General features: G+C 31.6%; 2 protein-coding genes and 3 long non-coding RNA genes across 6 annotated transcripts; all 5 read right to left on the bottom strand.

Moving 5' to 3' along the window:
- Nucleotides 1-1907: 1907 nt before the first annotated feature.
- Nucleotides 1908-3817, bottom strand: LOC143046665 (uncharacterized). Its single transcript, XR_012969215.1, has 4 exons — nt 3684-3817; nt 3380-3489; nt 2877-2997; nt 1908-2014 (listed from the first exon to the last, which is right to left on the bottom strand). It is a non-coding gene; the product is annotated as an uncharacterized LOC143046665 (long non-coding RNA).
- A 6732-nt stretch (nt 3818-10549) lies between these two features.
- LOC143044545 (uncharacterized) lies at nt 10550-57645 on the bottom strand. 2 transcript variants are annotated; one of them, XM_076216605.1, is made up of 12 exons: nt 57452-57645; nt 56364-56489; nt 50053-50121; nt 49259-49474; nt 47856-47998; nt 46120-46297; nt 41044-41154; nt 21079-21267; nt 19713-19847; nt 15524-15577; nt 14538-14616; nt 10550-11200 (listed from the first exon to the last, which is right to left on the bottom strand). In XM_076216605.1, the coding sequence occupies exons 2-12, from the start codon at nt 56374-56376 to the stop codon at nt 10711-10713; spliced, it is 1677 nt and encodes a 558-aa protein (XP_076072720.1). In that variant the 5' UTR covers nt 56377-56489; nt 57452-57645; the 3' UTR covers nt 10550-10710. The 2 variants fall into 2 exon arrangements, with proteins under 2 accessions (XP_076072720.1, XP_076072719.1); XM_076216604.1 differs by lacking the exons at nt 56364-56489; nt 57452-57645 and adding an exon at nt 54825-54962.
- Nucleotides 57646-59932: 2287 nt separating this feature from the next.
- Nucleotides 59933-63051, bottom strand: LOC143046664 (uncharacterized). Its single transcript, XR_012969214.1, has 4 exons — nt 62963-63051; nt 61833-62048; nt 60803-60930; nt 59933-60109 (listed from the first exon to the last, which is right to left on the bottom strand). It is a non-coding gene; the product is annotated as an uncharacterized LOC143046664 (long non-coding RNA).
- An 11553-nt stretch (nt 63052-74604) lies between these two features.
- On the bottom strand, nt 74605-78330 carry LOC143046663 (uncharacterized). Its single transcript, XR_012969213.1, has 3 exons — nt 78234-78330; nt 77279-77357; nt 74605-75068 (listed from the first exon to the last, which is right to left on the bottom strand). It is a non-coding gene; the product is annotated as an uncharacterized LOC143046663 (long non-coding RNA).
- Nucleotides 78331-103346: 25016 nt separating this feature from the next.
- On the bottom strand, nt 103347-120896 carry LOC143044544 (uncharacterized). The gene is made up of 7 exons (XM_076216603.1): nt 120789-120896; nt 113793-113981; nt 110425-110559; nt 107703-107747; nt 105489-105539; nt 104942-105020; nt 103347-103677 (listed from the first exon to the last, which is right to left on the bottom strand). The coding sequence occupies exons 2-7, from the start codon at nt 113941-113943 to the stop codon at nt 103497-103499; spliced, it is 642 nt and encodes a 213-aa protein (XP_076072718.1). The 5' UTR covers nt 113944-113981; nt 120789-120896; the 3' UTR covers nt 103347-103496.
- Between the last annotated feature and the right edge of the window lie 7750 nt (nt 120897-128646).

Genomic DNA, 128646 nt, shown 5'->3' with positions numbered 1-128646 from the left:
ACGACATTGAAAAATTCTCTTTATAAATTTCAAACAGCGGTATACTACTGTTGCCTTTCTTTATTCATACATTGTATTTAATTGCACATGTTGATCTTATATACCATACTTAAACTGTGTACGCTAGACTTGCGTTTTGTCTTCAATAGACTCATCAGTGACGCTCGAATCATAATGAATCATTATCATATTACTTTAAAATCCACGATACAAATACTATAACCATTTTGACAGAAACGCATGCAAATATGTTCTTACTAGTGTTCAATGTATCAACTGTTATTATAGGTGTGTATGCAGGAGAACACCTAAATGGTAGAACATTGTTACATGGTGATTTTCTAACAGCAGGTGGATATCCAGCCTCATTCACTGATGCTGATAAACATCTCTGGTTTCTCATAGTTCTTGTCCTATCTAAAAGAGAGCAAAATGTTTCCAAATAATTACAAGGCATTCATCATGGATTTATCAAGACAAAAAGTCACAATATAAGAAGAAAATTGATGTGATCGATTGAATATTATATTGTTAATAATAATTAAAATAGTTACCTCTCAAGACATCGATATCAGTGGTATTATCTACCCATAGTTCCATCGAAAATCTTAAAACGTTTGTCCAATATGATTTTTCTTCAAAGGTGATATTGTGAAGACTAGGACTATTTTTGACGAGATAGTAATCCAAAATAGTACACTTCGTTTTTGCCGCAGCAAACGTATAATTATTGTTGTCGATTACACTTAACTCTGAAAAATATATCAATGCTGGCTTTTTTAACAGTAGAATCATGTATTAATTTTTAAAACCTTAACAACAAATCAATCCCGAATAAAAAAAGTTTATGGTTCAATCTGGATGAAATACAATATGACAACTGATTGCAAATATAAATATTTAGTAAAATATACTAAATGTAGCCCAAAATTAGCTAAACATTAAAGTCTTATATCTCGCAAATGTTATAGAATTCAACAACAATGATGTGAACGTCTTATTTATCATTACCGAACTTAACAAAGAAATAACACGACGGGTGCCGTATACGGTGCAGAAAAGCTTACAATTCCAGAGCACCTGATTTCACTGCCGGTTTTTAGTGGAGTTCGTGTTGTTTCTTATTTATTGTTTATAACTGTTTATATAAATGCCTTTTTGTTTATTCCTTGGTTTTGATTGTTATTGGCTCATAAGAATTGTACGTTTATTATCAAAGCACAAGTATTTGTTTAATAAATTTCATAAAGTCACTGACGTTTACAACACGTTGAGTTTTTATGTCTGGTTTGTTCACGCATCGGTGTCAATATAAGGGAATTTAATACGACTGTCATACAAGTTAGAAGTTTAGCTAGTTATAACACCATTTCCAATCAACTATTTTTTACATTAAAAATGACTATACGAAGTCAGGAATATGACAGTTGTTATCCATTCGTTTGATGTATTCGCTTTTAATTTTTCATTTTGATAAGGGATTTTCCGTTTTGAATTTCCCCCGCAGTTCAGTATTTGTGTTATTTTACTTTTCAAATAAAGCTCAAAACTCAAACATATTTATCAATGGATGTATAAATACCGTAAAAATGCTAGGAGCTTTACGAAAATTAAAAATTCTTTTGTGAATACATCAAATGAATATATTAATGATCTGTCATCTAATCAAAAGATAAAAAGTTGTTAATTTGAGACATACATTGAGTGTACGCATATTCATTCCATCTGTGAATTATTATAATACCATTAATGATATGTGAATCTTCCTTATAAATTTTGTGGGAAAGGTTGATGTTTACAGTAAGAGAAAGTCCTTTTTGTCTCAAAAACGTCAATACATGCAAGTCTCATTAAAGTGTAGCAATGTTATTTTACGTACCTTTTTCTGATGTTTCACATAAGATCGAGTGATTTGTATTACATTTTGTAGCCTTTAGATATATATTTTTCGTCTTTTTGTCGCGTTGTATAATTGTACATTGCAGTTCCTGGTTTTTAAAACCTCTTGGACTATCTACAAGAACAAACATGATACTGTCATAGTACTCCCTTACATGTCTCACAGTGAATGCTCTGCACGGCATAACCAAGCATGCAATAGTGGTATTTAATACCACCAATCATCAACCAAGATAATTATGCGCTTTGCATACAAAACGTATTTTTAAAAACTAAAACACTAAGAAGTACGTTTGGTTTGTGACTGTATGTTATTCCATACCTTGAGCATTGTTTATAGTTATTTTTAGTAATAGTAGAAATTTAAGCCTAAATGGAAATTTTACTATAAAAAGACAAGTTCGGTTGTGCTTTCTTTTAAATGTCACATGTATATGACTATTAATCAATGTCGTTAGTTCCATGTTTATTTTTCAATCAATGATCTGGATTTTTTTTAGATGAGCACTTCTTTTCTCCCATGTGTTCATATTAATGGAAATAAGTAAGACTAAAATACTACTGTTAATTTGTGGTTTGCGAATCAGTAAAAAAAAGTTTAAGACACTACCAAACTGCATGTTATCTTATACTTGTTCGCCGTAATAAGCTAACATACGATTGACAGAGATAATATCAACACTATGAGTTTAAGTTTAGTAATTGCATGGATTTTTTTACTGAATAATTTCGATTGTAATTGTGACAATACATTATAATAACATGAATAAAGTTAAGTTCAATTTTTTGGCTTATTCTATTTTATTTTAACTTTGGGTTTATCATATTTATACTATTTCAAAATCTAGGATCTTATCTTTATGTTCAAGTCTAATGTTCGATATCACACTCTCATAGATGGGTTTACTAAACATCTCTTCATGGCCATTGGATAACCTAACTTTAGATTTTCACAATCAAGCGCTGATAATCATTACCTTTCGTTAAATTAATAGTTTTGTATACATCGAAATATTTATGTCCTTTTCTAGATTTGCAATCTTCTGGATCAGTTGTGTGTAGATTCTTCTTTGAGTTCAAGCATCTGCAATGTTGAAACTGCAAAAAAACGTACAATGCGCATTATTTTGTGTCAGTTTAAAAAAAAAGCATTTGATATCAATGACATATCACTTGACATGATCATCTGCTTTGATTTGCAATTATTTACATCTTGTTTAAAACTTCACTGTAACTTTGTAATAAAAAAACCCAAATAAAAGCGCATAACCGTTCATTATTATTTGTCCAGTGATTGAACTTGAACTGCCAATCATATTACTTCATGTTCACTTTGAACCATACAAAACCATATCATATAGTGCGAAAATGCATATGCTTTGGAAGAGTGTGTGTGTTTCAGGGGTCTGCTTTAGGAATAGGTCAGAGTGAAACATCACGGACTAAATGTATTCTAATTATATCAAACTGTAAATATTACCTCTAGAGTAAAATATGCAAATTCATCACACTTTAAGAGACAGGCTGCTGAAGAGATATTTGGATATCGAAAAGAGTCGTCATTGAAGCTGGTGACATTGTAGAAACAACCTAAAATCACGATAAATATTATTCTAATGAATTTCAGAATACATACACAATAATATATATGAGAAAAAAGACACAAAATTATCAATCAAAAATCAAATATAAATAATTCAACAAGTTTACAGCATCATCGCTCATTTCATTGAAGATAAATGCATATATATGAAGATACTATGGTAGAAGATAATCCTACATACCTAGGTATGCCACCCATGGAGTTGTTAGGTAATAGCCTCCTATCCATGATGCCGGGTATAGAACATCCATTGTTTGGATTTCTTGTTGATTCGCAAGAGTACATCTTGATGCGCTGTTAATCCATGTAAATTTATCTACAATACATATGTTTTGTTTACTGATATTAAATGGATAACAGTAATGTTCATTTATGGAGGGATTATTAATTATCTGAACTACTACTATTACTTATTTGAATGTACTGTACATGATACAAAAAAACTACAAACCTACCTCCAGAAATCAAAGCCGCTAAAAACGAATAATTAATTAAGACTAACAATATATTTCCAACCATTTTGATATCTGTATTTGTGAATTATCAATTTAAATGCGGAAACAATAATTTGAATTGTATACGTTTTAAATGATTTGAAACTATACAATAGATATATTATTCTAAAAGAAACATAAACACTCTACAGATAAAACATTGTAAACATGTGAAAGTTCTGGCTATATGGAGCATTCTTGTTCAATGTTGTGTCTTTTTGTTTGCCTTCTATTTTTATTGGAGAGGGGAATTATTTTTTTGGTTTAATTCATTATACTATTTTTGTTCCACTTTGTGGATAATTGCTGAAATGCAGACTTTGTTTTATAAGAAGCAACCCCAATTATGTAGAGAATTAAAAATGACTTTTCTCCTGAAATAAGTGTATATTTGTTTTGCAGTTATGCTTGGACCAACACTTTGCAAATTGTTCCCACCCCTTTTACCCAAACGTTGACATGAAATTGAGTTCGAAGGACAATGTACCAAAATATGTACAAGTTACGTGATGGTTCCCGAATTGCACAATTTTCCAAGACAAAAGTTTGCATTTTGTGTTTATTTTGTAAATGTATCCTTATTTACTACATAGCCCCACTACTTTAATTCCAATTCAAATTGAATCACAAAAAAATAAGTGCAGGCTAGCTATTCATTTTTTAGTAATGGATTGCTGTAGCATATTCTTATTGCGAAATTATAAAAGATGACACTTTTTTCGGACGTTTCCGTAGATTTTAATGTTCCCGATGATAGTCTCATCTATCAATTTATATTAATTATTTGTGTATATTAGAGTATTAAATGATAAAAGTCGTGCATAATGTCAAACAAATGAAAATTTAGTCTCATAGGAAACTTTTAAGTTTTACGCAACATATTAATTACTTTTATAAGAACTGTTATTGATATGTTAAATGAAATACAAAAACCGTTAGGTATATGAAAACTTTACAGCAGGAACATCAAAACACCAAACTTGTGGTCAGCAGAAAGTCTTAAAAACATCGAAGTTTCAACTATTTCGAAATGTTAGACGATTGTTACAGTCGATTTCTTTTCGGGTGTAGGTAAAAGCAATATCTTTGTATAGCTTGCTTGCTTGCTTAACCGTGAAGTAATTATCAGGTTATGTTAACAACCCTCTTTTTAGAGTAGACAGGCCGACAGATAAACAATATATCTGTCTGTAGGACTAGGCTACTTCGTTATAAATGTTTTTTCTCCCCGAAATATTTCTAGCTTAGTCTTCATCAGGAACGCCTACACCCAACTATTTTGAAGCCAAAGGTTATGAGAAAACTTGAAGGCATAGCTTATGTTTCTTCTACATGACATTAAAATAATCACAAATAAAAATTCACTATGAGTAACATAATTGGCTTCCTAAATTATGCATGTACATATAACATTTCCGTAGACCCCTACCTCACCCCCTTTCCAAGATGTATGTTTCTCATAATGCCCTGTGACTATTATTTAGCTTGGTGTATTTATTATACATGAAGTTATGGTGATGTTTTTGTTTTGTTCATTTTGCCTATGCAACATTCTGGAATATAATTTAGTGTAGTACTTTAAAAACCGTTCACTAATCGGTTGACAAGTTTATCCCGTTCATATAGATACTAGTCCAATGATGAGAAGTTATTTCATTTTAGAACAAACAATGGAAAATCTATACGAAAATATAAACGCATTGGTATATTGAATATTGTTTTGATCGTCCAACAAATAATGAATTGAAGTTTATTCTATGGCATTGACATCAGGACGAATTCATGTTTAAAATATACAACATATTGCAGGGATTTTTTTTTTAATTAGGGAAACTAACAATTAAGGATGTGCATTGCTAAACACTCTAGAAATATATTATGGTGTTCTTCGGTAGACTTTTGTTAGCAAATTATTAATGGTTATCGTCATAAAAAACAAAATTGCGATATCTCTCAAATCACGACACCATATATTTTATTTCGTTCAAATTGGATGTTATTATGAACATCCTACGTTAAAATGATTCTATTACGATTATACGTACTTATATGAAAGACGGAAATAATTCAACTTGAAATACATTGACCTTTGTCAAGTACTTATTTCCACCTTATTTTACAATAATGTTTCAAACCAATCCACAATTTTAGAAAATTCAAAATCATCTGTAAAAAGGAAGGATGTCGAAGTTTAGTTATTTATTGTATGTTTAGTGTGAAATTAATTACAATCAACAAATGAGGTTAAGTATTTCCTCATTTTCAAATGATATTTTTAAAGTGTTTCCCTTATCTGTCTATTATCTGTCTATACTACAGATGTTTTTCTCAGAGGGCATTACAAGCGCGAATATCAACACTTTTGATGAACCTTAAATATCGATTTCAACAAAAAATACAAAATGTACCATTGTTGTTCCTTCAATAAGTGTATAAAGATATGCATATTTAATTAATTATGTATGTCATTTAAATTTGTTAATTAAACCGGCCTTTTTTTTTATAAAAAAAACCTCCAGTTGACCTTCACATTGCCTCCGTTTGGCCACAATATCAGTGATGCTTTCTGTAAAAGTTTTAGATTATGCATGCCAAAGAATTTTGACGCCACTTTTAAAATACTCAAATGAATTTAGTTCTCCCTTTCTTCTTTTTGATGTAACTACATGAACTATTGCTGTTTTATGATATACAGAACTATTCTCGGTTATTTTTTTTCTATTTCCGCACTATTTTCTATTCTATTTCATTGAATTCTATATGAGAAAATCATTTACAAAAAAATATAGCCATATTAAGAATCCACCTTCCACTAGTCCTCGACCAATCAGATAGCTGGAATGATTCTAGATGAAAAAATAAACAATCCGATTGAAGGTTTCATTTATATCCATTGGGAAATAGTTACTCAAATGATTTCCTGGTTTTCAATTCAATTGTTTACAATTTTAATGGCCGTTGAGGAACAACGTTGTTATTGGCATATAATAAATTGAAATCAACAGTATGTTTCATCCGTCTCTTAAATTTGTTTAAACATAATTATGGGGATTCGTTGTAAATATGAAATTCTATAACATGACTGCAATACTATTTAACACATTTCTAAATACCTTAAATCATTCTAAACTACAAAATTGTCTGACTAGTCATCAATTTGTCAGAAAAAAGTCCGGTTAGGTTTTTATTGATGTGTTCTCATGTGTTCATGCTGGTTGTTAATATTGGTTAGTTACACTCTTAATCTCCTTTCGTAAGAGCTAACTTCTAAACGTTTTAAATAATGCCGTTTCATTTCAAAACTTATATATGTATTGTGAAAGCTTATTTCATCAATATTCAAATAAGATTTATTTCAACCTCTTTCTAATTGCTCATATAGTATTAAAAAATAAGATGTGGTATGATTGCCAATGAGACAACTATCCATAAGAGACAAAAGACATACCGAAATTAACAACTATAGGGGCACCGTATAGTCAGCTATTAAAGGCCCTTAAATGGCAATGTAAACCAATGCAAGTAAGACAACTAACGGCCTAATTTATGTACAAACAAATGAACGAAAAACAAACATGTAACACTAAAAAACAAACAAGTCACTGAATTACAGGCTCCTAACTTTGGACCGGGGTTAACCATGTAAGCGGGATTTTCCCCTTACACTAGGACAGTGGTATAACAGTGTAACATAAGAACAAACTGTAAAAATCAGATGACAAAAGCTTAACTCATCACATGGTTAGAGATGAAAGTGGACGTGGTCGGATGCTTGTACATCCCAACAACATAACGGCACTATGTACATAACATACTAGTAATATTTGGTTGATCGTTAAGGACTTATCGTTTCACAGATGAAATCGGATATGTTCTTTACGTCTTAAATACAATCCCTTTCCCATTTCACGAATGTGACCTTCCGAATTAAACTTGTTATCAGATTTGTAATAACCATGATGACATGAGCAACACAACGGGTGCCACATGTGGAGCAGGATCTGCTTACCCTTCCAGAACACCTGCGATCACCCCCAATTTTTGTTGGGGTTCGTGTTGCTAAGTCTTTAGTTTTCTATGTTTAGTCTTGTTTACTATTGTCCTTTTCATGTTTAGCCATGGCGTTCTCAGTTTAATATCGATCTATAAGTTTGACTGTCCCTCGTTATCATTCGCGCCTCTTTTAGTAAAAGATCATTCATAATGTTATGACCATGTCGACCAGTGTGTGATATCTGCTTCTAAATGACCATGGATATGTTTGAATTGTCCTGACCTGTTTCCCGCTATCATGTTAGCGATTGTGACATCCTAAAATAAACTAGTAACATTATTTATTCTTAAGGTGATAAACTTTTAAAGGAGCGCCAAGTTTAAATTTCGAAAAGTAGACAAATATAATTTAATTCTAATTTTATTGTAAACACGAAAATTTCAAAAGCGCGTCGATTCGTTATCTTAAATTTCCGACACGTTAAGTCGTAATTTGTTTAACCTTTCTCATAAGGATTATGCTTGCATTGTAGTAAATATCACGATACTGCAATGGTTCATATTTCTTTCCCACAATTTTCTGTTTATAGATTTTAAAATCATTTAGTTTGCATCTTCTTCAGGCAAAGTTGATCTCAGTTGAATCTAAATATAACTAGTTTAAGGGCCCGTTTAATAATATGTCTCCTCAGTGTTTAATGTATGTATTCACCATAGTCTTTCAAATATGCCGGTTTTATGATATTTTTTTCTAATTCAAATTCAATTATAAGTCCAGCAACGTTATATTTTTTGTTACTTGATTAAATTGTTTTGTGTTGGTTCATCATCTGAACGACAGTCCTTGCTCCTTTCAATTGGTAATACGTGCATTTTTACTTAAGAATTGTGTGTGACATATTTTTTCTAAAACTAATACACATTTGTTTAAGGGTCAGCTAAACATTGCCTCCGGTTGGGAGATTTTCTTGCTATGTTCAAGACCCATTGATGGCCATGGGTTGTTTTCTGCTCTTTTGTCGGGTTGTTTTCTCGATAAAACATTCCCCGCTTCCATTCTCAATTTTATATCCAGTATACCAGATTTTTTTTATCTATACTGTGACTCGGGTAAACCAATATTCCAATTCATAACTACAAATATTTTATACACATGACTTATTATGTGTTTATCTCCTTTTGTCTCATTATACCAACAAAGTATTCTATCTATGCTAACATACCCGATGGTTGAAATAGTAAATGTTTGACCTCTTTTCATATCTATTTTGATTTGACATTGAATGATGTAGACTGTAAATAATAACCCATGCCAATTGTTCTTTTCCAATTGAATATCAAATGATATACATGTATTATGCTTTATACTAATTTAATTTTAAAACAATATCTAATGAAATTTCTGCTTTGAAAATGTAAAGTGTGAATTTATTTTCAATACCTGAACCAACGATAAAATAATGCTGTCAAAACTGTGTTATTGTTTTTAATTGTTATTTGCATAACAAAATGACAGAGGAAAACAACCAATACGATGATGGTTTTTAAAAGTTGAAAATTGATAGATTATAATAACTGGATTCTAATTCTTTGTATGCAGTTTTGTTTACGCGTGTTTTGCAATTGATGTCAAATGCAACGATACACATTTCTCATGACTGTTACGTGGTTAATTTTTATAATTTTGGGCTAATGTTTTCATGCGAAAAGAACGATAACCCACGTTCGCCCGATTATTTTGATACTTGTACGAAATTGCATAATATTTTTTGGCAACACGTTTGTTTAAGATAACAAAGACAGTTTTTGAAATAAATATGTATAGCATAGACGTTGTGTCAGTTATACGTGAATGTACATGTATATAGCCAACATACAACGGATATTTTTTCTAAAATGTTGAAGCATATATTTTATAGTCTTAAATCATTAACTCAATTAGCCACAATTTAAATCATTGTCGGATAAAATAAAATGATTTAAAACTTTAAGATAGAGTCAAAGATATTTCAATTATCTTTAATGCTATTGTGAATCCTCAGAAACTTTTGTACACTTTGTTACGTCATCACATTTATTTTCAATTATATTTTAATTTTCAGGAATTATCCTGAACTGATACTGAGGTTGATACATGCGTTACAGGTGATGTCTCGCGTTCAATCTTTATTTCGGATATTTCTTATTAGATTTATAAGATTGTGACTAGGATACAATAGTGTTGCTCTAAGTTGAGTGTACATACATGAAGTCAAAGTCATAGAATTAATAACAGAGAAGAATGGAACTGCATTCAACATGTTCAATACACGATCGCTTTTTGCTGCACTTTATCTTTTTGAACAGATATTTGCTTTTATAATGCTAAGATTATACCCAAACATTGATTGCTGTACCCTAATTTTTGACGTTTATATATGTTATGCACTAACATTGTTATTAATATAATGCAATTAAATGCGACTGTCTTACAAGTGAGAGGACTAACAAGCTATAAAAGCAGTTTTTTTTTCAATTATCTTGTGATCATAGTATATATTATTTATAAATAACACTGAAATGTTACTTAAAATTTTAATGGCAAAAAAAAATAAACGATGAAACACAACTTTCTTAAAAGCTAAGAATAAACAAAAAAATATTTATATCATGCACGTCATAAACCTGTTATAGTTTGATTCTGTGAATGTCACTTTCAGGTTCAAAAATGATGTCACGCAATCAGAAATCTGATTGGGAATACACCGATTCATTAATAGTCTTGTCTTGCTGTCGATAGGCGTGGGACACATCATAATCATCATTAATTTTTCTGGTATGGTCATATATTTGACTCATCTCATTTCTCTGAATCAATCCTTTTGTATCTGTCGCATCATACATCGTATCAGCATCTCGATTGTGATCATAATACCCGACATCCTCCTCGGCCTTCGGACTGTATTTCCGGCTTGTACTTGACACATCATACTCATTGCTATCTGTCACCACTGCTTGTTCATACATTGCTCCCTGTTGGTTGATTTCCTGCTGATCATTACCAGTGTATCTGTTGATTTTATTTTCCGAAAGCATAATATTTGCATCACTTGTATCCGCGTTCGCCCCATCCAGTGTATGAGATTGGTTTTCATGTATCTGGTCGCCTGTCACTGTTGAATAATACACATCAGGTGCAGCAGATAGATCTTTGTGTTTATACCGTTTTCGTCTACAAAATAAAGACAGGAGTAAATAATCAACAATGTCCGTTTCGTTACAGAAATAGTAATGACTTTTGTATTGTAATTTGCCGTTTTTTTGGCTTATTTTGTTTTTATTTGATTCCTGTTTATTTTTATCATTGAAAACATGTTATTTGGTTTGCTGATCATCAACTCTTGAAAACTTCATGTTTATACAATATAAACGATGGTGTCTAACGTTAAATGGGGGTCTAACAACACGGCCGACACTCGGCTAACCGAGAGATTGGTCGGTTAATCTATATTGAGTATGCGGCTATATGGGCGATTGGTCTGTTAATCGGGTTGGTTATACGTCTGTTAAGAGTAAAACGCTTTATTTAATGTTAAACTCTATTAAATATACAGATTTTTGGCATGTTATCAGAACCAAATCAAAAAAAGAAAAGTGTCTGACAAAATGATATCTATCATAGAACATTTTGCACTTGTAAAAACATTTCTTAGTCTGCGCAGTTTTCAGTGAAACTAAAAGGCGTCACGCAAGTATGTAGTAGTTATGCTTATACACATAGCAATTTTTTTAATAAAAGGCGAAACAAACAAATTTAAATATCATTTAAAGGATAAAAAATAGTACTGTGGTTCTAAAAAATAAATTGACATTAGTAAATATTTCATAATTGTAAAATAACGTGAATAATATCACGTCTTAGTGAAAATTATGGGAATAAAGTCTGTTAATGGGTTGGACAATTGAAATTATGTCAGTTAAGAGTTATTTAGCTACGACAATAATTTTGCTATCTTTATATTTTCTCCTTGAAAAATTTAAGAATGAGATGTTCCTGAGTAAACAAAAATGACAATATGGTGCCACAGTATCCTAGAAAGAGCATTTTTATTTTGACTTTCTTTACATTTTATTGAAGGGTGTGTCACTTTAATATAGCGTGATATTGATTGGCCTCTGGAATATGTATGAATTTTTTATTGACGTTTTCAATCAGCATTAATTTTTGTGTCTGTTCGAAGTAGCACGTTCTCATTTCCGAATGAAAGTGAAAATGAACATGATATTTGTCACTGGAGGTTAAATCCTAATTCGTCAGCATCATCCAATTGGTTCTTTTCTTCTATTACTTAATCATATGTTGTTTACAAATCACTCTAAAGAAGTAAACGGAAAGGAGCTAATGCAGCTACATTTGGTTATTTTAAGTTTCAATTTATTTTATTCCGTTTAGTTCCTTTCTACAGAAGTGCAGAGGAGAACTACAGTTGTCTATGGTGGCCGGTGAAGTCCATTTCGCGTTTTCACCTTTCATATTCTATAGGACGAAATCTCGAAGTCGAAAACGCGAAAAAGCGAAGTCGAAAACGAGAAATCGGTTTCGCGTTTTCGCGTTTTTGATTTCGCAATTTCGCGTTTTCGCCATATAGAATATATAAGGCGAAAACGCTAAAGCGCTAAAACACAAAATGGCATTAACCTGCCACCATAGTTGTCCGCATGTAAACGTCTAGAATTTGTCACCAATATAAGTACATCGCAATCCGTTACTGTTTCAACAGCCATCGGTGTTTCATGTGTGTATTCTTAAACAAGTATTATTTTTCTCTCGTTTTTAGCAATGTATCACTCTCTTCTGTTCTTATATATTTTTCTATATTCTGTGTTTCCATCCAGATTCTCGTTTATACCATGAGGGTCCGGATTGGGGGTATTGTTTATTTCTGCATTTTGGCCTTTTAAACTGTTTTGAATTCGAGCGTCACTGATGAGTCTTTTGTAGACGAAACGCGCGTCTGGCGTATATATTAAATTTAGTCCTGGTATCTATGATGAGTTTATTTACTTACTGGTGTTTAGTTACATTATGATGTTTATCTCTGATTTATATACTGGTTACCAATGTAGATGACACATTTGTGTCATTCATGACAATTAAACAGAATCAACATGATATATGCGATCATTCTTGGATGAAATTAATATTACTTTAATATTACACTTTTTGAAACCATTTTTATCAATTTTCAATTTCATGTGTTGTTTCCGTATATGTTATGTTTCATTGCTCATGTGTTGTTTTCGTATATTTTAGCCGCTCGTCTTGAGCCTACTCATTTGATCCGATAACACCCAAAATAGCAATAAAATTATACTTTAATTGCCATTCATAAATCTTAACAGACCAATTAACAGACCGGGTTTTATACATCCGACCCATTAACAGACCAGGTTTTAAATAAAGATTGACTTATGTCACCAAAATACAGATTTTCGTGTAGATTTTTCACACAATGATATCAATATGGTTAATAAGCATAATGCCTTTCTTTTTTCGATGTTCAAAATATTGAATGCAAGTAAATTTAACCAATGTGTCATTTTGTGTACATTTTATGTGTGTAAAATGTGTATATATTTATTGATGAGTAACCCGCCTTTTCATTTTATAGATCGTACATCGAAGCTAGAAAAGTAATAATTACACCACTGAATTCAGTACATTGAATTGTTTTGTTAGACATGAATACTTTTTATGATGAAAATATATTTAGAAAGTTATACAATGAAACATGCTGAACTTTCAATGATTTTATCGATAACACCTGATTAACAGACTTTAGCCAACCCGATTAACAGACCAACCGCCGATATAGCCGCATACTCAATATAGATTAACCGACCAATCTCCCGGTTAGCCGAGTGTCGACCGTGAACAAGCATCAGTTGAATTATAGCAGCATTCGGATAAAAAGGTACCTGTACCTGTTCTAGAAAATTCAATCTACTCAATCAAGTGCCCTTATATGGTGACATGTTTTAGACTTTTACTTCGTGTAGTAACACTTTGGAATTCCTACTAAGCATGATGACTAATATAAAAATTGAATTATATTTCTATCGCATTAACATTTTGCTGAATCATTCTCATATCTTAATGGAAGACAGTCGATTTATTTATAGATACTAGAAAGTGAAGCATGTGTCTCGAAGATCTTAATTGATAATTTTATTTACCATCGCTGCTTTCTGATGTGTTTTCAATAGCATTCGCTTATAGATAATGAGAAACCCAAGAAACAAAATATTTGAGATATCATGTTACCTTAACGATTTCGGATAGTTTTTTTTCTATTTGGTGTAAAATTAAAGTTTACACTTAATCATTATGCAATGCAGGTTTGGCAAGTTCATATTTGGACAAATACCTGACTTTGATAAAAAAAAAAAAAAAGCATGGATGATTTTTATTGAATGTTTTAAACATGAATAACCATATATTGAATTATCAAAAAAACTAATTTGTTTGATTATGTTCATGAATATTGAAGCGACAACAACGAACATACCTTCTAATATAGACAGCTAGAACTATCGCCAATATTAGCAATATGGTGAGTGTCACTGCTATTCCAACATACATACTAACTAAATATGAAATAATATAATTTCTAGTGTATGTGTTAAAAATTAAAGGGAATACCCGTGTGCGTGTTTTTTTTTTTTTTAATTGTTGTTACTTTTATTGGATCTGTAGGAAGGAATCATATGGTCTAAGATGAATAAATATATTGTCTTTAAACTAGTGTTAATATCCTCAAGTACTTTGGAGCTCAGATCAGTAAATTGTGTCTATTTTGTTTTATAGGGATAATGGATGGATAAATATCTTGCCAAGTCCGTTCCTCGTTTTATTCTGATATTTTCTGCTATGTATGGATCTGATGACTTACGCCATTTTCAAATGATTAGTGTAGTTTGTTCTTATCTTTTGTTGTTATACTACTGTCTATGGTCATAGAGGATTGAGCGCTTACACACATTTAAAAACCTGCACCACTCTTTATCATGTTTATGTTTCTTTCATTTCTCAGTTTGGAGACTCTAGGTCATTTTTTGTTTTTTTGTCTGTCATATTTTTGTTATAAATTATCCTGTTTTATTTTTCTTAATTAATTTTTTTCATGTTTTTCATGTCGGAGCCTTTTATAGCTGGCTTTACTGTGAAAGCTGTTCAATTGCCTGTGGTTGTCTATAACTACTTCGAGACACATGCTTAAACTTCAGTTGAACATGGATAGATAGTTGTCTCATTCGCAATCATTTCACATCTCCTTATTTCTATATGATGCCAATGTAATTAAACATTACACAACTATCAGAATTCAATTCAAATTAGAACCTGTCATCTAAGAAGCTTTGTAAGCCATATATATACAGTTCCAAGCTACGAAGAAGAATCATGTTAAAATAATAGTTACACAAAGAAAATTTCGCCGATATTAAACTGCACTTTTTATCAGAACATTTATACAGTAATCAATATCAAGTTTACCTTCTGCAGTTTGTGTATCTTCTGTTTCCGGTTCCTTGTTCTGCTGGATACTATCTATGTTTACAAAATAAAAAACGTTTTCTCAGATTCATTTTATCATTTTATCATCTGGAAGTTATTTTACAAAAAAAATTAGAAAACATAATGCAATAAATCAGTGAATAGAGAGTGTTGCAAATAGGAGCTTATCTAGCTCTGTAATTCCCCCAAAACTAAGTATTGGCTACTGTCAGTTCCTATCCTTTTACAAAATCATAAAAATTAGAGCCTTTATGAAATAATTAAATGTTACGTCATTAGAGTAACTCAATAATCAAGAGTTTGATACACTTTAACATCAAAAGAATACATTTTTACTAACTTAACTATAACCTCAAAGCAACGTCACCTTCACAAGTGGTACACTTGAACCCAAACTGCTTAGTTCTGTTGCAGTACACAGTTTGAACATCTGATTCGAAAATTCGAGACATTTAGATTCATTTCTTTTAAACAAATTTAAAACCCATTCATCCAATCTTCACACGAACAGAGTTGGATCATAACCTGCAAATTCCTCTTGAGCGCATATAGAAGCAGCTTTGTTTTGTTTGGTTCGTCTTGTGCAGTCTTTGGTTTTGCAGACTGGTTTTTGCCTTTCGGTCATTTTTCGTTTTTTCATTTTTGCCAGGTGGATATAATCAGTATGTCATCGACTTATGAATTGTAATATGTTTTACATATATAGCTGAGATATATATATAAAACTAGGTTTAATCCACCATCCTTAACATGAGGAAATGGTGTACCAAGTCAGGAATAGGACAGTTGTTTTTTATGAACTTTTCTTTAATCTCGTAATTTGTTTGTTTACGTTTGAGTATCTTATCGTTTGACAAGTCCCAGAACTTGAAACTAACTTAAAGTTGATTAGTCTATGCGGGATACAGATGTGAATGTTTGTGTACCGTCTATATTCTGACCTTATTACAAAAAGAAAAATGCAATATCAATAATAAAACCGTTTACACTAAAAAAAATATCATTAATAATCTTATTGCAAACAAAATAACAGATATTAGTTTTATTGATATATTTTTTATAGCTCGTACATTTAGATATGACCTATGTGTACTTATACATGTATATCGTTTGCAAAGTAAAAATGTTTGTAAAATGATAATTTGTACTTTTTATGGGTCAATTTCTTCCAAAGTAACTTTATATCTTTCCTAATGAGCCAAATTTTACTACACTGATTTTCCATTTTGTTTCGAAATATAACTGCTTAATACATAGCTGCATTGCATATCTGACAGTAGGATCTGATATGATTTTGTTTTACAAAGATGATTTATAAAATTATTTGAATATACTTTTTTCATGGTTGACATACAGCGTTTCGGTGTTTTGTAGTTATAGCTAGAATTTTCGAATTCAACAAGGTCTATGTAGAGAAAAATAATACGTCAACATGTATGATTTAGCGTTATATTTTAGACCTTCAGTATGACACCAATCGAGTAACTTGTTTTACCCCTACAAAACTTGTCATCAATACTGACAATTATTTTCATATGTTGTAGCATATTAATCTATTGTTATAAAAATTCATTATATCTAATAAAATTTGTAGATTTAGCTAACAAGGTCCTTATATTTGTATAAAGTAACATTTGTTTATAGTGGAAAGTAGTTTTAACGTTAAATAAGCTACATTTAAAAATTGTTTACTAGTCCCTCTCTGTGATTACCTTTAGATAACTCTGGTTCATTTCCCAATTGATATATCATGAAGGGAAGATAAATAATATGAATTTCAATCATAGTCTTTTTCAAAAATGATGAACGGTTCTTTATATTTGTATGTAATCATTTTAAACATTTCAAATTTATGAAATTATATTCGTACATCAATATTTTTGATACACCAATAACAAAAACTGAATTATATTGAATTGATACATTTTGTAACTATTCAAATTTATATCAGAAACCTAAACTTAATTATAAAATAATGAACCTGTTAAAGGGAGACAATACTCGTATAACTTTTTCGAATTGGCACATAATACAACAGAATGTCACTCTTGCATACAAATGACACATCAATATAATTAATTAACTGTGCAACCGCGCTCCACCTTCAATGATGATTCTAAATTATAAATATAACCAAAAGTTTTTAATCTATAAATAGTGAAGACTAATGAAATCTAACCCACTGGTAAAATATTTCTTTGCATTTTTTAAAAACTTCCTCAGTAAAATGCTTTATTCACTTGACTTTCATAGCTCATAATTAACGTTTTTACACAATATTTATATAAAGTAGCTATAGATTATTCGCTTCTCAAAGTGTAAGACGCAATAAAAATCGTATGCTTGCACCATCTTACCCAAAAACAGATTTAATTAAGTTCTGAACATTTCAACATTTCTTCGTTAAAACCGGTTTTAAACAAATCACAAGTACGTGTTAAGATCCGACTAAATACCCATATCCAGATATCGTCAGGTAAATTTGCTATATGTTGTGTATTTCTTTTTTAATTTAAGAGAACCCAACTCGTAAAAATAAATATACTTAATACAAACACAGATTAGGACATCAGATTCTATAGTTCGATCTTTGTTTAACTTTTTCACAGTGAAATCAGTTTTTTCCCGATTTATTAGATTGAATGTACCTGATTTATCTTCTGCTTCTCCTTTACAATTGTATTAATTTTATTTTCATCTAAATCATTAGAAGTACCCGGCATTAATTTAAACTAGAGGCTCTTAAGAGCCTGTGTCGCTCACCTTGGTCTATGTGCATATTAAACAAAGGAAACAGATGGATTCATGAAAAAATTGTGTTTTGGTGATGGTGATGTGTTTGTAGATCATACTTTACTAATCAGTCTTGCTACTTACAATTTTCTCTATCTGTAATGAACTTGGCCCTTTAGTTACAGAGGAAAATATTTTGTAAAAACTTACCAAAATTTACCAAATTAACAAATTAATGAAAAGTGTTAAAAATTGACAATAAAAGGAAATAACGCCTTTAGGGGTCAACTGACCATTTTGGTCATGTTGACTTCATTGTAGATCTTACTGTGCTGAACATTATTGCTGTTTACAGTTTATCTCTATCTATAATTATAGTATTCAAGATAATAACCAAAAACGGCAAAATTTCCCTACAAATTACCAATTGGGTCAGCAACCCAACAACCAGTTGTCCAATTCATCTGAAAATTTCAAGGCAGATAGATATTTACTTGATAAACAATTTAATTCCTGGAAAGATTTGCTTTAAATGCTTTGGTTTCAGAGTTAGAAGCCAAAATCTAGATTTTACCCCTATGTTCTACTTAAAGCTATGGCGCCCATCTTGGTTGGTTGGCTGGGCTACTGCACACATTTTTAAAACTAAATACCCTAATAATGGTTGTGGATAAGTTTGGTTAAATTTGGTCAAGTTAGTTTCAGAGGGGAGGATTAAAAAAATTTACGAAAATTTGTAAAAAATTACTATAAAGAGCAAATACTCCTTAAGGGGTTACATGTAGCTGACTATTTTAATCACTTGACTTATTTGTAGATCTTACTTTGCTGAACATTATTGCTGTTTACAGTTTATCTCTATCTATTATTATATTCAAGATAATAACTGAAAACGGAAAAATTTCCTTAAAATTACCAATTCAGGGGCAGCAACCCAACAACCGATTATCCGATTCATCTGAAAATTTCAGGGCCGATAGATGTTGACTTGATTAACAATTTAACTCATGTCAGATTACCTCTAAATACTTTGGTTTTAGAGTTATAAGCCAAAATATACAGTTTGCCCCTATGTTCTATTTTAAGCCAGGGCGGCCATCTTGGTTGTTTTAGCGGGTCAACGGACATAATTTTGAAACTAGATACCCCAATGATGATTTTAGCCAAGTTGGTTAAATTTGGCTCAGTAGTTTCAGAGGAAAAATATTTTTGTAAAAGTTAACGACGACGGACGACAACGGACGACGGACTACGACGGACTACGACGGACGACGGACTACGACGGACGACGGACTACGACGGACGACGGACTACGACGGACGCCAAGTGATTAGAAAAGCTCACTTTCCCCTTTCGGCCAGGTGAGCTAAAAAAAAAACATATAGTATAATACGATGATATAGTATATATATATACTGATATATGAGTAACATACCTGAAACATCTTTTTGACAAAGAGAATAGTATTTATTGTTACAACTTTGAGCTGTTAGAATGTACTCGGAATTTTTAGCTAGCTTCATTGCTAAACAACTGAATCCCTGGTTCCTTTCCATTTCATTTACAAAACCTAAATGCAAACACAATATGTTTGAAAACACATACATGTAAGCACTAAACATTGGTTAAGGAAGGAAAACAATCCGGTAGCAGGATTCATATTGAATTCATGCAGTTTAAAATCATGATAAAAACCATGTAAACAATATGCTTTAATTTAGAAAAAAGAAGATAAAAATGTATGTCTATACTCATGATACTGTTGTCATATGCAAGTAACCTTATTTTTTTACTTCCAAATTTGATACACTATCCCTACTAAAATTATTATGCACAATCACGAAACTACTATCTGTCTGTCATATTTGTTTGTTCGCAAAATATTTTTGTTACACGTAAGCCCGTTATTTTTTTTCAATTTAATTATTCATACTGTTCCTGTCGAGGCTTTTCTAGACGACTATATGGTATGTTTTTCTCCTCAATGTTGAAGTTTCATGTGGTGGCTTTTAATCAAATCCAATGAATACGATATTAAATGGACAATTGTCTCATTTGCAATCGTACCATATTTCCTTTTTCTAATGTAAATAAAGTGAAGTTAGTGATAAGAGGCGATTTTTAAGATATAATAGTAAGACATGTTACGTCTTCCAGTCCGATATGAGATAAATTTGTTATAACATAGTTCTGCTTTGACACTTCGCTTGATGTCTTTGAGTCTATTTTTAGAACATCAACTACTGTTAAATACATTTTAGGTACATGGCAGGTACTTTTATAAAGAATAATTTAATGCATTTTAGATAAGGTTACAGGATGGACTTTCAGAAAACTATCAGCATAGCTGCCAAGTAGAATTATAGCAAAATAATCAAAATAACTCAAACTATTTAAAAGACTTTGTATAATCTTAATTGAAAAATATAATAATTGTAACTTTTTTGAATGCTCACAAGAATGCAAGCATTTTTATTGTTGATAACGAGTTAAAACATGTTTAATCTTTTAAAAAGAAAAACATCAAAGATAATAGTATTCAAATGAAGCTTGGGCATTTACAAATAATAATGGGAATCTGCCAACTATAGTTTATGGCTGCTTAAACATGTTAAAATCGAGCTATTATTTACAACAAGTGTAAATAAGTACGCACTGCAGCTTGTTATTTATATTAAAGCATATTTAATTTCTTTCAAATTTTGTATGGAATGCATGTTTGGTTAATCATTTTAATTTGACAATTCAATAGGCGCATATACTTTTCGTCGTCAAAATATTAATATGAAAATATATCATACTTGTATTCCAAATAATTCTCTCTTTAATAAACGTATTGTGCCACAGTTTATCAGCCTTAAAATCGTTGTTAGTATCACAATTGTTGTTCAAAAGTTTAATATATCTTCCAGATTGATTGCACGTTCGTCTTGCATCATACCAATTCAACATATTTTCGTAACATTTGACCTTAATATTCCTGTTTCCATCTGTAAGTTAAACAAATAAAAAATAGTTATTATAATGAAAATATATGATCATCAATGAGCGACTATCAATGGAAACTATTTCGTTTTAAACTACCGTATATTCAAAGTTGCAGGTTTTAAATTACTTTAAGTCTTTTGGTTTTATGACCTTTAAAAAATCTTGTATAAGGTTTTTGATTTAAAAGAATATTGTCCAGAAATAACAATTGTCGAAATGCCAATCGAGTGCAGTCAACTTATGACATTTAACGTGTTTGCTACCAGACAGTCGCTACTACTGATTCAGACTGTTTGTCCCCGAGAGTACCACACGCTTAGTCGCCAGACCTTTGGTACTGGCATAAAAATACGGATATTATTATATTGATATTTGGTTCAAGGTAGAGGCATTCTATCGTAAAGTGGTTTTACTAAAACTGCATATGTAATAAGAAAGACGTCTAAACTGTATGAATTTGTATTGATGACTGAAGTACAAGATAATGCATAAGTACACGACGTTGGATATACAATAAAGCCGCGTTACGTTAACGTTCTCTTCTGTGCGTGATTTCCAACACATTCTAAATTAAAGAAAATACCTTATGCAGTACTCTTTTTTGGCCATCACATAGGTTTTTTTTTACAGTTGTGGAAAACTGTTTCACTTCATTTTTTATTGTTTTGTTTTATCTGAACTCCATCGAAATAAGTCAGATGTCTCTTGTAACGTACATTAATTTATTTTCTATTTCATCATATACTAGTATACAAAATAATCTTACCGTAGATCACAGGATTGAAATTCGCATTTCGTAGACTTATCATTGACGATCAAATTGATAGATACACAAAGAGTATTCAGAACCCAAAACTTTAATTTGATATGATAAAATATTGCGCAACGTATAACAAGTCACAACACAAAATTATGGAACGCCGGAACTGTCTTATAGTGTAAATATTTAATGTGTTTTGTCGCTTTGCCTTTACGTCCTGTCATGTCTTCTTTATGTTATGTGCAGATGCCTTTATTTCCTGACACGTCATCTCTGTGTTATGTCAAATTAGTAATTTGTTTGGTCAAACAATTGTATGATATGTCATTGCTAAACTTTGTTGTGTAAAATATGCATTACAGTATGCTGTAACTACTATATATTCTGTGAATACTTCGAAACTTTATCATCAACCACCTTTACATTCTCTCATATTTTATCTATATTGTGTCTATTCTTCTTTTACGTAAGTCAGTTAATAATTGCGTCCTGTCTCAAGTGTTATTGTTATGTCAAATGTTCCAAGCGTTTTGTTTTGATACACCTTTGTTCTATGTAAATGACATGATGTTATAGCCTTTTGGTGTTATGTTGTGTTTATACATATGTATCTCCAGTGAAAAACATAATACATCATGGTATAATTCATATGCGTTTTGCCTTACAGTTGATACTCTCTGTGAGCATTCATTACGTCATGTGCAAATGCCTTTTACATTATTGCAAACAACTTATACGTTTTGTGCAGACCTCGTTTACCTTATGTGCAAAAATCCTTTACCCTATGTGCAAACATCGTTAACCTTATGTGCAAACGCCTATTGCGTTATGTGCAAATACCTATTAAGCTATGTATAAAAACTACATCATTATGTGCAAACACTATTACGTTATGTGTAAATACCGCTTACATTATGTGCAAACACCATGTAAGTTATTTGCAAATGCCTATTACATTATGTCCAAACATCTATTACGTTATGTGCAAACACCTATTACGTTATGTGCAAACACCTATTACGTTATGTGAAAACACCTATTACGTTCTGGTAAACGCTTTTTTGACACAGATTAAAACAAAACGCATCAATGATATGCATTTGGAAAATAAGGAAAATTAAGTTTGACCTTTCTAACAAACTGTGGATTTTTATATATAGATTGGTGTAAAAATGCTATATACATACAATGTATCTAGTTTTATGGGAAATTATTTTGCTCTATTTTAAGAGTGTAAATCTACCAACTCCTCTTTTATTCTTATTTGCATGATGTGTTTTCCCTAATCTAATTCTAGCAACATCTCCACATTCTGTACATTGTACATACAAAATACCAGCAACACCATAAGGTTTAACTCTAAATGAATTTTGTAAGTGTAAGGGCTCGTCACATTTGGAACATTGTTTCAACTGCTGAACAATATAATCAAGTTCAACAACATATCTACAGTGGTTTAATGGTAGTAAATCAGTGGGTAACGGTAAGAAGTCAAAGTCAACATTTATATCATAATCATCATCAATCACTACTTTATGAATATGATCTTGTAAATCAGGTTCAGACTCAAAAGCATCATTTATACATAAATCAGATGTTTCAATTGTTTTCAATTTGGCATATGAGTGGTCAGGTTCTAACTCTAAGTATTGATAATGGACCGGGTCAAATGAAGGTATATTGTGGTGGTCAGGTTCTAATATGTTTTGAGAATTATCTGAATCAAGTGGTGGTATATTGTGGTGGTCTGATAGCAATCCACTCCTATGAAAAACTAGACCACTGATCCTTTGGTCTTTCACGAAATTCTTCTTTTTTGAAAATTTTCCTTGTTTGTTTCTTTTAGACATTGTTTAGCAGACGATACAATAATTTTACGATTGTCGTGATTTTATAACAAAGAATCATCATTCAAGGATTTTCAAAATTTCATTGACTAATTCTGAACGTACCTTTTACATACTCACCACATTATCTCTTTCTTTGGGTGGATCTACGTGTTGAAAATTAGTAATACAGCTTAAAAATATATATACAAATTATAACAAACATTGATAGTCATTCTAGTATAGATATAAAAGCTGGTTACTTGTCAAAATATTGAAAGCAAGTTTCTTTCCGAGATTCCAAAATGGCCTATCTCGATGTCAACAAACCGTAAAAAGGTCGACTTTGAAGTTTTAAATACCGTCCTCAATTTAATTTCTGTGAATTATGAATCGAAAAAACACTAATCTAGAACAGAAATAGCTAGTGTTGTTCAATTGTTTATAATCAAGAAGAAAGTAAATATTTTGCGACGTTCGAACCGATTACCGTAATGGCTGCGCACCAATCGACTCAACGGGCGCGAAAATTTAAACCCGCGAGCCCCCTTAAGAAAGGAAATGGGGAATGTGTCAAAGCGACAACAACCTGACCATAGAGCAGATAACAGCCGAAGGCCACCAATGGGTCTCTAATGTAGCGAAAAACTCCCGCACCCGTAGGTGTCCTTCAGCTGGCCCCTTAAAAAATGTGTATAATAGTACAGTGGTAATGGACGTCATACTAAACTCCGAATTATACACCAGAAACTAAAATTAAAAATCATACAAGACTAACAAAGGCCAGAGGCTCCTGACTTGGGACAGGCGCAAAATTATGGCGGGGTTAAACATGTTTATGAGATCTCAACCCTCCCCCTATACCTCTAGTCAATGTAGAAAAGTAAACGCATAACAATACGCACATTAAAATTCAGTTCAAGAGAAGTCCGAGTGCGATGTCAAAGAAAATAAATAAATGACAATAATTCATAAACAACAACAGACTATACTAGTAGTTAACTGACATGCCAGCTTCAGACCTCAATTAAACTGATAGAAAGATTATGTTTTCATCATATGAATATCAAGCACAATCCCTCCCGTCAGGGTTTAGTATAATACTATCATAAAATATATGAGAAGAACATAACCCGTGTCATACCAACAACTGTTTTTTAAATAAATGTGTTTATTTCCGATGCAAAGACCCTATAAGTGAATCCATGCTTTGCAAATTTGTTCACTTTACTTGTTGAAAATTTTAACAAATATACAGACACGACTCTAGTTTCCAAGAGTTGCAACCGAAAGGAACAATACGATATAAAAAGGAAGATGTGGTACGAATGCCAATGTGACAAATCTTCACACGAGACCAGGATGATTTGTTTTAGGGTTTTCATGTAGCGAGAAACGTGTACTAGATTAATGCTACAAATGTAATGACGTCTCCCACGATTCATGTAGCAGCTAAGGAATCCTACAAAAAGTTTAAGATTTTATTTTCATTCATTTCCCTTAACAGTTGTGAATATTATTCTGAATAACTTTCCTAAGACTTACTACTCCCTCGGTCCCTGACAAGGCGTGTTGAGACGGGTGGGTGTCCTGAAAAGGGGTAGTTAGGTGACCCGTCCCTCTTATCTGTCAATTCTTTTTAAAACTAACAGGGATTTTGGAAAAATTTGATCCGATTTTGGATCAGACAGGTAGAAGGGTGTAACAAAAAGCTGCATTTTTCTCAAAAAAAACCTTTTTTTTTTCATATTAAAAACTGCCTTATCCTGTAATCCATGCACAAAAATGACGCATACACATATTTCTTCTGAATGAAAGTGTTATCAACCTTGTTTCACCTTCACTGGCCATACTCGAAATTAAATCCCGCAATTTGAAACTCCAGATAATGACTTTCATTTATCCGTATTTGGTCCGGTAACTTTTCGAACCGTGTTATCAAGAACGATACAAAAAAATACATATTCTAGTAAATTGTTATTGTTTTCTTCTATTATTTTTTTTTATAAGTGATGTGCATATCGTTTCTTTTGTTGTTTATAAGAATAAATAAATAATGTCGTTGCTAAAATGGTCATCATAACATAATTTTCCCTTTGAATTTCAGAAAAAAACTGACTATCTATAAAAAAAGATTTGGTATGAATGCCAATGAGACAATTCTCCACGAGAGACCACATGACAAAGAAATAAATAACAATAGATTCCCTTATGGCAGCTAATCTATTTATTTTTTTACCCCATTTAATTTTTCCACCAGTTTTTAAAAAAAAAGGTTACAGTTAAGTGATTCGCTTTTATCCTGCAATTAGCTAGTTATTATATACAAATAACAGGTAAACAACATTTTTTTGCTTTTTTTGTATATGTACAAATAAATTTTCCTGTTACCCGCTTTCATAGTCACGGTGGGTATGGTTGTCCTGCGAGAGAACGTACTGTGCTGGTGATTTGTTCCTGTCAGGTGCTGGTGGGTCCTGATTCTGTGCTGGTGGGTTTGTTTACATTGTATCAGAACGGCAATAAAACGACAGTTTTGTTGCTTAATTTTTCTCTGATGCGTCATAAGTACCATGCAAAGTACATTACAACAAAATTATATTGCAAAAGTCGTGCAAGTTCGTTAAACGGAATTGTCCTGACGCTGTGCTGGTGATAAGAAAAACGGTTCTGGTTCTGTGCTCCTATGTCCTGGTTCTTTGCCTTTATATTTTACTTAAAAGTGGCATATTTTCAAGATCATTGATGCTGTACCGTTATTGACTAATTAACTGTTGTCTGCTTTCTTGAAATTGACATTGTTGTGAATCTGTTTACTGTTATTATGAGAGAAAAAATACCCCTATTTTTTTATTTATTTTTTTTAAATTAACTGTAATCTTATTTATTGGCCTGTTAATGGAACCCTTCTTGCCCCCTTTTAAGATAAGAAAATATGTTTACGATTTTCGTGATTACGATCATTTTGCAAGATCACCAAAATACGTTGTAATTTATACAATACTTATATAAAGTAGATGATGTGGTATGTTTGTTGTCAATGGACTTTCCATAAGAAACCAAAGGAAGTATGTGTTAACAACCATACGTCATCATACGACCTTCAACAATAACCCATAAAATAAAAATGTAAAAGGTTTTGCATAAAAATGGAGAGCAAAAATATAGAACAAAAGACTTTCTGAGCGTTTGAATCATATGTCTTTAGCAGCTTAAAACACATTTGTTTGTGAACAATTTAGTGCTGACTATAAGAATGACAATAGTATTGCGGGTTTGTTTGTTTGTTTTTTTTTGGGGGGGGATGGGGGATAAGTTAGAGCGAGGTTACAGTGAAAGTTTTAAGCTTGGAATAGTTTCCCGTAAGATTTAAAAGTTGTATTTTAAAAGAAAAATGTATCTTATAGCTATTAAGAACCACTTGCTGTATCTGTAAGATTTTTTAATCATAATTTTTTTTTGTCTGAACGGTTATCAGGTATTTTTTTTCGAAAGTTCGATAGAACACTAAAAAATATCACTATTCAATGAAAGGGCAGACTAGAATATGTCAATTTCAAAAATTAAAATACCTCGTAGCTTCATACTACCAATTGAGTATAAAACAAGTATATAAGTTTAAAAAAGAAATTCTTAGATTAAACACCTACATTTAACTTTAAAAGGTCATAACAGTTTAAAACAATACAAATCTACACACACACAAAACTGGCTTAATTTCAACTGGTTATCAACCCGAATCGCTATAAGATCATATATAAGCTCACCTGTGTCGAGGGGTCGTGTGAGATTCATGTATTGTCTTGGCGTCCGCAATTACAAAAAGATATAATCTGAAATTACTTGACCAAATGTTACCAAATGATTTTTCAAGAGTGAATCTAGGAAAAACAATATTCATTAACAAACATGACCACTGTCTGTTAAAATGTATTCGAGTTTTTAGTTACAGCCGATTCCATTGAGTATGTAGGCAGGGGTTATATCTTTGGTTAGCTTACTTGTTAGCTAAACCATGAAGTCATTGTTAGGTAAGGTATACTACCCTCCTTTCGAAGTAGCCTGGTCCTACAGACAGAAAGATGTGTCATTTGTCGGACTAGTCTACTCTTAAAGTAGGGTAGTTTACATAACCTAACAATGTCTTTTCTGTTCTGCAAGCAAGACAACCAAGGATATTCCCTTTGTCTACACACTCATTGAAATCGGCTTTAATATTGAAAAAGTTCAACCAATTAGGCCAAAACTTACCGAGTAAAAAAAATCAAAAGGCCAATGTCTATCTACCTTGCACATTTCAGAAAATTCAGATCAGATAACGAAACTGGGTCCAGCAACATTTATAAGCAATTTAAGATTTTGACCCTCACAGTTTCCATTCACCACAAATATTCTCGTTACAACGAATCATTTTAAATACAAAAATACCAGTTGCAGCCTTTTGTTTATCTATTAATATATGTACACGGATAAAGCTATGAAAGGCAGCAGGGTCACCAGAGTGAGGAGTCCATGTCATCTGAAATAAATGCTAGTAAGCATAGATCTAGAAAGCGACAGATAATCATGACATTAAAAAAACTCTCTTCTTTTCGACTTTTTTCAAACAAATTGACACATAAAATGAATTATATAGTATTGTTGAATTTTTAACTTCTGTTAAATTCATTGGTTACACATTTTACTAGGGTAACAATCCTGTCAAGTATGAGCTGGGTAAAATATTTCAGAAAAGAAGATGGAAATGTGAAAGTTTCCGTGCGTCAAGTGCAAGAGCATACGAACAGCTAACATGCCTCGTCAGGGTGGAAGCTAAAAAGTCCACGAAAATTTGATTTAAAAACTTTATTCGTTCTAACAAAGGTATTGAGATTTTGTTGAGGATTTAACCATCTACGACAACAAGAATTTTTTTTTTAGAATTTACAGCTCTTCTATAAATATATGCAAAGCAAACCATTGATCAAATTGCTTGCTATGATTGGTTGGATGTTTGTAAACGACAGGTAAGTAGTCTGTTTAGTATATACTACAATTTGTTTGGACAATAAACATTAACTTCAATTCCTGTCAGTTTGTGTTTGTCCAATCAAATCCCAGTATGTATTGAAACTCCGCCTACCTATTGTTTGAAAACATCCAAGCAAACATAGCAAGCAAGTCACTCAATCAAAGTTTTTTTTTTTGCATGCTTTTATAGAAGAGCTGTACTATATAATACAAAGAAGCGTTTAAGTCTTTCGCCAAAAAATACTATCAATTTCTTTTTGTCATATGTAAACTTCCGTACCATTTCCTTCCATTCATGATCATTGAATTGAACTGTAAAATATTTCTTGGTACCTTCTTAATTCCTTTATAAGTCTTATGTAAACATAATAATGACAATAACTACTGTGAGCACAAGATTCTCTGCACACTTTTAAAGTTCTGCTTCATCAAACATTAAAATTTGAACTTAAGTTTTGAGACTTTTTTAATCGACACGATTGGGATTTTTGTATATGAGAACACGGTTTATCTATTAGTTGAAAATGCGGCTTTGAACTAGCTTTCAGTACCTGCGAGCATTCGTTGTTCAATAATGTGTGTCTTTGTGTTATTATTTTATGTGATAAATTGTTGTGTTGGTACACCACTGTAACAATGAAGTAGGAAATGAGGAGGGTTGATTGGGTGGAAGTGGGGAGGGTTATGCGGAGCGCTAACAAACATGTTTATGCGGCATGGGCTTTGATCATTGTTGAAGCATCAATGTAAGGGGCATTTAATATCTTAATAAAACTATTCTTATTTTAGATACTATATCTTGTTATCTGATATTGGACGAAAGATGTTGCCCTTTTATGTAATTATGTAATACAAGTTACGATCATTTGAAAACACATATTAAACAGCCAAATGGATGCACAAGAACTAAAATAGGAGTCATAGATCCTATTGACAACAATTATCTGCTCAATTTTATTGATTTTTTAACATTTGTTTCAAATATGACCAACTTCTTATCCAAAATCACCAGCACCGTATCAGGACCCACCAGCACAATGACAGGACCCACCAGCACAGTATCAGGACATGAGTAAATTGAGAAAATGCTAAATTTTAATAAATTGCAATGTTTTTTCACAAAATAGTTTTGTCGTGTGGATTGCGGTATAGAAAGCGGACTCTATGAGCATTTTTGTTTTATTTTTTCAGTTCTTGATTTTCTAAAAATGAGCATTTTTGTGTTACACTTACTGAAACAGTTTAGAGGGTCAACTTTTTAATGGTTTACATATGAACCCATAAGAAACTAAATTGAAAAATCTCAACTGTTTTCTTCAATTTTTTATGAGTGAAAACGTCAAAAATCATCATTTTCGTCTTTGTTTACATTTTTTCATTGATCACCAGCACCCGTCAGGACCGAATCACCAGCACAGAACGTTCTCTCGCAGGACAACCATACCCACCGTGATAGTGATCAATCGGTAATATGGATATTTCTTTCTGGGTAATAGTTCATTTTGGGTTTTTTGTCCGCGTTTCAATAGTTGTAAAAATCAGAGACAATGGTTAAGATTTAAACAACTTATGCTCAAATACCAGGTGTAAATTGTAAACAATATATGTACATTGTCAGAAATATAAAATGTATTAGTTCTCGCTGCGAAACAGGAGAAAATTCGGCAAGCCTCGCTTTTCGTCCTGTTTCTAAAGCTCGTACAAATAAATTTCACGTTTACCGACAAAGTACATTTATAATCAATACATTATTCCACAGTTGTTGATATGAATTTATCTTTTTGTTCAATATTTCAACGATATTCGTATAAATTAGAAACATCATATTATTTTCCGAACGGATAGTCATAAATTCAATGAATACTAGAACACACCCGCGAAATCGCGGACATAAATATATATATACAGCTTGTAAACTGTTGTAGGATGAATTTTTGTTAAAGATATTATGACTGAATAATTTCATATAAGGTATCAAAAGCCCTCTTCCTTTTCCTAAGTGCATTATGTGTTTCCTTTCTGTTAAATTCAATTATTTTTCGTGTTTCTGGCCTTATACCACAATTATTCTTCCCCTTTGCTACAATGCATTTTTTGGTAAAAGTTCAAATTAAATTAAAAATTTGCACCGCTATAAACATGAAATAAATGAAACTGCTTATATATAGAACATTATTATTCTAATAAAATGTGCTTTTAGGACAATCCATCAGTGTTTTTTCTTTCGAGAGCCCTTTTAACATGCCAATGGTAGGATCTGAATCTCGTATAAATGACTAAGGCATATTTGAGGGGTGATCTGAGGGGCCCTGATCCCGAAATTCCGAGCTTAAACACATGAAATCCCGAGGTGCGTATTTTAACGAAATTTATTTCCCGACATCCCGAAATTAAAAAAAAAAAATATTCCTGCATCCCGTAAAGATCAATCCTGTATTTCCCGACATCCCAAAAAATAAAAGAAAAAAATATTCCCGCATCCCGTAAAGATCAATCCCGTGATCCCGAGGTAAAAAACAACCGATCCCGACGTCCCGAATAAGTCCTGCCTCTCTCTAATCTCTACCCTACTTTCATTTTGGCCAAATCAATACTTTCACTTTCAACAATAAATGTTTATGTCCCATTTATGGGACTTATATTTTCTAGTCTGTTCGTCTGTCCGTTCGTTCGTTCGTTCGTCCGTCTGTCCCGCTTCAGGTAAATGTTTTTGTCGAGGTAGTTTTTGATGAAGTTGAAGTCCAACCAACTCGAAACTTAGTAAATATGTTCCCTATGATATGATCTTTATAATTTTATTGCCAAATGAGATATTTTACCCCATTTTACGGTCCACTACACATAATAAATGATAGTGCCGATGTGGCATCCGTATACTATGGACACATTCTTGTTTCCCGTCCATGTTTTACGTATTTCAATGCCCTTCAATATATGTGCAACTGGTATGACCCCTTAGATAGTAAATATTTCAGAAAAAAGTAGACAGAATACAGAGAGTCTATGTATATTATAATAGTATAATCGTAGTTTACAGGTGGATAAACGCGAAAACATAATTGTCTCTAAGGAGGTATACAATGTAATAGTTGTGGTTCTTGCGATCTAAAAACCATGATATGGAGAACGCTCTGATTGGCTTATTTATTTTTCATTTTTATTATCTATCATACGATTGGTTGTTCTTGTGCACGTTTAAAACCAGAAGTCTTATCTATGACTAAAAGTCAGTCTGATAACGGAAACAATATCCGGACACCTACATGTATTTTGTCGTTTTTCTCCCAAAATAACTCAATCTGAATAATCATAAGAATGGATGACAAATGCGACTATGCATGTTACCTAAAGAACACAGAGGCATAATGATTAATTTAGTGTGGAAGGAAGATTGATTGTTGGTTGCTTAACGTCCGTGACAAATATTTCATGCATATTCAGGAAGATGTGGAAGGAAGAGAAGCGACACACAAAATGAGGTCTTCTCGTTTAATAGTATAGATTATTGCGGGATATATGAACGCGAATGGTTCGATAAATATAGCTAAATACACAATTAAATGTTCATAAAAGGAAGTTGCTGCACATCATTATTCTAAAAAATATAAAATTTCATACAGATATATTCTATCTAAATGTTATCATTCTAAAATTTATGTTTTGGCAGTTTTTTTAAATATTGCCATTTTTAGATATATCGGTCCCCCTTTTCTAGGCTACTGTTAAAGCGAGACGTGTTTTTTTTTATTAATAGCTAGCGAGGCATGAAGTTCATATGATTCAATCCAAAGTATCCTCAAACTGCGGAAACAATCTTAAATTGATGCAATCTTTTACGCCTTAAAATCGACGTAACATATTTAGTCAAAATTCCTTAAAAAAATCACCTATATAACGAAAAGAAAACTGTGACAGACTTTAACACGAAAGGGAAGGCTTAAATTCTTCTGTAATTTACCTGCTACTGATTATAAATTAAGAAAGTTCATTTGTCATGTTTTGTATTGTTGGAATTTCGGAACCCTCTTGTTCATCCGTTTAAAGCACTATGAAACAACTGCCAGCTAACTCCCAGTTTTCAAAAATCTTTAAATGTGCAGCATGTCATTGATACGATATGAGTTCTCAAATGAATCAAGATAAAATAAGGATAATAAGACATTTGTAAAAAATATAAAACCCGTGTTATGTTTTATTACTTTTTGAGAACATCTTTATGTGAAAGATATGAATCAAAGTACTGAAGTACTGAACATCGGATGACCGCAAGTTCTTGTGGACGGTCACAAGCACTTGTCTCAGAAAACCAAATCTCATCTCTTTACCTGAAAGTGATGTTAAAGTACAGATATATATTTTTTCTGAGACATGTCCGTGCGTGGATGATAAATTCAACCTCATCGTTGTAGTGATACAAATCAGTAAATTCTGTTTTTTTGTTATACATTATTTCAATATTTGTAAATTACAGTTACATGTATATATAATTTTCATCCATTTGTATCATTCTATTGCACTATATTAATTATAGTGCTGTGCAAGTGCATGGTGGACACTCTTCTGTAATAATTCGATTTTTCTAATAGATTGAATTTGAGTGGGCATTCATATTTTCCAGCAAAATATTCAATGTCCCACGTAGAGAGAGGGAGCAAAGACAGATAACTCTGTATGGGAGATTGCAAACGTTCTTGCGATATTCTTCTGCATGCGGTAACACACTTTTTCTGTACGTGTGTATAAATATTAAAGATTTTTTACTTTATTTATGTTTCTAACGAGTATAACGACATTTTCATATTATTAATTTATGTTAAAAAAAATATTTTTAGGAGTATCCATTTAAAATGAATTAAGAACAAGTGATAGAATGTAATTTTGCACTCGATAACGTCCGTGTATTTATTATTATCATGTTTATAGATCGGTTACAATCTCAAAACGAAGGTTACGTAATGGAAATTTAGGCGACACACATGAATACCCTCACGGTCATCCGATGTAAAATTAATAGAGAAGCTGTTCATTTAGATATCATTAGATAAACAAACACACGGACCTAATTTTTTTTCTCTTTTTGATTTCTCATTCAATGACCAGTGGCGGAACCAATATTTTTGAAAATGATGGAGCTGCATTTGTTGGATCTATAAGCAGTTTGATTAAGAGGGGGCTCGGGACTCAGTTTTACCAAAACTCCCTGCCAATTCAAAAAAAAAAAAAAAATACAAGATGAGAGGTGGCGAGAAAATATCTTCGTCCTCGGTCAATATAATCTGAATAGACGCATATATAATGTGTTGACCTTGTCAAAAGTCTATAATTCATAAATGTAATTCGGCGCCTTCCAAAACCATGTTATGATTATGTATGCAAGACATGGCGACCTATGAAATGACCCGTTTGGTGCTGATGAAAGAGAACATTACATAAATAAGGCCGTTAGTGCTCTCGTTTGAATTGTTTTACATAATCTTTTCAGGGCCTTTTATTGTTGACTATGCGGTATGGGCTTTGCTCATTGTTGAAGGCCGTACGGTGACCTAAAGTTGTTAATTTATGTGTCATTTTGGTCTCTTGTGGAGAGTTGTCTCATTGGCAATCATACCACGTCTTCTTTTTTTTTTTATATCAACTTATTTTCCGTAAAGAAATGAGGTTGCATTTTTTTTTACATGTAGCTTTTTTTTTGCTTCGAATAACAGGGCAGAGCTTTTAGTTTCAGTCGATGTATACGCCATCTTTAAATAACTACTTGCCACATATAAATTCTGTCTGGTTGCTTCATGATGTGGCTGATATTCAGCAACAACTATTGGCTTAAATGAGATAAAAAATTACAGACTGTTCTCTTCTGAGGATATTAAGCCATCAAATGCCAGAAAATTAACTATGTGAATTACATTTCAGATCAGATGTTATTAATTCATGGTTGTTTTATTATGCATATATTACACACTGAAATTGAAAATTAAATATCATTATTACGTCTTTATTTGCATTGCTAATCTGCAATATGCACGATTTGTTTGCTAAAAAATGTTCCTATACAATGTTTTCAAAAATGCATTAAATGTATTTTATGACTTTTGTCAATCTAGGCACACCTCCAGAGAGACACACCTCGAGAATCGTGTCTATATATTTGTAAATATTTTATTTTTCAACAAGTAAAGTGAACAAAATATAAAAAGAATGGATGTATAACACACACTTTTAAAGTAGAACAACATGATTTCCCCTCAAAACTAATTTTTATATCAATCAATATATAGAAATACCACATTTCCAATACTAAATCAACAACTCGATGCTCACATATTACCTTCAGTTCACATTCAGCATTTAATGGATATTACCTTGAAAAAGAATACAGCGAAGTAGTTCAGAGCTTTTTAGAAAGCTAAAACTTATAATTTTCTTAATTTTCAAAGTGTATATCACTGATGCGTTTTGTTTTAATCTGTGTCAAAAAAGCGTCTACCAGAACGTAATAGGTGTTTGCACATAACGTAATTGGTGTTTGGACATAACGTAATAGGTGTTTGCACATAACGTAATAGATGTTTGGACATAATGTAATAGGCATTTGCACATAGCGTAATCGGTGTTTGCACATAATGTAAGCGGTATTTGAACATAACGTAATAGTGTTTGCACATAATGATGTAGTTTTATTCATAACTTAATAGGTATTTGCACATAACGCAATAGGTGTTTACAGATAAGGTAAACTATGTTTGCACATAGGGTAAACGATGTTTGCACATAGGGGGAACGAGGTTTGCACAAAACGTATAAGTCGTTTGCACATAATGTAAAAGGCATTTGCACATGACGTAATGAATGCTCACAGAGAGTATCAATTGTTCGGCAAAACGCATATGAATTATACCATGATGTGTTTTGTTTTTCACTAGAGATACATATGTATAAACACAACATAACGCCAAAAGACTATAATATCATGTACTGTTTGACCATACAAATAACTAATTTGACATAACACAGAGATGCCGTGTCATGAAATACAGACATTTGCACATAACATAAAGAAGAAACGACAGGACGTAAAGACAAAGCGACAGAACACATTAAATATTTACACTATAAGACAGTTCCGGCGTTCCATACAAAATTACTGATAACTAAAATATATCACCAAACTGAAACAATTTATAAATATAACTGCTCTTCAACTTCAACTGTATTTTGACTGTAAAACTTGTGTGCATTATAAATGGCTGGCGTGATATATATATGGGCGTTTTTCAATAAAAACGTACTTTCTTGTCCTAGCCACTTTAAAAAAAAATGTGTTTGATCTTTGCAAGTAATTTTTTGTGCAGTCAGTACATTGAATTAGATATAACATTTTTAAGCAAAGAAACAGTTTATTTTTTAGAGGGATTGATCAGATATTGATTCCTGAATGGTCCAAAACAACCAAAATGGCATGTCCCTAGACCGCCTGTTCAACATTCATACTCTAAAATATCATAAAAAAATGTAGAAATAAACATAAATTTTACTTAATATAAGTTCTTTAATAATTCAAAAGTATGTTTAGAGCCAACATATTTTAATAAAACAGCTTTTAACATAGGATTTTTAATTTTAGAAGGTGTGTCCCTAACACAATGTCCACTACGAAACGAAGTCATTAAAACTTGCTTATAAACAGTTTTATAAAATCAATGTAATTTTTTGTTTGCAAGAGATATAAACATTAGGGTCTTACAAAAGAAGTGATGCTTTTATAACGGCAATTAGAGGTTTCCCGATTTGCTACCGTACCAACCGTAGTACGAACTGGGAGCCGTCATTGATCTTTTGAAATTAATTCATATATGTCCTTAATGTCAATGTATTTTTTTATGAATCATTATAAAAAGGATTTGGATGATTTTTAGTTACAACTTGAAATAATTTTTATGTAGACATGTTACCTATTCATAACAAACGATATTATGTGTACTCGATTATGCTTTCAACAAACCGTTGCTAGTAACAGTTGCAACGAACGGTTTGTAATTAAGATTTATTTCCCCTGAAATTCCACAGGCAAAAACAAGCTATATATATATAAAATATGCATAGTTTATCTTATGTTTGACTGTTATATTAATGTAACAGTATAAAATGGAAAAGTTGGCATATTTTAGGGGTAGGTTTTAAGAAAATATAATAGAATAAGAGCTATTTTAACATTCATAATTGACCCCATTCAAAATGTAAAATTTTAAAGGTAAATACAAAACCTGTTTCGATATTGAAATCACTAAAAAAATATTAGAAAGTGTATGCAACATGTGCAAGGTACTGTATAGTGACTAAATATAAACACGACGGAACAACTTTGATGAAGTAACTTGTTTTTTCCCTTTGGACATATTTCAAATTGTAGGTTATTTTAGTTGTTCAAATTCATTATCTTTAATACAATTCTTATATTTTTCTGCAAGTTGCAAAAATCATCATTCAGACGTATGAGAAATTTTACTAAAAGTTAAAAGTACGAATAAAGTATCAAATGAAAGATACACACATAAAATATTCAAAGAACACACGTGTCAGTACAATTGTAATTTAGTCATGATAACAGTGGCGGATCTAGAATTTTTCATAAGTTTGGAACCACTGACTGCCTAAAAGGGGGCCCGCTCCAGTCACGCTTCCCTATATTATTAATCATTTCTTTTTTAGAAAAGGGGGAGAACCCCCTTCCCCCTGCCCCATGTCCCCCTAAATCCGACTAATTTCAAAATCATGTAACAACTAATTACGATACGAAAACTACGCAATTTTGACACGTTAACAAATATAACCAACACCAGTATCATGTGTTTTAACAAGTAGTTTATAGTTATTATTTTAATTATAATTCATTTGTCTGTATGGAAACAATCTTTTTTCTATAAAAAAAAAAGAACCAAAACAAAATACCTATAACAAACAGAAACACAAATCTATATTTAGAATCTAAAGGTCGTGTCAATTTCAACTCAGTTGGTTTAAGGTCTGTTTGATTCATCCACTTGTGCATAACAAAGGTATTCCATAAAGAATCATAAACAAAGTGTTCTAGAAACGTTAAAATCACTATCAAATAAATCGTTAAGCTAGTTTTTTGGTGATACGCAAATCAATTCTTTAAATTTCATCGTGATTAATAAGATAATTTCATGCGTTAAATGATACCTTCAAAACAGCACCAACGGTTGTGTTACGTACCAACCGTACCTGATACGTAGCAAATCGGGAAACCTCTATTAAACTGTTGGTAAGAAAAATTGAGCACATCAAATGGACCAGAGTGATACCGTATTTTTGTAAATGTCCACTACGAAACGGGTCAAATCTCCTTCAGTAACTGGTTTTAAAATTATGAAAAAAATATCAGTGTACAGCTTGATAACGCTTTGATGAATACAGTCAGTCTTGTTACTATTGCAATATAGGGGTTGTGAGAAAAAAATAAAACATGTGAATACGTCCCCTACGAAACGGTCCCCTACGAAACAAGTTTGGGAGAAAAACGTTTCGTAGTGGACACTACCACTACCATGCAGTCTTTTTTTACTCTTTTTTCAATTATATTCATGCAAAGCAAATAACAAAGGTTAGTTTCATGTAATTTTTATTATGTTTTTATTAACATAGAATAGGGTTGATGTCAACTACGAAACTTTTTGTCCACTACGAAACGGTTTTGTCAACTACGAAACGCATCAAAATGTCCACTACGTAACATGAGTTGTACCTTCATATGTGAAGTACTGTCTAATCTTTATCGATAAAAATTGGTTCTCCAATTGAGAAAAAAATGAGATTTATCTAGTATATAAAGTAAACAAACTGGAATGTCTATAGGAAACATTTAAAATTGCAAAAATATGTGTTTTTAGAAGCAGTTTCGTAGGGGACAAAAGTCCCCTACGAAACAGTACACAAATTATGAAAATAATATCATTTTAAAGATGTTTAAGATTGCACTTTTTGTTTACAAACAGGTCTATAATAGAGGTCTTCAAAATAACTCTTGAAAATAAACTTTAGACTAGTTGATTTTCCATTTTGTTTAGGTCTGAAAGGAACGCTTTTATTGAAAAACGCCCATATATCAATGTTTATTCAACTAAGTTTAAAACGATTGTGTTATAGCCGTCACCGTAACAAGTTATTGTTAAACAAATGTTGAAAGTCGAAAGTTGGTACAACCCAGACTCCGAACGAATGCTTTTAAATAATTTTAGGTAAGGTTTAATATTCATTTTCTTTTAATTCTTTGTTTTAATGTTGCCAATTTATAATACTACAGTTCTCTGTTTTCTATTAAATCGAATGCCGATTCAATTTACAGCAGTGATATGTCAACAGTAATATAATAAAGTCCACACTTAAGGTGGCTCGGACCTATTCGAAGTTTTGTCAGAACTGCCATATTGTTTGTCATTTTAATCCTAAAAGAGAGTGAACCAAATTGGTAAAAAATAGATAGGGGTCCCGGACCATTCAAGCTCAAAACATTACTTTTAAACAGATACGTAAAAGGGGCCATTTTTCAGTGAAATGATAGGGGAAAGAGAGGTGTTGGCATATTTTTATCGGAATGTATAAAAAAAAAGTGACACTTCGTCCAAAACTGTAATATAAAAAGTTGAAATATAGCCTAAAAAAAATAGCTAATAAAAAATATAGGTCACCGAAAAGGAAAACAGATAGTTTGAAATTAAAACCGAAAATGTCGGCGGGAAAATGGTTTAAATTGGATGGAATGTCATTTCTAGTTTTTCACAGATACACATAATAACGATAACGCTTAGTGACAAAAATACAAAAAAATAACATTTTTAATCAATCAATATATTAAAAAAAATAATAGTGAATTTACGACACAAACTTGTCGTGTGCATGGTAATTGATGCGTGAAGTTATGCGCAGTAGAATAGTTCCGAACCCCCATTTTGACAATTTAAACACACAACTAAAAACACAAGCAATAAATACTATAATATATATTTCAAAATCCCGATAATAGCAATACAGTTAGTTACAATTGTGTTTGGACAAAAAGTATAAAATCGTCTTGGTGTTATAGGCACATTACGAATATTTGTTGCATGCCAATACAGTCTTTACATACACATTGTGAATATATCTATATATTTCGCATTTCTTTGATGATATCAAATTATAAAACAGTACCAACTCCTACATGTGAACAGTACGAAATTAAAAAAGATTTGGATGAATTAATATTCGATTCTTATTCTAAATTTGTAATATAATTTAAGTTAAATACTGTATTACTTGACAAAAGAGAGGAATCATTTATTATGGATAATTATTTAAAACTGTAACATCGGCGTAGTTATAACATATATAGCCAAAACAAAAAGGATTATCCCATAAATAAAATATGGCATACAATTTTAAATTATAAATAATCAAATATATATATATATCCGTATTTTAATGTTTTCAAGTTTCATTTTGCATTTTTTTTGTGTATGAATTGTCAAGTAAAGAATTTTGAAACTGCCTGATGTGATGCATATAAGTCGACAAAAAAGTCATTAAAATATGCAAATCGAATACGGATAGAACAAAACAATAAGTCAAATAAATCGATTAAATGTATAAATGTACAAAAAGTAAAATAACACAAAAACCAAACTCCTTGGATACAAATCTTAAGCTCAAAGACATTTAAACGAATATTCCTGACTTAGTACAGGATTTTATTATGTATATCAGAGCATTTGCATAATGTTGTCATTATCTTAAATGTTCCCTTCAACGAGTAGGGCAAAATATTGTAATGAAATACTAACCGTTTTGAAAGATGTTCAAATATCACATTCTTCGAATTAACACGAAAACTAACTTAAATGTCGTTTGTATATTGTGTTTCATGTCTCTACAATCTGAAGTCTATAACATTATTCCAGTTTATTGTTGAATCGAAATAATATAACCAATTTCTTTGTCAAGCCAGACTATCACGAATATGTCAATAGTACAGATGGTTTGCATGCTCCTGGTGTTTTTTTCTGTTAAAGATAGAGACAAAGAGAGGCATAGAATCTGCATTTTTTAATCTATTTTGTTTTAATAAGATCATAATTCGACTTTCAAGATTTCAATTAAGAAAAAAAGCAATATGGTCATAAACATACCTGTTTTTTTCACTTCTTCACACTTAAACTTTAATGCTTCTTTACAATTAGTGGGTTTAACTTGTGTATTTCTGCCAGACGTAGAGAAACAATTTCTTCCGATTTCTGTACCTGTAATTTGTAGTTTGTCACATTTAGTTTTATATTTATATTTTTGTTCAAACGATTTTCCTTCTTTTGGAAACACATTTTAGAATGAAATAACTTGATAATGCAATTGTTACATTTTTATTGTATTTTAGATTGCTTTTTTTGTGATCATTTTCTAACAAACATTTGGGAAACGGGCCCAACATTACCAGTCACCTTTTGTATAACAAAAAATGTGTGTGAACCTTCTGGATAAATCATTAAAAGTGCTATCATTGACATTCAATGAACACATTTACAACTTGAATTCATTTTATTAAGTAGCAATGTCTGTGGAAAACACATGAGGGAAGGTATTTAATTATTTCATCTTTTTATTAGTAATGAATGCTTGACAAATACTATTGGAACAAATCGCTACAAAAAAAGACGATTTATAACCACCTAGTTTAAAATTTTGAAATTTGGTAATCATAGGATTTATAAAGGCAGGATTGTATTTTTGTTATCAATTTTAACTCAAACATTTCCAGTAAATGGTGCAGATTTACAGTTCACTCTTACATCGGTATACTAAGCATGATGAAATATAATTTACGATAAACACAAAACAATTACAAAAAATGAGAGGTGTAACCCTCAATCGTAAAATAAAGAAAACTCAATTGCCAAGTGACGATCAATATGCAAAGAACACGCACGATTTGGACAAGACGGTCCTCACTGAGATACTTTCATGTTTATCTATGATACATTAAGATGCAGTCGATTAGATTACAATGCTCACATTTAAACTTTGAAGACACGGCAACAACTTCATTGTTCTAACCCTTGATTTTTTTACTACCATCTTTAAAGAAAATCATGACATGGAACGGTATATATTGAGTACTATTTGAATGAACCATTTAATATATATCATTTACGGCACAGCAGGAAAGTCTAATGTGTAATGAAGTTTAGTTCTAACACGACTCCTATTAACCATACCTTTAAAACGTAAGAATTCACCCCCTAGAAAATACAAAATCAAAAACAAATAAACAAATAAACAAACAAAAGAATAGAATGCTAGATAAATGCGAGCTGTCGGTTTTAGGAACCTTGTTGTTGAACACAAAATTTATAAAGAGGTATTCAAATGTTCATCCCCAAATCAAAATATATATATATATATATGTATAACCACTATCCTTTGTTTAAGACAAATAAACGGGCATTAGCTATGATCTAGAAAAAAAATTGTGTTGTTATATTTACTGTTGAATCAATTGTTTTGTGGGTATCAAATTTCGTGGATGGAGAACAGGTTCATTTTCGTGGATATTTGATTTCGTGGTATTGACGTTTTTTGTGTACAATGCACATAGAAAAATTGTATTCCGTTAATTATTTGAATGAATCCAAAGTAAATAAAAAGAAATAAAAAATAATGATTCGGTAATTTTGGTTCAATTTAGTCAAAAATAAGTTTAAAAAACATGAACAAAATCTGAAAATGATTGAATTATTTACTGGTCAACAATTCTACTCATTTATATATCTATGCATCATCAAATCCGTATTCATGCAACCTTTGCTATGACCTTTTTGCGAATTAATTCTGCGTCGTATTGTCAGCTTGTTCATACATGTATAGGAAAAGACTTTCCACATTTAAAAGAAAAAGAAAGAATACACTTAGACTATACCATTTCGTTGACTTATCTCGCCTATATTAGAACTCTACAAATCGATTGAATGTTTCATTTTTTACAACTCATGTTGCCTACTATAAATGTCTTTGATTACTTCGGTTTTAAAATAAGCATAATTTTACTTTCTAAGCGAGACATCTTCGTTGGTATTGGTAATGACATGGAATTACGGGAAAAGATGAATCTTTTCATTTTTTAAAAGAAACAGGATGTTTGCCAAAATTACTATTATAAAAAACAATACAATACCCCATCGAGTGTATCTTAACGTTTTTTACAATATATCTCTGGTTTCTACAAACTCACACTGAACTATAAACATTATGAATCCAAAAAACATGTACTTAACAAAAATCGAAGAGCGTGTTAATATGAAGATGAAAAATATATTACAAAATTAATTTGATTGAGTTGGCCTGTCAAATTGTAACATGCGAAGTTCATTTATTCTGATAGTGTGGTATGATTGTCAATGAGACAACTTTTCACAAGAGACCAAATGACTCAAACAGTTACAACTACAACTCACCGAACTGCATTCAACAATTAGTAAAACCAATACCACAAAGTCAGCTATAAAGGCCCAACATGACAAATGTAAAACAATCATACGAGAAACCAACGGCCTACTTTAAGTACACAAAACTAGAGGCTCTCAAGAGCCTGTATCGCTCAACTGATTCTACTTCGGTTTTTGAAATCATATAAAAAATATAAAATTTTGCTAAAAGTAACAACATTTGGCCAGCACCTCATAAGGAAAGGCACATTCATGCTATGTTTGGTTTCATTCCATTCAGTGGTTCACTAAAAGAAGACATGTGTATGCATTTCCCATATGGTCCTAGTTTAAACTAAGTCCCCCTGATGGCGGCCATCTTGGATGTTAATAGGCTACAAAGTAACAACATTAGGTCAGCACCTCATAAGGAACATTCATGTCATGTTTGGTTTCATTCCATTCAGTGGTTCTCTAAAAGAAGACATATGTATATATTTCCCATAAGGCCCTATGTTAAACAAAGTCCCCAGATGGCGGCCATCTTGGATGATGGATCGGCTACAAAGTAACAACACTTGGTCAGCACCTCATAAGGAACATTCATAAAATTGAGAAAGGAAATGGTGAATATGTCAAAGCGACAACCACCCGACCATAGAGCAAACAACAGCCGAAGGCAACCAATGGGTCTTCAATGTAGCGAGGATTCCCGCACCCGTAGGTGTCCTTCAGCTGGTCCCTAAAATATGCATAATAGTACAGTGATAATGGACGTCATACTAAACTCCGAATTATACACAAGAAACTAAAATTTAAAATCATACAAGACTAACAAAGGCCAGAGGCTCCTGACTTGGGACAGGCGCAAAATTGCGGCGGGGTTAAACATGTTTATGAGATCTCAACCCTCCCCCTATACCTCTAGCCAATGTAGAAAAGTAAAAGAATAACAATACGCACATTAAAATTCAGTTCAAGAGAAGTCCGAGTCTGATGTCAAAAGATGTAACAAAAGAAAATAAATAAAATGACAATAATACATAAATAACAACAGACTACTAGCAGTTAACTGACAAGCCAGCTCCAGACCTCAATTAAACTGATTGAAAGATTATGTCTTCATCATATGAATATCAGGTACAATCCCTCCCGTTAGGGGTTTAGTATCATACTTTCATAAAATATATGAGAAGAACATAACCTGTGTCATGCCAACAACTGTTTTTTTTAGAAATAAATGTGTTTAGTTCCGATGCAAAGACCCTATCAGTGAATCAATGTTAAAGCCAAAATATGCAATCTTTAATGACCTGACAACAGTATCGTAACTATATCCCCTTTTAATAAGTCTATTTAAAGGTTTTGTTAGTTTCTGAGGAGAATACTGACATTTTTGTGCTTTATAAAGAATATTTCCATAAAATTTTGGATGTGAAATACCTGAACGTATAAGATGTCTGCATGTTGAGTTATATTTACGATTTATTTCCTTATACCGGTGATAAAATTTAGTAAATGTTTTGACCAGTTTGTGATATCGAAAACCCTGGTGTAATAATTTTTCAGTAATACATAAATTTCTCTCGCTAAAATCTAATACATTGTTACATACACGAGCGAATCGTACAAGTTGAGATATATAAACACCATAAGATGGTGACAAGGGAACGTCACCATCTAAAAATGGATAATTAACAATAGGAAATGAAAAATCATCTCTTTTATCATAAATTTTTGTATTAAGCTTCCCGTTTATGATATAGATATCAAGATCGAGGAAAGGGCAGTGGTCATTGTTATCATTAGCTTTATTTAAAGTAAGTTCTTTTTTGGTTTCATTCCATTCAGTGGTTCTCTAAAAGAAGACATTTGTATATTTCCCTTAGGGTCCTAGGGTAAACTAAGTTCCCCGCTGGCGGCCATCTTGGAAGATGGATCGGCTACAAAGTAACAACACTTTGTCAGCACCTCATAAGGAACATTCATGATATGTTTGGTTTATTTCCTTTCAGTGACTCTCTAAAAGAAGTCATTTGTATGCATTTCCCATAGGGTCCTATGTTAAACTAAGTCCCCCGCTGGCGGCCATCTTGAATGATAGATCGGCTACAAAGTAACAACACTTGGTCAGCACCTTATAAGAAACATTCATGCCATTTTTGGTTTCATTCAATTCAGTGGTTCTCTAAAAAAAAGTCATTTGTATGCATTTCTCATAGGGTCCTATGTTAAACTAAGTCCCCCGCTGGCGGCCATCTTGGATGATCGATCGGCTACAAAGTAACAACACTTGGTCAGCACCTCATGAGGAACATTAATGTCATGTTTGGTTTCATTCCATTCAGTGGTTCTCTAGAAGAAGTTCAAAATGTAAAAAGTTAACGACGACGACGACGGACGACGACGGACGACGGACGCAAAGTGATGAGAAAAGCTCACTTGGCCCTTCGGGCCAGGTTAGCTAAAAAACAACCAAAAAGCATATACGAAAAACATCAACAAACGACAACCACTGAATTGCAGGTTCCTGCATTTGACTAGGCACATACATACAGAATGCGTTGGGATTCAACATGTCATCGGGATCCCAACACTTCCCCTAACCTAGAACAGTGGTGCGACAGTTTAACATAAGAACGAACTATCAAATTCAGTTGCAAAAGGCTTAACTTATCATGAGAGAGAAATACATCTAACGAAACCCGTTTAAAGACAATCAATGAATTTAAGATTTGCAATTGATATGTTTTTGTTTACATATTTTTCCTTAAAATGATTCAAACTTACTCATCTGCATTCCTATCAGTTTATAAGCCGAAAACAAATATGTTTTGCCACCACATCTGTCAAATTTGTCATCATCACATCGTATATCGCAGTCTTTGGTAGATATTTTTTGTAAAACGTCTAATTTGCTGCTCCAAGATTTTTCCGTTTCCTTTGGTAAGCAATAGCAGGTTTCATTCTATTTCATATCAAATATAACTATAGTTAAGAAAACAAGAGAAGAGATACTTTACTCACTTTTAAGTCGATTTAAGCCATTAAAATTTTGATTGGTATCCGGTTGCAATTTTAGTTCATCATAAATTTGATTAGCGATATAAATTATCTTTGTCACAGATGGCTTCTGCTCCCATATTATCGAATACATATATAAGCATGACACCAGCTACACTAAGTGTATCAAAATGTTAACTTTATATAGTTTTGAATGTTGTTTTCGATCTATGGGTTTGACTGTCTATCTGGTATCTTTTGCCCCCTTTGGTTTTTAAAATCCTCGTTTGAAAGAAGCTTTTGTGCTTAGCAAAAATTAAGACGCGAAAGAAGTCTACTCCTAGTTTACCTTTGTTCAAAATATTATATGTGAACTTAACAACGTACTTGTTCGAACCTAAAAAAATAAATAATTCATTTACAGGTTATATACAAGCTACTTAAAGTTTGTAATTTTGATTCATAAGAAGACCTCAGATGTTAAATGTCTTTTTGCTTTGTATCGATCTGATGATTCTAGCCCTTTCAACTGATTTTTATAGTTTGTTCCATTTATGTTTTGTTACACCACTGTCCCATGTTAGGATAGGGTTTATAAAATAAAAGAAGATGTGGTATGAATATCTAATGAGACAACTGTCAACAAGACACCAAAATGACACAAAAATTAACAATTATAGGTCACCGTACGGCCTTTAACAATGAGAAAAGCCTATACTGCATAGTCAGCTATAAACGGCCTCGAAATCACAATGTAAATCAATTCAAAAGAAAAAAACTAACGGCCTTATTTATGTACAAAGAATGAACGAAAAACAAAAATGTAACACATAAACATACGATAACCACTGAAGTACAGGCTCCTGACTTGGGACAGGCACATAAATACATAATGGGGCGGGGTTAAACATGTAAGCGGGAACCCAATCCTCCCCAAACATTGGACTTTAGCATAACAGTACCACATAAGAACGAAACATAAAAATCAGATGAAAAAGGCTTAACTCTTCAGATGGACAAAAATACATTGCATGCCTTACACATGTTAATCACCATAATATTCAGTGATGTGGATATATATAAAAAGAAGGTGTGGTATGATTGTCAATGACACAGCTTTCCAAATCAGACTAAATGACACAGATATTAAAAAAACTATAAATGCATGTCCGAAGGATCTTGAAATTCAGTAATTGTTGTTTGTTGCTCGATATCATATTTGTTTTTTAGTTATTGTTTTGCTCATAAGTCATGCTCTTATCTTTCTCGTTTGAATTGTTTTACATTTTTCGTTTCGGTTAATTTTATAGCTGAATATGTGCTATGGGTGTATTCATTATTCATTATTAATGACAGTTAGATAGCCTATAGTTTTAAATGTTTGTGTCATTTGGATCTAAAGGAGTGTTATCATAGTTGCAATCATACCACATCTTCTTTTTTATATGTGTTTAAGATACATGAGTATATGCATCATTTCATTTCACCAAATATATTTATACAAGTTAAAGTGTTCTTTATACCTGTAGTAAAATAAAGTCTTTGTTTTCTAAATTTCCATCTTGTTGACAAAAGAGAGAACACTTTTCGACTCCATTATGCATCATCTTTTTTCTATGTGTTAATACATTTGCTGTACTGTTGACGTTCATAAAATTCAAACACTCTAGAAGAAGAAAAATATAACATAATTAAAAAGACAATAAAAAATAAACTACTAACAGATTAACCGTTAAATGAATGACTGATTGCAAAATGAATGTTTGTAAAAATTCTGGATAAAAATGTATTTGATAAACGAGGGGCGAAAGATACCAGAAGGGAAGAGAGGAAAAAAATTGACAACGACATTGCTAAAAAAGAAAAAGTTAAGCAGAAAAATAATAGTACACAAGACACAACATAGAAAACTAAAGACTCCAAAAACGGAGGTCTCAGGTGCAACGGAATCTGAGCAGATCCTGCTCCACATGCTCCTGTTGTGTTGGTCATATTTTTACAAACCCGGTAAATAATCTAATTCAGTAGGTTACATTCAGGAAAAGGGAAGGAAATGAATTTACGACATAATGAACATAGTTGATATCATTTGTTTAACGGTTATTCAATAATAGTTTCCTGACAATTGTAATTGACCTAACAGTTTCGTACCCTGACTTTGTCCAACGAATAATATTGTTTCATCGTAGCTTTATTTAATTGCATTGCAAAAGAATAATTATTTGATCATATATATCTATTTTTAGATAAAACGCAAGAACATACGACTGAGCTAATAGTGAGGTATTGTATTACAATTGATCTGCGCAACGCAAAGCAATATATATTCATTTTACATTTTATAAGGTAAAAATAAACGAAAACTTATCGACTCACACTCGTGCATTAACCATATAGGTTAACATATATATCTATGTGTAAACATGTCTGTAGGAATAGATGCCTAATTAAACTTACGAGCTAAAATAAATTCAAGTCAACCAATCATGTCAATACAGTCATGATCAGCATAGGTATCTCTTATTATAACACATTTAGATTATATACTTTAATCGCAAACAGTGTAAACCAAAACACAGACGCAAAATTCGTAATTGACAAGAAAAATATTGCTGTTACTAGCATACAATTTTGAAATCATGCTGAATAACATATTGTATTTCATCATAAAGATCAGTTCTTCATCCGGGTTTTGCTTCACTTTTGGTGGATTTTTTTAATTAGCCTTTTACGTTTGTTTCAGTTTTAGGACATTAAAATACTTTATCCCTGCGCATTGCGTAAGAAATATTAAGGTGAAAATGCGTATCTGGTGCAGTACAATTTGTATTGTACTAACTCTACATATGTTCTTTTTAATAATTATAATTTCGAAAAAAAAACAATGAGTGTTAATAGTCAAACTATTAAAAATCAATTATTTTACCGTAGTATTCCATGACAGGGGACCGTACTGCATAACCATCAACCCAAAGAAAAGGAGGTTTCTCTTTTACATTAGGCAGCATTGTATTTGCATTGATAGTCTGACATGTCTCTGAACGACACGAATTGAAGATGTCCTTTCCAGACAATGTCCAGCCATCTACACAGTTATCCGAAGCTCTATCCCATGTATGATTGACTTCACTCACATTAAAAACTGAAAGACAAGTACATGTAACAAATAAAAAAAAACATATGGAAATTTCATCATATATTTTCATCTCCTGTATAATCTTCATCACAAACTAACACGAAAGCAATCGTCCAGCAGCAATTTTGCACATTCAAATTCAACTTTTTTTGCCATACAGGAAGTACTTGTTTTGCTATGAGTAGTGTGCTTGTTATAATTTTTTATATGACCAATGTTGACTGTTGTGTATCAAAATAGTAGCCACAATTCCGTAAATTTATCCAGGTTCATGATTACGCGAAGTGTGACTTATGTATCAAGTGAATTGTTGCGTTCCCTATGGCTGTTACTATTTCATCAAGATTACTGATATCTACATGTATTAGCCAAAGATGACGAGAGTTAACAATTTAAGGATTATTAATTGCATTTTTTAGTTGCATGATATAAACTAATTTCATATAGTTTAATGTATAAAATACATTATGAATCGCATACTGATTAAAATAACAATAAAAAGATACAATTCGGTTACAGCAGCAGTTACACAAAATAAAGACCTATATTATAATTAAATAAAATGCATAAGTAGGTAGGAATACCTGTTATATAAGGAGTTGATTGTAATGTAGTATGTTCAGTCCAAATACCGTTTAGATCTTCTGTTGAATCTAGATAAACAAAACAATCGTGTTGTTATGTATGGTGGGATAAAATTTTAACAAATATAACTTGCAAAAAACAAATAGTCAAGACTATTAAACTAATGTTACTGTTATTGATAAAGCTAACAGGTTAATATAATTTGGATACCAGTGCGCTAACGCTCACATATAATGTAACTATGATTTTATAAACATGTATTGGCAGCTATATCCCATGTATATGTGGCTTCACTAGCATCATCAACCGGAAGATTAGAAAAAAAATACATGAAATATTCAGCATATATTTCCATTTTCAGTATAACATAATGTCCATCTCAAATTCACACGTAAGAAATCGTCCAGCAATTTTGCACATGCAACTTCAAATTCAAGGTTTGTTTTCCTAACTATTTTTTGTAAGTGCTAGGAATAGTATGGAAATATATAGTTAAAGATGATGAAAGTCGCGTAAGGCACCATGCAGTAAACAAACAAACTAAAAAGCATGGCCTTATCATACTTTCTCATTATATGTTTATACTTTCATTTAGTTAAGAGTTATTTAGTTCACACATTGTTGTCAATAGAATGCAATTTCATTTGACAGTCATACAAGTGATAATTTTAGCTAGCTATAAATAAAGGCAACAGTAGTATACCGCTGTTCAAACTCATAAATCCATGGACAAAAAACAAAATCGGGGTAACAAACTAAAACTGACGGAAACGCATAAATATAAGAGGAGAACAACGACACAACACTACAATGTAACTAACACACACAGAAACGGACCAAGCATCAGACAAAATCCCACGAGAATAACAAATATAACATCAAAACCAAATACATGAATTTGGGATAGACAAGTACTGTAACACGTCTTATCGCAATGTCAATTTACACTCAAAAATAAGAGAAAACAAACGACGCAACGTTAAATTGTAACACACACAGAAACGAACTATAATATAACAATGGCCATATTCCTGACTTGGAACAGGACATTTTTAAGGAAAAAATGGTGGGTTGAACCTGGTTTTGTGGCATGCCAAACCTCGCACTTTAATGGCAATGTTAAATATAACATAGAAATGACAACATAATATTACAGGACTACAATACAAATAAATAGGAAAACGTATTAGACAAAGAAACACATGATTAATGAATAACAAAAAGCATCAGGTCTCGTCCACACAAGACTCACCAGTGACGCCCAGATATAAAAGATCGAAAGCGAAAAAAAGTACAACGTTGTACAGCACTGAAGATCAAAAGTTGAAAAAGGTTGTGTCAAATACGGCTAAGTTTGTATGCTTGGGATAAGAACATCCTAATTATTTAGAACAATTAATGCTATTGCAAACAGTAAATTTTATCAAATGAATATAACAGATATACATAATGAAACTGAAGTATTAACTCATTACATAAAACAAACACGAATACATAATGAATGACCAACACAGAATAGACACACCCGACTCAGTCCAGGCCTCAACGCAGTAAATTATGAAAATGACGTCACATACGACGACGAAAAGGCATTAAAAATTACGTCACATACGATGGTGAAAAGGCATTAAAAATTTGAACATATGAAATGTCCGAAACAGCAGAAAAATTACGTCACATATGAAAAACTATATCTCAAAAGTTAGATAGAATTAGGATTGATTAAAGATTAAAATAGAACTAAATACTGATATTGCATTTAAACACAATGCATATTGCAATACTTATTAATAGCAATTAACTATAATATGTATATGTGCAGTTTGTTATGAATCCAACTTCAAACTTAAATTATCGTACAGATTATGTTGACCAAATTAAATCTAATAAATGACGGCGGTGATTAATTTTTGTTTCCATAACATATAAATATAATAGAAAAGACGTCAACACATTTGACAAAATCCGATGAGAATTACAAATATGACATTAAACATTTAAACTAAATACATGAGTTTGGGATAGACAAGTACCGTAACACGTCTTATAGTAATGCGAATTCACACTCAGCAAAACAGTCACAATCGGGAATAAGTCACGTTTGGTAATTAAAAGATTAGACGACATTATGACAAACCACAATCTACCATGTGGTAAAAATGTCCTTAGCTAGTTTGGTTAAACACACATCGTATGGATCCACCAATTCGTGATGGTGTCCATAAAACTTGCGGAGTGTCAATTTTAATCTGTCCTCCTCATAACTTTGTTGGAGAAGTTTCTGCGTAAGTAGCACACTCCTGTATATGAAGTCCATATAGTGTGAACAAGCACGTGAATAACGTATCAATTGTGGTATGTAAACACCATACGAAGGGGCAGATGGTATGTTATTGCTGAGAAATGGGAAATTGATAATTGGGAAGTTGAAATCGTCCCGTTTGTCATAGATTTTCGTGTGAAGTCGTCCATCTACGTCAATATTGAGGAAAAGATCAAGGTATGAAGCAGTCCTTCTAGTATCAGTAGTATCCTTAATTTCAAGTTCACTGGGATATATGAGATGTAAGTATTGGCTGAAGTATGGGTTATTCAATGATAGAACATCATCAATATATCGGAAAGTAAAATTAAAGAATTTCGGAAGATGCTTTTTCTTTTTGTCTTTAAGAAGGTTTTGAATGAACTCTGCTTCATACGAGTACAAAAACAAATCAGCCAGCAGGGGTGCACAATTAGTACCCATTGGAATACCGATTGTCTGTTGAAATATTAATCCTCCAAACTCAACAAATATATTGTCGATCAAAAAGTCCAGCATTTTGATATCATCTTCAGTATATTTTCTGGAAGATTCAGTGTGATTCTTCACAAAATATGAATTATTGTAACCCAAAAAGAAGAAATTTGTATCTACGATTCCCATTTTTATAGAAAAAGCTCTGTTTTATGAGATGATGAAGTCGATCTTTCAACTGAGCATGGGGAATAGTAGTATATAGCGTAGAAAAATCAAAAGTTTTTATGTTGCTGCAAAATTGCAAAGATTGTGATCGAAGGTTAAGCAGTAGATCTTTGGAATTTTTGAGAATCCACATCTGGTTAACAACACTGGTAAAATATATCTCCTCACAATATTTTTGAAGCCCATATTTAACTGTAGAAAGAATAGTAGTCAGTACTTTAGAAAGATGTTTAGTCATTTTGAAGATCCAGCTATGTATCGTTCTTTATATGGAGTTTTGTGTAATTTAGGTATCCAGTATAATGAGGGCAAGTTTTCTTCGTTTTCTTTGATGTTGATACCAAAAGAAAGAAGGACAGATTTATGATTTTGTAAAATTTCGTCCTTGGTAAATGATGTTAAAGAATATGTAGGATTACCAGTAGTTTTATCAATTCCAAGCTCTGTAGTGAGACATTGCAAATAATGTTTTTTACATATGAAGACAATATTATTGGAGGCTTTATCTGCTGGAACAACGACATATTTGTCATGCGAAGAGGATAAAGCATCCACAACCTCCGGATTCTTGAAAGGGTTAAAAACTCTAGTACTCATATTACATCGTAGTTTATGTATGCGCCTCTGAATGCATGATCGAATAGCTTTGATCCATTCAGACAAAGTGTCCAGTTCTGGTTCGTCTGGTTCGCGCTTTACCCATTTTCTTGCATAGTCCGCAACTGCATCCATCAGTAACTTGAAATTCTTTTTCCAGTTGATGGGCTGGGGAATTCTATATTTTGGTCCCTTGGCTAACAACTCTCTTAGTTTTTCATTGGTAACGATGCCAAGGTCACCAGTAATGATATGACCAGCTGGACTGTAATTGTATTGTGACGATGTACATGAGCAATCCGTATGAAACCAGGTTAAATCCACAATTTTCGACAGAAGGACATGTATGTACCAAATCAGGAAAATGACAGTTCTATTTTATTCGTTGGTTTTGTTTGCTTTGTTTGAGCTTTTGATTTTAGTATTCGGTATTTTGTTTTATTTATTTTAAAGTCATTTGAAACGATTGGCTGGTGGAAATAATATTAATCCAATTCTTGAACCTATGCATACATATATCATAAACTTAGTCGCGATTTGAACATTTTTTTTTTGCATAAATTTCGTATAATCGTCAACAAATAATTCAATTGGTCAGTGTTGTTGTGAAAATATGGTAGCTAATTAAGGGTCGTGTTTTGAAGCAGAAGTTTAACGATTGTCACCCGTTCGTAAACAATCAACAAATAATCATGAATATTCAGGTAAGTACGTGTATAACAGGTACAATAAGATATAGTTTATCTTCATGTTGGAGTGATGTTTACGTTTGGTTTTCAATTCGCACTTGCGTATCGCGGACACAGGATTTTTATGAGAAAGGTCACGCTGCATACGGAAATCATGTCGGCGAATTGTTTGCTGGAAGCTAACAATTTGAAAAAGTAAACATCTCCTTAATTTGGACAAATTGTTGAATTTTCATATATACATAAGTTTCATGATAAAAACTAGCCCTTTAGTTATAAAAAAAATATGCATAATGTTTTGAAGTTTCACATGTTTTTAAGCTATAAGACAATGCAGTAGCATTATGTATGAAAAAAATAGTTATACACATGTTGTGAATGCATTATCTGAAATAACAGTTGTTTTACCACAATGCATCAGTTAACATGCTAACATGTTGTCATGTTTATTTTGTTTTCTTTTACAGTGAAACTGACACCACACATTTAAGAAATACACATTAAAACTTTAAAAACTTACATGCAGACGGATATGTTTGAGAACACAAATTTCCTAATACATATATGTGTATGACACAATTCATCAATCTAATTTCATTTAGACTTATACACATGTTTGAGTAGTGATTAAATGAAAGATTTATAAACATGTACTTTTACGACATCTGATCAGGAAGGAAATAACTATATATGTATATGAACCAGACTTGGTTTTCTCTTAATTGTAAAATTAAAGTGCATCATGTCGTTTCTTGTAAAAGCCCTACATGATATCCGGATTGAACTGTCCCCGCCCTATTATTGTTTTACATTTATTCTTTCATAGTCCAAAATTCATTGATAAATTATGGATTTCTCTTTTGAGATCACCTGGCACACAGGGTTAGATCAGCTATTAATTGGCGCCCGTGTTCGACGTAAATGTGTTCAAAACAGGAGCCTCTGGCCTTTTTTAGTCTTGTATTATTTTAAATTTCAGTCTCTTGTGTAAAATATGGAGTTTAGTATGGAGTTCATTATCACTGAACTAATATATATATTTGTTAAGGGCCCAGCTGAAGGACGCCTCCGGGTGCGGAATTTTCTCGCTGCATTGAAGACCTGTTGGTGACCTTCTGCTGTTAGTCTGTTCTATGGTCGGGTTGTTGTCTCTTTGACACATTCCCCATTTCCATTCTCAATTTTTATTAAATATGAAACTACTGAACTAGACTCAAATTTAGATGAATGATCCTTTTTGCATCTAGTATGCAATTTGTGTTTTTATTTTTATTTTGGAAAGTGAATTTACATGGGCGCCATGGCTAAAAATGAAACATACTAGTTAAATACCATTTCTAGCTAATATTTCCAATTAAAAATAGTAAAAGTTAAAAATTAGTAAGCAGGTCAAAATCTTTAAGACAAATCCGACCATAAGCTTTAAAGTTACTACCACCATAATAACATGTATGGAACTCCATAGTATCTGGTTATTAATTTATTAATTTCAAAATAAAAGCAATTTTAAACAATAAAACTGTTAAAAAAAGTAAGATCTACTAATACTGAAATCCAACTTTTTTCCTGTAGTGACAATGCGCATATGACGTATTTGTTAATAAGCCTAGTATGATTGACAATTATAGTTAAACGATTATGAAAGAAAAAACTGTCGAATTTCTTCCTTCTTGTTTGCCTACGCAAAAAGTAAAATTACAAATTCAAAAGAAAATTCCAAAACGGAAGGTCCCATAAAGGGTCACTAGCTTAGAGATACAGACACAAATTAAATAATGATTTTTTTATGTTCAATCATTCATGTAAGAGAGATAGTAAAATAATAATTCGCTATAAGCAACCAGTATGGATCAATTTTGTCAAAATAAACTAAGAAATATCGATGATATGAGCCCATGGTCAAGATTATCCCTCGAGCATGTCAGCTCTCGAGCCTAGGCCTGATAAGGAGTCTGATATGAAAAATGCCATGTTATAATCTATATGTATTAATTCCCTTTTGACAGAGGGTCGTATGCTTCAGTTTTCTCAATATAGATACTACATATGTGATACTAACCTTCCCCAGACATCTTTTGACATAAGGCCTTTCGCTTTTCGGTACAGTTAATAGGAAGAAGCTTAGAATTCTTCTTCTCTTCTAAACGAAGTCCCAGGCATTTGTAGTCATATTTTGATGAACGTCCTTAATAAAGCGATAAAGACGACAATACTTATATTGATGTTAATGATAAGTGAAAGTTATTATTCAATGCATATTAGTATTCTTTACATCGCTGATGAAATTTCAAACACAAATTTATAAAACAATATGTATAAAAATCACCATGCAGTGAGCCGCATAAGCAAAATTATTAACTGCTCAGGCGAAAATGATAACCTATACAAAATTAGTCGTAATGAAATAACAAAAAAAAAAAACAAACTAACCTACCTATTGTGTCTATTGTTAATTTGTTCTTTTCTGAAAATTCATAAAATATTTGCCACCAGACGTTAAGTAATTATCAATCTCATTACAAATAAGAAACGATAACTACATCTGACCAACGTTAAACTACTGAGACTATTGCGACAGGGTTATAATATTAGCATGATTGACATAATTATATTTTATTTGAATTAAAAAAATGAACGGGAACAACATCATTTTTAAATTAAAGAGTAAGATATAACATGTGTAACGAACATGTCAATTATTCAATATCATAATTATATTTAAGCACAAAATTTAAAGCTCCACCTAAAAACGACTGAATAGTTTTTGGATTATTAAAGATTCGTTGTAATATATGTTCACATCTGATATAAAATGTACGCTCAGTAAGATATTTATATTTATGAAATGCAGTATTGTATAATAACTTGTTGGCTTTGATTGAATTTCATAATGAATTTTGGGATCAATGGCAAAATAGAGATGATCATTTGATGTTATAGTATGAATGCGTTTACGCACTTGTATGATACAAGAATATTCAATTAGTTTTCCAATACAATTTATTTATTTGTGTGGTTATCATAACTTAATTGAAGATTTGATGAGACCCGTGATATCAATAATATTAATTACGTAATAAGAATAAACGATGATTCAAAGAGTTTTTTAACTTGCATTATTAACAGTTACTTTTCAATACTACTTACTTGTGTGCCACACAAACAATAACTTAACAAAGCTGTATTGAAAATCATGATGGTTGACTGCTAACGTGTCTATATCACAACTACTACCAGACCGTGCTGATATTTTAAAGGAGGCACCTGATTTTAAGCAGGTCGTTAGTTCCTGACGCAATGTTAAAGGGATCTGAGAACAATTGATTTCTATTCGTTTGTCTTTCTCTATAAAATATAACATTCAACAGTAGGATGTGCATGCTTATTTTCTAAAGTATAGTAAAAAGAAAATCAAACAACAAGTACCGTTTAAACTTAGAATTCAAGTATTGGGCTCAGTGTCAAAATGTCTTTTTAAACACCTCCCTTTTTCTGAACTTTGAAAAAAGAATGGGGAGAATATAAACCAATAATGGTAATTTAAAACATCACTCCCGGTGTCAAAAAGTAGCTAAATCAAGAAAGTGATCCATAAATTACCTAGTTTGAATGTATTTTTTATGTGTAAATACAAAAGATAATGTTACTTTCGGTTTCATAGTTCGATAATAAGTGCAACAGTATTATCAAACTCCGTACAGGGATCGTTTCCGTTCCGGAACTATTTTCTTTTACTCCATCGATTGTGTAGAGTAGTATGCAGATCGGAGGTTGAACTGTCGGGGTGTTTGCAGTATTATACCGCTGTTCAAAAGTCATAAATTGATTGAGAGAAACCAAATCTGGGCTAAAATCTAAAATCGAGGGAAACACATCAATTATAGGAGGCAAACAATTTAATATTGAAGTGCAACAAAAAACAAAAGACAATGCATCATACAGAGAGACGAACTATCAGATACATGTAACAACTGCCATATTCCTTATTTGGTACAGAACATTTTAAGAACTATGCAGATAGTTTGATATGATAGATAAAATATATTACTTCTCAGTGACTTAAATAATATATGGTTCTATACACTTTAAAATTTAATAAGTTCAAACATGGCTCCTTTAAGTATTGCATGCTCACTTTTCATATGTCTCCTTACCTTCAGACCCCTATGTTCAAAAATAAAGTACAGACAAAGATTAAAAATGTAAAACGGGGACTTTTGATTATGATATCAATGTTGAGGTCATAAAAAACTTGAAGTCATAAGCCCCTGGGCGAGTTATATGATTGTAATTACCTTATATTATCATGTAGATATTGTTAGACATTATGCATATTGTAAGGGACAACATTGTTTTAATATCACCTTCGATTGACATTTTATCGACATATCGCAAGTAATTAGAACACTTAGTACTTTTTTTATTTGATACCTTAAGCTGTTTCTTAACGGATTTGGTGATGGGCAGAAGTCCAAGATCATAAAATTGATTGTGTCCTTGAACTCATTTTCATTTTTGAATTCAATGAACTCACATAAGAAAAGCCAATGTCTCTGTCACAAAGTTTTTCCAGTAGCAAGAATATCACGATTAAGATAGTTCATCGGTATGTATTTCCTCAGATATAATTTTCTTATACTTTGTCAAAATAAAGATTTTACTACGCTTTTTTTTAAATATAATTAAAAGTATGGATCACCTTGCTATTTTCAAGCTACGAGGCGTTAAAAAATGCCAAAATTGCTTAGATTGTCCATGATGAAACACATTTTTTGATAAACATAAATCTATGAGATAGAATTTTGAAATAATATGTTTAAGTAAAATGAAAATAAAAATGGTTTTACCAAACTTGTTTTCTTGCTACATGTAAAAAAAAAATGAATCCGGTATAAATTTGTACTAAAGAATTATATTACCTTGAAGGGTAAGTTGAAAAGAAAATTCTGACAAACACTAATATTTGGTATCTTTTTAAACCTTTTGGTAATGCGATAAATCACTAGGTTTTCTTTATATAAATGAGCAGTATCACCAATAAATACAAATATGTCTCCATATTTGCCGATTTGGACAAATAAATTGACCGATTTTGTACTGGAATCCTGCAATTAAAGATGGAGGTATACCATGACTCTACCTTCATAGCCATGAGAATAATTACAATAGCAAACTTTCAAACATAAGTAGAGTGCGCGCGCGGTCTAATCAGGCCCAGTCATCGCTGGCGGATTCTAATCTTTAAAGCACAATTACACATCTGTTACAAATGGATGTCGGTGGCCGAGTGGTCTATTTAGTTACTACTGTATTCATTTGCCTGTCAACACTGAGTGTGTGAGTTCCAACGCCGCTCATGCGGGTGCACTCGACTCCAATCTTAATTGACTAGTTGTCAGTTTTCCTATCCAAGGTCGGTGATTTTCTATGTGTACTCCAGCTTCCTCCACCAATAAAAACTGGCCCCACGAAATAGCCCAAAAGCGGTGGTTAAAAGAGGCGTTAAAACATAAAAACTCTAAATCAAATCACATCTGTGAAAATACAATTACTAATAGAAATATATTCCCTAGATCATGTCAAGACCAAACTAATGTTGCTTTTATGTGAAATGCACGTTTTACCTCTAGTTTCGTTCTCTGTTATGTTATACACAGAAAAGTAATCGTTGCCACCACATTGATCTGTATTGTTTCCGGGACATTGTACTGAACATCCGACATTGTGATTTTGATTCATGCTGCTGTCAATCCGTTTTGTCATTTCAATCAAGTTACTACTTGGCAAGCAAGAGCATGCGTCTTCCTTAATAAACATTGACATTTGATATAGTTTTATTACGTATAACGCAGAACATATGTATCAAAGGATCAAGTGTGGTCGGCATTAACAAAGGATTTCTAGTCAAACGTGTGCTACGGCTTTCATGAACTTACAATATTGTATATTTCTAGATTCGTTATATGCCTGTATGGACTTTGTATAACAATTTCTACTTATTAGTTACATTAAGTGTATCGTACCCTATGAAGCTTGCTACTAAATTGGACGTCGGAATTATTAAGGGAACTAACATTTGATTTTATGGCCTTGCTTCGTTGCATAATGTTAATGTCAACTGAAAAAGGACTTGTGTTGGCGTATATTGTCATGCATGATGATATATAGGTGTCAGTCTCTTTACAAAAACTTTGAAAACATACTAAAACCTTCTATCTCGGAGTAATTTTGTTATATCAAACAAATATTAACTCTTTTTTTTCGTGGAAGAATTTTTATGAATTTCTATGATTTAGGCCTGTGGGTTGAGGGTTCATCTATTGCTATTCATGATTACCAAATTATTACTGTTTGTTATTCTCAGCAAAATTATCATGTTCAATGCATGACGATATACTAACTTATATTCACTTGGTTACTGGTATAATATAAATAGTAACCATGTTTTATAAACAAAAATTATAGTACTACACAATAATGGATAAAAACTATGCACACCTTTAATATAATAACAGAGTCCGTGTTGAATCCACGTCCTTTACAGAAGAGAGAACACATAAGAACGTCATTATTAGGAATAGTAGTCCTGTATGCTCCAATATCAGTTGACCTCATTTCGAAACAACCTGTAAAAATAGTTTGTATGTAAAGTTAAAATTATTTAATTTCCCCCATATTCTACTTTAGAAAAACCCTGTTCAAAGTCGGGAATATGACAGTTGTTACCCTTTCGTTTGATGTGTTTTAGCTTTTGATTTTGCCATTTGATTAGGGACTTTCAGTTTTGAATTTTCCTCAGAGATCAGTATTTTTGTGATATGTTTTTTTAGCAAAATAGATAATTACACGAAATAGACGAAAAGAATTTAAGATAATGTGGATTTAAGTTTAAATAAGAGGAAAGTTGAATATTATATTGAAATGATCATTATTAAATCACAGAACATAATACAAACTGGAAGATGAAAAAACTGCCAATTACATACACAATGTTATGTAATATTATAACTATAAATGATACAATGTACTGGTTAACATTTGTATACAACTTAATAAATGAAAATTGTATGATAAGACTCTGCAGCACAACAGCACAGCAGCATATAAAAAACATAAGTCTAAAGGTCGTCACACGATCTTAATTCTCTTCAGAATAACCAAGTCCAAATCACTCGGAACTTTTCAAATTCTATATCTAATATTGTAATTTTTAAAATGATTGCATTTTCCATGCAACAATCTACATGCACTGTCAAATCAACACCATTATAATTATATTATATATATGTTTCTCTAATTTTTCGTCAGTTTGTCCCTTTCTTCACCCATTGTATAAAAAAATTAATCAATGTGTGGTCATGGTTCGTTTGATCTCAGTTATTCATTGGTTACAATTTCCTATAGTGAGGGCATTAAAAAAGTAACGTCCATGGAAAATGATTTTAAGTTAAAAACATGTTTAACATCTAGGTCATATACGTTTTGAAATATTACGTATGCTAATCATAACGAATGTATCGAACATTACCAAGATATTCCATGATTGGTGACGTCAACATATATCCATTTAACCAATATGTGTCGTTGATCTTAATTCTTTTATCATCTATATCTAGATTTATCTTCTTGCACGTTTCCGGTTGACAGTTGCTAAAGGCATTTTTACCGGCCATTTCGTAACCTGTTCCACAACCAAACTGCGGATTCCAAACGTTCTGCTCATTTGTGACCTTGAATGTAGTCCCTGTTTGAAAAAGAATGTATTGTGACAATATCAGCTACTTCTGTAGGATCCAAAATTATGTAATTTATTCATTTTCGCAATAACAACGACTGTTGATAAGTAATTACATGAATTATACTACAATCTTTATACATTTTTTTTTCATTTCAAATCTACAATTCACTTCTCTACAGCTGCCATATTGAAATACAGGTAGCGGAATATCCTCCTGTTGGAAGGTTTCATATGTTTGATATTGGGACAAAATGTTATCAGACAAAATTGTATACATGTAATTTTTATCTATTTTAGTTTTCTATATACCCTCTTCTACGCTAAAATTTATTTGTTTCTTTTTTGCAACAAAATATGTAGACCAGAACTCTCCTTGTAAAGTGACCGCCGTTAATTTAGAATTTGAATGTCTAAAATATGAGATTAACATCATTGTTGGGTGATAACACTTGGACTATAAAATTACTATTCATTCACTACTGAAAGTTTAAATACGATTGTAAAATGAATATCCGAACATACATCAGAAGCGTTAGTACCTAATAAACAGCTGGGACCTAATGATAAACAAATCGATAGGTGACATATCTATCAAATGAAATAAGATTGTTTGTTTCAAATCATGTAAGATCAAATATACAAGACTAGGGTATAACAAATTAAGATCAACAGGTTGCACTTTCCATGAAAAACTTTAATAAAAAACATCCATAAAGATAAATGTATGATTATTCATAGCAATACAATATCAAATTCTATTTGTTTGTGACTGTACATGTTTGCACACATACTTTCCGGCATCTTATTGTCACTTAAAGTTTTATGGTATTGATATATATAGAAATATTTGTTTTATGCCAGAAATCTATCAGATTAAGCTATTATGTTTACTAGCATAGTATATTATGATCCTACCATACCTGTTATCGAATATATCAATCCAAACAGAACATATACATCAAGATACATCTTTGTATAATATCATGAATGCAATATGGATGCTAGAATGAAAAAACAATTACACGGAAATATATAAATAAAATGAGTAATTTTCAATGTAACATCCTCTGTGAAAGAGATAGGGAAGGGTGTTCAACAAGATGTGAGATAAAGAACAAAACAACAATTATTCAAGCACTTCAATAGAAATACTTTTCATTTCAGAGAATAGTAAGATTTTGTAATATTTTTGTGCTCCTATCGTTTTACGACTATCTTTAGTTTTTTTAACCCTGTATGCTAACATTGCCTAGGTAAATTTTAAAATTGTTTGTATGCACATTGAACGACAAATCTTTGTGACGTATAAAATTTTCTGACGTCAGACACACAAATCAATACATGTGTTTGTAGATAGATGTTTTTGTGTTCTGTTAAATTGTTCCTTTTAAAATTGTTATACGATGATGACTGATGTACCCATATTTTGACTATTTTATTTATTGTGTCTGTTTAGTTAACGCATCATTGTAAATATAACGGAATTTGATGAGACTGTCGTCAAAGTGAGAGGGTTAGCGCTATAAAACCAGGTTTAATCCATCATTTTCTACATTTGAAAATGCCTGTACCAAGTCAGGAATATGACAGTTCTTGTCCGTTTTTGATGCGTTTTGTTATTTGATTTTGCCATGTGATTATGGACTTTCCGAATTGATTTTCCTCTAAGTTCAGTATTTTTGTGATTTTACTTTTTGAAGGCACTTAATTAAAAACAATTGATAGAAATTATCTCCTGAAAAAACCTTAACGTTTTTTTTTAATTATTTTTTTTTATTTAATCACTCAATTAATCAATTAAACAAAAACAGAACAGAAATGGTTGAAACATGTGCATTGTGCATCCAGTCATAATGTACCTATAAATTTTTATAGGGATTTTCCTCAAAGCTTTTATAGGACCCAAAGATACACTTATTGAGATAGTAGACATCTGAGTACATGATATCTTTCGTATTGTCCGAATTGTATTTACACCTTGTATGAGATAAGTAAACACTACAGAAAAAAAATCTATAAAGTATTCCTGTCTTACCTTTATCATTGCTTTCTTTTAACATATATTAATGCTCCATGTGTATGTGACACTTGCATGTTTTTAATCATAAAAAGTTGAAAAAAAACAGCAAAATGTTTAAAATATTCCTTGTGGATTTAGGAGCATTTTCAACTGCCAATTATTTTGGAAGGAAATACGTAATGGTACTATTAAATAAACGTCTGAAGTATATAAGTCTGGAAGCTAATTGTTCTATTGTTCCAGTAGTACTGTATCATTATATGCACTTTTTTTATTCATAAATGTACTCGTTTTTTGTGATATAGAAATACACGAAGATATGGTCCTGTAAGACAAACAGTGTACTGTCTGTTAACTCAAATCTAATTTAAATAATAAGTTCACCCTTGCCCTTGAAGCCAACAGAGCAACTCTTATTAATTACCGATTTGTTCTTTATTGTTATTCTTTTGAATACAATGCAAATGCTACAAAATGCTAGTTTGGCATATGTTTCTGAAACACTCAAAGACTCGCACGACGATAGGTGTACGACATCTTGCAACCACGAAATCAAAATGATATTCATCGCGTTTGTCTTCTTTTTGCTACATGAAAGGATATGACTTCGTTAGCATCTATTCCTCTTTCGAGGGACTTCAACTGTTTCTATAGGGCAAATACGCGAAAAGCAAAACCGAAACGCGAAATCGGAAAGAAAAAAAATTTAGGACGGAAACGCAGGTTTGGTTTACAGGACTTTTGGATCCTGAATGCTCTTCAACTTTGTACTTGTTTGGCTTTATAAATATTTTGATACAAGCGTCACTGATTAGTTTTATGTATGCGAAACGCGCGTCTGGCGTACTAAACTATAATCCTGGTACCTTTGATAACTAATTACAACCTTACTTTATTCAAAAGGCAGTATAACTGTTCCAGACCATATGAGTATTTGGACCGTACGCGAACGGTCCCGACCGTATACGTATACTCGTACGGTCGGACCGTATGAGTATACGCGTACGGTCCAGCTGATGTTTTGGGATCATATTGGTTAAATTTAAACAAATATTTATCAAAATCATTATTTTTAGTTATACAAATTGATTTTATTACATGTATATGGATGAAATGATTAAGCGAACAATTGAAATTAAATATGTGTTTATTTTTATATCCGTGATTCCTATTTTGGTACTCAAGGTGACACTGACTTCCACAAAGAACGTCATATTTTTTTTTACAGTAACATAATTTGTACATGCACGTTGCTTTGCATTTTTTTGTAAAGTTCCTTAATATTCTAAAACGATTGTCCTCCCACTCTAAGTTTACTTCCGATAACTTCAATTTTAATTAGCATACTTGGCTTCAATATATGAATTACTGACATGCTAAATACAGGAGATTAACAGATTAAATAAACGTGATTTTTTAAAGTAGTTATAACATTATTTTGTTTTATTTCAATTACTATTGAACTTTTTACATTAATTTGAGATGTAAGCTATGTTGATCTGTTATATACATTTGTATCTGATAAACGTGACCAACTTCTTAATATAAGTCAGACCGTACGCGTACGGTCCGACCGTATGCGTATTTTGAAAATATACGCATACGGTCCAGACCGTACGCGTACGGTCCAAATACTCATACGGTCTGGAACATAACTATAATATGTATTTTTATCATAGGAATTGGAGTGAAAAGTAAACAATAGCAAATAAAGGAAAACAATTGTCATCAATAAAACAAACACACTTATTTTGTCTGTTCCTTTTTGTAAACACATTCATGTATTAAGTTTCAATAACTCAATCACGACATTAACATAGTAATACTGCTGATTATTATTATTATTATGTTTTATTAACCAACTAAGTACATTATTGCCAAAAATGACTGTTTATTAAAAATTACATATTTTCTGTAATGACCCTGTTTTTTTCTGTAATGGCCCTGTTTTTCTGTAATGGCCCTGTTTTTTCTGTAATGGCCCTGTTTTTCTGTAATGGCCCTGTTTTTTCTGTAATGGCCCTGTTTTTCTGTAATGGCCCTGTATTAATGCCCAGTTTGTCTGTATTAAGCCCTGTTTGGGTTTTTGATAAAGTTAATAAAACTAAGTTGTAAAGAGTATAATAACTTTTTGTATTTTATTTAATTTAGTAACCAGCAACCAACATTAAAGAACCATATAAAGGGATCACTGTTCATCCTTTTTTAACACATATCTCTTTCAACTTAATATCTTGGATATTTGGTATATTTAAAGCTTTATAATGGTGAAGTACAAATTATTTTGTTCAAACTAAACTGTCATTAAAAGAGTAAGACAGTACATCAAGTTAGCAGCAACACATACACTTTTGTTCAGTTGGTTAATAAATGTATTAAGAAATGGGTGTTTTTATAATGGCCCTGTTATATGTCCTCGGTCAGTAATAATGGCCTCCGATGTCTGTAATAGCCCTCGGCGTTGCCTCGGGCCATTACAGATTTCCTCGACCATTATTACAGACCCATTCATTAATACCATAGTATTGTCCTATTACCCATGATTCGTTTTCGTGTTTGATATGTCGCCAGCAGCTACAACATACCGAGTAATTGGTTGTTAGTTATATCTGACAGATTATATTAGTATTCTAAGAAGTGGCGTAAATCTTTATAACGAAATCATTTTTACTTAAAACTGGTACCAAAACTTTTATTATCATATTATTCATGTTGTCAGAACGTTTCATGTATGCTACACTTACACAGATGAGACAGCGTTCCATATTACATCTTTAACACATTGTATCGAGTAAATTATAATATGGACACCATAAATTGAGAGTCATTTGAAAGTAAAACTTTCCGTCAAAAGAGATACAATATGAGATTCTCATTGGGAGATTTCCATCTTTACAGTTTTATGTAGCAACACTCTTGCAGCGTCTGCATCATGTGAACATGATGAATATACATTTGTATCTGCCAGTTGGTGCAAAATTCAAAGGCTTGCGATTCCTACCGCGATTTCTTTGAAGAAATGTTGTTGTTCACAAGGAAACTATATAGTGAACCCAGAATTCCAAGTGCTGAAGATGAAATCATCCATATTAAAATTTCACGGATTACGTTACGACTTTGGTTGATCATTATCTCATAGCTCTACAGTTTTCACAACTTTATAGTTTATGGTTCCTTTCTCTTTAAATCAGAACACGGTTCATCTCAGCCACTTGCTTGAAATTGTCCGATATCAGTAAACATATATCAATATCTCTATGTTTTGGCGCATTAATTGGTGTGCGGTAATGGATGATATTCAGGAGTTTGTAGGAGAGTAAGAGTGTACATGTTGACGGTTAATGAGACAGTTACCGATATATGCATAACAGTCTTAAAGGCAGTTATGGGTAACTGCATGACAAAATGGTGTACCAATTATTAATGCATGCATAACACGTGAGGAGGTTGTGCATACATGCAACAGTTGATACGACAGTATTGATATGTGCAAAGAAACTGATGTTACGTTCATGGGAACATACATTGATATAACCGACGTTTGATAGAAAAAGTTACGGCTTATTACTGTGGGGAACCAATTTTCGTGGTTTTCGTGGATGACTTTATCCACGAATTTAAGTGTCCAACGAAATAAAACAGTCATTGTTCAAATCAAGACATGGGAAGATCCTAATATTAAGGTTTGACTACCTGGCGATTTGATCCAGAGAATATATAGAATATTAAAAATCTGAGACAACTGTAAGAGTAGTCACAGGGCAAACGCACTATAAACTTCAACTGCAGGCAAGATTATACCTAATTTTTAAATCTTTAAAAACCTAAACTGTGCAACTTTTGATCTTTTAATTTTCATAATAAAATAATTTTGATCCATGACAGTTTGATTTCCGGTAATGATACATTATGGTAAAGTGTTCATTTATATCCTAATAATTCTCGTACGTATGGGAAATAATAATTTCATGCTGGGCTTGCTTTTTATAAGAATTAATTTTACAATTCAAAGTAAGTTTATAGCATTTGTTTAAGTAACTGTTGTCTTTAGGTGACATGTGTATGACCTTATAAACACTTTTGATGGTCTTTAATCTGTTGATTACTCTATCTCAGATTAATTATTGTAATCACTACGATTTACAGTGGTCAACAATATAAAGGTTTATTTTGCAGTTTCCGTCAATCCAGACAATTAATATCTTCATTTCTAATGACTTCAATTTTTCAATATATTTATTTTAGAAAACAAAAATCCACGAATTTAAAAACCCACGAACATTTAAATTTTGCTTAAACCACGAAAATTGATAACCACGAATTAAAGTACTTTCACAGTATTTGACTCTTACCATGCTTAATACAGCGGTCATGAGTATATCTGTGACAGTTATTACAACCGCTGTAGTTCTGTACATGCCAGTTGATATGGTGTCATGGATAAAAGGATGACAGTTGTAACCCCAATGATTGATTCAATCGCGACAGATGATAGACACCCATACTAGTTGATACGAATGTAACTATGTATTATTGTATACATATGAAATATCACACGGTGTCCATACGTATTCGCATGGTTCTTGATATGATAGTTACACTGTATGCATGTGGAGTTTTTATTCCGCGGTGTTGACAAGAAATATCATTGATATGTTCCGAATAATGATTTGACTCCGAATATTTTGAATACTAAGGTTTGTCTACCTCAGGAATAGATTACCCTAGCTGTACGTATTAGGAATTTTGGGCATCAATTGTGTACTTTATTTGACCTTTTTAACCTTTTGATTATTACACTAGTCCTTTTTGGGTCATTTATAGCTTGCTGTTCGGTGTGAGCGAAGACTCCGTGTTGAAGACCGAACCTTGAGCTATAATGGTTTACTTTTATAAATTATGAATTGGATGGTGATTTTTTCGTTGGCACTCATACCACATCTTTCTATATCTATATACATTTTGTATGATATAACATCAATAATATTTATGTATGACACTCTGATTACGATTTTAAGTCTCTCAAGGTAATGATATGTCTAAGAGGACATTATCCTTAATCCTATGATTAATATTCACTTACATACTGAGTGATAGTGATAAGTAGGGTATCTTTGACTCCATTCATCTCTTAAAACGATAACAATCATGTCTATGGGAATTCGATTGTATTTTGTCATGGAAATGTAGTTACTTACATCAGACCAAAATAGACGTCATGATATCGCAAAGGGTGATGTGCATTGATTACGTTTAACGAGTTTAACGCCAACAAACAAACAATTCCAATGTTTGATTATGCCAATGTGCCTGCATGCACATATACTTTTTGGCCACCAATTTCTACTTCATTTGTTATTGCGTTGAGACATATTTATGTCATTTTCGTATCTAGCTGATGACAATATATGTGAGGGTTTTAGTAATCTTCTAAACCTGTTACTGAATACATATTTAAAACAGAAAAAATACGTGAAAAAACATAGTTTCAAAATATTTTGCATTCGATATGGATTTAAAAATTGAAAAAAAATACACGGAAATATATACACAATGTGATTTTTTTTTAATTTAACATCCGCTCTTAAAGTTCGTGAAGACTTGAGGCTACCGAGCAAAACAACAATTATTCAAGTACTTAAAGATAACTATTTGTAGAAAAACTTTAAATTTACAATTTAACAATCAGCACACTAAACGCACTAATTTGTATAGACTAACATTTGTACATATTTTTACTCACAAAGAATAGTAAGATTTTATAATGCTTTTATATGTCAAACATTTCTTTTTAAGTTTCCAATTTATAAAAATGGATGGCGTTTGTGTGGCTTTACGGAAGTTTATAACATAAATTTCGCAGCTACGTTTGGTCTGAATGGAAACATTTAATTCGATGCCTCGAGTAGAGATAGCTCCATGCTCTTTTCAATTCTAAGACAAAGCATTTGTGACTATACGTGACCTATTCTTTTTTTAATATCTTAAGGTACTTAATTAAAAAGAAAATTGATAGGGAATTATCCACTTAGAAAACAATAATATTCAGATTAAACCTTATAAAAAACGTCTTAAGTTTGTCTTTTCTGTTTTAAATTATAGTGTATTTTTTCTATAGGAATTTTCCTCTAAATAGTTCATAAGATATGTACTAATGAATGTAGTGGTCATCTGAATACTTTTTTTGTACTTCACATGTTAATTGTGTTTACCTCTTGCATGATCCTTCAATTGCATTGTTTTCGTTTAAACTGCATGTATACTTTAATTGTATGTGGTATTTACAAGTATTAAATCACCAAAAAGTGTGTGTTTGTTCTAAACAACAGTTTAAAATCTTCCTTGTGAATTCAGGAGCATGTGTTATTCATAATGCTTTTGTAAAAAAACACGCTATGGTTCTGTCAAAGAAACGTTTAAGGTAATAGAAGTATGGAGGAGAATTGTTCTATTTTCCCCTGTCGGTTGCATCATAATGCAATAACTTTTTTTATTCATAAATGTATTCAAGTTTTTTTTTTAATATAGAAATAAAACTGACAATGGAAATGGGGAATATGTCAAAGAGACATGTACAACAACAGCCAAAGGCCACCAATGGGTCTTCAATACAGAGAGAAAATCCCACACCTGGAGGCGTACTTCAGATGTATAGATTCCTACACTGCAACAAATGTGTTACGATATTTCTCCACTCGAGACAGTTAAATCTTATTATTTCAAGCGCAAAACTTGCCGAGCGTTTTGAATCTTTTAAATTTAACTATTGAGAGTAGAGTATTAGCGTTATAAACGAGTTATAGTATAAGAATCTGTTTCTGTAATGATTTTTGTCCTTCTTTTTAAAGTTTTTCAGAAAGTTGTGTTCTTTATATGCGACGTCATGATCGCTTTTTTCATGCAGTCAAAATATGAAATTTGAGAAGAAATCAAGAAACTTAGACGTCATAATAAAATTTCAACTAATCATTTGCCGAGAACAAATATTTCATTAGTGAGGAGAAATATTTTTCTCACACCGCTCAAGAAACGTAAAAAAGCACAAAAATTAGAGAAATACAATTGTACCATGATAAACTTACGAATTTCCCCCTATGAACAGGAACATGGGTATTCAGATTTTATAGACTTAGATTGTTAAATTACCTAAAGTTATCCAGATTTCACTGATAGTTATCAAAGTGTCATCACTTTGTAAAATATACACTGATCATAAAAATTTCTCATACGAAATTAATATTCTTTGTTTTATTCTTACTGTGCCGTTTTCTATTATAATAGAATTGTTATCTGAGGAAATGACAAATAGCTGAAAGTTGCTGTGTACATAAGTGTTTCTCGTTAAAAACATGTTATTACATGTTTACCTTTTTTACTGTGGTCATATAGAGAATCCATGAGCCACAACTTTTAATAAAAAGAAGACGTGGTATGCTTGCCAATGAGTCAACTCTCCACAAGAGACTTTTTAGTTTCCTCTTAGAATGTTATGATTTCAGGTGTGTGTTAATATAAATCAAAATGTTTTTAATTGCAATCTATGACGTTTCCATTAACCATGGCACTACAAAAGTCAAAAAGTCTGAAAAGACCAGTTTTTTGTCTGAATTTGCATGAATTTTTACTCGACATTCTTAATTTGTCTGAATAATTTTTTTTAATTCTTGACATAGTATGAATTTGTCTAATAAGGTTCTTGATTTTTCTTGACAAGTGTCTTGACAGTATGAACATTGTCTTAAAATTTCCCGACACTTCCTGTATCATCTGATAAGAGTCTAGATTAGTCACGACCAATTCTTGACTGTCTTAAATTTGTCTCGATCTGTCTTGACATATTCTTAACATTCTTAATAATGTCTGAATATGTCTTGACACATTCTTGACATTCTAAATAATGTCTGAATATGTCTCGACACATTATTGACTGTCTTAAATATGTCTTGACACTATCTCAACAGTATAAATTTCGACTGAAATGTGTACAGATTTATTCTGCACTGTTTATGACATTCTATTGCTGTTATATACTCCTTTTTATTATGACTAAACTAAACTTTGAAGAATCAAGGATAAATTTGGTATAGTAAGATACAGGTAAATCAGTTATTTCTATTTGACAGTTGCGTGTTCTCTGGGGTGTGGAATACTTTATTTTATGGGGAACGTCCTGTCCATGTGTAATACTTAATATATATTCCAACAGATGACATTACACAAATTTTTCTTCTGTTAAATGAATGATTTATATATCATCATAATTTGCTATTTATATAAACCACATTTTTGTACAATTATTATTTACCATATTAATATTGAATATTATGAATGTAGAATGAAATATGTCTGCAGTGTGATTGGTTTTAATCATTTAATTTATATTAAGATTAAGGAATCAAAATTTGTAACTTTTTTAAAACCCATATTTAAATTGTTTTTATCAACACACCCACATTTAAATTATTCTATACATTAGATTTCATAGCCATATTTGCATTTGTAAAAATATTCGATACCCAAATTTTCAATTATTTTACATGCCCACTTTTCATTTCTGTTGTAAGAAGTGTAACTTGAAACAACAGTATATTATATCAAGAGAAATAAAGATTAAAGTTATATATCATGAATATTGGTGATGATTTGTAAAACTCAGAACTGTCAAGTAAATTTGAGACACAATTTAAAATGTTCAGAATATGTCAAGCCGTACTGAGAAAAAATAAGAATGTCGAGAATATGTCGAGAAATTTCAAGACAGTATTCAAATGTCAAGAATTTGTCAAGAAATTTTAAGACAATATTCAGAATGTCGAAAATATATCGAGTAAATTTCATACAAATTTAATATAAATGAGAATTTGTCAAGAAAAACTTAGGCACAAGTCATACTTTTGGAGAATGTCGAGTAAAAGTTCATGCAAATCAAGACAAAAACTGGTCTTTTCAGACTTTCAGACTTTTGTAGTGTGGGAAACCATATATAATTTTTAAATCTAGACAATGCAAGTCCTCAAAATTCGATACGAAACAAAACTATCACACAAATTAAAGATAAGACAATAACAATCAAAACTAAGGAGTAAACAAAGACTCATAAAACCAAAGGACATTTCCATCAACAGTTATAAATATCAATTAAGAAACAACACGAACTCCACTAAAAACCGGCAGTGAAATCAGGTGCTCCGGAAGGGTAAGCATTTCCTGCACCGTATACGGCACCCGTCGTGTTATTTCTTTGTTCAGTTCGGTAATGATGGAAGGTAATTATGACTGAGGAAGAATATCAGATATGATTTCCGACACACTTTTGTCATAATGGCCAATCAGCTTATGATGGCGACCGTAAAATTTCTTGAGTGATGATCTTAATTTGATTGATTCATAGCCCCGTCTTAGCAACTTTTGAGAAATGAGTATTCCTCGTTAAAAGAAATCAACGTACTTTGAACAAACTCTAGAGTAACGTATCAATTGAGACACATATACTCCATATGCTAGTGCCGCTGGGATGTTGCTACACAGAAATGGAAAGTTGACTATAGGAAAATTAAAATCATCGCGTTTGTCATAAATTTTGGTATTTAATCTACCATCAGTAGTCATTTCGAGAAAAAGGTCTAAATATGAAGCAGATTTATCTGTGTTGGTAGTATCTTTAATTCCAAGTTAACTTGGATATAAATGACACATATTACCGATGTTTTTTCATTTTGTTTTCGGTTTTTGTTTTGGCGTTGTAAGTTTATTCTCGACTTATAATTTTGACTGTCCCTTTAGTATCTTTCGCTTTATATAATATATAATGTAACCCAATTCAAATGTTTTAATTCAAAATATATAAATAATGTACAAAAGAAAAATAGTTATCACATTTGTGTTTCGCCCCATATCTCTGAAATGTGGTTTTCATACCTGTGTCGTACTACAGTCCATTTAAAAAAGAATTAATCAGATGCTGCATTGATGAGAAAATCATTTATATTTGAAAACATAAAAGTGTCAAACTATAACTATTTTTTTTAATCACATACACAAGTAGTAATTGGCATGGAATATGACCAGTAGATAAAACTGAAAACTGAAATGGGAAAGGTATCAGAGAGGCAACAACTTGACCAAAGGGCAGAAAACAGCCGAAGGCCACCAAAAGTAGACCGTTACTTTTCTATCCCAAATTCATGTATTTGGTTTTGATGTTATATTTGTTATTCTCATCGGATTTTGTCTAAGCTTAGTCCGTTTCTGTGTTACATTTTAATGTTGTGTCGTTGTTCTCTTCTTATATTTAATGCGTTTCCCCCAGTTTTAGATTGTTACCTCGATTTTGTTTTTTTTTGTCCATAGATTTACGAGTTTTGAACAGCGGTATACTACTGTTGCCTTTATTTATAGGCAATATTTGCATTGTATGACCAAGGTTATGTTACCTCAATCTTGTCTTTTATCCTCGTATTGGACATCATCATATCAAATTGCTACTAGTAAACAGTAAATGAAAACTAAATATTTTAGATAATGAATGAAGTAAGTGAAATCAAACTAATGGTTTTAATCTGGTGACATGGACATGATGGACATCATGCCGTCTTTAAAATATCGACATCACTTTTTAAGAGATATTTTCCTATTGTTGATTGTATTGAAACAAACAAAAATAAAGAAAACTAATTGAAAATGTTTCATTCTAATTTCAGACTTGTCTTAACATGTTTAATTTTTACATTATAATCTGTATATTGAAAAAATATCAAGTTTGAGTTACATATGCCTCTGTATTGCCTTTTCTTTTTTATAAGGTATTATTTCTATTTTCTCGTTGTCAACGTAGTTCAATATAATCTGGAACATTTGGTTGAAGGGTAGAATAATCATTTGTCTCTCCAACAAGGTCCAGATTTAACCTATGATAGTCTGTATTGACATTTTCTTGCACATTTTCATATTCATCATCAGAGTTGCCCATCGCTGCAGGTTCCGTGACTACAACTTTAATTCTGTGTCTACAATTTAATTTGGTTAAAGTGACTTTAAACTTTTTATTTGATTTATAGATTCATAAAAATACAAAAGTAAAAAAACCATTTCAAACGTTCGCTTCCAATATATTAAACAGATGTTCTATATTTGCAATTGCTTATTATACATGTCATATTGTTTCAAATAATGCATAAATAAGTATCGCTTCACAAAAAAGGTGGAACAAATAATGCAAAAATCAAATGCATCCACTGCACATGTTAAATGATGTGTTATACAGTATCACTAATGTATCATGAGTGAGTGGTCGAAATTCATGACGGCATACCTTATAGAGTCGTTCTGCAGGGAATAAAACAAATGACTGATCATAGAACTACGAATATTCCAGCAGCGCTTGCATACGAAGTATTCATCTCTGAGTTGATACGATATTCCATTGCTTGTATTTCCTATCATGAATTTCTTTTGATTCTCCCTTTTCTCTCATTTAAGCTTTTGAACCAAGACTTCCAAGTGGTTAAGTAGAAATCATGCGATCATAATTTTTTTCTGACGCCATCACGAGTTGGTTGAGTATTATGATAGTTATCAAAAGTACCAGGACTATAATTTAGTACGCCAGACGCGCGTTTCGTCTACATAAGACTCATCAGTGACGCTCATATCAAAATAGTTATAAAGCCAAACAAGTACAAAGTTGAAGAGCATTGAGGATCCAAAATTCCCAAAAGTTGTGCCAAATACGGCTAAGGTAATCTATTCCTGGGACAAGAAAATCCTTAGTTTTTCGAAAAATTCAAAGTTTTGTAAGCATGAAATTTATGAAAATGACCACATAGTTGATATTCATGTCAACACCGACGTGCTGAATACAGAGCTGGTGATACCCTCGGGGACGAAACGTCCACCAGCAGTGGCATCGAATGAATGAAATATCCGTTTTACAGATGACGACAGATATGTTTCAATCATGTTCCCTTTTCTCGAAAAAAAAACATATACCTAATTAGACTTATCACCGAGATTGTATACGTATTACATTAGCGACACCACGGGCTCAACGGTTGGAACAGGGTCTGCTTACCAGCCCCTATATAGCTAGCAATTGAGATAACCCGAGTTTTCATGGGGTTTGATCTTTAGTTTTGTGTCCTGTTGATCGTTTTTCCTGTCAGCCATGTCGTTGTCAGTTTTGTGTGGTTTAATTTATTTGAATGTTCCGTATGAATCTATTTTATTTAAAAAGTTTATATTGATCAATGTATATATTGCTCTATGCTGTTTATAACTGGTTAATCCAGTTTCAGATTTTGAAAATATGTACATTCAAACTGTATTAAAATCTAATTTGAAATTAAAAATTATACTTTGAACAGATTAAGGGTTCACGCAGATCAAATTAATGTATTCAACTGCATTTCAATATTTTAACAAGTTAAATATGAAGATCAAATAAGTGCACTTTTCTTTGTAGCAAAATAAGTTACATGAACAGCATAATGTATATGTGTATGTTATTACACACTCCGCATGTGGAGTAGGATCTGCTGACCCTTCCGGAGCACCTGAGATCACCCCTAGTTTTTTGGTGGGGTTCGTGTTGTTTATTCTTTAGTTTTCTATGTTGTGTCGTGTGTGCTGTTGTTTGTTTGTCTTTTTCATTTTTAGCCATGGCGTTGTGAGTTTGTTTTAGATTGATGAGTGTGACTGTCCATTTGGTATCTTTCGTCCCTCTTTTATTGTAAATGTATATTCAAAATACATGCGACAATCGAATCAGTCATACTTGCAAGTGATGAGTTCGTCATAAATTGTTTTTTTAATCTTATTTTAACAAAATTAAACCAAGCTATTAGCTTCTACCGGCAAAATAATTATTTCATTATACCACTTTCATAAATGATTAAAAAACAAATCATATTTCATTTGTTTTTCATATCTCGTACATTTTTTAGTTAATGCCCTTTATCTTGTTAAATTGAATTATATTGCCACATTGTAAAAAGAAGAAAACTCAACACATTTCATGTAAAGTGCACATCTTTTTATATTTTAAACGAAAAAGACATTGAAATATCTAACCAGTGTAAGTTTTTTTAATCTATATTTATCATCGACTTTTTTAAATCTAAGTAAGATGCATAACCAAAATAAACCATTGACAGACACTACAAATTACAAAACAGCCAACGTATTTTAAAAACATTGAAAGCAACAACGGTGTTCTTACCTTCTGATACACAAAGCTAGAACCACCACTGCTATAGGCAATATTGTCAGTGCCACTGCTGTTCCAGCATACATACTAACTGAATGAGATATAAAGTATTATTTATGTCGTTGATTTATCATATACATTGAATATCTATATATGTAGGTATTTTTTGATTGGGTTAAGCCTTCCAATTGATATTTTATCGTGTGTTTTTTCTATGTTGTGATGTTATACTATTGTTTCAGAAAAAGGGATCAGGTTTTGGTACCTTTAAACGTTTAATCCCGCTGCAAATGTTTGCACCTGTCCTAAGTTGTCGTTTAGTTATGTAATTTATACGTGTTTCTCGTTTCTCGTTTTTTATATAGATAAGACCGTTGCTTTTCCCGTTTGAATTGTTTTACACTAGTAACTTTGGGGCCCTTTATAGCTTGTTGTTCGGTGTGAGCCAAGGCTCCGTGTTGAAGGCCGTACATTTACCTACAATGGTTTACTTTTTTAGATTGTTATATGGATGGAGAGTTGTCTCATTGGAACTCACAACACATCTTTCTATATCTATTTAACAACAAAATACAGTGCGGTTTTCTTTCAAATTTTTGATTTGATCAATATGATACAAATATATTGAATCGACACAACTATCAGAATGTATGTGTATTCAATGCGTTACGTCTTAGATGGTTTGTTTATATAGTGTGCAGTTTCGAAACAAAAACACTGAACGTCAAGCAACCAAAAATGAATCACTCAATCAATCAAAACCGAAAATTTTCGAATTAAAATAGAAAAAAGACGAATATGGGAAATTTAATTCAAAGAAGTTGCCAAAACGTGTAAATGAGATGTCATCAGTTCAAAATACATCATTTACTTACATACTGTTAAAAATATAAACGTATGGATCCGATTGTACTCGTCTCTTATAATCATAATAAGAAAATAGATCTGTTTATATATTGATGCATACCTTTTGAATCCTCTGTTGTTTGCTCCGTGTTTTTTGAGACATTATCTGTACCTACAAATAAAGATTTATATCATGAAATATTTTTACCAAAGATGTGATAATTATAAAATGAATCAGTAAAATGGAAGTTGTACTCGGCTCTTATAATCATATTAAAAAAATCATTTTTTTTCTTGAACATGTTGAAATTTCGATGTTGTGGACGTGTGCAATGCAATTGGTGATGCTCTGAAAACCTTCAACCACATTACGCATGTTATACATTGATATACATGCATCACCTGTCATGCGAATCCATACGCGGTCAAAATCATTTACTTGTTTTTCTCTAATTTTTTTTTTCATATTTTTTTATCGGTGTCAGAGAAATAGTTTTCCTCACCAGTGAAAAACCTGTTCTCAGCAAATGATTGGTCGAAATTTAATTGTGACGTTTAATGTTCTTGTTTTCTTCTGAATTTTCCTATTGTGACGTCATAAAAAAGGCGAAAATGTCTGATGACGTGACATAAAAAATACACAACTTTCTTCAAATCTCTGAAAACGAAGGATAAAAAACATTAGAGAAACAGATTCTACCACTTTAACTCGTGCATTACGATATTTCTTCACTCTGAACAGTTAAATTTTAAACACATATTGAGCACGGCAAGCCTCGTGCTTTATATATCAATAATTTAATTATCGAGTGGAAAAATATCGTAACACACTTGTTGCAGTTTTGGAATCTATATTTCTCTCATAAATACAGTTTTGGTTTGATATTTGTCTGTACCTTACAAGATATCAGAAATTATTTTTATTGCTAATTTTATTTAAGAGCTCGTGCTGTTCTTATTTATCATATGACTAAATCTCCTCATAAAGAGCGTCGTTATGCAATGTATCGTTCATATGGGTCATCTTCCGCAGTGATTTTCAATTTTGTTAAAGGGTCAAGCTATTTCTCACTGATTTTTTCTATTGTAACCTTTTTTTGGACATATTTCTGCTAAATATGTGTCCTTCGTTTCGAAGACAACATATAGTTTTGTTTTATAAAGACAGTTTTTGCAGCTTTTTGAATAGACTACTAGCTGTGCGACGCAAAGCTTTGTAGTTTCATTTATCAATGTCATCTAAGTGAAGGAAAAAAAAGTAAAAATAGAACAACTCATAAAAACATATATTTAAGGTAGCACAATACAAAGATTTTAAGCCTCCAATTCCCCAGTTTAAAAATGCTGTAACTTTCGTTGTAATGCTTGAAAATTTATAATAGTGGTATCTATGGATAGCTTACAGACTACTCTTTCAAATTAATGCAATGTTAGTATTATACAACAATTATGTAATCAATTATAATTATAACTGTGTCTACAAAATTTTACAACAAATTTCTCCTTTCAATTGAAATTAGCTTCTTCATGGATCCTCCTAGAGGGTTGATTTTAATATATGTTGTTCCTTGAGTCATTATCTACAAAAGGGTGTCTCAGATTTTGGATATAATGTATAGATCAAATTTTACACCTAATCATACATTATCTACTTTTATGTGGTAAGGATGTTTACACTTATTACAAATTTATGAGAGTATGGAATACGATAGCGATAATTTGAGACACCCTTTTGAAGCTCCTGCTGTACTGATTAAGATAACGTTCAAATTTCTTGTGTAGCTATAGAGATGAAAGAGCTAAATTCGTTCAAGTGAACTGACCAAGATTTTGCCACTTATTGCATAATAATTGATTACATAATGATTGCATAACAAAAATATTGCATTCATTTAAAAGATTATTCTTTTATCTATCTACATATACCTCTTTTATTAATTTATATGCAATTTTAAGAAAGTTACAGCATTTTAAAGGTTGGGAATTGGAAGTAAAAAAATCTTTGTATTGTGCTACCTTAACACATTCATAATTCAAACTATGGAGACTCGGGCTTCTAAGTTTTACTGTGCATCTTGCTGATTGTTTCAGTTTAAGTTCAGTTAAAGATCTAACAAAACATACTTGATGTCTGTTGTGCATGTCCAAGGGAAAACATATATCATTTATTAGTCTTGTATATTTCTCACTTTTGTTTTTATGTGTCTTTTTGAGAATTCCTTATTGTTTAAATGTAAGCTGAAGCCCTCCCCAGTTACAAGAAATCAAAATTCAACATCCCCCGAATTGATGAAGAGTATACATTTATGTACAAAAATGAAAGAAAAATAAATATGTAACACATAAACAAACGATATCCACTGAATTACAGGCTCCTGACTTAGGGCAGGCACATTCATACATAATGTGTCGGAGTTAAACATTAGCGGGATCCAAACCCCTCCTAACCTGGGACAGTGGTATAACAGTACAACATAAGAACGAACTATAAAAATCAGTTAAACAGGCTTAACTCATCAGATAAACAAAAATACAAGTGGACGTGGCCGGGAACTTGTATATCACAACAACAAAGAGACAATAGGTACAGATCTGAGAGTACTCGCAGTTAACTGACAGCTAGTTCATAGCCACTAACAACTATAAAAAAAACCATGCATCTTAGACTAAATTAGCAATCCGTACACCATGTACACCTCCAGCATCCAATAGGTTTATCGACAGATTGTATGGCCATGAATTTATATATGTATATACCATACAAGGAATATTTCATTGGTTATTAATTTATCGATAACAAAAACAATAAACTCTGTTTAACTTTCTCGAAGCATTGTCGGTTTATTTTCCGAGATTGCACGTACCTTATTTATTTTCCACTTCTTCTTTACAATGTTTTATTTTTATTTTCATCTAAATCATTAGTAATACCCGGTTTTATTTTTTTAATCATAACGAAGATATATTATATATAATATGAGTAACAAACCAGACACATCTTTTTGACAAAGAGAATAGTATTCATTGTCACAATTTTGAGCTGTTAGAATGTACTCAGAATTTTTAGCTAGCCTCATTGCTAAACAACTGTATCCCTGGTTCCTTTCCATGTCACACACAATACCTAAATGGAAACACAATATGTTTGAAAACACATGCATGTAAGCACTAATTCATTGGTTAAGGAATGAACAAACAATCCGGTAGCAGGAGTTATATGGAATTAATGCAGTTAAAAATCATGATAAAATCAAGTATATGCTTTAATGGAAAAAAAAAAGAAAACAAATGTATGTCTATACACATAATACTGTCGTTATATGCAAGAAACCGTATTTGTGGTTACTTCTCAATTTGATAGACTATCCCTAATGGAATTATTCATTTTGTTATTATGCACATTCACGAAACTACAATCTGTCTGTCATATTTGTTTGTTCGCAAATTATTTTTGTTACACGTTACGACGTTATTTTTTTTTCAATTTAATTATTTATATCGTCGAGGCTTTTCTAGCCGAATATATGGTATGTTTTTCTCCTCAATGTTGGAGGTTCATATGGTGGTTTTTAACTGCTCAAATCCAATGTATACGAAATTGAATGGACAATTGTCTCATTTGCAATTATTATGTTATAACACATTTCTTTATTTTTTATGTATATGAACTGAGGTAAGTTATAAGAGGCGATTTTTAAGATAGAATAGTTAGCCATGTTACGTCTTCCAATCCGTCATGATATACATATGTTATAATATAGTTCTGTTTTGACACTTCGCTTGATGTCTTTGTGTCTGTTTTTAGAATGTCCAACATTGGTCTATACATTTTAGGTTTATGCATATTAGATAAGGTTACATGATTGACTGTCAGCCAACTATCAGCATAGCTGGCAATCAGAATTAAAGCGCAAAATAACTCAAAATCAAATTTGAACGACTTCGTATAATCTTTATTGAAAAATATAATGATTGTAATTTTTTTGAATGCTAACAAGAATATAAGCATTTGTATTGTCGATAACGAGTTAAAACATGTTTAATCTTTTGAAAAGAAAAACATCAAAGATACTAGTATTCAAATGAAGCTTGGGCATTTACAAATGATAATGAGAATCTGCCAACTACAGTTTATGGTTGCTTCAACATGTTCAAATCGAGCTATTATTTACACCAAGTGTAAATAAGCACGCACCTCAGGCTGTCAATAACAGTTAAGCATATTTAATTTCTTTCAAATTTTGTATGGAACGCATGCTTGTCTAATCTTTTTAATTTTACAATTCAATAGCTATATATAGGCGCATATGCTTTCCGTCGTCAAAAATATTAATATGAAAATATATCATACTTGTATTCCAAATAATTCTCTCTTTAATAAACGTATTGTGCCACAGTTTATCAGCTTTAAAATCTACGTTATTATCACAATTGTTGTTCAAAAGTTTAATATATCTTCCAGATTGATTACACGCTTTTCTTGCATCATACCAATTCAAAATGAGGTCGTAACATTTGACCTTAATATCCCTGTTTCCATCTGCAAGTTAAACAAATAAAAATTAGTTATATAATGAAAATATATGATCATCAATGAGCGACTATCAATCGAAACTATTTCGTTTTAAACGACCGTATATTTAACATGTTTAAAGCTGCAGGTTTTAATTAACTTTAAGTCCTTTTTGGTTTTATGAGCTTGAAATGCTTGTATAAGGTTTTCGATTTAAAAGAATATTGTCCAGGGGTATCACTGAAGAAATAATAATTGTCGAAATGCCTATCGAGTGCAGTCAAATTATGACATTAAACGTGCTTGCTACCAGAGAGTCGCTACTACTGATTCAGACTGTTTGTCCCCGAGAGAACCACACGCTCAGTCGCCAGACCTTTGGTACTGGCACATAAATATGTTTTATTTTTAAATTGATATTTGGTTCACGGTTGAAGCAATTCTAAATTAAAAAATATACCCCTCATGCGGTACTCTTATTTGGCCATCTTATCGGTTCTTTTACAGTTATGGCATACTATTGAACTTGATTTACCATTGACGATTTAATGTACAGCAGTGATTGTTTTCTATTAAATCGTAATGCCGATTCAGTGCACAGCAGTGATATGTCGAACGCAACCTAATAACGTCCACACTTAAAGAAAATTCGACCACACAAATGAAAACAAAACACTATATACTTAATATTTCATACTGAAGAATCCCAATAAATCAGCCAAAATTTTCCTTTTGTCCTTTATTAAACAAATTTTTCAAATGGAACATGTCAACATTCGTTTCCGAGTGGTAAAGTGAAGAAATTATAATTTTATTTAAAATGATGATAATATTATGAGGTGTCGAGCTTGTTAGTTACACCTGCGAAATACATTTAATTTATAGATTAGCTAAAGTCAACGCAGTGACTAGAAGAGTCTTTAGAATTATATATTAAATGGCATAAGAAGTTATTTCATTTACGGACGATGTGACTTTCGTTTTAAGAGACAACCCAGACGATACCAAGTTTTAATGATAAATGCCATAACATGTATTATAATAATGACTTGTTTACCCTGATTTAAATACAAACTGCAGTTTATTTTAATCATTTTTTTATAGTAATTGTCTGATGTTATCACAATGTACCAAATGGGGTTTCACTATACAAAAGCTACAAAACAACTTGACGTACGGCTCGGTCATTATCAATATCTTAGTCAATACCACTGTCATGTTGGCAGTCCATATGTAGAGATTGATACATGGCCCTTTCCATATCGGCCCGGGTATCATCCCGAAACCCCCATATCAGCCCGAGACGTAGTCGAGTTGCTGATATGGGTCGAGGGATGATACCCGGGCCGATATGGAAAAGGCCATGTATTTATCGTTTATCATATATTTCCGACAATTGTATGGCAAATTAACAAATAAAATAACAAAAACAGTCAAAAACTTTATATAAAAGTTAAAATTATGAATCCAACAAATACACTATAATTGCCCAACAATAACATCACTACCTTCATATTTATATACGTTACGTTTTCCTATAGAGGCATTTTGATATATTAAAAACTTGGAAGACTTTTATGATCATTATTACTCCATGTGTGTTGTACTATAAAATGATTCATAATTTCCAATGGCATTTGTTAGTAAGTACTAAACTATCCCCACAAAAGTTCCCGTAAATTTTGACGTCGTCATAAAAAAAATCTGACGTCACAATGGAAAAGTAAACAACCGATACCGGAAATACCGGAAGTAACTTGCACGAGAGGCACTATTATGGGTTTTGTGCACGAGATGCCCCTGATATGGGTTATCAGCCCGGGTGGGAAATTTTGGCATGTGAACTCCCGCTCATTACACATATGCAAAAGCTATCATATCAATGCTAAATATATGATAAAAATGATAATGACCAGTTTTGTTTTAGCTATTACAGAAATATGTATGTACAAAATGTATACACAGCATTTGCATTATGTTATAATTATCTAAATTGTGCCTTTAAACTACTAATGTTAACTATGGAAAGGCAATACGAAACCGTATAGGAAGATGTTCAATTACATGTATCACATTCTTTATTCAGGAGAGCAATTAGAAAAATTCAGTATGAATATAAATATACCTGATTCTACGACTTGTTCGCACTTAAACTTTAATGTGTCTTTGCAATTAGTACTTTTGACCTGTGTACCGCTGTCAGGCGTATAGTAACAATTTCTATCGATTTCTGCACCTGAAATTATTTGTTGTAAGTCATAATTTGTTGCAACAACTACCAAAAAGTGTTCTTCTTACGATTTTACTTATTGTGGAAAAATAAGTTTAAAATTTAAGACATTTTATTAATACAGATATTAAAATTATTACATTTTTTTATTACATTTTAGGTTGCTTCTTTTCTGTTATTTTTCTAACATTCATTTGCGTAACAATTGCAGGACCCTCAGACACCTGTATACAAAGCATTTGTGTTGAGCATTACTGCTTAATCATTGAAAGTGCAATCACTAACAGCACTCTCAAAGATACACAATTTATAAACAATACAACTATACAATACAATTTGCTTTATTTTAAAAACAATGTACCAGTAGTATTATATAAATAACACATAGTTGGGAGGGTGATGGAGCAGATTGTTACCCCGAGAAAACATTGTCAACCGCGGCGAAGCCAAGGTTGACAACGCTTTTTCGAGGGGTACCTTTTTGCTCTATCATCCTCTCAGCTATGTGTTATTTAATTTATTATACTGAATGTCCTTTCATTTTTATCTTTTACATATTGATTTTATTGTAAAAGTATTTGTATGACGTCAAGTACATAACAACGTTCCGGGTATTAGAAAAGACAAAAAAGTTAAGCAAGATGTTTTATTTTTTTATTTTGACAGTCAAATAATGAAATATGAGCCAAAACGTAGAACTTAAGCATTGTATTTAATTACTTGATGTAAATTCAAATCATAGTCCTCTAAATTATTGATTTTTGACTGGTCTGGGCGAGGGGGTAACATTAAATAAAATTGTCACCCGCTCAACCATGTGATTGAGTAAATTAACACCCTCGTATGAGTCAATCAAAGTATGGTATTTTAACGTGAAGTATAATTAATAATAATTGATATATACACACTTTGAATTCATTTTTATATTTAACAATGTCTGCTGAAAACACATTTATTGATGTACTTAGGTGAAATTAAATAAATCATGAATTGAAAATTGATACTTTAAGCTGGAAGAGTATTAGTTAAGATCAAAATAACCTAAAATATGGATAGGTCATGGGGCTCCTTTTCGAGATATTTTATTTTTTAAATATGGCGGGGAAAAGATTGACACGGACTTTTACCTTATATTTGTATTGGTATAATTTGGGTCTCAAAACAAACGAAAGAAAATCAAAAATCTGCCTAAATTTTGTTAAATGACCTGTTATTAGCTATTAAGTCTTATATGAAATGATAAATTGGTTTTATGGGGCAAAATATTTTACCTTGTACCGTAAATTAAACACCAAAGAGTTCAAACATCTGACGCAAATTCTGAAACCTCACCTAAGTACATCCTTAAGAATGTATTTTACTATCAATATGTTATCATTTCACTGCTTATGAATACTTGACAAACACAAATGAATAATTTGCTAATAATTTGCTTTAAATATAACAAAATATGACCATCGATTTTTTAAGATGTTGAAACTTGGTATTCATAGGATGTTTTCAAAAGTAGGATTGCACATATATTGCCGATTACAACTTATACAATCAAGGCGTTTTTTTTTATAAATGGTGCTATCTTTGCTATTCATACCTTAATCGTGAAACCAAGCATGATGAGTAAATTGACACGATCTTTTATTTTATTTTTTTGTGTTTCTAACGTCACTGATGAGTCTTTTGTAGACGAAACGCACGTCTGGCGTAAATACAAAATTTATATGATGAGTTTATTGATAGACTCAATTTAAAACAGGACAGAAACTGAGAGGTAACCATTAATCGTAAAATAAAGAAAAGTCAATTGTCATACGACAAACAACAGCTCCACACAACAAACTCACGAATCGGGGAAGACGAATATCCATAAAATACTTTATAGATGACACGCTCGACTCAATCATAATTAATTCGGTAAATACAAACTTTGAAGACACGTCAACAACCTTACAATTAATACCCTTAATTCTTCAGCATTTAATTATTTTGGCAGCAACCCATCTTTCGAGAACATCATGAAATAAAATGGCATAAATTGAATTTTGTATTTGATATATATAGTGCCCCAAAAAGTAACAATCAACATGCAGTCTATCTAGGAGTACCACAGTACGAAAATAAATTGATGCATTTACTAAATATTATTATACAAATGCCAAAGAATGCAGCTTAAACACTGACAAATGTTAAAAAAATAGTTGTTCTATTCTATCACGCAATAATTTGCTAAACAAATTAGCTGCATCAGGCATATGCGGCCATCAGAGTCAAATCGAGTACTGTAAAGAAATTAAAAAAAATGTATTGTTCTTGTCGTTTAAATGCATGTATATATTGTTGCAAGTTTATTACTTTTGGTTTTGATAAAACTGATTTTCTTCTCGCTCGTTCGGATCTGTAGGTTCCAGATTACGTTGTTTTCTACCTTTTGTAGCCCAATTTTGGTTCACCGCTGTTATTTGAAAAGTTTCTCCTTGTCTTAGGATGTGTCTTGTGATTAGTCTGTCCCATGTTAGGAACCTGTAATTCCATGGTTGTCGTTTGTTTCTATGTTTTCGTTCATTATTTTGAACACTTATTAAGCCGTTAGTTTTCTTGTTTGAATTGTGTTACATTAACTTTGTTTTTTTGGGTCCTTTTATAGGTGAATTTACGGTATGGGCTTTACTCATTGTTAAAGGCCGTAAGGTGTTGTCAATTTCTGTTTCATTTGGTCTCTTGTGAAGAGTTGTCTCACTTCAACCATACCACATTTTCTTTTAAATATATATTACACTGAACTATATTAAATGATTATCAATTCCAAAATTCATGCACCCAAACAATTTTTAAATTCAATAAACATGTTTAAATTTAGATTTTAAAACTACATTTGCAACCATATGTTTCTGAATCAGACTTGAGTTATCATTTCAAATAAAATGATTGAATTCATTTACACCATCGTATTTTAAAACAAAATTAACAAATTAATAATAAATTCAACACATTCAACTCCAACATTAAAATTTAAACTAGCGATAACTTTGTTTCCTTTTAACATATCTATTATCATGAAGATAATTTATACATAAATGTTTATGGGCCAGCTTAAGCATGCCTCCGGGTACGGAAGTTTCTCGCTGCATTGAAGACCATTGGTGGGGTTCGGCTATTGTCTGCTCTGTGGTCGGGTTGTTGTCTCTGTGACACAATCCCCATTTCCGTTTTCAACTTTAAACTTACCTATAGGTAATGTCTTCAGTTTATATGCTGAAAAAAGATCTGTTTTGCCTCCACATCTGTCGAATTTGTCATCATAACATTGTATATCGCAGTCGTCAGTAGATATCTTATGTACTTCTTTCAGACCATTCCATAATTCAAGTGTTTTCGCACGCAAACAATAGCAAGTTTCATTCTATTTGAAATCAAATAACATACATTATCGCTATTTAACGAAATTTTCTTTTGATCTAACTGACTGATTATTTTCATTCACAGCACAATAGACTGATATGACAAATTATCGCTCGGCGCAAATGGCCGTTGACCATGAAATTAACAACGTCGTCATAGGTAAAATAACGATAAACAGATTATCATTGGTCATCTCTCAACTACCGGCTCATGAGAAAAAATCAATCTCTTTGAGTAGATCAACGAGGATATATAGATATGACAACATTAAGATGACAATTATAATGACATCTTGATTTTGATTTTATACGAGTCAAACGAGTTTAATTTCAATCATAAATTAAATGACCGCTATAAAATATCTAGGTCACTGACGGCTACAGTCACATCAACGAATTTAAACATCAATAAATCGTATGCAAGTGGAACAGTGCTTGCTACAAAACCTGCACTGTTCGAGAATAGAGTGCACTTTTAGTTCGATGTTCAAATGTCTTTTCACCGTCGTTTTTTATAACACGGTAGGTTTGTCTGTGTTCGATCAAATTTTTCAATCAACCGTAGCCAGTTTCTTTTGTTAATGATCAGTTATAGTGCACGAAAGCTATATTCTTTGTATTTCTTGACAATAAACCAATGTCGAATGCTTAAATTAAAAGAGACACCTATATGCGCTCGGAGAAATATAAATAGTAATACCCGACGAAAGCTTTTTTATTTGCATGTCAAGTACCATCTGATAATACTTTAGCTACATGTACTTCAACCATGTTATTTAGATATATGCTGTTGATATATATGCCACCAACGGTGATAAAAAGATGTATATTCGTATTTAATCAAACGATCAACCTAAAAGTATTTGTCACATCTTGACGTATGGGAGTTGTTGATAAAAAAAAAACATATGAGTTTAATTGATTTGCAAACAAACAGTCAGTTTTTGAACGGATATCGCTTGCTGGTATGCCTTTGTTTGTGTTTATATACATGAATAAGCAGAACCACCTGTTACTGCTTAATCACGATAAGCGTTTGTGATGCATGCAGTATTGTAAGTATTGTTTTTTACTAACAAAGGGTTAAAACGTTGAATTTCCCCTCATCAACTCAGTAGTAAGTGCTTGTATATAAACATGAACACATCCTATCGGTTTTACAGATTTAAATTTACCCGTCTTTAAAAAGTATGGACAAACAAATGTTCCCACTCACTTTTGTTAAGTTGAGTTTAGATGAGTTTGTTCGTGTCCCTTATGATCATACACCTTATTTTCGATTCGAAGAATTTCAAAAAGTAAGAATGAAATTTAGTCCTGATTGTGTATAATGAAATAAATGGACCCAACGCATGACATTTGGAAAGTGTTTATTTCATTTACAAGCACTATTTTAATAAAGCTACAGTCCCCGATTGTGTTATCAACTGGGTTAGCAGTGCTGCGGAACAAACTTGATATATAACCTTTACTTATTAAAGTATTCAAAACGAACGGAATTATGAATAAAAAAGGTCCAAACTTACTCGGAGCAATATATTATAGATGAATTTGGTTATCCTGTTTATTTCGTTATTGTTCATATAGTCTTTACAGTATTTGCCACCTTATGCGTCTCTGTGCGCCATAAATTTGACGACGAATGATCTGCGACGTGACCTTAACTGGTCTTTGAATGATTGGTGTTTGTTTTAATATACCTTATATATACATGTCCTATATGGCAAATTTAATTACAGAGGTACTGTGCTAAGCATCGGCGATCGACCACCAAATAAATATTTATTCATCGGACTGATGTATGTATATTTAAATTTCATTCTTAAAACAAACTCTGTAATATTGAATTGTGATACGCACGTACCTCGCCGACGTAATCTTTATCAATAATTTGAATGCTACTTAGTCGCAATTACAAATAAAGACAAACGTAATTTAACGTTCCATTAATAACTGATTATTGATTTTAATAACATTATTGTTTTTTTTTTCTCGGCTACCTGTATAACATAATTGTAGCGGAATGCGACATTCATAATGTATCTAATTGTCAAATGTGAAATTAAATTATTTGAAACACATTGTTCTTCGTATCTTAATTTTCAATATCTGTTCTTATGTAATTGTGACCATTCATTAGATAAATCTGTTTTCCTATGATTACAAAGGATCTGTTTGATATATATTAGTATATACAATTTAAGATATGATTTCACACATATGTTTCAAGTAAAAACAAAACCCTAGTTTAAATACCTGTAGTAAAATGAAATCGTTGTTCTTTAATTTTCCATGTTGTTGACAAAACAGAGAACATTTTTCAACCCCGTTATGAGATAGATTTTTCTGATGTTCTAATACATTGGCTGTACTATGCACGTCTCGTATCGCCAAACACTCTATGGAAAAAAATGATAACACAATTAAGAAAACAATTTAAACATAAATGAATGATATTTGCAAATTAAAAAAAAATACTTTTTCTATAATTATTACCTGCATACGTCATTGTGTTATTATTAAATACACATATGACCCTTATATCTATTTAGTCAAACGACCTGATACTGCCCATAATGCATCAACAATAAATGGCAAATGCAGCACACAGAAATAAACAACTGTAGGGTATGTTCGTAGGTATAGGAAGATGTGGTATGAGTGCCAATGAGACAACTCTCCATCAAAATAATAATTCATAAAAGTAAACAATTATAGGTCAAGGTACGACCTTCAACACGGAGCTTTGGCTCACACCGAACAACAAGCTATAAAGGGCCCCAAAATAACAATTGTAAAACCATTCAAACGGGAAAACCAACGGTCTAATCTATGTAACAAACGAGAAACGAGAAACATGTATAAATTATATAAACAAACAACAAATACTGTACATCATATTCCTGACTTAGGACAGGTGCAAACATCTGTAGCGGAATTAAACGTTTTAATGGTACCAAACCTTCTCCCTTTTGCTGAGCCAATAGTATAACATCACAACACAGAAAAACACACGATCAAATATCAATTGGAAGGCTTAACTGAATCAAAAAACGTTAAACGAATACATTTGAGATGCGATACCTGAATGCATATACACAGTAAATACAGTTATTAGGGATGAATATCTAAGGTGAAAAGTAAATAAACAAGTTTAAAAAAAGCTATGGTAAGAAATCACAGTGAAATGTTTAACAATTTATACAAAATTAGGATTAAAATTGCCTTTCTAATTATACAACATGTCCAACAATACTGATGAAATTTGTTAGCCTTGTTTTTAACATAGATTAGAGAAGACCTGGGATGTTTTCGAATGCTTTACCCTGGTCCATACTACGGTCTATAAAAAATGAAGGGATGATAATTTGGACTGCCTTTGGAAAAGAAGAATGGTGGATAGAGTATGTGGAAAAAACACGTAGCGGATTAATCTGCTACGTCAAACTAACACCCATCCTCTTGACATACGATGAACTGCTACACAGTAAAAAGCTAAGATGACCATAATTATATTTGTTGTATGTTTCTAAGTTCTAATATAAATGTTGAGGATCGGCATAAAGCCCACAAAATTAAATATATCCAATTCCTAAAAGGAAATAAAGCCTTGAATGATGGAGTTATAGCCTTTTATAAAAAAAATAGTTTTAGACATTTCATAACAGCAAACATCAAATAATATCCTTAATTGATTCGTACGACAATTTCACAACTGTTGCAAGACACTCGTAATACAGTCGCACGATTGTTTCACGAATATGGCAAATGACAAATGGCAAATGGCACGCAATAAATGGGACCTTCTGTACGTACTAGTAGTTCGGAGTCAAACGCAAGAGTGACCCACGACTGTTGTGTGACAGTCGTACAATGTACGAGAGTAACACGACAGTATCACGACAGTAACAAGCGTATCCTACGACACGAAACCCGGAAAAATATCCCCAAAACAACTCACGACTGATGTACGACTGTCGCATGACTGTTGCACGACCGACTTGCGACATACCCACGACAGTACAATAACAATTTTTTTTCTGTCGTATACCCATCATGGAACCATCGTGTACATGTCGTAGCTGATGTGACCAATCATAATAATTTTTTTTGTCATTTTGTACGACAAAGCCACGACAACTACTATATAGATCTTCCACGTCAAATAATCGTAAGATCTGTTGTGACCGTGGCTTAAGGAACAAAAGTGAAAAAGATTAAACAATGAGGACAAAATATGTTAAGGATTGAAAATGCGAATCTACAGAACATTGTTGTTTTTTCTTCTGAAAATTATTAATAGGACAGTTGCGTTATTGTCTCCATGATAATTCAGCAATTGTTAAACAGAAATTGTCTTATTGATATTATTAACGGTGTGTTGATCTTTGTATCCTCTGTTATAGTACCGACATAAAAAGGTATTACTTTAATCATTTATAAAAAAAAAATAGAGAGTTATAACCACTTGTTCTGTTGAGATTATACCTGATGATATGGACATCAGTCACGCGTGTACAGACTTTATCCAAACCGCAACAGATCACATGCTTTTTTTAAAGTAACAATAAAATTAAGCGTATAATTATGATTAAAAATGGAATAACAAACAAAAACAACGTATCTTGCATGTTAAAAGTATTGTAATTGAAGAAAAAAACATAAATTGTAAAAAATCCAATACGCTTATTATTCAATCTTTGTTACCGTAATATTCCATCACAGGGGATCGCACTACATAACCATCTATCCAAAGAAAAGGAGGTTTCTTTTTTACATTAGGTAGCAGTTTATTGGCATTGATAGTCTGACATGAATCTGAACAACATGAATTGAACATCTTCTTTCCAGACAATGTCCAGCCATATACACAGTTACCTGAATCCCTAGCCCATGTATGGTTGACTTCACTCACATTAAAATCTGAAAGGTAAGTAACAAATGATAATAAATATATGTAACTATCATCAAATCTTGTCATCTCCTGTATAATTTTCATCACAAATTCACACGAAAGCAATCGTCCAACTTTGTTCTTAACACTAGTACGTTTTCGCTAGGAGTAGTGTGCATGTTATAATATTTTGTATAACCAATGTTGACTGTTGTATATCAAAATAGTTCCTTACTCTTTGTCCTTGTTCATTATTTCGCCGAATGCGACTTATGTATTATTGTGTTTCTTATGGCTGTTAGTATTTCAGCAAGAGTTACTAATATCTGTTAGCCCAAGATGAAGGGAGGTAATATGTACACATAGGGATTATTGATTGCACTTTTTGATTGCATGAAATAAACTGAATTCATACAGTTTAATGTATAAAGTAAATTATGAATCACCTAATCATTTAAATAACAAGAAAAAGGTACAATTCGGTTACTACAGTTACATACAATAAAGACTTATTTACATAAAATGCATAAATAGTTAGGAATACCTGTTGTATAAGGAGTTGATTGTAATGTCGTATGTTGAGTCAATAGACCGTTTAGATCTTCTGTTGTATCTAGATAAACAAAACAAAACATTTTGTTATGTATGGTGCGATAACAATATGACTCGCATAAAAACGAATAGTCAATCTAACGTAACTGTTATTGATAAAGCTAACAGGTTAAAAGCGCTTCGGATGCACGAAACTATTAAACGTGTTGTTGTTTTCAATTTTTTTACATCACTGGGTCGTTACATCTGCTGGTGGACTATCAGTCCCCAAAAATATCATCAGCTCAGTAGTCAGTACCATATTAATTTGAGAGGTTTGTTCAACTGTGTGAGGGTCCCATATTGAACATGAATATTCCAGTTTAGGACGGACTAGTTTTGATATTCTGATATGATGCTTTCAAGTTTCTTTTAAAAAATGCCCAAATATTTGTTGCCATTAGCTATGATGTTGTCTAAAAGTTTTGATTATTTTTGGTTTGTTTGTAGTGTAATGCCCAGATATGTAAATGAAGAGACCAGTTCAAGTTTGTGATTATGGAAGATATAGTCATGTTTAAAGGGGTTTTCCTTTTGTGAGACTGTAAGGACTGTGCATTTGTCTGGATGTAAAGCCATCAACCAGTCTTGCTCCCACCTAGCAGCTGCATTTAAATCTAACTGTAGTGCATCATATTCCCTTTAATTTGAGGTTTTGTAGATAATACTGTCATCGGCAAACAATCTGAGTTTACTGTATGATAGGTATCTTTGTAGGTCATTGATGTATACCATGAATAAAACTAAGCCCAGAACTGTGTCTTGAGGGACACCTGAACTGACTGGAGCCAGGTCAGATGACTTCATCCAGGACAACTGTTTGTGTTCAGTCACTTGAGAAGGCAGAGACCCAGTTTAAAGTTTCATTTTGGATACCGTAATGGTTTAATGTGTAGAGTAATCTTTTATGAGGGACTTTGTCAAAGGTTTTTGCGAAGACCATTATAAAAGGTCCATGACAAAATGATAAAAAGAAATGCACGCAAAAATTTCAGAATTTACAATGTTTGAAGGATAATATTTGGAAAATATGATATATTTTGATTTTCGAATTCTAAAAACTGGAAATCTGTTTACAAGGAATGCCAGTTTTTTGTTGATGACGGTCGATATATTTCTCCGGATTCAACCGGATTCCAGTTTCATTAAAAATCCGACGGAAATATATAGGAAAGAATGATAAAGTCGCGTAAGGCACCAACAAACAAACAATTTAAAAAGCATGGCCTTATCATACTTTCTCATTAAATATTCACACTTTCATTTAGTTAAGAGTTAATTAGTTCACAAATTGTTGTCAATAAAATGAAATTGTATATGACAGTCATACAAGTTTAGCTAGCTAGAAAACCATGTTTGATTCCCCATTTTCGTCATAGGAACATGTATGTACCAATTCAGGAATATGACAGTTCTATTCTATTCGTTTGATTTGTTTGAGCTTTTGATTTTAGTATTCGGTTTTTTGTTAAATTATTTCTTTTAAGCTAAGAAAATGCAGTAGCATTATGAATGAAAAAAAAATAGTTTTACAAATGTTGTGAATGTATTTTATCTGAAAAACAGTTGTTTTTACCAAAATGCATAAGTTTACATTCTTACATGTTGCCATGTTTATTTTGTTTTCTTTTACAGTGAATCGGACACCGCACGACGTTTAAGAAATACACATTAAAAAACTTTAAAAACTTACATGCAGACCGATATGTTTGAGAAAAAAAATTTCCTAATACATATATGTGTATGAAACAATTCATCAATCTAATTCCATTTACACTTATACACATATTTGAGTAGTGATTAAATGAAAGATTTTGTTTTAAAGAGAATGAGGAAATACAGCAGAAGGGTGTTTTTGAGGTATTTGTTTTTCGTGAGATTTCACTTGCCGTTCGGTATAATTTTGAAATCTATTATTTTTTCAGAATAGGACAAACACTTTTGTCTATGCTTTTGGTTATAATAGAATAAAGAATCACTACTATTCGAGAGAAAAAAAACAAAAAAAACTTTGCCCTCTATGTTTTCAACAGCAACACACAAAAAATAACAAACGACTTCCAAGTTGTTTTTCTTTTATGCAATTATTATCATAGAGAGCTTGGGAATCATTAAGTATGGAGGTTTTTTTTTTTACGGTGTCATGGGTGGGACTGGTATCCTCGAAACATGAGCTTTCACCCCTGTTCCGAGACTGGTACTATTTTCATGGAATTGTAATATAGAGTGCACTGACGACGCAGGGGTCGATCCTGCAATTTTCAAAAGGGGATTCAAATCCAAATTGGGGAGGGGGGGGCATCCGACCTATCACTATTCAAAAGCATTGATCGGCACAAAAAGGGGTATTCCAACCCCAGAACAGCCCACAATCTCTCACTGCGACGTTGCATTGTTCATTTCAACACAAAGTTTATACGCGAATCTATTCAATCGATTGTTATGGATAAAAAATGCAAAAGTGTAGCCAGCGAGTAGAAAAAGTTAAAAATAAATTATCTATTTAAGTCGACAAGGCAACAGTTGAGGATACAATGTTGTAATCGTGCATAACAAAAACGACACCAACATTACTATTTCAAATGAAACAGTTTGTAGAGCATCCTTTGAACAATATTTTTGCTGGTTTTCGTATACTAACCAATTCATTAAAAGTACCCTGTTGCGCGGGGACAGTCTATTGCTCCTGATGATAATATGTATCTCAAGGATTTGTATAGTCTTGTATGTATCATATATCTATCAATACATTCGGTCCTTATAAATCCTTGTCTTCAAATATTCGGATTTGTGCGATCCTGATGGTAAATGCAGAAAAGCGCCTCGGACACATACAATTTTAACGTGTTGCTTACATCTTTTTTTTTCTTTTTGATAGAAGAAACCATTTGCCTTTTTGTATCTGTATTGTTGGTTTGTTTTTTTATTTTGAGATGAACCCTTGTTTTTGTCACACGATCAAAGAACTTCATTAAAGACCGTGTTATAAGTCTGCTTTCTGTAGTAGCTAAGTGTTATAGTTCGGTTTTAAACATCAGATTGCAAATTTTTTTTAGAAGAAAATGATTTAATTGTTGACGATCAGAACGGATTTCGAAAAGATAGATCATGATTGGACCATGTCTTTACATTAAACAGTATGATTCAAAATCAGAAATCAACCTTTGTAACTTTCGTTGATTTGCAGAAAGCATTTGACTTCGTTGATTGCAACTTACTGCAGTACAAACTTAGATTGAATGGAATAGATGGTTACATGTACAATGCTTTATCCAGTTTATATGTTAACACTGAGTCTTGTGTGCGTATAAACGGATTCCAGACGAACTGGTTCCCTTGTGTAAATGGTGTCCGACAGGGAGGCAACCTTTCGTCGACGCTTTATTAATTATTTCGATCTTTATTAATGACTTAGCTGTTGAGATTAAAAATTTGAACATGGGTATCCCGGTAGAAAATGAAAAAAATCAGTATACTGTTGTACGCCGATGATATTGCTTTAGTGAATGAAAACGAACGCGATATGCAAGTTGTTCTTGACTTGACTAAGAAATGGTGTGAGAAATGGAGATTAAACGTAAATAGTGCAAAATCAAGTGTTATGCACTTCCGGAAAGGTCGAATTCCACGGACCAGTTCAACATTCAAAATTGGAAATGAACAACTACAAATCGTTGAGCAATACAAGTACCTTAGCGTTGTTTTTAGCGAAAACCTTACATATACTGCTGCAGCGGATGAATTTGCAAAAGCCTGTGGTAAAATACTTGGTGCTGCTATTTCTAAAGTTCATTCATACAAAAAAAATGGATTTAAAATCTTTGAAACTGTATTTAACTTCTGTTTCAGCCCTGTTTAAGATTATTGCTCTGGTGTTTGGGGCTACAATACTTATCATGGCATTGATATGTCACAAAACAGAGCAGTACGTTATTTCTGTGGTTTACATCGGTTTGCAACCACTATAGCATTAAATAGTGAACTTGGCTGGTTGCCACGAACGCAGAGACATTGGTTAAATATGGTACGCCTTTGGAATCGTCTCATTCTTATGGACGACGAGAGACTCACGAAAAAAGATTTCGAGTGGGAGTATAAGAATAATGGATTATGGTGCACACAAGTTATGGACATCTTTGATAAACTTGGTTGAAGTAACCTCTATGTCACAAAACAAACAGTGGACATACAAGAAGCTAAAGAAAAACTTTTATGTTATACTGAAAGTGAATGGAAATACAAATCTGCTCTATCACCGAAACTACGAACATTTGTGCTCTTCAAAGAAAATTAAGAACTAGAACAGTATATCACACCAAATCTGTCTAAACAAGAACGATCGGCTTTTTCCAAATTAAGATGTCGGATTCTTCCTTTACGCATAGAGACAGGAAGGTTCCGTAATGAAGCTCTACCAGACCGAATATATGTTCTGTGTAAAAAGCAAGAGGTCGAAGATGAAAAACATTTTATGTTAAACTGTCCATGCTATGACAAACTTAGACAAAGGTTTCTACCTATGGCCGCATTCGACAATTTTAGTGACAATAGCGAAAAACTTATACATTTATTGAAATACTATAAAATTCAAACTGCAATATTTGTAAATTCAGCTTTCATTCATAGAAAAAAACAACTTTACGTCTAATTCTGTATTTTTATTTTGTAAACCTTTACGTTTTTCGGATATGATTTAATATTGCTAAAGTGACATATAGGTCCAATGGGCCGGGTGTAAATATCAAATTGCTATGTATATAATTGTATAAATGTATGTTGTGATACACATGTCACTATAATAAATAATTACTTACTTATTACTTACTGTAATCGTAAGTCTAAAGTGTAATCCTAGGTATAAACCTAGTTTCCGCAAGTGTCTAATATTCACTTACATACTGAGAGTGAGTTATAAGTATGAACCCCTCTGGTTTTAGGGTATGTTTGTCTCCATTCATATCTTACAACGATAACAAATATTCCTATGGGAGTTCAGTTATATTTTGTCTGTTATCAGACCATACTATTTGCATGATACCGCACAGGGCTCTGTGCATTGATTATACGTATAACGCCCATTCGGCAATCCTCGGTAGAATCCGCTCGGCCGAGTTGAGACGAATGGTATAACGCCAACAATCAAACAATTCCAATATTTGATTAATACAAATGTTGTGCAATATTGAAGGCCGCAATGTAACTTATAGTAGCTTATATCCAAGCAAATTAGTCTCTTTTGTTAAATACGGTAGTACCTGCATGTTCATATACTTTTCGGCAACCGCTGTCTACTTCATTTGTTATTACAATGATACATATATATGTCATATTCTTATTTAGTTGAAAACAATATACGTGTGTTTTTTAGTTATCTTCTTAATCTGTCCTACCTGTTACTGAATACATAAATCCAAACAGAAAACAAATATGAAGAAACATAGTGGCCAAATATTTTGCATTCAATATGGATGTCAAAATAGAAAATAAAATACACGGAAATATATACACAATGTGGTTTTTATTTAATTTAACATCCGCTCTTAAAGTTCATGAAGACTTGAGAATAACAAACAAAACAACAATTGTTCAAGCACTTAAAGATAACTATTGGTAGAAAAACTGTAAATTTACCAATCAACACACTAAACGCACTTATTTGTATAAACACGTTAGTCCTAATACTTGTATAGTTTTTACTCTCAAAGAATGGTGAGATTTTGTAATACTTTTATATGTCAAACAATTTCGTTTTTAGTTTCCGATTTATAAAAAATCGACGATGTTTAAGTAGTTCTACTGAGTTTATAACATAAATGTGCAGCCATGTTTGATCTGAATGGAAACATTTAATTTGATGCCTCGAGTATAGATAGTTCCATTCTCTCTTCAACTCTCAGGCATAGCATTTGTGACTATACTTGACCTTTCATCTTTTCAATATCTTTACGTATCTAATTTTAAGGAAAATTGATAGGAATTATCCACTTAGAAAACAATAATATTCTGTTTAAACATTATAACTAAACACCCATTTTAGTTCATCTTTGTGGTTTCTGTATCAAATTATATTGTATTATTTATTTTTAATACCGATTTTCCTCCAAACAGTTCCTCAGTTATGTACTAATAAGGGTGGTAGTCATCCTTCTATTTGTTATTGTTTTGTACCGCACATGTAAATTGTACTTATCCCTTGCATTGTTTTCAGTTAAACTGCATGTATACTTCATTTGAATGTGATATTTTCAAGTATCAAATCACCATTTTTTTACAACAGTTTAAAATTTTCCTTGTGAATTCAAAAACATTTATTCCTAATGTTTTTGTAAGAAAACACAAAATGGTACTATTAAAGACACGTGTAAGGTAAGTATGGACGAGATTCCCTGTCGTACTGCATCATGATGCTAATACTTTTTCATTCATATATGTGTTCATGGTTTTTTATTTTAATATAGAAATAGAATGGAAATTGAAAAAGTGTCAAAGAGACAACAACAGCTGAAAGCCATCAAAGAGTCTTCTATACAGCGAGAAACTCCCAACCCCAAGGCGTACTTCAGTTGGCCCTTAAACAAATGTATACAACTTCACTGATAATAGACATCATTTAGTTATAATCCTGTAAGACAAACATTGTACTGTCTTTGAATTCAAATCTAAGTTTAATGATAAGTTCATCCTGGCCGTGGAAACCAGCAGAACACCACCTACTAATTACGGATTTGTTCTTTATTAATATTCTTTAAAATACAACGCATATGCTTCAATCATTTATTTATTCGCTTTTGTTTTAACATAAAATACTGGTAAATTCAATATATAACTGTAAGCATAATCTTTGACTAAACGATAGATATGTTCTTAAAGAGCAGCCTTTTGTTCATACATATTTAGATTGTCAAGCACTTAAAGCAAAACAGCCTCCCAACAAAACCAAAGAACCCTTAGATTACGAAGTATAAGAACATTGAGGACAAAAATGAGGTATCATGACTTATTTACAGATTCTACTTTTTCCCTTGTTTGGTCATGGATATACAAAAGTACTGGCTAATGCTATTAATAGAAATTTGGCATATATTTCTGAAACATAGTAGAGATATAACACATATTATTTTGTTTTCTGAAGTTGAGATGTCTCCAGAGAATAATTGTCTAACTTAAAATACCATGGGACAAGTTAATATAGAATATTATCGCACCGCCGATAAATTATCACGTTGTAATTGGTTTAACGACGTCAAGTGGTATTCCCCTATGGATCTGTAGGGGGTTGATAAATTTCATAGAAGTTTCATGACGTCACGTCTACTGTTAAGGGGGTGACGTCATCTATTCATATTGTCGAGAAAATATATATTACTAGTGAGGAAAAATATTTTTCTCACACCACTTAAGAAACGTAAAAATACCACACAAATTAGAGAAATACAATTGTATCATGACCTCAAGTACATATTTATCTCATTTATTCAAAACGTCCAAATCACTAAAAGACTGCATATGGAAAAATCAAAGGTACTGTATTTAAATTTTTTGCACCACGTGACTTTGTCCCTTTTGATCAAATTACCTCCCTTAGCTTAAGATTGAAAATATAATTTATTTTAGATTTGCGGATAAACACGTCCTTTTCCGTCATGTTTCTAAAACTAATATATCTTTAAAAACTTCCTTTGGCGGATATATACAAAAATGCTGTGTTATTCTAAGGGAAAATGCTTAAATTTGGACTTTTTACGAAATGGGAAGGTTGAAATCATCATGTTTTTAAAAGACTTTAGCCGAAAACTAAAGAAAACAGGTAAGTTTAAAGTTATTTAACTGTTAAATTCTACCTACAAGGCGTTTCCCTATATGCGAACAAATCATGAACAATATCTTCTTGCATATGTATTTCTGCTTTGAATCTATCTTGATATGTTACGATTTTCCGTCATTTTATATGATCTTATATAGCAATCATACTATGACCATGATGACTACGCTTCCGATTTTTAAACTGAAAAAGCCAAAAGATTTCAGAGTAGACAATGTTCATTTGTACACGGACAGAGGCCTAAAAACATGTACAATTCACCTATATATGCAAACAAATTGTTCATTCGAGATAGGTATTAACATATTGGCATTTTTATTTAAGGGGCTTATATAATCCTATCGTAATGGCTGCCGTCATGATAAGGCAAAATTGCCGCTATGCAAATTAGCAAATTACCCCAACATTTGCCATATGGACACGATGATAGGTCTACAATATCTTGCATTATGTCAAGCTAAACATCAAATCAAGTCGACATAAGTTGTAAATGCATTGCAAAGATAACATTACACATACTTGTGTGATCTCAAATTCTTCAAACGTAACTTATTAAGATATGACAACATGTAACAACTGACGATTGCCCCCCTATGAACAGGAACATGGATATTCCGATTTGATAGACTTAGATTGTTAAAATACCTAAAGTCATCCAGATTTCACTGACAGTTATCAAAGTGTCATCATTTTGTAAAATATAAAGAGATTTTGTAAATTTCTCATACGACATAAACATTATTTGTTTTATTCTTTTCTGTGCCGTTTACTATTATGATAGAATTGGTATCTGAGGAAATGACAAATAGCTGAAAGTTGTTGTGAACATTAGTTTTTTTTCATTAAAGACATGTTATTACATGTTTATCTTTTTTACTGTGGTCATATAGAGAATCCATAATCCACAACAGATGGTTCGGGCAAATAAACATTTGTCGCAGTTTATAGTTTCATAGATATTCCATCCTTTCTTAACCAGAGAATGGCATGCTAGTCAAATATCAAAAAGAACTGTGAAAGTCAGCTAAAAAACAGCATGAATATATCGATACTAAACAAAACGAATACACAAATTAAAGATAAATGACACATATTACAGATGTCTTTACATTTTTTTTTTTGGTTTTTGTTATGGCGTTGTCAGTTCATTCTCGACTTATGAGTTTGACTGTCCCATTAGTATCTTTCGCTTTATCTCATGTATAATATAATCCAATACAAAGGTTTTAATTCATAATATATAGATAATGTACAGAAGAAAAATAGTTATCAAGTTTGTGTTTCGCCCAATATCTCTGAAATGTGGTTTTCATACCTTTGTAAAACTACAGTCTATTTAAAAAAAATAATCAGATGCTGCCCTGATGAGAAAATCATATATATTTGAAAACATAAAAACTATAACTATTTCTAGCATCACATGATCAAGTAGCAATTGGCATCAACTTGACCAAACGGCGGAAAACAGCCAAAGGCCTCAAAAAGGAGACCGTTATAGGCAATATTTGCATTGCATGACCACGGTTATGTTACCTCAATACTTTCTTTTTATCCTTGTATGGGACATCATCAAATCAAACTGCTACTAGTAAACAGTAAATGCAAACTAAATATTTTAGATAATGAAAGAAGTAAGTAAAATCAAACTAATGGATTTAATCTGGTGACATGGACATGAGTGAAATCATGCCGTCTTTAAAACATCGACATTACTTTTTGAGAGATTTTTTCCTATTGTTGATTGTACTGAAACAAACAAAAATAAAGAAAACAATTCAAAATATCAAACTAATTGAATATGATTCTGATTTCAAACTTATCTTTATATGTTTAATTTTTACATTATAATCTGTATATAGACAACATATTAGGTTTGAGTTAAACATCCCTCTTTATTGTCTATTCTTTTTTATAAGATGTTATTTCTCTTTCTCGATTGTCAACGAATTTCAATATAATCTGGAACATTTGGTTGAAGGGTAGAATAATCATTTGTCTCTCCAACAAGTTCCAGATTTAACGTATGATAGTCTGTATTGACATTTTCTTGCACATTTTCATATTCATGATCAGAGTTGCTAATAGCTGCAGGTTCCGTGACTACAACTTTAATTCTGTGTCTACAATTTAATTTTGTTAAAGTGACTTTACACTTTTTGTTTGATGTATAGATTCATAAAAATACAAAAGAAAAAACAGCAATTTCAAAAGTTCGCTTCCAATATTTTGAACAGATGTTCTATATTTTTAATTGTTTATTATTCATGCGTTCATTAATTTCCATCACGAGTTGGTTGACTATTATGAAATATCCGTTTTACACATGCTACTGATGACGATGGATATGTTTCAATCACGCACCTTCCTCCAAATAACATATACCTAATTATACTTATCAACGGGATGGTATACGAACTACATAAGCAGCACCACGGGCTCCAAGGTTGGAACAAGGTCTGTTCACCCGCCCATAGCAATTGAGATCACCCAAGTTTTCGTGGGGTTCGTATTGTTCGATCTTTAGTTTTTTATGGTGTGTGTTGTGTCCGGTTGTTTGTCTGCTTTTTTTTTCTTTTATCCATGGCGTTGCTAGTTTTTTTTCGGCTTAATGTTTTTGAATGTCCCGTATGAATATTTCGCCTCTCGTTTGATTCATTTAAAAAGTTTATGTCGATCAATGTATATAATGCTGTTTGAAAGTATGTTCATCCAATCTGTATGAAAAGTCTCATTTGAAATTAGAAATTATCTTTGGAACAGATTAAGTGGTTACACAGATAAAACTAATGTATTCAACTATCTTGCAAATACGTGCGCTTTTATTTGTAGCAAGATAAGTTACATTGAACAGCATAGTATTTTTGTGTATGTTATTACACACTTTTAACTTATATGTGAATTCCAACTGCATGCGGTAATCGAATTATTCATACTTGCAAGTGATTAGTTCGTCATCAATTTTTTTAACCTTATTTTCACAAAATTAAACCAAATAAGCTGCTACGGGTGAAATATCCTTTCATTATACCACTTTCATTAATGATTAAAAAACAAACCATATGACATTTGATTTTTATATCTGGTACATTTTGTTGTCAATGTCCTTTATCTAATTGAATTATATTGCCACATTGTAAAAAGTAATAAACTGAAGTATAAAAACTCAACACATTGATGTAAATTGCACATTTTTTATATTTTAAATGAAAAAAACATTGAAATATCTAAGCAGTGTACTTCTTTTTTAATCTATATTTATCATCGACTTTTTTTTTTTAATCTAAGTAAGATGCCTAACCAAAATGAACCATTAACTGAAAAATAGAACTTAACTAAACAGCCAACGAATTTTAAGAATACTGAAAGCAACAACGGCGTTCTTACCTTCTGATACACACAGCTAGAACTATCACTGCTATCGGCAATATCGTCAGTGCCACTGCTATTCCAACATACATACTAACTGAATGAGATATACAGTATTCTTTATATGTCGTTGATTTATCATATACATTGAATAGCTATATCTGTAGGTATTTAACAATAAAAGCCTATGCGGTTTTCTTTCAAATTTTTGATTGGGTCAAAATGATACAAACATATTGAATCGACACAACTATCAGAATTAATGTATATGCAATACGTTACGTCTCAGTAGGTGTGTTCATACAGTTTGCGGGTTCAAACAGAAACACTGGACGTCAAGCAAAATTGAATCAATCAAACAAAACCGAATTTTTCGAATTAAAATTATAGAAAAAAGACGAATTTGGGAAATTTAATTCAAAGAAGTTGCAAAAAAATGTAAATGAGATGTTCAAAATACATCATTTACATACATATCGTTATTACTATAAGCGTATGGATCCGATCATACTCGTCTCTTATAATCATAATAAGGAGATAGATCTGTTTATATATTGATGTATACCTTTTGAATCCTTTGTTGTCGGCTTCGTGTTTATTGAGACATTATTTGTACCTATAAATAAAGATTTATATCTAGAAATTATTTTACCACAGATGCGATAATTATAGAATGAATCAGTAAAATGGAAGTTGTACTTGTTCTTATAATCATAATAGACGTGTTAGGAAAGTCGATACTACTTCTGGCGCTCGTGTTTGGTGGAAGATGAATACAATATGATGTGGGGACCGTCTCAATGAATACAAAAACTGAACATTGTTGTTACCTGTTTAAGCGTGTTTAATACCGCTGAGACAAATCGTAAACAATTGCATTCATTAGAGTACTCAGGAGAAAATCAATTTTTTAAGAACCACAAAATATTCAATAAATACAATTTAAGTTAAATTAATATTAGTTTTGTGATAAATTTATCTTGTTTTAACATTTGTCAAAAAAAAGGTAAAAGGGTGTAGTCGTCTATAATAAGCCATAAAGAGACACAAACGCAAAAAACCGTGAACTCGGATTGGTTATCCGTGATATCGAATTGACAATCCATGATCTCAAGTTGCTAATCTATGATCTCGGAATTTTTTATCTTTTATATCAGATTGACAAATATATGATCACGGATTGATATTCCGTTATCTCAGAATAATAATCAATTAATTTAATGTCCCCTTATACTTTCGGAAGCCGTTGTTATTTACTTTTAGCTTTCAGTAACTGCAAGTACTCTGATATTGGTACTTTGTGTCTATTGTCTTTATGTGAAGTTTTTTAACGCTTCCTGTCGATATAATGAGTCATGCCATTTTCAACCGATTTGTTTAGTATGTACTTTTGATTTACTGTTACAACTTACACAACTCTCCGCGGTTTAGAGAAGGGCTGAGCGCTTACGAACATATTTAACCCCGCAATATTATGTATGAACCGGTCACACACCAGCATCCTCTTATTCAGGAATTGACGTTAGATTTTTAATGCGCACACTGGTAGTATACAGCAAATAAAAATAAGTAAACACAAAACAAATAAACACAAAAATACCCCCCCACACACACACACAAACTCCTCATCTGTTATAAGACTACATTTTTGATTCGATATATCATAATCATACGTCTTTGGAAAGATCGTTATAAGCTTTTCTAATAATTCTGGTTTTAGAAATAAAAAGTTTGAACGACATTTAAAGAACGATAAAAACAAACTTTGCTTTAGTTGACATTTGAACCCCAATGCCTTCGTATAATAACATCTATCTGCATTTCCGATTCCAATGGGCTTAAGTTTATCCTCTCGTCAACAAAGTTCGAGGGGTTCTTTACCCTCGGCCCGTCTTTCCGTCCGTAACACACTTGTTGACACTATATATTTTACATCGTTCTAGGAATTTAACAGTACTTGGTTCATATTTAGTCCTTGTGAAAATCTAGAATTCTGTTAATTATCAAAGACAAAGGTCAAGGAAAGAGTTTGAATTATTTGACGCATTAAGACGTGTAGAGACAGTCAGAGTCGTTTGTGACCTTATGGGGATATAGCAAAGGAACGAACCAGAACAAACAGTTGAAGTTTTGTGGTGGACTTTTCGGGAGCCATTAAACAATGCAAATGCTACCCAATCATACAATGCTATGATATTAGGCAAGTGAACAACAAAATCCCAAATTTGCATTTTAAAATAAATCATGGGGCCTTCATATTGTGAACAGGGGATTTGTATTTTCCAAAATAATATTTTTTTTGTTTATTTTTTTTTTAAATCGTATCGGAATGAAGCAAAACGATAGTTTGTTTTCATTAAGAGCTAAAGCGGGCCAAAACACTCATTCCATTTTTTTTTCAAAAATTTTGTTGATTCTTAGAATAAAAAAAAAACATCCCCCCTTTTTCATGTTTATCCTTAATTTACAAATGTACCACTTAATTGATTTTGAAATTCACATTTGATAATTAATTTTGGTTCTTCAACAATGTCCGATCGGTCATGTATTGCACACTATAAATAACGTATTTCAATGGCCATACAGGTTATAAAAAACGAGTATTTATGATTTCGGAGATGACCCCCACATCATATTGTATTCATTTTCCATCAAACACGAGCGCCAACAATAGTATCGACTTTCCTAACACGTCTAATAAGAAGATATTCTGTTTATATATGATTCATATATATTTTGAATCGACACAACTATCAGAATAAAAGTATATTCAAAATACCTTTTGAATCTCCTGTTGTCTGCTCCGTGTTTCTTGAGAAATTATCTGTACCGACAAATAAAGATTTAGATCTAGAAATTAGTTTACGAAAGATGCGATAATTATGGAATGAATCAATAAAATGGAAGTTTTACATTTTGTGGCTTTTCGAGTAGTCTTAATACCCCCATATTGAGTATGCATGCCGTCATTTCTTTTTAAATTTTAAGAAATTAAATGAAAGGCTTGACAGCAAATTTGAGTATAAACTAAAGCCTTGATCAAGTATTTAAACGACGTCAGTAAGCTTACACAATTCACAACATTGTTTTTAAATTTTAAAAAGTCAAGGTCAACTTCACATTATAAGATTATTTGGCTAAATAAACGTGAACCAAAAGCTAACATGTTTTGTTATGGCTGACGGTTATGCTCTACAATTAAAAAAGTCAAGCTTGCAAAATGTTCATAGCTTAACTGACCTTACTATAATGTTAAAGCAATGTAGTCTGTAAGAGTAGCCGAAAGTGCTTCATTTTTGTTTAAGTATTTAATTTGAACTTTAATAACCTCATTTGTCCAAAAAATTTACCAGCTTTGGATATACAACGGCTGCTTAAGATATAACAACATCTGCTTACCTTTTCCAGGGGAAATGAGATCAACAATATTTTGGTAGAGTTCGCAGCTGCTCAGTCTTTATTTTTCAATGTTGTGTTTTTGTTTTGGTTGGGTGTTTTTTTACCATGGCGATGTCAGTATTTCTTTGATTAATGAGTTTAAATATTTTATGGGTATCTACTTTTTTTTTATATAACTTTAAAAACTTATATATAGTTGATTGGTCTGTGTTTGATATGGATGTATGGTTGTTTATCACTATTAGAGGTGGAAAATATTCGTCAGAAACAAAATTGCCCGTGACGTTGTAGGTAAAATAGCAATACACAGATTTACAATTTTCACTCAAACTCGAGGCTGAAAAAACCTCAGGTTTGAAATACGATCGATAAATTTCATCACTCTGCTATCCTTATAATACTTATTGAGATTATTGTGCGTTATTTGCAATTTAACAGCTATAAATAACATATACATGTTTTTCCTTGAATATGTTGAAATTGCGATGCTGTGAACGTGTGCTATGCAATTGATGATGCATTGAAAACCTCTTACCTCATTACGCATGTTATATACTGATATACATGCATCACCTGTCATGCGAATCCATACGCGGTGAAAAACATTTACTAGTTTATATCTCATAAATAAGTTATGTTTTGATATTTGTCCGTAACTGTAGAAAATTTATTACTAACAAGATATCAGAAATTATTTTTATTGTTCCTTTTTTTAAGAGCTCTTACTGTACTAATTTATCATTTGACTAAATCTCGTCATAAAGTTTGTAAATTGTTATCCTAATACGCATTATATCGTTCTTATGGGTAATCTCCCGCATTGATTTTCAATTATATTTAAAGGGTCAAGCTTTATCTCACTGATTTTTCTTCATTTTTTGGGACATATTTCTGCTAAATATGTGTCCTTTGTTTCAAAGACAACATATGATTTTGTTTTATAAAGAAAGTTTTTGCAGCTTTTTGAAAAGACTTCTAGATGTGCGACGCACAGCTTTATAGTTTCATTAATCAATTTCATCTAAGTGAAGGAAATAAAATAAAAAATAGAACAATTTCATAAAAAAATTTATTTAACACATTCATAATTCAAACTATGGAGACTCGGGCTTCTTTTTAACTGAGTTTAACTGTGCGTATTGCTGGTTATTTCAGTTTGCCGTATAGGTATAGGGCGTGGTGTAGAGATACCACAAAACATACTTGATGCCTGTTGCGCATGTCCCAGTGAAAAACGTAAATCATTTTTTAGTCTTGTATATTTCTCGTTTTGGTTCGTATGTGTCTTTTTGAGAATTCCTTAGTATTTAAAGGCAGCTGAAGCCCTCCTCCGTTACGAGAAATCCAAATTCAACATCACCCGAATTAATCAAGAGTATAAATTATTTATGTACAAAAAATGAACTCAAAGCAGATATGTAACACATAAACAAACGACAACAACTGACAGGCTCCTGACTTGGGACAGGCTCATACAAACTGAATGTGGCGAGGTAAGAAATGTTATCGGGATCCTAAACCTCCCCCTAACCTGGGACAGTGGTATAAAAGTACAACATAAAAACAAACTATACAAATTAGTTGAAAAAATACAAGTGGACGTGGCCGGGTACTTGTACATCATAACAACAAAAAAACACTAGGTACAGATCTGAGACTACTCGCAATTAACTGACAGCTAGTTCATAGCCACTAACAAAGCATGAAACTAAGACTAAATTATCAATCCGTACACATCTAACATCCAATGGATTTAGTGTAAAGACGCCATAAACAGTCAGAGAAAAATATGACCTTGTGAAATGCCAAGATACAGGTATCGACATGTTGTAGATCCATGGATGTGTATGTGTTTATAACATAAAAGTAATATTTAGTTTGCCTTTTATTTATTGATAACAAAATCGATAAACTCTGTTTAACTTTTTTATAGCGTTGTCAGTTTATTTTTCGACTTTTTTTAGATTACACGTACACTATTTATCTTCCACTACTTCTTTACAATGTTTTAATTTTATTTTCATCTAAATCATTAGAAATATCCGGTTTTTATTATTTTTAAAAACATATATGAAGATATATTATTTAGATGAGTAACATACCCGAGACATCTTTTTGACAAAGAGAATAGTATTTATTGTTACAATTTTGAGCTGTGAGAATGTAATAGGAATCTTCAATGAGCTTCATTCCTATACAGCTGTATCCCTTGTTCCTATTCATGTCAGTTACTATACCTAAAGCAAAGACAATATTTTAGAAAACACATACACGTTAGCAATCAAAACATTGAGTTAAAGAATGAACAAAACAAATGGTAGCAAGAGTCATATTTCATTCTTACAATTCAAAAGTATATATGTCTGCAATGAAACTAAAACAAAGGAACTATGCATATTAGGGTTTCATATCTAAGTAAACTTTTTTTTTAAGTTGATAGACAGCTAAAACTATTTTTTTTGTCTGTCATATTTGCCTTTGTTTGCAAATTCTAGCTATTATATATTAGACCGTAAGTTTCTCAATTTAATGATTCAAATTTTTCTGGCAGATGCTTTTTAGCCGAATATTTAGTATGAGTTTTTACTCAATGATGAAGGTTCGTCCAGTTGCTTATGATTGCTTAAATCCACTTCATATCACATTATATGAACAGTTACATGTATCTCATTGGCACCATTACCACATTTCCTTATTTTTTAAAAATGAATTGAAGTAAGTGATAAGAGACGATCTTTAAAATAGAATAGTAAGCCATGTTAAGTCTTCCAGTCTGTTATCAGATATACATGTTAACATATAGTTCTGCATTGGGCACTTGCTTGCTACCTTAATGTATATTATTAGAATTTCAACACTGTTATGTACTTGTTAAGTACACGATAGGTACTTTTAAAAAGCATCATAACCTTTTTGTATGCTAGCATTATTAAAAAAAATATATAGCTTTTTTAAGTTATTGGGTATTAATTTTGATGTTGATCTTGATAAGATTATTATCATCAATTATAATGAAAGATTTTTGCAGATAAAAAATCTAATCAAAATATGGTAAAAAAGAAATCTTACAGCAATAGGGAAAATAACAGTTGTAAAAACTCTGATTTTACCTGTCCCTAATCACCTTATAATTACATTGCCAAATCCTATTAAGAACTTGTGAAAAAGATGAATGAGTTTTTTTTTTAAATTTATTTCGAATTCACCTGTTCATAGAGTCAAGAAAGAGCTATTACAAAAGGATTACAGCGAAGGTGGATTGAAAACGATCAATATTAGTTCCTTTCTCATAGTACTCAAATCTACATGGGTTAGCAAACTTTTTTTCAATATGACAATAAATGGTAAAATGTTTTATTTTCCATAATATATCAAGAAAAAATATTTAAGTTTGGAAATGGTTATCTGTCAAACATTAAAGTAAAGTTGAAAAAAAATGTTGGCATGCTGTATTCCATGCATTGGACATTGTTGTTGATAAAGAAGAAAATAATATGTGGGAATATTTTTGTCAAGCCCACTGCGGATGAATAATTGTATAACAGGAGAAAAATAAACCTGTATTTTATAAAGACTGGTTTAATAAAAGTATATTTCTCATTAATGACATTCCATCAGATGCTGGAAAAAATATCAGTTTGGAACAGTTAGAAGAAACATTTAAAATTGACAGAAATGGTATGAAATATAACAGCATAATTTCTGCTGTAAAGAATAATATAGTTTCAATCGGTCAGAAAAAATGGATCAAATTTAAAATGTATATGTAAATAAAAGTAGGTTAATTTAAAAAAAAAATACCAAACTGCAGTGGTTGCAATATAGAATAAATCAGCATATTTTAGGTACAAATAAGTTTTTGAATAAAAAAATTGTCACTGAAAATCCAATTGTACTTTTTGCCAAGAAGATATAGGAACTATTAAACATTTATTTTATAATTGTGAGACTGTTCAAACATTCATTGATGAAATTGACTCATGGTTTTTGTCAAATGGTATCAGTGTTCCATTTACTATAAAATATTTTCTGTTTGGGGAAATTACAAAAAAAAATGGGGGAATGTTGTAAATTTGATTTATATCTACATAAAACAATATATTTTCAACTGCAAATGTTTTAAGAAAGCTTTAACATTGCGGGCAGTAATAAGTAAAATAAAATCTTTAGACAGCACTGAAAAAATAATTGCTGTTAGAAAAAGAGTAGATAGTTTTGACAAAAGTTAAAATGCTTTTGCTATTCTTTTCAGTGAATGATCAAATATTTTTTACATTGTAGATGTGTACATAAATTAGGAGAAATAGAATTGTCATATGATATATTTTCTTTTACATGAGAAAGAACTCCTTAATTCATCTCTGCAAATAAATAACCAAAACAAACAAAACTACGTTTAATTACTTTGAAATTCAACTGAATATTTTATTTATTTTTCAATTATCTAATAATCTACATAATTTACTTTTTTCTTTTTGTTTGTTTTTTCTTTTAACTATTTTGAATTGAAAATAAGCTACATAAATACTTAAAATATATGTTTTGTATCTTTAAATTTTACTACTTAAACAACTCACATTATATATGTTTCATAACCTGTGCAAATATTATATTATATAATTATGTTTGATAATCTGAATGGTAAACTTCAATTTTGATATTACTGACATGGTATATATATTTTTTAAGTATGGAAAATTGTATGTATAATACTAACAAAAACTAACAGTTGTATAAATATGTTATTTACTAATGTTAACGAGTTCTGGATAATGTACCGGTACTTAAAGAATATATATTGTCGGAAGCGTGTTCAAAACAATTACAGGTTTCCCTTTGAAAATACAGCTGTTTTATAAGCCATGCTTCGTTTTGGGAGATATATAATAAACATATATATTTTAATTTGTTTATGTACTAGCTCCAAGATATAATGTATTATCTCATAGAGAAACTTGGAAATGTTATCAGTATGAAATTACAAGGTACCAATGAAAAATAAAATTCTGAGGCAGACCAAAAATAAAGGTAGGGATAGTACAGAATTTTAGTTTAAACTCTTAGAAGTTCGGGACACAGAAATGTTAAAAATATGGCGCAGAGTCCTATTTTTGACCTTTCAATACAAAAGTTGTCAACTTGTCGTTCTAGGATAAAAAAAAAAAAATACAAAACTTCATAGTAAAATTTGCACAGCTTTAGCTGCAAAGGAAGTTCCTATAATAATTTGCATTATATATATAGTGCAACTTACAGATTATGTTTGCGTTAACATGTTCAAATGAAGCTGTTAATTTCAACAGGTTTAAAAAGCACACATCAAGTTTGTCATTAACATGTGTTTTTTTTTTTCTTAAAATTTTGTATGGAATTCATGTCTGCTTAATCATTTCAATTTGAAAGTTAAGCATGTTAAAAAAGGCGCATATACTTTAAATCGTCAGAATATAATTTTCAAAATATACCATACTTGTATTCCAAATAATTCTCTCTTTGATAAACGTATTGTGCCACAGTTTATCTGCTTTAAAATCTTCGTAATTATCACACTTGTTGTTCAAAAGTTGAATATACTTTCCAGATTGATGACACACTTGTCTCGCATAATACCAATTCAACATGTATTCGTAACATTTGACCTTAATATTTCTGCTTCCATCTGTAATGAAAATATGATTTTTATGATAATCACTGATTACTTAAAGATTACTTATCCAGTATATTCGAAAGGCCTTGTTATTTAAGTTAAACAGGATTTTGCAACTTTGAATAAATGTTATTTAGAATTTAAAATCTCTGACCAGGTATGATCTTATTAATGAGTTAGCCCCAAACAGAGGTAGTACTTTATATTTTATACTTCATCACTAATCAGAAGAACAATTTCATAAATTTCTTTAATTTTATTACTTTTTGATATAAATTATATATAATATGAAAAAATATCCCAAATTATAATAATATATATATTTCTAAAGAGGTCAAACAGTTCATTGATTTTGGTGGCTGTTGTTATATATCATGTATATGTCAGTTAAAAAGAAATTAATTTTAACATTTAAAAAAAGGTAAAGGTTATTTGGTCCAGTAAAGTTCAGACTGGTCCAGTTTTGTTCAGACCTTAGGTTAAGTATTGTTTAGACTGGAAAAATAGGTCGAGTACAGGTCGAGAATGGTAAAGACTGGTCGAGTAATAGTTCAGAATATTTTCAATGGCAAAGAAAAGGGTCAAGTACGATTCAGTACAGTCGAGTATGGTTCAGACTGGGGTCGAGTAATGTCAAGTAAAAGTCATTTCAATTCAGACTGGTCGAGTAAAAATCAGTACAGTCGAATACAGATAAAGGTAATTTCAGACTTTTACTGGTGTGTAGTGTTCGCTATCAATGCTGATGAGACTGTTAGTCAAACGTTCAGTAATGACATATAAATACGGATAATGTTAGATTGATATTTGGTTCAAGGTGGAAATAGTTCTAAATTAAAGAATACACTCCCTCATGCGAAATTCTTATTTTTCCATCTTATCGGTTTTTACAGTTGTGGCATACTGTTGAACTTGATTTTCTATTGTTGCGTTTTATCTAATTATATAAACACCATACAAATATGTCACTTGTATGTTGTAACGTACTTTGGTTTTTAATTTTCCTCTTCATCATATATACAAAATAGACTTATCATAGATCACAGGATTGAAAGTCACGTTTCGTCAACAATAGACTCATCATTGACGAACGAGTTTGAAAGGTAAACAAAGAGTATTGAGAATTCAAAACTTTAATTTGATATGATTTACAATTGCACAACGTATAACAAGTCACAAAATTACAGATAGATAAAACATATCACCAAACTAAAACCTTTTATAGCTATAAATTGTTTTCAACTTCTATTGTATTTTGACTGTTAAACTTGTGTGTATTACAAATGGCAAGTGTTATATATATATATATATATATATATATATATATATATAAATATATATAAGTGTCTAAGAACTTTAACACACTAATGAATTGTTATATTTTATATATTATTTTATATATTATTCACGCAATATTTCGCTAAACAAATTAGCTTCATCGGGCGTGTGCATCTATCTAGGTGAAATCGGATGCATGACAAAAAATATCTTTGTAGCTTGACGTTTTTGTGTAAAAGTTATATATATTGATTGATGGGGTATATACAACATATTTTTGCCGTTTATTGTACATAACAATTTTTAAATCTAAACATTTAAACTATAATTTAATTTAGTAACTGCATCAGTTTATTTACAAACTGATCCACACCTAGATAGATTGAATGTTGATTGTTGCTATTTTTAGACACTATATAAATATATATATATATCAATGTTCATTCAACTAAGTTTAAAACTGTTATGTAATAGCCGTCATCGTCAAGAGTTTGTTAAACAAATGTTGAAAGTCGAAAGTTTGTACAACCCAGACCCTGAATAAATGCCTTTAAATGATTTAAGGCAAGGTCTAATATTCATTTTCTGTGTATTCATTGTTTTAATGTTGCGATTTTATAATACTACAGTTCTCTGAGTTTTTTTTTTTTTATTTAATCGAATATCGATTAAGTGTACAGCATTGATATGTCGAAAGAAATCTAATAACGACCCAACTTAAAGAAAATTCGAACACACCAATGAAAACAAAAACAATAAATAATATATATTTCATACTGAAGAATTACGATAAAGCAGCAATACATTTTGTAACAATGTTGTTTGGACCAGAAATTTTTATTTGGTCCTTTAAAACAAAACAAAAACGTTTGCAAAATGGTGCATTTCAGCATATGTTTTCGAGTGGTATAGTGAAGAAATAACAATTTTGATCAAAATGATTATAATATGATGAGGGGAAGAGGTTGTTAGTTACCCGTTAGAAATACTTAATAGATTGCTTACAGTTCAAAATCTTTAGAATTATATACTAAATATATGACTCAACACATAGTATAAAGACCATTTTTTGGTTTACCTTGATTTAAATACAAACTGCAGTTTATTTTAAACATCTTTTTCTCTTGATAGCATTCGTCTCTTTTTATCGCAATGTAACAGATTATGTTTTACTTTACAATTTATTTACTTTTTTTTAAATGTTTTGAACAGAAAACATTTTTTTCTGCCTTGTACCAAAAAATCCTCGAAGGATCTGAGTTTAACTTTTTGATAAAATAATCTGACATTTTGCTTATTCATCGGTACGTCAAAAATGGAAGTTACACGATATTATAACTGTAAATAACACGTTAAAATGAAAGTATACAATAGGGTAGGTGTTACAGCTACATTACGATTTGTTTCCTTTTGCATGTCAATGAGGATTTTTACATACACCATTTACATATATCTATATATTTCGCTTTTTGTTGATGATATCAAATTATAGAATAGTCTCATTTTCTGCATTATAATCCTGATATATTTTTTTCTTTCTACATATCATGCATATGTAGGAAATTTAAAAAAAAGGGAATAAAATGATAATCGATTCAGATTCTGAATTTGTAATAAAATTTGTTAAGTAAAATACTGTATTATTAGTCAAATAATGAAAAAATAGAAGAAACTATTATTTTGGTTAATTCTTGAAAACTGAGACGTCAGCGTGGTTATAACTTATTGGTTTAAAAAGGAATACTAGTACCCATAATGGAAAACATGGAAATAAGGGATAGAATTTTATGCAAATATTTAAAAAAAAAAAAGAAAAAAAAAATCTTGGTAGTCAGATAAATTGGTAAGCTGTAAATACTTATATAAAAAAGTAAAACACCACAAATAAAAAACTTAAGGTTTATTAACAAAAACAAAAGCTTAAACACACCAAGCGAGTGGATAACATTTGTCATATTTATAACTTGGTACAGATATTTCTTTAGTATATCACAGCATTTGCATGAATGTATTATTATCTTTAATGTTTCTTTAAACTACTAACTTACAGTCAGGAATCTACTTCGTCAAAATTATCTCCCCATTACGCCAGTTAATTTCCACAATCGTAGAAATGGAAGCCATTCTAGGGATGACGCGCTGCCAATTTTGCTCTTGGAAACCGATAAATTTATCCGCATAGCACCATTATGATCCTTATATGTCAGTTGTATTATAAAAGACAAATATATCTACTTGCTAACTAGCATCAGTTAATGATCTTGTCTGCATTGATTCAACTTAAAACTATTGTCTAATCGGTTGTCAGGTGGAATTTTAAAAAAATCATAAACATTTAAAAAAAATTCTAATTGAATATTTCGTGAAAGGGCAGACTATATTTTTTTAGTGGTTGAAGACTATAAACCTTAGTTATCACACACAAAAAAATTATCTTTTTCGAAGATATGCATTTTCATCATCCAACTTGAAAGATTGTCGTCAAGTACTTTTAGTAAAAACATAGCTATTCGAACACACCTTTCTCTGTTTTTATGATTCATTAGATAGGTATTTCACTTGACTCATATATTTCATCTTTTAGTACTGTGATTTTTTTTATGTTATAAAGTCAAACTGTAGCTTTAATATATAAAAATATTAGAATCTGAAGCGAGATGATGTATCAAATATTCTTGCTTTGAACGTTTTCAAGACAAAATATTCAACTCAAACACACCCTAACATAAAAAGGTGCACTCGATTTTCTCTTTTTGATACCATTGTTACCCATGTTTTAGAATTTTTTCTTGAGTCACATAATTGAAAAGCAGACACGAAAGTTACTGAACTAATAGATTAATATGTTCTCCGTCCGTGGTAATTTTTTCAAAACTAGAGGCTCTATAGAGCCTATGTCGCTCACCTTGGTCTATGTGCATATTACCAATGGACACAGATAATTTCATGACAAAATGGTGTTTTTGTGATGGTGATGTGTTTGTAGATCTTTCTTTACTGAACATTCTCGTTGCTACAATTATCTCTATCTATAATGACCTTCGACCAGTAATTACAGTGGAAAATATTTCCTACAAATTTACAAAAATTAACAAAAATTGATGAAATTGTTAACAATTGACTACAAAGGGCAATAACTCCTGAAGGGGTCAATTGACAATTTTGGTCATGTTGTCTTATTTGTAGATCTTATTTTGCTAAACATTATTGCTGTTTACAGTTTATCTCTATCTATAATAATATTCAAGATAATAACCAAAATCTGCAAAATTTCCTTAAAATTACTAATTCGGGGACAGCAACCCAACAACAGGTTGTCTGATTTGTCTGAAAATTTCAGGGCAGATAGATCTTGACCTGATAAACAATTTTCAGATTTGCTGTAAATGCTTTGGTTTCAGAGATATAAGCCAAAATCTACATTTCCCCTCTATGTTCTATTTTTAGCCATGGCAGCCATCTTGGTTGGTTGGACGGGTCACGCCACACATATTTAAAAATTGATACCCCAATAATGATTGTGGCCAAGTTTGGTTTAATTTGGCCCAGGAGTTTCAGATCGAGGAGAAGATTTTTGTAAAAGATTACAAAAATTTACGAAAAATTTGTCAAAATTGACTATAAAGGGCAATAACTCCTTTAGGGGTCAACTGATAATGTTGGTAATGTTGCCTTATTTGTAGATCTTACTTTGCTGAACATTATTGCTGTTTATAGTTTATCTCTTTCTATAATAATAGTCAAGATAATAACCAAAATCTGCAAAATTTCCTTCAAATTACTTATTTCGGGGCAGCAACCCAATAACCGGTTGTCCTATTCATTTGAAAGTTTCAGGGCTAATAGATTTTCACTTGATGAACAATTTTGCATAGAGATATAAGCCAAAATCTACATTTCACCCCTGTATTCTATGTTTAGCCATGGCGGCCATCTTGGTTGGTTGGCCGGGTCACGCCACACATTTTTTAAACTAGATACCCCAAAGATGATTGTGGCCAAGTTTGGATTAATATGGCCATGTAGTTTCAGAGGAGAAGATTTTTGTAATAGATTACTAAGGTTTACATAAAATGGTTAAAAATTGACAATAAAGGGTAATAACTCTTAAAGGGGTCAACTGACCATTTCGGTCATGTTGACTTAATTGTAAATCTTACTTTGCTGAACATTATTGCTGTTTACAGTTTATCTATATCTATAATAATATTCAAGATAATAATCAAAAACAGCAAAATTTCCTTAAAATTACCAATTCAGGGGCAGCAACCCAACAACGGGTTGTCCGATTCATCTGAAAATTTCAGGGCAGATAGATCTTGACCTGATAAACAATTTTACCCCATGTCAGATTTGCTCTAAATGCTTTGGTTTTTGAGTTATAAGCCAAAAACTGCATTTTACCCCTATGTTCTTTTTTTAGCCATGGCGGCCATCTTGGTTAGTTTTCGGGGTCACGCCACACATTTTTAAAAGTAAATATCCTAATAATGATTGTGGCCAAGTTTGGTTTAATTTGACCCAGTAGTTTCAGAGGAGAAGATTTTTGTAAAAGTTAACGACGACGGACGCCGGACGCAAAGTGATGGGAAAAGTTCACTTGGCCCTTTGGGCCAGGTGAGCTAAAAATCGGAGATTATGCAGTTTCTACATCCAACTTGATAGATACCATGTCATTGACTTGATATCTTATTGTTCTGCTTAACTATGTAATAGATAAATTGAAACCTTATGCAAATGGTGTTTTTAAAATAGAACACTTCGTAATTGAGAAGAAAATTGTCATTTTATTTGTTTCAATTAACTTTTAGATTTTTTGTTACTATAGTAAACATTACAGTAAGCATTCATCGCCTTCTCTAACAAAGAGCTTCGATTCTTTTGTTCTGTTTCAACCTGGTTTCCGCCTGCTTAGGGTAAAAACTTGTAAGGACATACTAACCGTATGAAAAGTTTGAATTATGACATTCTCATAATAAACACGGGGACAAACTTAAATAAGAGAGGCTCCTTACCTGGGCCGGCGCAAACATTCTTAATTTTGGAGATCTTAACTTTCCCCTATACTAGCCAATGTTAAAAAAAAAACGCACAACAATACACACAGTAAAACTCAGTTCAATATCAGAACAGGTAACAAAAAAAACGTTTAAAGAAAAAGACAATGATACATAAATTAACAAGTAAACATGTATTAAGTTCATTAGGTACGAATTGGTAGATGCATTTAGCCCTTAGGGTACGAATTTGTTTTTATCTGGGTACGAAATTGGTAAATGTTGGGTACGAAAATGTAATTTTGGGTCGAAATTGACAGAGGTTCGAAATGGTCAAGGTACGAAATGGTCAAAGTACGAAATGACTTGCTTCCATGACAATTATGTCAATGGCACAGCTAGTTTGCATGCTCTTGATGTTTACCAGTACAACATATGAACAGATAACAGTTTTTTTTTCTATTCTGTTTAACTAGCTCATAACTCGGCGTTCAAGATTTCAAAAAAGAAAAAAGGAAAAAAGGCATTTTGCCTATAAATATACCTGCAATTATGACTTGTTCACACTTAAACTTTAATTTGTCTTTGCATTTAGTACGTATGACTTGTTTGGTGCTGTTGGAATAGGTATAGAAACAGTTTCCATCGATTTCTTCACCTGTAATGTGTTGTTAGTTATAAATTGATTTAACAACTACATGTACCAAAACTTGTTCTTCAAACAAGTTTACTTACATGTATTCTGGATAACAAGCTTAAAATCAAAGATATTTTAATAATGCAGTTATAACAATTATTGATTTTTTTTATAAAATTTTAGGTTGGTTCGTTTCTGACATTTTTCTAACATACATTTTTCTAACAGGTTCAACACCTTCAGACACCTTTCGTATACAAACCATCTATGTTGAGCCTTCCTGATAATGCATTTCAAATTGTAATTACTAACAGTGCTCTTGTACGTACACAATTTATAATGTACCAGTGGTATTACCAATTAACACATACACAACTTGAATTAATTTTTGTACAGTTGTATGTAACAATGTCTAAAGAAAACACATTTAAGAAAATATTTTACTGTCAATATATTATCATGTTACTACTAATTAATATTTCACATACACAAATTAATAGTTTGCTAATAATTAGCTTCAAATAAATCGAAATATGACCATTGATTTTACAGATGGTGAAATGCGGTATTCAACGGATATTTTCAAAAATAGAAATGCACATTTATTGTCAATTTTATCTTATACAATCAATGCTATTAATGTAAATGGTGCTATATTTTCTATTCATACGTTAATTGGTATACAACGCATGATGAGTAAATTTTCACGATCTTATGATAGACTCAATTTATAAAGGGACATAGAATGAGAGGTAACCATTAATCGTAAAATAAACAAAAGTCAATTGTCATACGACAAACAACAGCTCTACACAGAACACTCACGAATGGGGCAAGACGAATATCAATAAAATACTTTATTCGTTCGACTAAATCATAATTAATTTAGTAATTTGCAAAATGTGAAGACACGTAAACAACCTTTCAATTTATACCCTTAATTTTTCAGCATTTTATTTATTTGGCAGCAACCCATCTTTCGAGAACATCATGAAATAAAATGACGTAAATGGAATTTTGTTTTTGATATATATAGTGTCTAAAAAAAGTAGCAATCAACATGCAATCTATCTAGGAGTACCACAGTATGAAAATAAATTGGTGCATTTACTAAATAGAATTATACAAACGCCAATGAATGCAACTTAAACACTGATGGAAGTTAAAAACATAGTTCTATTTTATACATTCACGCAATAAGTTGCTAATCAAACAAGCTTCATCAGGCATATGCGGCCATCAGAGTAAAATCTAGTACTGTAAAGATTTTTTTTAAATGTATTGTTCATTTCGTTTACATATATATTGTTATTGTTTATTCTACATTGCGATTGGTAGATTCATAACAAATTATTATTTTAGTTATACACTACATGTACATGTATTATGACGTTCAAGTTTTAATCCTTTTTTTTTATAAAACTGATTTTCTCTCATTCGGATCTTTAGGTTCCAGATAACGTTGTTTTCTACCTTTTGTAGTCCAATTTTGGTTCACCTCTACACCTCAATTATTGAAAAAAAGAAACTTTTTAAAAATTCTCCTTGTCTTAAGATGTGTCTTGTGATTAGTCTTTCCCAAGTCAGGAACCTGTAACTGCATGGTTGTCGTTTGTTTCTATGTTTTCGTGCAAAATTTTGAACATGTATTAAGCCGTTAGATTTCTTGTTTGAATTGTTTTACATTAATTTTGTCATGTTTGGTCCTTTTATAGCTGACTTTACGATATGGGCTTTACTAAGTGTAAAAGGCGGTAAAGTATTGTCAATTAATTTGTCATTTGGTGTCACTGACAACCATACCACATCTTCTTTTTAATATGTATGACACAGAACTATCAAATGATTATCAATTCAAAAATTCATGCACCCAAACAATTATTAATTTTAATGAGCAGGTTTAAATTTAGATTTTAAAACTAGATTTGCTGACACAACCATATGTTTCTAATCTGAATCAGACTTGCGTTATCATTTTAAAAAATGATTTAATTCATTTACACTATCGTATTTCGAAACAAAATTAATTATAAATTCAACACATTCAACTCCAATATTTAAATTTAAACTAGCAATACCTTTTTTTCCTTTAAACATATCTATTATCATGAAGATAATTTATACATAAATGTGTATGGGCCAGTTGAAGCATGCCTCCGGGTGCGGGAGTTTCTCGCTGCATTAAAAACCCATTGGTGGGGTGCGGCTGTTGTCTGCCCTATGGTCGAGTGGTTGGCTATTAGACACATTCCCAATTTACATTTTCAATTTTAAACTTACTTATCGGTAATGTCTTCAGTTTATATGCTGAAAAAAGATCTGTTTTGCCACCACATCTTTCGAATCTGTCATCTTCACATTGTATATCACAGTCTTCAGTAGATTTCCTATGTATTGCGTCTATCGCAAGATTCCATTGATTAAGTGTTTTCGCAGGCAAACAATAGCAAGTTTCATTCTATTTGAAATCAAATAACATACATTATTGCTTTTTTTGGAAATTTTAATTTGATGTAACTGACTGATCATTATCATTCTCAGCACATTAGACTGATATGAAAAATTATCGCTCGGCGCAAGTGGCTGTTGGCCATGAAATTAACAACGTCGTCATAGGTTAAATAACGATAAACAGATTGTCATTGGTCATCTCTCAACAACCGGCTCAAGCGAAAGAAATCAATCTCTTTGAGTAGATCAACGATGATATATAAATATGACAACATTAAGATGACAATTATAATGATATCTTGATTTTGATATTAGACGTTAATTCCAATCATAACTTAAATGACCGTTATAAAATATTTATTGCACTGACGGCTACAGTCACATCAACGAATTGAAACATCAACAAGTCATATGCAACCCTCCAAGTGGAACAGTGCTTTCTTCAAAACCTGCACTGTTCAAGAATATAGTGCAACTTTTAGTTTGATGTTCAAATGTCTTTCCACTGTCGTTTTTTATAACAAGTTAGATCTGTCTGTGTTCGATCACATTTTTCAATCAACCGTAGCCAGTTTCTGTCGTTTATGATCAGTAATAGTGCACGAAAGCTATATGCATTGTATTACTTGACAATTAACCAATATCGAATGCTTAAAATAAAAAAGACACCTATATGCGCTCGGAGAAATAGAAATTATTATAGTAATACCCGACTTAAGCTATTTTATTTGCATGTCAAGTACCATCTGTTAATTTCTAAGCAACTTCAACCATGGTCTTTAGACATATCCTGTTGATATATATTCAACCAACGGTGGTAAACATATGTATATTCGTATATATTCAAATGATCAACATAGAAGTATTTGTCACATCTTGATGTATCTGACTTGTTGATAACAAACATATGAGTTTAATTGATTGATTTACAAACAAACAGTCAGTTTTGAACGGATATTGCTTCCAGGTACCTTTATATATATAGGATGTTGTTTGTATTTATATACATGAATAAACAGAACCTGTTGCTGCTTAATCATGATAAGCGTTTTTGACGTATGCAGTATAGTAAGTAATTATTTTTACTAACAAAGTGTTAAAACGTAGAATGTCCCCTTATCAACTCATTAGTGGGTGCTTGGGTATATACATGATGACAACTTATCGTTATTACAGATCTACATTTAACTGTCCATGAAAATTATAGAGAAACCAATGGTCCAGCTCAATTTTTTTAAGTTGAGTTTATTTGAGTTTGTTCGTGTCCCTTATGATTTTACAGCTTATTTTCTATTCCATGAGTTTCAAAAAGTAAGAATAAAGTTAAGTCCTGAATGTCTATAATAAAATAATGAACCCAAAGAATGAAATTTGGAAAGTGTTTATTTCATTTACAAGCACTATGTTGATAAAGCTACAGTCCCGAATGGTGTCATCAGCTGGGTAAGCACTGTTGCGGTATAAACGTAATATATAGCCTTTACTTATCTAAAATGCAGTATTCATAACGAAAGGAATTAGGAATAAACAAGGTCCAAACTCACTTTGACAAATAGATTCCAGACGAATTTGGCTATGTGGTTAATTTTGTTATTGTTCATATAACTTCTAGAGTACTTGCAACCTAAGGCGTCTCTGTTTTACGTACATTTGGCGGTGAATAATCTACGACGTGACCTTAACTGAGACACAGTTTTGGAGATCAAACTGTGTTGCGCAAGAATCTATCAAATGTTTTGGCATGCTATGAATAACAAAGAATAACAAATTCATTCAAGTATGGACATCACAATATGGTAACTAATTACATAACAATTAATTATGTAATAATTTTGTCATAATGAAATTATCACAATTTGGAAGATTAATCAATTTTCTTTCTTTTGGTACCTCATTTATAAAATTTAAAGAAAGATGAGTGGAATTACATCTGTTTAAAGATGTCTGATTGGGGATGAAAAATAATCGTATTGTGCTACGTTAATCCTTATAATTCTTAATTCAAAGATATTTAGTTTTTTTTTTAAATTAGAATTTTGCGTTTGTGGAGCACTAGCGTTCCATATATGGGCAATGCGCATTAATATATCAGAGTGAAATCGATACACAGGAAAGCTAATGTAGGCAATCACTCGTTCTCTTGAAAGACTAAACAGTTAACAACACATTCTGCTAAATAGTTTTTGTCTTTCAACATATAAAAGAAACAATAAAAGAACAACAAAAAAACGTTCAATGTGAATAATAATATATATACAATTTTAACTTTTACACTTGACTATAAAAGTATATAAGTATTCTTTTATATGTAATCTCATCCGAAATTTTAAATTTTATGCATTTTACATGCATTTTTATTTTTATGTATTTATTTTTTAACTTCTCTGTAACCTTTGTACTTGAATGGTTTTATGAGAATAAACTATCTATCAAAAAATTCACAATGTTTTATTATCAGATAAATACTCCATGTAAAAAGTGTAACGAATGGATATCAATACATTTACAAATCAATAAACATATGGCAACCATATTGATTACATTAGTTACAAAAATAGTTCCGGCAACCTAGTCTATCGAAGTGTAAACCGAAAATTGTGGAAAAAGTGGAATTGACCAAACACAGTTAACTATATAGAGATATGCAAATCATATAAGAATTATATATATATATATATATATATATATATATATATATATATATATATATATATATATATATAAAGACACACGAAAGAGAAATTAACTTATAAAGATATCAATTTGTTTGTTTCCGTGTTGAGAACTCATTGAGTTGTTCATATTTAGTTGGTGACCGTTCATTAGAAAAATCTATGACTACAAAAGATCTGTCTGATATATATTAGTATATGCAATTTAAGATATGATGTCACACATATGTTTCAAGTAAAATTCAAATCCTAGTTTAAATACCGGTACCTGTAATAAAATGAAGTCTTTGTTCTTTAATTTTCCATCTTGTTGACAAAACAGAGAACATTTTTCCACCCCGTTATGAGTTAGCTTTTTCTGATATGCTAATGCATTGGCAAAATGAATCATGTTGCTTATCTCAAAACACCCTATTGAAAAAAAGAAATAACACAATTAAGAAAATATTTCAAACAATAAATGAATGATGTCTGCAAATAAATTACAATTATTACCTGCACACGTCATATTGTTATTACTAAATACACATATGACCCTTATATCTATTTAGTCAAACTACCTGATACTACTCACAATGCATCAACAGAAAATGGAAAATCAATTGACACAGAAATAAACAACTGTAGGGTATGTTCATATCAAGATTTGAATTGCTGTCCTAAATATACACTTTGTCCCACAATACTAATAAATTTTTTAGCCTTGTTTTTAACATAGATTGAAAAAAACCTGGGATCTTTTCGAATGCTTTACCCTGGTACATACTACGGTCTATGGAAATAAAGGGATGAGAGTTTGGACTTCCTTAAGAAAAGAAGAATGGTGGATAGAACATGTGTAAAGAACACGTAGCGGATTAACCTGATACGTCAAACTAACACACCTTCCTGTAAACATACGGTACACCACTGTACATGACCATAAATATATTATAATTACAAGTCATATTAAGATTGAGACACGGTGTTGACTGCTGTCTCTGTTTTGACAATTTTACCTGTTATGTCTGTTTGTTTAATTCACGTATCGTTGTCAATAATGGAATTTAATGCGACTGTCATACTAGTGAGAGGTTTAGCGCTACAAAACCAGGTTCAATTCACCATTTTCTACATAACAAAATGGCTGTACCAAGTAAGGAATATGACAGTTGTTGTCCATTCGTTTGTTGTGTTTGTGCTTTAAATTTTGCCATTTGATTAGGGGGTTTCCGTTTTGAATTTTCCACGGAGTTCAGTATTTTTGTGATTTTACTTTTTCATATATAGGAAACAAATAAATAAACTACATATTTTACCTTATCTTGGATCTTTTATTACAATATTTATATTTCCAAGTTATAAAATAAATGTCGAGGATCGGCACAAGCAAAACAAGAAAATTAAATACACCCAATTTCCTGACAAGAAATAAAGCTTTGAATGAGGGAGTTATAGTCTTTAATTAAAAAAAGTTTCAAACATTACAACAAACATCAAACATTATCCTTGATTGAAAGCCATTACCGACGAATTTGCTACTTGGTTGGTGAAACCCTCGGGTACCAAAACCATCAACAGAGGTGAATAACTAGTTGTATTAATAACATGAACTTTATCAATTTGTTTATACCGGATGCGCATTTTGACAATTGATTTCTCTTCAGTAATGTTCGAAGCCAAAATATAATGCTATTTTTGAAGAGCGGTTCAAACCAGAAAGAGGAACTAAAGTATAGTCGAAATCGAGACAAGGATTGTAACGTTCATGTTTATTGAGTTTTCAAAGAAGTACGGACATTTTGTAACTAGGTAAACTTTAAAGTTTCCAAGTTAATGAGGAGACGTGTTTGTCAGTTACTCGTATGTTGTTTTTTTAATGTATTTCGTTGATACAGGAGAACCACGAATTTAAATGTTCAACAAATTACAAATTTTCTGAAAGAGTTTATACAGACTTTGCCAAAATCACGAACTTATAAATCCATGAATGTGCGAGTTTTCCTCAAACCACAAAAAAAAATGGTACTAACGAAAATAAAGGTACCCCCAGTAACTTCAGTAGAAATGTAAAGGATAAGTTTCTATCGCGTCAACCAAACATAAACTGTGTTGTCATTAATAAAATCGCAGTTTGAACCCTTCAGACTGTCTTTTTATAATTTGTCCTTGCAAATTAACATCTACCTTGAAAAAAAAGAACAAAAGTAAAAAAAATCAATAAGTAAGGAGGAAAAATATGTTTTGGATTGAAAAAAAAAATCGAATCTACACAACAATATTATTTTTTTGTAATGAAAATTATTTGTAAGCCATTTGCTTCATAGTCTCGTGTTGATCTTTGTATCTTAAGTTATAGTTCTGAAAATATTAGAGTTATAACCACTTGTTCTGGCGAAGTTATACCTGATGATATGGATATCAGTCACGAGTGTACAAACACTATCCAAATCCCAACAGAACATATGCTTCTGTTTAAAGTAACTATATTAGTAAGCGTATATAATTAAAAGTTAAATAACAAAACAAAACGTTTCTTACATGTTCTAAGGGATGTTACTTTAAAATATTTTAATTGAAGAAAAAAAACCAATAAATTGAAAAGAAAGTCCACTAGTCTTATAATTCAATCTTTGTTACCGTTATATTCCATTACAGGCGAT

This window comes from Mytilus galloprovincialis, chromosome 9 (assembly GCF_965363235.1).
Source record: "Mytilus galloprovincialis chromosome 9, xbMytGall1.hap1.1, whole genome shotgun sequence".
NCBI classification, from domain to species: domain Eukaryota; kingdom Metazoa; phylum Mollusca; class Bivalvia; order Mytilida; family Mytilidae; genus Mytilus; species Mytilus galloprovincialis.
This window is presented reverse-complemented; position numbering and strand designations above follow the sequence as displayed.

What these genes read in the sequence shown, in the direction of transcription:
- LOC143044545 (XM_076216604.1), bottom strand. Translation starts at nt 54,954, where the DNA reads ATGTTTATAAATCTTTCATTTAATCACTACTCAAACATGTGTATAAGT. An exon ending in TGAAGAAGTGAAAAAAACAG is followed by an intron (nt 21,268 to 41,043) that starts GTATGTTTATGA and finishes TTTAACTTACAG; the next exon opens with ATGGAAACAGGAATATTAAG. An exon ending in AGATACACAAACTGCAGAAG is followed by an intron (nt 14,617 to 15,523) that starts GTAAACTTGATA and finishes TTTCATATTTAG; the next exon opens with TTAGTATGTATGTTGGAATA.
- LOC143044544 (XM_076216603.1), bottom strand. Translation starts at nt 113,943, where the DNA reads ATGTTGAATTGGTATTATGCGAGACAAGTGTGTCATCAATCTGGAAAG. An exon ending in GACAACAGGAGATTCAAAAG is followed by an intron (nt 105,540 to 107,702) that starts GTATTTTGAATA and finishes CTTTATTTATAG; the next exon opens with GTACAAATAATGTCTCAATA. An exon ending in CTAGCTGTGTGTATCAGAAG is followed by an intron (nt 103,678 to 104,941) that starts GTAAGAACGCCG and finishes ATTAAATTGTAG; the next exon opens with ACACAGAATTAAAGTTGTAG.